This window comes from Phalacrocorax carbo, chromosome 6, assembly GCF_963921805.1.
Source record: "Phalacrocorax carbo chromosome 6, bPhaCar2.1, whole genome shotgun sequence".
In the NCBI taxonomy this organism is placed as follows: Eukaryota; Metazoa; Chordata; class Aves; order Suliformes; family Phalacrocoracidae; genus Phalacrocorax; species Phalacrocorax carbo.
In genome coordinates, this window is record NC_087518.1 from 34,026,079 (window position 1) to 34,143,263 (window position 117,185).

General features: G+C 49.6%; 3 protein-coding genes across 5 annotated transcripts; all 3 read right to left on the reverse strand.

The window, feature by feature from the left end:
* Positions 1-626: 626 nt before the first annotated feature.
* LMX1A (LIM homeobox transcription factor 1 alpha) lies at positions 627-45,278 on the reverse strand. The gene is made up of 8 exons (XM_064455736.1): positions 45,175-45,278; positions 44,435-44,621; positions 7,519-7,751; positions 1,734-1,903; positions 1,503-1,580; positions 1,325-1,394; positions 1,018-1,188; positions 627-787 (listed from the first exon to the last, which is right to left on the reverse strand). Exons 1-8 carry the CDS (start codon positions 45,248-45,250, stop codon positions 627-629), a joined length of 1,146 nt encoding a protein of 381 aa, XP_064311806.1. The 5' UTR covers positions 45,251-45,278.
* Positions 45,279-53,332: 8,054 nt separating this feature from the next.
* Positions 53,333-92,605, reverse strand: RXRG (retinoid X receptor gamma). 3 transcript variants are annotated; one of them, XM_064454573.1, is made up of 10 exons: positions 92,433-92,605; positions 65,034-65,293; positions 61,622-61,766; positions 60,762-60,941; positions 57,314-57,474; positions 56,594-56,723; positions 55,831-55,963; positions 54,978-55,069; positions 54,632-54,737; positions 53,333-53,790 (listed from the first exon to the last, which is right to left on the reverse strand). In XM_064454573.1, exons 1-10 carry the CDS (start codon positions 92,527-92,529, stop codon positions 53,643-53,645), a joined length of 1,452 nt encoding a protein of 483 aa, XP_064310643.1. In that variant the 5' UTR covers positions 92,530-92,605; the 3' UTR covers positions 53,333-53,642. The 3 variants fall into 3 exon arrangements, with proteins under 3 accessions (XP_064310643.1, XP_064310645.1, XP_064310644.1); XM_064454575.1 differs by lacking the exon at positions 92,433-92,605 and adding an exon at positions 91,565-91,622; XM_064454574.1 differs by lacking the exon at positions 92,433-92,605 and adding an exon at positions 75,167-75,230.
* Positions 92,606-104,033: 11,428 nt separating this feature from the next.
* Positions 104,034-111,304, reverse strand: SELE (selectin E). The gene is made up of 12 exons (XM_064454576.1): positions 111,151-111,304; positions 110,793-110,866; positions 109,965-110,351; positions 109,082-109,189; positions 108,766-108,951; positions 107,961-108,146; positions 107,668-107,853; positions 107,203-107,388; positions 106,104-106,211; positions 105,641-105,662; positions 105,458-105,530; positions 104,034-105,106 (listed from the first exon to the last, which is right to left on the reverse strand). Exons 2-11 carry the CDS (start codon positions 110,827-110,829, stop codon positions 105,473-105,475), a joined length of 1,464 nt encoding a protein of 487 aa, XP_064310646.1. The 5' UTR covers positions 110,830-110,866; positions 111,151-111,304; the 3' UTR covers positions 104,034-105,106; positions 105,458-105,472.
* Positions 111,305-117,185: the final 5,881 nt, after the last annotated feature.

Consider the following 117,185-nt stretch of genomic DNA (forward strand, 5'->3'; position numbering starts at 1 on the left):
CCACACACACACACATACACACACACAGCCCCGTCCTTGGGGATGGGACAATGTTAGGGGTTTCTAGCTTTCTATATTCGCATGGGAACATCTATCTTAAAAGTCCCTGTATTTAAACAGCAAGCGCTCAAGCTGGTCGAGGGAACAAAGGGAAAACCCCACAGTGAAATCTTCCCTGTGTTTCCCCAAAGTATTGTCAGCTTTTCAAATTTCAAAGCCCAGCTGATGCTACTGGCTCCCCTTGGGAAGATCAGCAGTTTGCTCTTTCTGCCACTCTGACCAAAGGTGGTGCAGAGGAGATACAGCACTGGGATGCTCCTGCAGGAAGGATTTCCCCCTCCCCCTGCCTTTCCCCCTGCCAAACAAGAAATTTGGTTCCCTGTTTGAAATTTGAAAATCCACCAGCCAGCTGCAAAAACCACTCCTGTCCCTAATCCTAGGCTCCTAAGAGAAACATGAAACTATGCAACCCATAACTTAACTCACTGCTTGGGAATCCCAAGCTACAACATATTGTTTGACAGCATCCCAGCAGTGTCACTTTCCCCTCCCTCCCAATCCCAGAGGCTCTGCAGCCCCTCCTGGGGCAGCACAACAGCTACCCCGTGCCGGGGACCATGATGCGCTCAGGAGGTGAAGTAGGAGTTCTGCATGGAGTAGAGATGGTCAATGGGGTTCCCCACTCGTGCCTGGAGTGGCCCCGCTTCTGCTGTAGCAAGGAAGCAGTCGCCCAGGTTGCTCAGTGAGGTATCATCACTATCCAAGTCGTGGAAGAGGGGCTCAGCACCTTGGGAAGCAAGGAAGGAGCAGAAGGGCTTCAGAGTCTGCTTTCTCCACTGGCACCTCGGCAGTGCCACGTACCCCCAGCTTTTGCAGCATAAGGATTTAGGGGTAAGGGGACTGCTGTCTTCCCAGAAACTGTTGCACCCCCCATGCATGCCCCCATCACACAGCCCACACCACAGCCCAGCATCTCTTTGAAGGAGAGAAGGCAAGAGGCAAACCCTGGAGCCTTACCGTAGGGGTGCATGTGGTCTCCAGGCATCTGCGGCGGGGTGAGCCCTTGCCGGAAAGGGTCAGAGCTGTAGACGCTTTGCTCCATGCCCAGCAGCTGCTGGGGCGGGGGCAGAGTGGTGTAGGGGTTCAGCATCCCCTCCAGCCCTGTGCTGCTGCCACTGTTTGTCTGGGCTGGAAGATAAGAGCAAGCCGTTGGTGCAGTCAGGCTGCTGTATTCTGGGGGGGACCTGCGTCCTTGGGAAGCCCAGAGAGGGCTAGGAAATAGGGAGTCCCTGAACGCAGGGAGAGCTGGGTGTGGGGGTAGTACCTGAGCTCAGGCGCTGTGTGTTTTGCTGATCCTGCTGCTGCTGCTGCTGCCTCCTGGCGAGCTTCTTCATCTGGCCAAGAAGGGATAAAAAATGGAGTGAAATCATCCCTCAGCCAGAGCAAGGAGGGAGGGGAGTCCCGGCACCAGCCACTGGCAGGGGGCTACCCCTCGTACCCACCTTTGCTCGCTGGTTCTGGAACCAGACCTGCACCACCCGGACGCTCAGCCCTGTCTCAGCCGCCAGTGTCTCCCGCACCTTGGAGAGAGGAATGACAGTGGCCTTTCAGCCTGCTCAGCTTTTTGGGGGGCCCTTTAGAAGGGGACAGAGCAGCCAAGGCAAGTCATTGCCCAGCATCCAGGACATCCTCAGGGGCTGAAGGCAGTTGAGCATGGGCCCTTCTCCCCATACCTTCCTGCAGGGCTTGGAGGAGACCTCAAATGATGCCTTGAATGCCCTGCGCTGCTGTGTGGTCAGGATTGTCCGGGGTCTCTTGGGCCGCTTGTGATCCTTCCCATCCTCGGCGCCCTTCCCCGAGGCTTGGCCCAGTTTGCAGATGCTGTCCTCATCATCACTTTTGCCTAAGGGGGGAAAAAAAAAGCAGGTCCTTTACAGACAGTGGGAAGCACACATCATTTTCCAGCATGTCCAGAATAATCTTGGGGACTTAAAAGAACTTGGCAGGGATCTTCTTGGGAATGTAAGTGAGGAGCTGAGGTTTGGGGCTGGCTGCCCCATGGCAGGTCAGAGAGGGGGAGAGCTGCTGTGGCCCATAGTTTGGAGTCACTCAGCCAGCAGATCACAGAATCACAGAATGGTAGGGGTTGGAAGGGACCTCTGGCGATCATCTTGTCCAACCCCCCTGCTTGAGCAGGTACACCTAGAGCAGGCTCCACAGGACCGCATCCAGGGGGGTTTTGAATCTATCCAGAGAAGGAAACTCCACGCCCTCTCTGGGCAGCCTGTTCTGCTGCTCTGTCACCCTCACAGGAAAGAAGTTTTTTCTCATATTTGGGTGGAACTTCCTGTGTTCCAGCTTGTGCCCATTGCCCACTGTCCTGTTGGGCACCACTGAAAAGAGTCTGGCCCCATTCTCTTGACACCCACCCTTCAGATATTTATAAGCATTGATAAGATCCCCCCTCAGTCTTCTCTTCTCCAGGCTGAACAAAGCCACGTCTCTCAGCCTTTCCTCATAAGAGAGGTGCTCCTGTCCCCTGATCACTTTCATAGCTCTCTGCTGAACTCTCTCCAGTAGTTCCCTGTCTTTCTTGAACTGGGAATCCCAGAACTGGATGTGGTTTTTGGTTCTTTTCCCCAATAGCCTGAGCAGCTGCAACGCGAAACCCTGGGACATCTCATTTTCCCTCCATCAGACCCAAATCTCTGCTTGCTCCACAGGGATTTCCTGCCAGGCCACAGCTGGGGACACATCTGGACAGAGATACACAGATCGCATCCACACAAGGGAACAGCAGCCATCGAGGGCTGCTGTGCTCCTGGGACTGTCCCCCAGCCCAGCTGTGACTGGTAATCTGGTCCCCCACCTGGACAGCCCAGGCTGGGGGAGGTCAAGGCACAGACTGAGCAGAGATGCTCAGAGTGGGCAACGTGTTAGCCTAGACCTCACAAGCCCCTCCTGATCTGCCCTGCCACAGAGGTCAACTGCATTTAGAGCACAGAGTTTTAATCACAGATATAAGGGGCACCTTTTTGCCTATATGTCCCCCCTTCCATGGAGTTTTAAATTTCCCTGGACAGAAGCCCAGGGAGCTCCAAGCTTCACCCCTCAGGTACTCGCTGCAATGTGCTGCTCCGTTGCATTCCCAGGCACTGGTGTGTATCTCCCTGCTGCTCTCTTCTGCCTGGGGCCACAGGGCCTTCGGGCAGGAGCTGCTCTGGGAAAGCAGGCAGCGCTGCCCTGCTTCTTACCAGCCCACCTCATTTACCACATTGCCACCATGTCGACGACCTCACTTGCATGGGAGGGTTGTAATGCAGGTTTGACAATATGGGTCCTTCCCTCTCACGAGCGGTAAATAACTTACAGCCTTTTCCAGAAAGCTCCTCCACCATCTGTTTGGGAATCAATAACAGAGCTGAAGTGGTGGCCTGATGCAGATGCAGGTTGCAAGGCTGTGCTGGGCCGAGTCCCATCCTGGGGCTGCCGTGTCTCTGGGAGATGGGGATGTACCAGGGGGTTGCGAGCCTGGCCCAGAGTAATTTGTGGCTAAAGCAGGTCAGGTCATTCCCCATGGCAAGGGCTAATCATGGATCACACACATCAGAAAAATGCAAAGCCAACAGCAGCGCAGTTGGGAATGGGGAAAGACAGGTGCAGATCTCCAGGGTGAAGGGAGGTAATGATGGCCTCAAGCTGTGTGAGGGGAGGTTTAGATCGGATAGTAGGAAAAATATATTCACTGAGAGAGTCATCAGGCATTGGAACAGGCTGCCCAGAGAGGTGGTGGAGTCACCATCCCTGGAGGTGTTCAGAAAATGTGTAGACGTGGCACTTCAGGGCATGGCTTAGGAGGCATGGGTGTGTTGGGTTGATGGTTGGACTTGATGATCCTAGAGGTCTTTTCCAACCTTAATGATTCTGTGATCCCGGCAAAGGAGTGAGGATGCTCTTGGGTACGAGTACCTCTGCACTGTTGGGCTCTCTCCTGGGCTCACCAGCCAATATGGACACCTTCCCTGTGGCAAGGTCTGGGAGGGCTGGGACAGGGAGAGTTATTCATGCTGGTGGTCCCCAAACAGCCCAGAGCTGGGTGCTGGCCCCCAGGAGCCAGAGCCTTGCTGCTGCTGCAAGCTCCCCGCTCACTCATGGCACATCACCGGTGCGCCCATGGCAGCAGCAACAGGAAAGACAAACTGCTGTTTTCTTTCATGTCCAAACGCAAGGGACATAGTAATGCAGCAGGTCTGAGAGCACTGAGTATCCCCAGGGTCTGGAGTCTCTGATGGCCAAAGGGGCTGGGCAGTGGCTGCCACTGCCTCCTTCTCAGCACAATCAGGGTCTCTGCTCTGCTGAGCTGCCTGCTTTCCTGAAACCTGAAGCAGTTTAATTTTGATGGAAGGCTACAGATTTTTACAAATATTGGGAGAAGGATTGTCAACCAATGGAGACATTTTGGTGCCTGAACCCTTTTGCACCCTAACATGAGGTGAGTGCCCCAATCCCCTCCAGTCTGGGAGGGGCAGAGCCTGGCTGGGGGGAGCCAGAGGTTCACGGACTCCATCAAGCAAATGATGCTCAAAACCCACACCAAGGGGGAAAACTCACTCAGAGCAGCCCCCCAAGCCTACCGCCCCAACACCTGCTCCCCAAATCCCTCCCAGTATGAATGGGAAAGAAGGAAAAATGAAGCCGGATTTGGCGGGGTATTACTTTTAATTAACTCTCCCTTTCAAGCTTTTCCCCACTAAGGAGGGGGGGAGAAATTAATAAGTGTCTGGGGCTGTCCCTGACGTCACCTGGGAAGGGGCCGGGGCAGTGGATATTGTGCAGCGTGCCCTCGGTCCGACCCACTGAGCCCGCATCCTGCCGCCAGAGCCAGGACATTCCTTGCTCAGGAGGATTTAGGGAAAGGAGAAACGTTAGGACGCTTTTAATTGGAAAGCAGGGTCCTCTTTCAGAGGGGCTTGTTTACTTAGGCTAGGCGGCAGAGGCTTGGGGAGGCAGTAATTGAAGCAAGGGTTTGGGAGATTACAGACAACATATGGCTCGCTTTTTATCTGCGCCTTCTCATGAAGTGGCCTTTGGTGCACGGCGGCTGGGGGAAGGGAGGGCGGGGGCCTTCAAAGCAGCAAGGGGGGGAGGGGGGAGAGGCTAGACATGCACATCGCACGCTGCTGGTGAAGGGCATCCAGGACCAGTGCTGGAGCGGGGACACCCCTCTGCAACCCCCAGTGTGGCAGTGGGGTCCCCAGGGGGAATTTAGCAGGAGGGGGCAAAGCCATGCCACACTGAGCATCCACGTGGGATGTACACCTGGGCTGGCCCCTGCCATGCCACCGTCCCCAGAGCCATGTGACATCCAGAGACAAACTGTTGGTGGCCACCAAAACCAGGCAGGGACAGCAGTGGGGCTGAGCTATGGGGCCTACAGGGACACGGGAAAGGCTGGGACCCCCAAGGCCAGGGGCTTCCAGGGGATGCTGGGGGCTTTGGGTTGGGTTTCCGACCAGCCAAGGGGTTGTTGTGCCCTTTTGACTCCCAACTGGCCCTTCACATCCCTTGGATCTCAGCTGGAGTTTCCACCAAAATAAGTATTTCCCCTGGAGGTTTTTTGCTAGTTGAAGCTCTTGGCTTGGCTGGAGCCCCTGGCAGCGGGGCTGGACCACGGGCCAATAAGTCGCTGGGGAGGAAAAGCTCCCCAACCTTTCCCAAAGTGCCCTTTTCCGCCACTAGGAATAAACCCAAACTGTTGGGGCCAATTCACGTATTTTCCTGCATGGCATCTCCTTATTGGTTCCTATTTTAACTGAAAGAGTTTGCACATCCCAGAAGGAAAAAAAAAATTCTTCGATCAATTAAGGACTTTCCCAGGGCTAAGGCAAGAGCTAGTGCCAGAGTGCCAGATTCTGCTGCTTTCCTGCCCCTCCAGCATTGAACCATCACTCACTGGCTCCCTTCAGCCACCTCCTCCCATGGCCGCACTCTTTATTTTTTAAATATCGTCACTGATATTGTGGGAGGATTTTTTCATTCAAGCAAGTGGAGTTGCATAGCTTGGGCACAGCCAGCCACAGGCAGTGCTGCAAAGCATCTGGGCTCTTGCTGTCGAGGAGCATGATATTAAAGAGAAACAGGAGCTCTGGGCAATTTTTGCTCCATCCCCACCAAAGCCATCCCTGTCCTCCCATGCACCTTCTCTCAGCTGCTGCATTTGGTGGTGAGTGCCAGGCTTTGCCATGTCCGTGACTTGAGCTGCTTCTCACCTTAACAATTCCCTCCTAAATGGGCTCTTAATGCTGATTTTTATTCCTTTTTACATCCAGTGCTTTGCTCTAGCAGGGAAAAGACAAGCTCCCCCCAGCTTGCTGGCAGCCCTTTCCAGAGCACAGCATTTCAAAGGTAAATCCTTCCCTCTGCAAAGCAGATTTCCCCTGATGATGGCTTTTAAAAGGGGCCGAGCCACCCAGGCACATGGCAGGGGCCACGCAGCCTCACGAGGAGCAGGGCTCTGCAGGGATGGCATTAACATGGGGATTTCTTCTAGCAGATCATTTCCACCCCCCTGGCCTCTGTTGCTGGGTTTTCTTACTAAATTTGTCTTCCTGGGAAACATTCTGATTTGATTCATGTTGACTATAGATACATATTTTAATACTGATCTGATGCCCTGGGCAACGTAACCTGGCAGTGACACCATGGCTGGAGTAGGATGCCAGGCCCCTGCCCACCTCCAGCCGTGTTGCCACCTCTCCTGCAGCCCCCCCTTGGCTCTGCAGTGTCCACGCAGCATCACCACGCCAGGTCTGCAGTCTGGTCTGGCCATCAACTGCCTGGGAAGCTGCTGGGGACACAAGATTTGCTAGCTCCCTGCAGCCAGCTCATGTTTTAGCTCTGTGCCTCAGTTTCCCCTCAGTATGAAAAAGGGTGGCTACAGCAGAAGCAGCTCATTTGTTGCACTCAGCCTTTTCACAGTCCCAGGTAGGGATGGTGAGGCACAGGGGAGGGACACAGAAGGTTTAGCCCGAGGTAGTCAGTGAGATGCTTGGGACTGTGATTTTTAGGAACAAAACTCTCATTTATAATATATTTATAGCAGGGGCAGCTCCTCCATTTTGCTGAGCAAGGATGTGGGAGATGTCACCTTCAGCCAGCATGGCTCTCCTTCCCATGCCTGGAGAGGCTGTACGCCCCTTGGGATGGTGTGCTGATGCCCTGCACAGGCCAGGAGCACAAACCCTTACAGAAACGAGCCTAATGAGATGGGCTGGTCCCCTGAGCATCCTCCAGCCCTGCAGCCCCTCCGCTGCAGAGGTCCCCGCTCACACCCTTGCCACTGAGGTGGGAGAGATTCTGGCTGGAGGAGGCAATGGTGCTTATAGAGCTTTTATCTTCGGACCATGGGACAGATGTTCAGGGCAGAAAGCCCAAACTTCGCCTCGAGGGCCCATCGCACTTGCAGGGGCCTCAGAGTGAGACCAGCCAGGGAGACGCCAGGCGCGGGCGGCCCCTTACCAGAATCCGACAGAGCCGGGCTCACCAAGCTCAGCAGCTCCCGCTCCTTCTCGTAGTCGCCCTTACAGAGGAGCTGCCCCTCCTTCAGCACAAACTCGTCGCCCTTCTGCAGGCGCCGCTCGCAGACGCAGCAGCAGAAGCAGCGCAGGTGGTAGACGCTCTTCTGGGCGCGCATCACCAGCTCGGTGGGTGCAATGGCCTCCAGGCACCCGGTGCACTTCACCGCGAAGAGCCTGGGGGAGCAAGAGGAAATCCCACTGGGACACCTGGGAGCACTGCGGATGCACCCGATGGGTGGCGTGGCATTGGGGACAAGGGATGGGGCACCCATGGCACAGGATCACCCTGTTGGTGCTTTGTTTGCCTTGAGGGACTGGGCACAACGGTGCTGGCACCCTGCAGTGACACAGCACATGCTTCAGGCTTGCCCTGTGCCAATGGGGGATGCTGCCTTTGGGTCAACTTTTGGTTCAAGCGTTTTTGGTTGAACTGTCACCAGGTGTTTACCATGAATGCAGTCAAAGGACAAAGACCCCAATGTCCAGATGCTCCGGGTGAAAAGCAAACAGGTATCAAACCCAACGGTCCAGCTACCACCACCACAAGACATGGGACACACCACATCTACATGAGTTTTATCAAGCCAACCCTACATGTCCACCTGTCTCCAGCTTATGCCTAGAGGTAAGGAGATGCCAGAGATGGAAATGGGACCAGCAGGCTCATCCGTGCCTCTCAACAAGCACCTGCACAAAGCATCTGCGTTGTCAGTCACCCACAGACCACCCCATCCCTCTGGCCTTGGTCACTGGAACAGCTCATTCCTGCTTGCAAACACATTAGGAATGTCTAATACATTATAACAATCTCCATGGCAGCAAGTTTTGGGTTAAGACCAGTGACAGACTGAAGACTTGATGTGTCAAAAGGAAAAGAAAAAGCTCAGCTTGCTCCTTGATGTTGATGTGACAGTGTTTGAGGCATCCCTAATTGTACAGTTCCCAGGTTTCAACACACTGGCTTTAGACTTAAAAGCCAATAATAATAACAACAGCAATCATACTTTAGGATGAAACAAAGCTTTTCTTTCTCTGACTTTAAATATCCTCCCTGAGAAGCTCAGTAGCATGATCAGTGATTGGGGTTGGGGAAACTGAGGCAAACAGAGCAGAGGTGGCAGCATCAGTGTTGGCTTGAGAGGACTTGGAGGCACCTAGAGCTAAACCATGGGCTGGATGTTTTAGGTCAATGGGATGTTTCTCCCAGCAATGTTTGAAGGTACCAAACCAGAACCTCTTCACCACCCTCAAATATCTGTGGTTTCAGCTTGGGCTCCATAAAGAAAAAAATCACTGTTTACCCAGCGTCGTCCTAAATATCTGTGGGAACTGGACATTATTATTCCCCTGTCTTGATTACTTTGGCCCAGAAAGAGAAGTCAGAAGTCAGCACACATCCTGCAGAGGTTATCTCCGAGCATCACCCATGTCCCAGCCTGGGGATGCCCCAGGGACCGCATGGGGAGCACTGCATCCAGCCTTCTACCGGCCCCAGATAGCTCCCACCTCTGTAGTCTCTGTCCCACATGTCGTCCCTGGGGGGGATCTGCAGGGCTGTGGGGCTGGGGTCAGCTGGCTGGGGAGGGAAGGGCAGCCCTGCAGCCACCAGCAGCCTTTCAATCCTTTATCTTTTTTTGGCTGTTACAAAATAACCACACAGGAAATGAAAAGTGCTGAGTCAGCCCTCTTCCAACAAGGTGAGGACCAGATGTATGCAAAACCCTTGCAACAAAACCATCAGAATGAGCCTGATAGCCCATAAAACAAGGCAATGGGGGGCAGAGCAAGGCACACACCTGTCTTTGTGCCCCAGGGGTAGCTCCCAAGGCGAAGGCACCTGTAACGCCAGAGATGCTGCTGAACAAAAGCTTCCCAGCAGCAAAGGGGCATGCATCTTGCTGCAGTCCATGCGCAGCCTCTGCTCCCATGAAATCCCAGCCAGGCTTCGTTTCACCACTTTAGCTGCCCAATAGCCGATAAACAAGACAGTCAGCTGTGCAAACTGCCGGAGGGGGACAGGCAGGGTCCACTGCGCAGGCAGCAAGACTGCGAGAGTCAGCAGCAGCTGGTCACATCTGTGCCCTTCTCACCAGAGACCAGCACTTGCCTGTGTGAAGCCAGTGTGCCCGGGCAAGGCAGCGTGCCCTGCTGGCACAAGGAGGGCAGATGCATGCAGGAACAGAGGGTAACGTCTGTCCCCCTGCACTGATGGGCAGGGGCAGCCGCAGAACTTCACCTCCCAGCGCCCCATGCCTGAGGCTGGTGAGCACCAAGCTCCGGAGACAAACAGCTGCCTGCCAGATGTGGGCACAGCTGGTAGGGTGCCACAGCACACTGCCAGCTACCAGCGGTGCCTGCCAGCCTTTGGGGCTGGGTGTTGAGGGCTCGATGGGCTGGGAATGGGGCCCCTAAATGTACCCCACTTTATTGGTGTCAGCTCCCTCCCACCTTGGGGTCCTCTCACAGACTTCCCAAGACTTCATGCTGGTGTGTGGACTACGCTCACTGGCTCTCAGGTCTTCCCAAAACAGCAGCAGCAAGCACAGGGATGGGGTGCATTGCTCTCCCTGTGCCAGCCAAATCCTCGGTGCACTCAGCAAATTGTAGCACCCGCCAAGAAGTAGGAAAGGGATTTTATAAAGCTTTTCTAAAACACTATTGTTGATGCAGAAAGTGGAAAATCATCAGATAAAAGGTGGAGATTAAGGAGTTAGTTTCTAATTCCAGATAATGCCGCCATTAACATTTAGTTTTGTACCTTCAACCTTAATTTCCCAGGTTTACATACAACTGTCTTTCTCTAAGGTATATATATTTTCAACATACCTAGGACTGCCCTGGGAGGAGAAGGATGTATATTCCCTCAAAAACATCCCTTCTGAAGGGTCATTTTTTCTTGTTCCAGCACTGAGAAGCACAGGCTTGTGTTAATACTTTATATTTCTGTAGTAATTTTGTCTTTAATTACATCTGGTACACCAAAGTGGAGGCGATTTGTATTCATCTGGTAACGCTTTCTCATCCTGTTTAAATGAAGTTTGAGCCCTACCTGTTTGGATTACTAACTGCTCTCAGTAATAAAATACTGATAAGCTATTACATTACTGCTATCTAATCTTCATGAATGAATGTGCCCAAAATCTCTATTTCCAGGGCACTGATTAGAAAGCCATAAACCTTTGCCAATTAGGCACAGCAGCACCAACCGAGCGACTGATGTTTCTAAGCCCAAAGCATGTTACAAAACAGGAAGGCGTGAGATTTAGGTAAATGATTGCCTAATATTAGACATTAAAGCTGTACTTAGGTCACTGAATAAAAGACTTCATTTCCAAACTGCTGAGTTCCCAACAGCTCCCGCTGAGGGATGCCAGAGGGATGGGGTGTCTTTCACTGCCCAGTGCAGGACTCCCCCATCCCTGAGCAACGTGAGATGCAGAGAAATCCCTGTAAAACCTTCTCCACAGCATGAAACCATAAAAGGCTCCTTATAACCCTACAATAAATCCAGATCTTAGGCACTAAAAGCTCACAGGCATAAAAACTGCAACCTACCACAGGTAGTAATGGGGAGAGACCAAAGGGCATTGCTGGTGTCCCAGGTCCCTACAGCCCTGGACCAGGTCTGGACAGTACCAGGTCCTCTGTGGGGACTGGGGAGGAAGAGGGTGCACAGATAACCCCACACATGGGTAATGCCATGCATTAATAATTCCACGCATGGATAACCCCATGCATGGATAATCCTGCTTGGGAATAACACCACATTGAGGTAGCCCCACATAGGATAACTCCAGATGGATAGACCCACTGAAACACTTTGGTCAGCCTGAGATGGGCCAGAAGAAAATTTTCTTCCAGCCCCAGATCTAGCAATTTAGCAATTTAATATCTGTGCCTGATCAAGACACACCAGCCTGGATCCAGAGATGTGATCCTCCACCTCAGGGATCTGCAGCTCTGTTCCCAGCTCCTTCCTGCTCCAAGCAGCAGGCTGCAGAGCAAAGACCACCTTTTCTCCCCTCTCTATCTCTTTGTGTCTCCCTGCAGCTGCAAAGGAGACTTTGAGATTACATTTCTCTACAGGAGACTGCACAGAAGAGAAGAAGGACTGGCTCTGCCCAGCAACTTCAACAGGTTTTAAATGAAGAACAAATTGGCTACCCCTAAATTGCAATGGGAGCGCCTTCATTTCTGCCATCCTAGGGATGCAGCAGGCTTTAGTTCTCAGTACAATTTTTTTTTCCCCTCCATAGCATGAGATTCAAAGGCTAAATCAGGCCTGGCTGGCAGCCTTTGGGTTTGTTTAACCACGTACGAAGCTGGCAGGTGCAGGGACAGGGTGACCCGCTCAGCACTGCGATGCTTGGCAGAAAACCAACCTGCCACGGGCAGCTCAGTAAAATCCTCAACCAAGCACTGACAGTGAATATTTGTAAATAATAATAGAAAAAACCCACTCAAGTTAGGAAGAATTGGGACAAAAATATGGTGATGCAAGCGATTTTTATCACAACGTACAACCTTTTGTTTCTGATCTTAAAAACCTTCCTTTTCTTGTATTGATTGATTTGCATTAATCTATTTATTTTTTTTTAATTTAGGTCCCTTTTGAAATGACAATCTGCAGTTTTGAATCAGAAAGGTGGTGGTTGTGGGTTTCAAAAAAATCTTGAAACAACATATTTTGCCATTTCCAAAAGTGCAACATTTCAGCCTAAAGACCGCCAAGTGAGCTAGCTGGCTTTACAGACATCCCCTGGGACACAACCCCACATCTCCATGCAATTCCTCTTCTTTGAGAATGCCATCCCAGACCTCTGCTTTTGGGTTTCCGTCTGCACCACATCAATGAAACCTAGAAATTTTGACACGTGGCCGAAGCCACCTCTGGGGCGGCGCATCCCATCCCCAGAGCGCCAATGGAGGGGAAGTGGCGCTGGCAGCCCTGGTTTCCCATCGGAGCCTCCACCCCCTCTTTCTCCCTTTATTTTGAGGTGACAGGCTGAAAGGGGCCGTGATTGACAGGCGCTTCCCGGCTGCTGTCTGTCTGCGTGCGTTGCATACAAACGCAGCCCTTCGGAGCCTCCCCAGGGGGGTCGGCGGTCAGGGACACCGATATTAAATACTGACGGACAAATCTCAAACGCCACACAGAGGCTTGGTTCAGGCAGCGGGTAAGGCAAGGCAGCTCTGCCCAGTGGAGGGATGCTTTTCATCTTGCCCGTGCCAGCCTGGTCCAAGGATGTGATGAGAGGGGCAGGGGCAGCCCCCGAGTGACCCCCTGGGCTCCTGGCCAAGGGCTGGGGTTGGTGCCATTGGAACTGGTCCCTACGAAGCGGTGCAGGCAGCTGCCCTGCTTGCCCCCCCTGCCAGGGCTGCCCACAGCAGACTCATCCACAGGGATTCTGGGTTCTCCAGCACCTTGGTGCAGACACCTCACCAACTCATCTCCGGCTCTCACCATGGCCCAGGAGGAGACTCAGCAGACCCCAAATGACCCATCAGAGGTGCAGAGAGCTCTGGCCTGGCCATGCTCACAGTCATCCCTGACTGACAGCTCTCTGGAGAGCAAAGCTGTGACCCCCCACCAGAGCTGTGACCTTGGCATGGGGACAAGCCAATAGCCATGCACAGCTCCAAAGGTGCAGGAGGAGGCTGGCAATGGGCGCTGGCAGGTGAGCTGCAGGGCTCTGCAGGGAGCAAGGACACCAGATTGAGTTGTCTTGGCACTGGGTCATCTTCTCACTCACTGTCACTTGTCAGAAGGTGGGACGGCAGCACCAGGTCCTCAACAGGCTGGCAGTGGAATAATGCCAGTCACTGTTAACCCTGCACCCATGGCTTGGGAACAAGTCACTGTCCTGATGCTGCCAGGCTCCCATCATCCTGTCCCCCAAACCAGGCTTTGTGAGGCAGGGACCATTGCCAGGAAGGAAGGGTTACCAATGCAGCCCCCCATGTGTACTGCCTGAGAGGGCATCCCGTGGCTGCAGTGATGGGGGACCACATGGACCCTTGGCCCTGGCAGGAGGGATGCTGAGGCCATGGGAGCAACTAGGAAAGGGCTGAATCCATCTCAGCACTGCGGAGACCAGGCTGGCATGTCCTGGGTTTGGGGAGAGCGATTCGGAGCACAACCCAGCACCAGCAAGCTGCGGGGACCTCCAAGCCCACCCCAGGTCTGCAGGCTCCCAGGCTGACAGAGGAAAGCACCCACAGCCACCCTCGCCTTCCCCCCCTGCTCACCCCAAGCCCTCGGGGAGCTCTCCAGTGGGATGGAGGAGGGATGTTTTCCCCGGGGCTGTTCTCCTGACCCTTCCCAGTCTCCAGTCTCCCGTCTCCTGTCTCCCTCCCCCCGAGGCGGACAAGTGTTCACTTTACTGCCTGGCAACGGGGCCGGGGCTAAGCTTGCTAAAATATGAGTGTTTTTTGGCTGGAGTACCAGAAGGCTGCAGTCCTACAGAGAGAAAAAAATTGAGCACTCCATGCCATGGCTCCAGAAAGGGGGAGAATTAGGTTTCACACCGAGCAGGCTGGACCATGGCATTCTTTAGTTAATGCTTAACAAACGCCCAAACAAAAGCAGCCAACTTCGCTGCATGTTTGTAAAATGTATTCTCAGCAGATTTGGGTTTATTGGAGAATTCGCTCGCTTTGCAGCAAGTGGCGTTTTCCTTCTTTTTTTTTTTTTTTAATTTCCCTTCTCCTCCCTTCCCCCCGCCCCAGCTCAAGCCCTTCTCATTCTTGCTGACTGAATGTGTCTTCCGACATGGTAACCACACTGAAATGGGCTTATTTCATTCCAGGGACTGATGTGAGGTTGCCTCTGCAGCCCTGGGGTGCGAGCTCTCCCCAGGGACCAGCCAAGCCACTGCTAGCAACCAGGGATAGGGAGTCCAAAAAGCCGACCTCGGCCTCTTGCAAATCCACCCCTAAGTAGTTGCCTGGAGGCTCTGTTCTCCAAGAGGCTGGAAAAGTGAAGGAGGGATGTGAAGCCTGAGAGTTCTGCTTCTCACCTTTCTTCACTTTATCCAGCTCTTTCAGGGTCCAAACCCGGTGGTCCTACCTCATCCAGCATCCCGCTCTGCCGTGCATCCCAGCCCTGCACATCTCCTGCCTCGCAGAGCCTGTGACAGTGGTGGATGCCAACAAGCACAACACTGCACTTGCTTTCAAAGGCAGAGGCACTGTCAGGGGTAGCCAGGGCACATAAGAGGGGGACAGCCCCATCCAGGTACCCCAGAGACTTTAGAGGGTTTAAACTGGGGGGAGGTCCATGCATGGGCATCCTGCAGGAGCATCCCTAAATGAGCTCCTGCCTTGATCTTCACTGGCACCCAAGCAGCTCCCACGTCCCCTCCCAGCGCCTGGTGCCATGGCAGAGGACACCGACAAGGGAGTGCTGGGGAGGTGGTGGCAAAGGGGAAAAGGGGGCAGCAGAGGAGGAGGGGTTGCCGCTGGGCTGTTTAACCCTCCTTCTGCTACATGTGGACCACCTGAGCCTTCTAGGAAAGGGTGCCTTTGTCCCTGCCTCCTGGGTGAGGTCCAAAAGTGGTCACAACACCCCCAGCCCTCCAGAGACCACACAAGGACACAGAGGGGCACTGCTAGAATGGTAGGGTTAAACAAACAGACAAACAAAACCTTCCCAGCAAACAGCTGCTGCCAAAATACACTTGCAAACCTCACGACTTCTCTACACCAAAATAAAAGGTCAAGCAAGTGCACGGCTTCTACGACTGCTTGAAGTTGCTCCATTTCTGATCAAGGACAGACTAATAAGACTTTCACCAACAAGGTGCTGTACAAGCTCATGGTTCTGGGTCCTTCAGGGATTCTGATAAAAATTCTCTACCGACTTCAGGTGCAGCCAGAAAGTGACCTCCTGGGTAAGGCCAGAAGGAAAAGACCAAAATACTGATTTTTCCTCCCCATTTCCCCAAAGGCTGCTTGGTTTTGTGCACACCCCCCCCCGCCCCCGCCCCATAACAGCATGTAGCATTGGGCAGGGAGCTGGCTCCCTCACAGCACTGATTGAGCAGCTGGCTTTGGAGGCAGGAGGGACACGGGTAGCAGGGGGAGAGGCACACACAACACTGCGTCCAAGCCCAAATGCTATCCCAATGGAGACGAACCAAGGATTGATCCCATCCAGTTGCTGCACAGCAGTTCTGCAACACAGCCAATGCGTCTCCCACCAAGCCGAATTTCGAGCAGTGACCCCCTCCCCCTGTGCCCCCAAGAAAACAAGGATAATTGAAAAACCACAATATCACTAGTCAAATTTAATATTGAGAGTGAGTGAGCGGGAGCCAGAGGTCAGAATTAATTACACCCCACCATATTTCAGCACGCTGCCGCGGCTCCATGTCCCTTCCTTGGGGAGCAGTGCTTCCACAGAGAGGTCGACAGACATTATTAGAAAGGACTGATTTAAACGTACCCCCAGGAGCTTTTCAGCTTGTCTCTTCGGAGCCTTTGTTTGTACTGAGATTAATGGGGAGGCAAATGATGGAAAAGCAAAGTCACCAGGAGCAAGAGGATGTGCCATCGCCACCATCACCTCACCCTGATTTGGCCAGCTTTGTAAGCCGGGCAGGAATAACTAGTAGAGAAGGAAATGCTGTTTGTATCGTTCATTTTGCAGATAAAATGTGATGATCTGGAAACTTTTTTTTTTCTTTCCAAGAAACAGAAATCCTTGCTAAAAAATTCTGTGGGCTGTTTTTTCTACACCCTTGGGGATTTTACAACCTGCTGTCTTTTCGATGTGCTGTACCACCGTGGGGAAGGAGCTGTTTTCATTCTGTTCCAGCTTAGGTTACCCCCTCTTGCAAGTCATTAAATTTGCCTCTGAATCTTTTATAAGCCTCCTGTGACGGAAAATGAATATAGCAACAAAACGAAAAGTCAAAACTTTTCTATTTTCCATTCAGCATTTCAAAAGGAGGGTTACAAAAAAACAAAAGAAAGGAAAAGAAAGAACATTCAGACCAAGCAGAGAAGTTGTGAAATCTCATTCCTCAGGGATAGCCAGCACTCAACTGGCCCCAACCCTGAGCAACCTGATCCAAGCCAGCCCCACTTCCAGCAGAGGTAGGGTTAGGGACCTCCAGTCCCTTCCTGCCCCAGCTCCCCCATGATGCCATAAATTCACCTCCACCTTGTGCCAACAGGTTCAAAAAGGGATCAGGCAAATCCAGGGGACCAAGTCCACCCCCAGCCTGGTCCCGCAGGTCCAACCTTACACTTAGGACCACCCAAATCCCTGGCTGCCCAGGGCAGGATGGGCTCCACTGGCTTTTGGAGGGCTTTACTGGAGCATCACGATCTTGGGTAGAGCAGGTGGATGTACATTAGGTCCAGCTGTGCCATGGCGCTGGGGCTCCTGGCTGCTTTCTAGTCTCCTAGGCTACAATCAAGGCTTGCATTTTCCTTTATTAAACAGAAAATGCATGTTCCCCCCCCCCCCCCCCCCAAGGGCTCTCAGTATCTAGGGACGAAGCCACAGGAGCCACCATTTCCCAGGCGTTTAAAATTCACGGGGCATTCGTGCCAACGTGCCAATGCGGCAAACTCTCATTAGGAGGTGGTCAATATCCTCCCAAGCTTTCCAGCATTCTGGAGGCTATAAAAATCGCTCAGCTGTATAAAAACTAAACAGAGTAAGCTAAGTTGGACATAGAGACCAGCTGCTTCGGACCAGCTCAGCAAACAGAGATCCACGGGAGCACACCGGGCACTGCTGGTGGGGAGATATCACTCTCCCGGCTGGGTTATTTCTTGCCTTATCTTTTATTTCCATGTGCCCCAGCTCACCCTCGCGTGGGGTTTTGCATAAATATCATATGCGTGTGTTGTCAAGTTGTTGGGATGGTTTTGGTTTGGTTTTTTTTATAGCATTTCCACAATGGGAAGCAGCTGTTGCGGTTAACAGGCTGCTCCAGAGAGAAAGCTGCGCCGCACATCGAGATATCTCCAAAGAGGCATCCTTCATTCATAGCTCTGTGCACTAGAGAGCACTATAACATGTGTTTCAATGAAGTTTGTTAACTACTCAGCTAAACAAGCGTGCTGGAAATGCCAGAGGAATATGCTCTGGAATGAATGGAAATATTCATCTAAAAAGACATTAAATTTAAGCCATCTTTCCCGCCCCCCTCTGCCCCTCCCCCCCGCCGCTGATCTCATGTTGCAGCCCTCTTCTATCGTATGCTCTCGGGCTGGGGTTTCGGGAGAAACAAATGCTTGGAGCACGTTTCACAACCTCAGTGGCACCCAATAACAGATGACAGCGTGCACGGGGGTTTCTCATGCCATCGGTGGCCCAGGGATGCGCCGGCAGAGGCAGCCTGGTGATGGGCCACCAGGACAGGCAGCTTACCGACTGGGATCCCAGCAAGTGACCTGCTCCCAAATGACACCTCACGCGTGGAGAAGCAGAGCTGCTCTGCCTTTCACGGGTTTGAGCATCAGCTACCAGGGGTATTGAGCATCCTCGAGGAGCTCAGTCTCATAATAAACAGGGGTAAAACCTCAGGAAAGTGTGATTATCAAGTGTTTAAAATGTCACTTTCTTCTTTAGAGCTTTTTCCTCTTCCATTGGGGAAGTCTGGGAGGAAAGTCTACAATCTCTAGCCAACACTCTCTTGAAAATGCAATTTTACACAAATGTGAATACAAACCTCTTTTTGATTTCTGTGTACTGACTGCCTTTCAATGTGGTGTGGCTTTGGCAGCCATGAGCACCCCCAAAAAAGGCTCTAATTGACGCCAGTAAATGAGAAGCAGTCTTAGACCCTGGTGTCTATTAGAGGGGTCAGTATCCATCATAGGGGGAAGATGATCAGAAGGCTCCAAACTGGCCTAAAGGTGCTGAGTGCTGGAGCTGGTTGAGAATTTCCCGTAAAATCATTTCCCTCCCTTCTACTTGCCATGCTTTTTATTTATACAAATATATACACACACATACATACACACACACATATGTACATATATTATATGTTCTTTTCTGAAAAATCTTTGTTTTCTACAGTTTTTTCAATTCAGACAGGAGCCAAAGGCAACTACTCCAGTTCAAGACATTTGGGTACCGAAGGGCTGTGCACAGGGATGCTAAGCAGCCTGGAAAAGAGGGACACTGGCACTCTGCTCCCGCTTGGCAAGAGCCCTGGCTGGACCCTGTCTCATCACTCCCTACCCAAAACAATTTACTGGAGCTTTCTGACCTGAAAAAAAAATAATCTTTTTTTTTTTTTTCCTTAACCATTTTCATTTTCTTGCCAAGATGTTCTGAGGTTGAGCGTTGATGTGCTGGAATTCCTTTCCAGATGCAAACCATTGATATTCTGCCCCACGCACCCCACAGCACCCACAGCCCTCCCCAGTGTGCTCTCATCACTGGGGCACCAGAGGATGCTGAGCGGGGATGTGGAAGCAAAGAGCAGAAACCCCTACAAGGGGGAAAAAGGATGCAGGGACACCCCTGTCCCCCATGCTACCACCCAGCTCATGCCATGGTCGTGGCTGCAGGGGTGTGGGACTGGTGCCCAGCTTGCCAGGCTACCTGAGACAGGTCCCAGTGCTGCCGAGGCACCAGGATGAGCTTTTGACATATTAGATGGTAAAAGCAAACACGCCTTCTCTGGGAAACAGGCTCCTGCTGCTCGTCTGCTCAGGGTTATCGCAGCACCAGGGGCAGCAGCCCTTCCCAGCAGCCTCCAGCGATGATCGAGGCAGGATATTACTTTGTTGCTTATTCATTTTATTGCTTCTCCTTTCTAAATATTTGCTTGGCAGGGAAAGGATTCCCTTTACACAGTATCTGTTTTTACAGGTCAATTGAATTTCTGGCGCTCTCAATCCCTCTTTCCTTCCAATTTCATTTGCAAAACAAATATTGATTGTACCAATTAGCTGCGAACCCCTCACGGAAGATGGCTCAATGCCTTCAGCTGGGAGAAGGCTTTCCTGGCCCCAAAACATGTGCTAGTAGACAGAGCCGGTGGGACAGGAGCCCACAGAGCGGCAATATCAGGGCAGGGCTCTGCAAATCCCCAGCAGGACCCTCTGGAAGACAACAGCAAAAATGATACTGCTAACCCTTCCAGCTAGAAGGCAACATCTTTGAAGGGTATTAAATTAAAGCTGGGGTGTCCCCTCACACCTGAGACAAGTGTAAACTACCCTGTGCCTACTGTTCACTCTGGAACTTAATGACTGCAACCAAGAAAGACCACAGATGCCACCAACAGTAATAACAAAGGTGTCCAGGTAGTAGGGTAGATCCATTAAATGCCAAAGCCACCCATCCCCAACAGAAGTCTCATTTGTTTCACTGAAACACTAAATGCACCAGCTCTTTGGGGTGGGGGTTGGGTAAGAATGACACCCCCTCCCGCTACTCAGGTGTTGGGGAGTCCCTTCTAGCTCTGCTCTTTTGCCTGGTGTGTAATAAGCAAGCGGCTTTGGGCAGCAGCATGGGCACACATCTCCTGCCTGCCCCAATATTTTCTCTCTGGAAAAGCTGGCAGATGTCTTTTTTTAAGGGATGGACTAGACCCCGATGATAAAGGAGTACACCCCGGGGTGCTTGGCCACAGAGCAAAGGACCATGATGACCCCTTCTTGCAAAACCATATCCTTTAATTTAAAAAAAAAAAAAAGTCAATTTTTCCCCCCAAATGTCTTTAGTGTTTGTGCAGTGCTGGGTTTTTCTGAGCTGCCTTACCAAAAACAACAGGCCCATCCAACCCAAGCACCACGTCACACTTTTTCACACTGATTTCATTGCTCTGGGTGTTATTTGTGATTTCTTTGGGAGGTTTTGTCAAAATCCTCACTGCCACAGGGAGAAAGGAAATGTCTTGGTGGAAAACTCAGTCAGTGTTAAAAACTTGCTGTGTTTTGCTCCGACACAGTCTAAATAACTTCTAAAAGAACAAATGAGATCACGGAATCGCACAGCAGTGCGAGTTACAGTGGGGGTCCTTCACCCTGCACATAGGCAGCCACACCAGCCTTTGGTGGCTCTTATCTGCCCCCAACTGTTGCTGGGACAAGGGTCCCCAGCACCGGCTGGAATGGCGATGCCAGCTCTGGTGTCACTTTGGCAGGAGCTGTGACACAGCCTTGCAGCTCGCGACCTGCCAGATCACCACTGGCGGTGCATTCAGAGCACACTGTTAAATGTGTCCTGCCCATGTCAAAAGTCACAGCCCAAGGCAAAGGCGCAAGGGGGTCGGCAAGGGGCGGGCTGCTGGATTAGCCACTGAGGTGGGAGTCCCCATCCGCAACTTGCCGGGGCCAGGACATAGACTACCTTGCTGCAACAGCACAGGAGAGATGCTGGGCACAGCAAGCAGCCGGTCTGTCCCGGAGAGGACTGCCAGATTGCCAGGGAAGCCCAGCTTGGGAGAAGCCTCTCTTTCCAGCTCTCAACCTCAAAATGATGCTGCAAATCCCAGAAAGCAGAGACAGTCCACAGCCCTGTTGATATCCTCTACAGCCTAGGGAAGGTGGATTGCCCAGCCCAGGAGTGCAGGATTGGCCCACCACCTGGGAGAAATGCGTTTTCCTCCAAAATGTGGGTTATTTTTCACCCCCACATTTCTCTGAATCACAGCTGGGGGAATTCAGGTTTCCCCCCAGCACTGGGGTAGAATGAGACAAGAAACCAGAGCAGTCGCCCTCCCAGAGCCAGACACAGGGAGCTGGGTCTGGTACCCACAGGGGTGCCAGGTCCCCCCTGCAAGTTGAGCTAAAGCCAGGACAGAGATGTCAATATATAAGATGGTGACACATAAGATGTCAATATATAAGCCAGTCCCATCTGATGACAGCATGCACATATCCAGCGTCCCAGGGCGGAGGGCGGGAAGCAGATGCCTGGTTAGAGAAAGGAGGGACCAGCCACAAACCGCTCATGCTCCTCTGTAGCTTGGACAAGTACAAGGCTGTTTGGCTCCATGTTTTGGGCCCAGGCCCATCTCTCTGGTTTAAAGCAGTTGAACCGAGCCCAAAGGCTCATTAAGCCGGCCTGCCTGCAGCTGATTCTGCCGCCAGGACATTTCACCCCAACATGAAGTTGATGTTTCTCTTTGCAGCTACGAGGGATTTGGGGCGAGTGAGAGGAGGCAGCCCCAAATCCCGAGATTTGGCGATGGAGCGAGAGGAGGGCCAGGGCAGCTCCCAGTATTTCACCTGAAATGGGTGACAGCAGGTGCTGCAGACCCCATGCCCACAGTCTGGGATTGGGGAAGAATCCTACCTTTTCACTATTTCCCTATTATCTCCCCCCATTTTAAAATTATCTCCCTGGGCTGCATCAGAGATAGGAGCTCTCAGCCCAGCGAGTTCCATGAGCTCAGAAATGAGCAGGCAAAGGCAAAGAGCCCAGTATTTATCCTCAATTCATTTCATATGACATGATGGGAAAACCAAGGTCAGGAATATTAATTTATTTTGCCAGCCTGTCTCCTAGACATGCAGGGCAGAGGCAGCCTGAGTCCCCCTCCCTCGCGTCAAGCAACACATGCATACATTCCCCCCCAGTGACATCCCTAAGAAGAGTTCACTGTGCCACCGGCAGCCTCCCAGCCCTGATGAACCCTCTAAAGGTCAGCACTGAAGGCATGTCCACCACATATGGTTATTAGTTCTCCGTGGGTCCGTCCATCCCTCCACTACAGCTGGGTGAACAATTCACAGCGCATAAATTTATCTAGCAGATCTCAGCCCACGTGCTGTTTGCTAACAGTCTGTAGAGAGGCTATATTTTATCCCTTTGGGTTTCTTGGCCAGCATTCAAGCTCCTGACCCTGATTTATTCGCAATCGGTCAAGAGCCACATTTCATCTCCATAGGCCACGTCTGCACAGAGCTATTCGAAGCACGTGGCTTGACGTCCCGCAGCAGTGCTGGGGCACCTCGCCATAAGCCGGTCCTGGTTCTCTGCGGCACCTCCAAGAGGTAACCAGGGGGGTTTGCATGCAAAAATAGGCTCTGCGGGGGCAAACTTTGCCTGACGAGAGCAGCATGGCTGGAACAAACCACACCTCTTCTGCGCACGAAGGCAATGAGAGCTCCAGATGCCGGCCAAGGCTGGCTCGCCGCCTGTCCTCATCCCATCTCACCATCTCTTTGCCTACCTCTCTGCCTATTTATAGTCATGGAAGACCTTTGCACAATGCCTCAGCAGCCAGAGGGTTGAGTGTATAGGCGGGATGGCAAATACCACTCTCTAACTTTCCAAAGTCCTTTTCCTTCTGACTCCCAAGGGGCCTGCCATGGAGAGCCAGGCACACACTCTGCCTTTGAGATGAGACCTTGAGACCAGCCAGAAAATGCCTCTCAGAGCTACACCCATCACCAATGTGGCCCTGGGGGTTTCATAAACCACCCTACGCTGTGTCTCAGCAAGTCTTTACTTGGGGAGCAATCACATTCACGTGGACATGAGCATCCCTCTGTGAAGCCAAACTAGATAAAATAATCAAGATGATGGGAGAGGTACAGAGTAATCTGCAGAATTCAGAGAGAGTGATGTGAAGGATCAGGGTTAGTATCAGCCCTATCTGACATCTTCATTGGCAACTGTAATTAGGGACTAATTAGCATGTTAATAACATTAGCAGAAGATAATAAACTGGAGAGGATGGAATGGAGCAAAACAATCTGAAGGGGACCATGGAGACATTAAAAAAAAAACAAAAACCAAAGGAAATTCAGCTTGGAAAAATTCAGCTTCTGCAGTCCAGGGTAAAAACATCCGGAGCAGATGCTGCGGCAGGAGGAGGAAGGCGGGAGCAGGGAAGCAGAAAGCAGCTTGGTGCTGGTGCGGCGCGTCGGGCGGGCGAAGGAAGCCACCCCACTGGCTCCCCTGCAAACCAGGTCACAGGTCTTGCCCATGAGCAGCTCAGCAGGTGGGGCAGCCTGCAAGGTTTTACCAGGAGAGTTGAAGAAGGACCAGCACCACACACAGGCAATCTGTAGGGCATCCTGCTGGGGTGGAGTAGTCCCTTGTAGAAAAAAATAATGCCCCAAGTAGAACTGCTAAATGAAACTCGACTTCATCTGGAGCAGTTTCCCCCTGCCTGGGCTCAGGAAGCTCCATCACACAAACATCTCCACTCCGAGCAGTAGCTGTGTGCCTGGTTCCCAGGTGGATTGGACACATACGGGAAGGGGAGAGATAGCAGAGGGCTGCCACCTTCACCCCAGCTGGGCAAGGTGGGGGACAGCAGTCGGTGGATGGAGCTAATGGCTGTGTTCACACTACTAGAGGAGACGCCCGCTTCAAGCTGTACACAGAATTTATTCCTCCTCCTCTGCAGAGCCTCACACCGCTGCCTTCGCTTGCTGCCTACCATGTATCAACAAGCACGAAGTGCCAGGTCCCCCTGTCCTCCGGTCACGCCAAAGCCCACCCATGTCTCCTCCATCACACGAGCCCCTGGACCACTTGGTGAAACCTGCACCAGCGCTGTCTTATGGGACACAGGATGAAGGGTGGTCCCTGAGGGTGGGACACCATCATCGGTCCTTGCCCTGGTATCACTGCTAGTCTATACTTAATAATAAGATGGATAGAGTTGTTTATTTGTAAGAAAATTCTCTAATAACTCAAATAACCAAAACGGGGTAACATGGGTGCCTTACAGGGATTCTAATGGACCAGCATCTCCTGATGCAAACCAGGAGGCTGCAAAGACAGGCAGGATGTGAGCACTCACAGGTGGTGGATGGTGGGGCTGGAGTTGCTCTCACACTGCTCTGGGAGCCCCGAGCAAGACAGACGAAATCGCATGAAACACCCCTTCAGCAGCAATCCTAACCTCACAGTTACGAAGGCAGGAGGGGCTTTGCCCATCCCCATGATGTACGGGCTGAACAGGAGAGTTCAGAAAGACTCGTCTGGTCTCTGCAGCTCTGCTTTACCAACAGCTCTTTCTAACAAAAAATAAAACCAGCAGCCAGCAGGATTGCAAGGAAAGGGCTGGGGTCATAAAAAGCACCCTTCATTCTGAAACACAACTGCTCCTTAGCCTCTCAGCTGGAACCCTACACCCCTAAACCCTGGTGTTCCCTGGGTGGGCATCTTTCAGAGTCACTGTCCAAGCAGGACCTGAGTCACTGCCACTTGTCCCCACCACCTGGGGACAAGGAAAGTCATGCCAGCCACAGCACAGTGTCTCTTCCAAATGGCTGCTGCCACCCCTGAGGTCTGAGCACCTCAGCCCTTCCCAGGAGCATTTGGAGGGTTTAAAAGTGCAACCAATTCCAGCGAAACACAGACTTCTAACCCACCAGGACCAGTGCTGCAGCGTGCATGAGCTCCAGAGGCTCTGGGCTGTGCAGCTGCCCAGCATGGGGAAGGGGCAGGAGTTTTATCACCCAAATGGAGATGAAAGTGGTTCCTGATGCACAAGTATCTGTAGGCAGGCAGGGAGGAGGGGAGATGCTTTCCTGTGACTTGTGGGCTGTTCTTGGGCTGTCCTTGCTGCCAGGTCTTGGGCAATTTGATGACTTTTGTTGCAAACTGGAAGAACAGGAGACATATGTGAAGGAGGAAAATCACATTCCTCTCGCCTAAGAAATCCCTTCTCACTTTCCCCCAAATCGCACATACACCCAACCTCAGCCTCTCCGGGCTGGCTTGGACGCCAGCTCCCCTCCCACACCCAGATGACCTACTCGTCCAGAAATGGCCAGGGCCCGGGGCTGGCCAGGGCGTTATCCTCTCCTCCTTTCCTTCCCTGCCTGCCTCCTGCCTGCACAGCCCTGCCGGCAGCCAGGGCAGGCAGAGGGACACTTCACCCTCCGGATGAAAAACAGCCTCTCCCAGCAGCATCAGTGCAAAGGGCACTCCAAGCCTCCAAAACTCACTCCAGCCCCTATACAAGCTGCATCCCAAGCACCTCCTCTTCCAAAGACATCCCTGGTGGCTTGGAAACACGGATATTGTATTTCTCTGCTCCTATTTCCCAGAAAAAAAATCTATGCCAGGCACTCCCTGTGTCTGCAACTGGTGGTTCCCAAAGCCAGACAGGGATGTGACCCACCCAGCAGGGATGGTGGACATGGCAGTGGACATGGCACACCAAGCCACTGTGCTCTGATTTCTACAGTACCTCCCCTCCCTCAGGTGCCTCCTCTGCCCTGGAAGTCCTCTGTGGGATCCAGAGGTGGGCAAGGACTCGCCCAAAGCTGAAACATAGCAGTAATATCACCCCAGGATATGAGGCCATGTATTCACAGGCAGAAAGCCAAAACCTGCCTGAGACTGCTCAAATCCACTATGAAAGTCTGTGGGGAAGGTACACACCAGGAAGAAAACCATCCAAGCACAGAGACCAAATCAAAGCGACATGGAGACCCTGGTTAGAGAATCAACCACTGAGCAAGTCTCCCTGCTTACTTCCACAGTGTGTTAGCACTGAAGCCTAATGATGTCACCTGCCAACTTGTTGAACACCTTCTGAGCTGATACCTCCCAAGGTGGTTAAGGCAAAGGTGACCTGCATGTCACCAGCACAGAAAGGTGTCTCCAAGCCAAGTCCTGAGAAGGAGAAAGCAGGGGACTCATTTCACTGCAGTGCAAAACAACCTCTCCATCCTTGTGGTCATCACAAAGTACTTCCCACCTCTACATACATATCACCAGAAAGTATCCATAAGACTGAGTAAAACTCACCTCCAAAAGAAAACCCCCATCCCCCAGGGTCGGCCATGCCACTCTGGGTAGTTTCTCACTGGTGAAAAGGTGACCTTGCATGAAAACAGCAGGGAGAAACCCGGCAGCGCTGGGTTAAGCAAGACCCTGCAATCTGGCTGCGGGGCGTTCGCCTGTGCAATCTCAGCTTTGCAATGGTTCACAGGTCCATTAAACAAAGTGAGACAGAAAATTGGACGCCAGAGCCTGCTCCATGGAGTGAGAGCCGCCCTGCTCCAAGCCCATCTCACTGGGGCCTCCTGAATTTTGTTTTCCCCCTTTCTAAAGGAGAATAAAGACAAAAAACCAGGCTTAGACCCAGATCAAACACAACCTCATATGAGCTGCAGGGGAACGACCAGTGGTAGGAGTGAAGCACGGTCCTCACATGGACCTTTCTGCATCCACTTCCACACCCAGCTGGATTCAGGGCTTCTCATCTGGGGTGGGACCCTTCTCGGTAAGAGGAGAAAAGGCTCTGGGGTGGATCCCACTGTTTCCTGTTCCAGGAAGGACAGAGCCCCTTTGAACTCTGTCCTTCTGCTGGAGAGAGTGAAATCTGGAGATGTAAGACCACACACCCCAAAGATAATCTAGACTTACACCTTCCCTGGAGTCAAGCTCTGTCATCCTGAAAACATCACCAACCCACGTACGTACCAGGCGGCCCCACAACAGACAGAGAAGCTGGACGTGATCTGCTACACCAACTTTAACAGGCAGCCAAATATCAGCCACTGGTTTTGATCTTTTAAGCACCAGCACCTTGCCCTAGGCAGCCATCAAGACTATTATTAGGGTTTGAGGTAGCCTGACCGCTGACTGCTTTCCCTGCAAGCACTGCCCCATGAAAGGATACACAATTCCCACCACGGTACCCCTTACTGCATAGATATTGGATTTGGGAAGTACTTTTTTGCCACAGGCAAAACATTTTTTTTTCCTGCCCTTTCAAATGAGAGTGATTTAATGCTGTTTGCTGAGATGCCTGGCTCTTCATGGCAGGCACTGTCTCCAAACATCTGGGGAAAACCCAACACATGCCCCAGATGGTAAAAGCAGATCTGTCATCAAAAGCCACCAGCCTCCCTAAAGCTTGCCCAACCCCATCCCTCCAGTGTGGGGAAAGCCCGAGGAAGAGCAATCCAGTGGAGACAGCAAGCAAATGAAAGGTGCCGCTGGAGTGGGGAGGCAGCAAACAGATCCACGTGCCAGCATCTCCCTGAGAAATAGCTCAGCAGCCCCGTCCATGAGCTGGTGAGTTGGTGAGGAGGTGCTGAAGCCCCCTAGAAACCTGCAAAAAGCTTTATGACACGTGGTGGCAGGAGGGAAGAGATGGACATATACATCAGGCCAGATTGTGAAAGCAAGGTAAGACACCACCTCCCTTGCTACAGCAGCTAAAAGTCCTCATGAAGTGGCTCCCTGAGCTGGGGGGAGCACAGCAAGGCATAGGACCACCCAAGAAACCCACACCAAAGCTGCAAGATGGCCGGGTGCTACTGCAATGGGTGCTGGATGCAATGGGCATCCTCGACCCAGCACAAACAGCCCTGCCCAGGGCTGCTTCTCCAGGAACCGCTGCGGCTTTACAATGCACCTCTGGATGTAACAGGATCCTGTTTCGCTCCCTAACACCGCTCGTTATTGCAGTGTGTAAAAAAAATCCCTTCCATAATCTCATTTTCCACGCTGTAAACTCACTTGTCGGTCAGTCGCTGGAGTAAGGATGCATAGAGGCCTCGCCTTACCACGCTATGTTTTTAATGATCTCAAGATCCTCAATGGGAAATCGTGCCTGGTTTCTGCAAACTATTATCTAATCTCATTCCCTCCATCCTATTACTTAAGGATTTACAATACACAAGCTCCCCCGAAATGGTTTCTGGTAAATTCTTTGAAAGCTCTTCTCGTTCTCACATCATTGTCAGGGTCAGCCACGCATTAATGGCAAAGCATTTATGCACTGGGTAACTCATTCTCTGGCAAGCAAGTTTGTTTATACTTTGTAAATTCAGGAAGCAATTAATAACTGCCACAAAAGCAACGTGCTTCTCTTGGGTGAAGGTCATAAAGCCCTGACTCACCTTGGGGAATTCAGATGCCTCCATCTCAGCAGACACCTTCTGCAAGGCTGGTGTTTGCAAGGTAAAACCTAATGCTGAATAACTGATGCTAGGAAACCTTCATGCACTCACTAAGCTAGAGAGCTGTGACTCCAGTTTCCCAAGCCAGCTCAAGGTGACCTTTTCAGGAAACAGCACTGCCAACATCAAGAAGTCAAACAAATGCAAGACCCAAGTATCTTGCAGCTTTCCCTAGAGCCAGGGAGCTGGAAGAACTCCCCACTGAAAGGTAGGGGACAGCTTCATTGAATCCCCTGACTTTGTGACCTCTAACTTTAAAAACCAAAAAGCCACAGATAATGCTGTGGATGAAGCCTGTCTCCCAGCAGAATCTGGACATCTGATGGGCATCTTGTAGAAAGCTGGAAAACCTGAGTCCCTGGAGCTCAGCATCCTCTGCTCACACCAAAAACCCCATCCCTGGAACCCAACATCCTCCATTCACACCAAAAAACCCCAATCCCTAGAGCCCAGCATCCTCTGCTCATACTGAACAACTGCAGCACCTGGAAAGTGGAGGCAGAAGCATCCACACCATGGTGCTTCCTCCTTCCTGACCAGCACAGACATCTCTTGAGGAGAGAGAATCTACTCATTGCCTCCTACTAAAAACATCAGACAGCTGGAGGGCTCCCCAGGTTTTAGGAGACAAGTTCTCTTTCCATGCAGCCATCAGAAAGCAATGATTTCCAGGCTTACCCCTCTGCGCTAGACTTCAACCAGCTGCAGACAGGCCCGTGCATATCCTCTTCCTAATCCTTCACGCACGATCCCTAGACAGTCCCTGGCTTTTATTATTTTCTGGCAGGAGCAAGCACCACGTTAAACCCTGTGCGCAGGCTGCAGCCTGAGCATCTCTCAGCACATCCCAGCTTAGGTCCAAATTATAAATGAAACCTTCGCATAACAATAGAACTGGCAAGGGCCAATCGCCTATTAATATTTTAAAGCCACGCTAATTCTTATTTAACGACCTGTCCAAAAAGTCCCTTCTAATTGCTTGATACAGTGATGGGCCTAAAATATTTATTTACTGATAAAGCCCGTGGGAGACTCTTCCCGTGGGGATGGCCATGGTTTCCTGCAAGGGGCCAGAAGCCAAGGGACAGAGCAGACAGCGGCATCACTGCGCTGGTTGTCCATCGAGACAAGGACCCTGCACTTCTCAATTCTGCCAGCAAACCCTTCTCTGCACAGCAGTTTCCCAGCTTCAGGGACACAACATTAAGTCCTTACTGGGAGGTATTTTAAGGCACTGTGAGCAAGGGAATATCGTCTATATGTATGCTGGAAGGTCCTGACCTTAGCATGATGCTGTAAAACTCTCAGGAGATAGAATTGCAATGATGCACAGGCTCTGGTTAAAGGACAGCAGTTTCCAGGTGTGGAGACGGTGTGTTGGCAGCACACGAGAAACCTTCACAGGGCTGCGGGACAGATGCAGGCAGGGTTTGCATCCCAGAGCCATGCTGATCCCAGGACCACACCCTGCAAGGGGAGATCCTGAGATGCAGGCTGCAGCCTCACCAGTTGGGAGCAAAACAGCCTCCATCTCCAAGCCTGAAGCGCCCGAGGTGCCCAAGACTTTACCCCAGGAGGGAGAAGAGCCCTGCGAGATGGCTCAGTAGCCAGGCAAGGCTGCAGCCAGGAGCTGCCCCCCTGGCCCCAAGCTCGGTGCTGACCTTGAAATGCAGGGCAGGCGGCTGCCCTCACCAGCATCATATGATCTGTTACAAAACACGATGGGCTCTACTTAGAGGTTACACGCTGCAGGACAAATTTAACACCCGAGATTGTTCCCAATCCCACTGGAAGAATTCCTGGCAGGGACTCAATAATCGCCCACTACTTAAGTGGCCAAGTGCCACTGCATCAGTTCAGCTCCAGACACACAAGGACCTTGTTCCTTATTTCTGACAGAAGAGGTGCTTCAGCTGATGACTGACACCTTGCAAGATGATGAATCCCCCAGCAGTGGGTGGGCCTTGAAGCAGAGTAAAGGGAATCTGGAAAAGATGCTGTTCCCAAAAGCCTTCACTTGTTTGAGAAAGGTATTTAAGGCTGCAGTTGAAAAGTTACATTGAAGGCAGCCTGACTATGCAGGTAGGAGGTCCACAAAAAGATCCTTGGGGAGAATGATGCTCTGGTGGGTGTCAGAAGAACAAGCAGATGGAATGGAGGCATCCTCAAAGGATGCCCAGTCCACTGAGACCAATGCCTGGGGACTTTCCAGCCCAACCATGAGAAAGAAAGGCTCAACACCAGGAGAAATTGTCCCTGCTGCCATTCTACCAGCTGCACACGAGCTCTTCCAGAGCCACACTGGCTATTTTTGGAGGTAGAGCAAGCTGATGCTGCTCTGAAGCAGGGTCCAGGAAAGGCACAGGGCAGGCAGGGTAGGAGAGCCTCTCCCAGCAGCAGATCTGGTCCCAACTGAGCAGCGAGCCAGACCCTGCCGCTCCCTCTTCCTCCTCCTCTCCTTCCCTTTCCTTTCGCCAGGCCCCAGCCCTGCGTTTCTGGAGCAGCAAGAATCAGCTCTGCCGATGCTGCTGAGGGGCCCCGAGCCAGCTCTGGCTATAACCTCGGGATGAAAACATCAACTCTGAAACACAGCAACGGGGAAAACAGACAGGCGGACACGTGTGCACATGTGATGACTCCTGTAATCGGGGTTGCTTCTACATTAGCAGTGAGGTTTGCAACAGCAGGCAATTTGGGGTACCTGCTTTGATTCACAGGCTCTCATTTCAGGGAAGGGGATGCTGTGCTTGGTTAGGGTGTGCTCAAAATGAGCAGATGGACAGGGTTTCTTTCCAACCCCTGGGAACACAAACCTGGGACTTGCTGCTCTCAGTCTGATTTGCCCCTCAGCCTACACCGAGAGCCCGGCACCATCCCAGCCACAGTGCTTACAGGAGGAAAGGAGTGTCGCTGTGACAGGCAGCTGGGGACGCTCAGAGCAGGACCACCACTGTGGTGCCCCCAGCACCTGATGCTAAGAAAAGACCAGTTCAGGAGCGCCAGCATGGAGGCAATGGAGCCGGGTCAGACCAGCAACAAGACAACAGAAAACATCATCGAGCCAGCAGTTATTTTTATCTGCAAGGACCAACACTTAATACTCTCCTATCTCCCACAAAATGTCACTTGAGCTCCAGCAGAAAATTTACACTGCTCACAGACAAGGGCTGAAACCTGAGCACGTAATCCCTGCTCCAGTCAAAAGTTTTAGTGGGATTCGCAGCGTCTGGACAGGGGAAGATGAGAAAAAAAACCCTTTCCCCTGAGGAATGGGGCAGAGGAGAGACAGGACAGTCAGGTCTCCTCCTGGCACCATGTCCCTCTGCAGGGTCATCCCCCGCACCTGCAGGGCACAAGTGACTTTGTAAGCACTGGAGTTACATCATGGCCTCCCCACAAGCTCAACCAGACTTTAGCTACCCTAAGAGGATCTTCAGAAGAGGGGCGAATGGGGAAAGCTAGGCATTCTCCACCCCACTTGCTAAACGCCACAGTCCCCGGGGCGATGAAGGGCCAAGAGCAGCAGGGTGGGTTGGGCAGAGCACGCAGGAGGGTTTTGCAGCACGTCAGGGCAGGACACCCTATCAAGATCTCACTGCTACCCCTCTTGGCAATTCCCCCCTCTCCATTGAGCAGCTCTAACTATTTCAAACACTACCTCCCCACTGCCCTCCTCTCCATTCCCACCCCCTTCCCTCTCCATGAAGCCCAGAGCCAGACACGCCTAAGGCGTGAAGAACAGAGGCTTCCCTCACTTAATAAAGCCAAGGTAAAGCAATGCCATTATTAACAGCAGCCTGCCCCCCTGTCCTTGTCGACGGTGGGAATATTGCACTGGTAATCCCAGGAGAGTGCCCTGGTGCTGCCCTGACAGCAGATGCAATAACACAGCCCCTTCGGGCCCCAGCACTACCCTTTTATATTGCAGTGAGTGTAAATGGCAATGGGGTCCTCTCCCATGTCCCCCCTTACATCGCAAGCAGAATTTAGTATCAGGGATGGACAGACGGATGGAAACCCTCTCCTTGGTCAGGCACAGAATAGCTCAGATGTATAACAGCATCCTCCAGAAGGCTCTTCCCAGGGAGAGGCAAAAAAGTACGGAGCAAAGTGCCCTGGGCTGGAACCGAGCTGTGGTAAAAATTACTGTGACACAAAGATGTCTAGTGTGATCAGAAAGATCAGGGTACCTCATTAAGGGCTTGCATAGAAACTTACAGGAGGTGAACTTTGCTAGGGATAAAAGGCAGGAGCTCACCCACGCCTTGGAGCTGCCCTCAATCACCCCCTGGGCAGCTTTTTTCACATCATACTGCCTTTTTAAAAATTAAAAAACTGGCCAAATCGCTGAGGATAGAGGTGCAGGCAAGGAGAGGACCCAGCAGAGGACAGGGCTGGATGAGCCCCGCTGGGCTCCGAAGCCCCCAAGAACTGCGGCTGGGGGCTGGAGGGAAAGGCAGGATGCTGACAAAAGGGGCAGGGTGACAGTCTCCCAGCAGGATGCGCAGCAACTCAGCACAAGCAAATAGATGTTGATGGGGAAAACCAGCTCTGCTAGACCAGTAATCCTCTCCTAGAGCAAGGAACGGGGTAAAAACCCCAGGGACTATACTGCGGAGGCAAAACCCACATTCCTGAGATGGCCAAGAAGTGATCACATCTATCTCCATCTCCCATTTCTGAAGTATCACCGGCCAAGAAATTTCGGTTGATTGGACGTGGTTAAAGCAAACACACACACGCAAAAAATCTTATAACTGAAACTTGAATGGTCTCCACAAACATCTTGCATATTTTCAAGGACACTGAGGAAATACAGATTCCCCCCCCTCCCCATTTTGTGGACTTAAAAAAATATGCCCCAAGGGAAAAAGTTATTTAGAACTACTTAGGAAACACAAAGCATAAAAAGCCTATAATTATTTCTCTGCCAAGGGCTTGTCAGTTTGAAAATCCCTGCTCTTGAACCACTAATCCTTATGGAAAAAAATGCAGCTTCGGCAAGATGTGTCGTCAGTTGACTTTTCCAGCACGAAGACACTGAAGAGGAAGATGTAGATTCAGTTTTTGTTTCATTAGACCTTTCACCCACAATATGCCTGATGAGATTCCCCGGCCAGCCAAGGAAACCTGCAAAGCATTGCCCTGAGGTGAGGCCAGCGGCTGCTCTGCAGGCATCTGAAAGGAACAAGGCTGATGTTTGGAAACAGAGGTGCCTGAAATAGGCAAAAATAAATGAGTTTGGGGTGGGGGTATATTTACTTAAAAACTCAAGGATTCGGGGAGTTCCTAGGATTTTTGTTACGGGGTTGGAAATAGCATAAAGACATTATTGGCAGGGAAATTGCTCTGGAGGATGGGGATGGGCCATCCCAGCAGAGCAGGGTGGATTTGGGCTCTCTGGTTTAGCAGCCACATTCATCACTTCATGTCACCCTGCCTGGATAAGGATGGGTGGCATCAGTACCTCTGAACTTGGTCGGCCATGGAGAAATAGTCCCATGAAGCTAACTGTGCCCCTATACGTACCCCAGCATCAAAGCATTGACCACATTTCTTCCATCCTCAGCCATAAGGAGCTGCAGTTTCACCACAAGGCCAGAGGAGGAGAAAGGTGAAGCACTGGGAGTGGGCAGGAGCCCAGTGTGCTCGACCAGAGGTCGTTCCCGCTGCAAAGCCTCACAATGAAACTCAAAACTGGATCCAGCAGAGATCTGCAATGCAGCACATCTACAGAGAGAGCCCTTCTCCCCCATCCCCCCCACACCAGCTGGCAGCTCCACTAACTGCTTGGGGCCTCAGCTCCACATCTCAGCCAGCCAAAAAAAGGTGCAAAGGTGAGTTTGGTGCTGTGGAGAAAACTCCCATAAACACCCTGCCAAGGGCACAGACACTTTGGCTCTTGCCGGACCCAATTGGAGACTGCCAGCATGGGCACGCCAGTAACCCTCCCCAGCCTGGAGCACCTCTGGCAGGCACTGCAAGAAGCATGTTACACCAGACAGAGCGGGTGAGCCACCCAGATCCTGCTGCACACTGGCACCCATCCATCAGCGCTGCCTGGGTTTGGAGCTGCAGAGCAGAGGGCGTCCATCACACGCACATCTTACACAGCAGCTGCCAGGAAATCTCCCTGCTATGGGCAGCTTTCCCCTTACCAAGGATGCCCAACTCTCTTGGACCTGCTTTCCCCATGCAGGGCCCTTCACCCATCTTGGGCCTCCTCTCCCATTACTGTCTCCTAATTAATCTCCATAACAGAACCTCCCATCAGTGTGGGCTTTAATGTCCTCAAGGTAATGTGTGCAGGAAGCCTCTCCTCCTTCCTGGTTAACCTTCCTTCCTAGGGCAACAGCTGAAAGAAGCTTGGACTAAAGAGCCCAACCTACAAGACTTTAAGCTTCATTAAATTTTTAAGCCAGTCCATTGAGGCTGCTCTTTCATGATTACGGATGCAGAAGGAAGGAGCAACAATCACCTGAGCAGACATCAAGAAGATTCAAATTCTTAATGGCTTTCCTAACCAAGCTCCCACGTCCACATCACTGTTTAAAAGGATCTGCTCGATACCACTCCAGTGCTCTGCCCGGCAGCAGAGATGCTGAGATATACATAATTCAGTATTTCAGTTCCCCATCACCAACACAGCTAGCCACCCATTTGGCACAAGTGAGACTCAAGACACATGAGACAGCCATCCCACTGCACTGGAGACTGCAGATGCCCAAGCCAAGAGGATGGTTGGATTCACGGAATTGGTTCACATGAGCAAGGAGCTCTCAGCTCTCCCTGCAGCCAAGACCTGAAGACCAGCATCAGGCAATTCAGACCTTGGCTTAGCCAAACTCTCTGCTCTAGAAGTGCCTCTTCCTCCCCTTAGGTCCTTGAAGGAACCTACAGAAAGTGGCCTTAAGCAGAGACTGTCAACCAATCCTCAACAGCCAGTGCAGGCCTGGGGTCCTGTACACCCAACACATGCTGCACAGCTGCTATTCCCTCCTCTCCTGTTTCCTGGAGGGTCCCCTATAAGATAAGCAATGGAAAAGATGCCCCAGAAGTGTGTTGTAGGGCAGTCCCAATCCAGGCTCGACACAGAAGTCATTGGGCAAGGATTTTGGGGTTGTGCCTTGACAAACATCCACTTCCACTATCAGCACCCATGAATTTATTCATCCAAGAGCATCAAAATCACTCCTGAGGAAGCAATTGCGAATATTTCCCATGTTGCTTTCCCCTCCTTCTGTTTAAACATTGAACTCACATTACCGCAAAGGTTAGCAATAGCTAAGACACTGTTTTTCAGGAATAAAGACTTAGAGCCAGCAAATGCCAAGCAGAAACTTTGACAACCAAAGCATCCCTATGTTTTTACGATGGCAAGAGCTGCAGGGAAGAAACTACACCACCAACTCTTTCAAACAAAAAAATTGCTGTAGCTGAGAACAGCCTTCAGGTCCCTTAACCTATTTCTCTCCCCTTTCCAAGTTTTTCCTGCCAAATGCTTCCCTGATCTTTCAATAGCGAAAATTCCCACCTCCCTCTTCCTGCTTAGCTGCCTTGGGCAATGCTACACAGTGAAAAATCAACTTATAATGTGACCCCTCCAGTCCAAGGCAGGGAAGAAAGAGCCCTTGGTGCACACAGGCTCCGGGTTCATCGAAGCAGCTCTGCAGCACAAAACCAAAGGAGAGAATGCACTTCCCAAAGAGATGAATCACTTCCAAATGGTCCCAAACAAATCTCTTCTCCGGGAATCATTGCCTCTTGTTGTGCTTTTAAGACCCTGCCTCATCTCCTCGCAGGGCAGGGGACCTTGCCCAGAGGGATTTGGGGGGCTCGCTGTCCCACCGTGATGGTGGTTATCATTCCAGAGGAACAAACATACCGGGGGGAAGATTTTGCACGGTGGCAGCGGGGGCGGAGGACAATGGACTAAGGAGTGATGGTTGCGTGAAAAGGGATTTGTTCCGCTGTCAAGGACAGAAAGCTCTCCCTAAGAGCAGCATTAGGAAATGAAGGCCACAAGGGAAGGAGAGGGGTAGGGAGCAGCAAGAGACAATGTACAGACAACGACGACAGGGGGACAGCTGGGAAGGATCAATGCTGGGCCCTGATGGGCTCGCAAAGCACAAGTACTGGCCAAGTAAGCCTCCTCCAGCATGCTCTGCCCTTTAAGCCGATTGCCCTGAGGAAGAGCAGGATGCCTTGGCAGAGGGCAAACCCTTCTCCTGTGGCTGCAGAGCTCCAGCAACCCTTGGATGAGGGGAAGCATTGCTGCTGCTGGGATGTGCCGGGATACGGAGGAGAGCAGTTCTCTTTAAACAACCCCTGGCAGAAGCTGGTATCTCTGCAGCACAGCCTCTTGGTCACCTTTGGTCAAAAGTAGCCTGAGGTGGAAAACAAAGGCAGGCACGAGACAAAAATTAGGCAAAACTGGAGAGAGACTGAAAATTCATTCCCAGCCTTCAAACTTCCCCAGCAAAATGCTCAAAGCGCTTGCGATAATGAATGAAGCCTTTTTTTAGCTATATTCGTATTTCCAGCTCCATTTCATGGGTGACAGAGATGAGTCTCAGCAGTTTCCTGCATGCAACCATGGCCCATCATAGCTAAACTGGGCACCAACTGGAAGACCTGAATTCAACTACAGCATTGTATCCGTGGGTATGGGAAATGCTAAGCCCCTACTGAAAACAGGTACGCGCATGCAAGCACACAGTGCAGTATGAGAAAACAAATTGTTTGCACTGAACAGCCACATATTGAGAAACACACACACCACCCTCCTGAAAAAGCCAGCCTTTATGGGAGAAAACACTGTTTTCAGATTGCCGGCCTACAAAACATAAACCACCTGAAGGATCCCTGACAAGCTGAAGAAATTAGTCTTTGTTAATAAGGTCCCAGCAAAACAGATAAGCCAGAAGACAGAGCCCTTTGACAGGAAAAAAATAACAAACAAACAACCAAATAAACAGTCCGGTGCCACCAGGCCGACACTGCACCCCTGCTGCCAGCACAGCCCTGGCACGGCACTGCTCAGCGATCATCCTGCCCCACGCTTTTTGCAAAAGCTTTGGGATCTGGCTGTCCGTAAATATTTGGGGTGGGAAGCCAAGGATTACAGAACTCCTCTCCTGGGCAACCAAGGTTTGATGATCTTAAAAAAAAACAAACCTCAAACAGAGCTGCAATGAGATGCCTGCTGGTTTCACAGAGACGCACGAGACAACCCCGGTGCACCCATTGCCCCTGAGGACCAACAGCACCAGAAGACAACCAGGGACCAGCCAGCTTTTCTGCTCAGGCAGGATTCCTTCCAGGTTAAAAGTATCGAGGAACAAAATTGACATTACAGGCTAGTATACCGTGGCTATAGGCTTTCACACACATCTGCACAGTGTTTGCCATGTCAGGGAGTACCGTTAGTCCCCCCACGTCTCCCTTCTGAAATCTTTTACAAATACACAGAAATTCAAATTTATCATGAAAACGTATTTATAAAAAAAAATTATTTTGAGTCAACCCCAATATTTCACCTTAATAAAATGCAAATATTTTCTCCCTGCTTTAAAGCTATTTGTTACTCCTTTTAAAGAAGAGATATTTTAATAAATCGCAGGCAGAGGCACAGTCCGACCGCCCAGGGCCCTTGTCCCCATGCCAGTGCCCCCACTCCACGTTCGTGTTTGCAGGGGACATGAGCCAGAGGCAAAATGGAGCACAAAGGGACAAAGAGCATCTTGAGAAGAAAAACAGCCAGGATACGGGATGTATTGAGTACCCCTCTTTGCTCCACGCCACAGGGTTCACCAGAAGCGGGGAACTGTGAATCCAGACCCAAACCTGATTCAATCTGTTGGATTTTCCCTCCCCCCCTCAGGCGGAAGCAAGACTTGCACCCTTGTGAGCAGAAGAGAACACCAACCCTCACCCCCCAAAGTCCAATTCTCCCCCTCCATGGCAGAGGATGCTTTGGGGTCCCCCCCGCCACACCCTGGGGCAAGTGTGCAGGATCAGAGTCAGAAACCACTGAGGGTTTGGGGTATGTTGAGGCCACCCCACTGCTGACAGCGGGGAGAGGCGCAGCTGGTGGAGCTCAGCGTTCCCGGCAGTACAAGCAGCTGCTGGCAAACTCTGCCCGCGCACTGGCAGCACGGCTAACACCCAAGGCCACCACCCCCTCTGAAACCAGCTGCAGGTGACCACAGCACTGGGTTTAGACCCTGCTGGAAAACTTCCTAAAGAAGGGCCGAGCAAGAAATCAAATTCTGGGCTCTCTTAAATCCATGGCTCAGTAAATCTCTCCCTGTGCCTGGCGGCTGCAAGCAGGTGAAGAACCAGAGAGGCGAGGGCTGGCGAGCTGGGGCAGGAGAGGACCCCAGCTGTCTCTCCAGCTGGTGGAGTCAAAATTCTCATCAAACGGAAACAAACCCCCCTTTCTTCCCCCAAGCCAATTTCTTTTCGGCACCTTCATCAGGATTGCAAAGACCTGAAGCAGTTCCTGCAGCTCCAAGCACCCGATCCGGGGCTGATCAGGGAGTGCCTTGCCATGGGGAGAAAAAGAAAGACAAAGGGAAAATAATCATTGCAGGTCCAAAATAAGATGAGAGAAACCATGAAGGGTCCAAAGGATGCTCAGGTCCCAGCTCTGCCAGTGCTGACCCGTGGCCTTTGGGGTCCCACTGCCAAAGAGCAGGAGAAAAGCCAGCCCCAAAGCCACCCCTGTCCCCACCACAGAGGGACAAATGACGAGTACATTCAGCTGCTTTGCTCCCAAGCTGCTAAATATCACGCCCTTCCAGGCTTTTCTGTGAAACATGAATTGTAAGACACAAATCTAATTAAGGGCAGGGGGAAGGGACAAGACATCAAATATCTTCTCCACTCCTTTTGGAAATGGGGAGACCCGTGAGCAGTACACAGGACGATGCGGGGCAACAGAGACGGCAGCAAGGCATATTTTGCTTGCCTGGTGTTTTCAGAGTGGATCCCGCAGCAGAATCTGTACTGCCCCTCTCATCGCCACATCCCGCTGCTTCCCTCCCTTCCCCCCTACCAGCATAACAAGGCAATTTAATAACAACAAACAAAGGACAGTCACCTGGTCCCGGCCAGGCGGTACCCACCGCCACATCCCTGGTGGAGATGAGGCCAGATCTGGCTGACCCAGAGCCACACTCATCCCAGCCTGAAGAGTCAGAGTCAGCACACTTCCTCCGGGAGCTGTGGAAAAGGTGCTGAGGACAGAGAGGGGTTTGCTAGGGGAGACAAGGTGCTGGGTGGGGATGGAGAGCAGGCAAGAAGGATGGGAAGTGCTAGAAGAAAAGGTTAAGGTAAGGGAAAAGAGAGAAAAGCAAGAGCAACATTATGTTGCAGAGCTGCCACATGCTCTGCTACTCCATCCAGGCCAGTCTGACTGCTCCTAGTGCCTGACCAGCTAGAAAAAAAACCAAGTTAGTGCCATCCTTTCCATAGGATGCACCACAAGAAGGGAAAGTAACCTCTGGAGGGCATGCTGCACTGTAGCTGGGCTGAACTGGAGGCACTGTTCTCTCCCATCAGCCACAAGAAGAGTATAAGTCCCATTTCTCCAGGCGAGAGAAGGCAAAGAACTGTGAATCGCCAGCACAAACCCCGCAGACCGTCGGAAGCCTCTGGCTGATGGGACCAGGCTGCCCTGAAGTGTTCAGCATCAGCATCACCTTATTTGTTCAGTCCGTTTGGGATCGTCCCCCTCGCAACCTTCTGGGCTGGGGAACCAGCACCATGGTTTGCAGCTAATTGAGCAATTACATTCATTACCCACATTAAGCAAGATAAACAGCCACCATGCTTCAAACCTCTTCCCCCTCTCTCCTCTACGGCACCAGCTGCCAGACGAGCCTCCAGTGGGCGAGAGGAGGCTGTGCTGCCCCGAACCATATAGATCCCACCTTCCCCCTCGGCAGAGGCAGCCACAGTCTGCCAGAACCATGCTGCTGGGGATTCAGGCTCATCCCCCATGCAAAGATGCCTGGTGTGATTTTAAAACCCAACACTGACGGGCTTCTGCACACACGTTTTCTTTTGTGCGCATTCAGAGGTTGGTAGGATTTTATTTTTTTCCTTCGCAGCCGGATGCATCTTTTTGTTTTAATTCACAGAGGAGGCAGCAGAGGCACCCACACAACCCCATGACTCCAGGAGCAGGGGATTTCAGAGCCAAGCAGGGGGAGCTTTGCAACGATGGAACAGAAGCTGGCAACGGCACAGAGCCGTCAAGCCGTGTGAAGACAGGGTGAGCATCACACAACTGCCTCCCTCGGCCGGGGAGCCCGGCACGGCGGCAGCGGCTCGGGGGCTGCGGCTGCCCCTCCACTGCCGGCGCCCACATGCCAGGCCTGCTCCGAGATGTGCTGGCCATCTGCTCCTGCCAGCCGGGGCTGGGGCTGGGGCTCTGCGCCGTGGCTGGGGATGTGCCAAGCCGTCCCGTTGTCGCCACGCTCCCCAGCTGCACCCCCCGTCACGACCGCACCACTGTCAGCGCTCCTGGCCCCCAGAACCGGCCGGCGGGGTTCCTGCACGCTGCCGGCATCACCCATAGCAGGGCTTTGGGATGGGGTTGACTGGGATGTCCCTGCAGTGCCAGGTCCTCCCTACAGCTCTGGCTGTTTGGCTCTTGCAAACCCACCATGAAACGCCTCTAGGCAAGCGGGGCTCAGCCATTCCCATCCTCACATGTATTTTGAGCCCCCAGGGCAGCCCCTTTCACCAGCCCCTCTCTTCCCATTGCTTCCAGCACCCCTCCCCACTTATAGCCAGATTTGATGTGTGTCATCGTTCCCCGCCCCTCTCCCCCCCTCCCCCCCCAGTCTACCACCACAAAAGCCCATCCCCCGGTCACTAACGCGGGGGCCCCCACAGCCGGGGCACGTCCCCGAGGCAGCTCTGCAGTTGGGGAGCTGGCCAGGGCAAAGCCTGAACCTTGTCATAGTTGAGACTTATCAGGTTTGGACAAGCGCCGGGGGCTGCCGCAGGATTCAGGATGTTCTGTAACGAACGTCCTCTGCCCCAAATAGACACTGTCCCAGGGGCGAGGGCTTGAGCAGTCCCTCCCCAGGAGCCCTCCCCGCCAGCACCAGGGAAACTGGTCCAGAGTGACCCCCAGACCCCTGACTTCCTGGCTGACATCAGTGTCCAAACTGCCCACAGGTCCTGAGCCATGGCCCTTGTCATCCCGAAGAGATGTCAAGACCTGGCCTGGCATCCCCTGTCCTTAATCCATCGCTCTCCAGGTCGCCTCCCATGGTCTTCCTCTTTATGAAAGACAAAGAAATGTAAAACATCTGTTTTAATAAATGATTCCTCGATTTCTAGAGTCCAGCAAGTCAGATGCTCACTTAAAACCATCCGTAACACTTTCCACGGGTGTATTTATAACTAAAAGCATAACTCTGCCGTCTCACGCTCTGTCGTTAACCCTCTGCAGCCTCGCTATAAACAGAGCTCAAACAGACAGCAAAGATATGTGTCAGAAAATACTGCACCTACTCATCTCTGGTAAAACATCCCAACAGTCACCATCCGGAAGAGAAATCCCTTCTCTCAATTAGAAAAAAAAAAAAACCACAAACAAAACAGAAGAAAAAAAACCAACACCCAGAACCAGCAATGCCACAACACTGGCAGGTAGGATCCCAGCCGCTTCCCCGACACCAGTGTTTCACACACAGACACCCCAGCCTTCCCACCCGCTGAGCACTGCTGTGCTGATGGAGAGGCCCCCGGAGCCCGCCGGTGCTGCTTTACACCATCCATCGCGCTCATGAGACACTCGGCACAAGGAGTGTCAATCGCCCATGATAATTAACCAGCTCTCGGCTCGAGATAATTAGCTTAGTCCGAGAGCAGCAGCTCTTTCCCTGCATGTTTCACACTGAAAGCCCCGGCGTTAGCACCGCGGCGGAAGCAGGCACAGTGCTCCTGCACCTAGGGAAAACGCTCAGCTAAAATATAGGACAGGCAGTTTGGGCAAAGAAAGAGTTTTTTTGGTAAATACAGAGTTATATGTAAAGCTCTACAGAGCCCAAAGGAAACAGCTCTTTGGGACTCTGCCCCACCGTCCTTGCTTCCCCAGGTAAGGAGTTGCAATGCCGGCACGGCAGAGAGCCCTGCTGGGGCGATGGAGGGAGCAGGGACACGGACCTGCAGCCCCATGCCAAAAAAATTAAAATAAAATAAAATTCGAGGCGACAACAACGTGAGACAAGGGGCAGATAGGTGCCGGAAGGGGAAGAGGCCGGCAGCGGTTCAGGGCTAAAACCATCACACCTCAGGGAAACCAACAGCCGCAGAGCCCGCTCCACAGCTCAAGCAGAAGTTACCAACGCAAACGCAGCTGGGAAATAACCAGGATAAACCATGTCATTGCTGGAGCCCAGGAAATATTTGTGACTTCTTTTTTTCCGCAACCATCCTTGTCCATCCCAACAGCTAGATGGGCACAGCAAGAAGCCAACTGCGGCACCGATTTCTTTTGCGGCCAAGAGATGTAGGAGGAGGGTTTCAGGTTGAAGCCAGCTTCCAGCGTTCAGAAGCCACAGGCAAACATGCAGAGTAAAACCCACTGCAAGCTGGAAAGGCATTTCTGCAGTAATATTTACCCCAAATCCCCCTTATTGCTCCAAATGGAGGCACTGATAAAGCAGAAAACGCACATTAAATTGTGTTGGAAACCTATGGGAACCGGTAGCCAAATTTCTACAGATAAACAAGCAGCGCACTCAACCTCAACAAATTTTTGCCTAAAAAACCCGTAATGCAGCTCTCTCCTTTCCACTCTCGCGGCAGCTAATTCTTCCGCTCTTTCGTAAACATTTGAAAACAAGGTCACGCGCACAAATTCTGCTTTCAATTTGCCTTGTATCCATAGTGATTAAACTCAGACCCACAATACGGGACTTAAAGGAAAAAACTTTAAGAAGGCCTGGAGCAGGGCTAGCCCCCGGCACATTCGCCGACCCGCCAAAGGCCGGAGATGAGAGCGTTGCAGACAACTGTTTTCTCGTATAACAGCAACCTGGGAATTAAATCGCGGGGCTCCAGCAGCCATGCTATTGCCATAGCGGGGGATCCAGCCCCCCATCTACACCCTCCTCAAGAAACAACCAGCCCGGAGGCAACGCAAATTTAACAGCTCCAAAACCCAGCCAGGGAGAGAGGTCCGGCAGGGACAGTAAGAATGGGATGAGCAAGAAAAAAAACTGAGAGCAGCTGCAGGAGAGGAAAGATTCAACAGCCTTCTTCCCGTTCCCACTGGAAATATTTTTCTTTCAAAAAGAAAAATAATTTTCTCATTGTCTTTCCCCTGCCTCAGCCCCACACTTGCCAAAGGTGAAGCGACAGGGCTGGAGGCTTTAACCACCTATATCCAAATTCCCTGCCCCAGGCTCAGGCAAAGCCTCCAATGTGTGACGGCAAACACTCTGAATTCAGCGGGGCCTTCCCTGGTCCCTGCCGAGCACCTCAGTTTTCCCATCTGACCAGAGGGAGCAATAGCATTACCCTGTCCGTGGGGATATTAGGAAAATAGCTCCATCCAGGAACAGGACAGGGAGGACATAACATTTCTCCTGCAGAAGCTCAGTAGGAAAATAAAGCCGAAGGAGACAGGAAAATGCTTGGCCCGGTCCCTCTGCAGCCCAGGGGTTACCAGGAGTCTCACAGCCTCCTGACAAAAATCTCCTAAATTCCCAAGGCACAATCCAAATGCAACGAAACACCTTGAAAAAGGGGAGAACCGGAGGTGCGAGGAGGCTGCGGGGGAGAAGCACAACTCGCCACGCAGCACTGTAAGGCTGACACCTCTTGGGACACGCGGGGCAGGGGAAGCAGGGAGCTGCAGCGGGATTCTGAGCCCCCTCTCCCCTCAACGCTTGCGGCAGGGTGCTGGGGCTTTGCGGGCAGCAGGAGCAGAGCGGGGGGTCCTCACTGGGAGGCAGGGGAGGACTTACTTCTCGTAGTCCAGCTTGCAGTAGAGCTTCTTGTCGCGGTAGAAGCAGGTGGTCTGCAGGGGCTCCTTGCAGGACGCGCACTGGACACACTGCTCATGCCACAGGCTGTCGTTCAGGCGCAGCAGGAACCGGTCCGAAATAACTCGCTGGCACCCTTCGCACACCGACTTGGGGGTAGCGGCTTTGCCTGCGGGGAAGGACCCGGGGGCAAGGCTGGGTGGAGGGAGAGGTGGACGGAAAGAAGGACCGGGAGAGGGATGGACGGAGGATCCCGCTGCTCTCGCTTTCCCCAAGCAGGCTGGTGGGTCGGGGGGGCCAAGGGTTGTGCGGAGCGCTGCTCCGGGACCCAAGGGGCACCTGTGCCTTAGGGGAGCTTCGGGGGGGGGACATCGCCCCCAATTTCGTTCCTCTTGGAAAGGCGGCGGCAGAGCCGCAGCCCGGAGAGAAAGCGATTGTTTGAAACCGATATTAAAACGAAGAAAAACAAATTAAAATAAATTATTTATTGTTCGATACGAAGGAATGGCCTTCGTTGCACGGGGAGGGGAAGGCACACACAACTTAACGCAATCGCGGAACGAAAGGGGAGCGGGGAAGGCGGGCGCCGGGGGCACTCCCCGGGCGAAGGGAGCGGCGCCGGGCAGGAACAAGCCGGGGGGAAAGCTGCCCCCCGGACCCCCCTGTGCCCATCGCTTGGTCCCCGGGGGTCCCTGGAGGGCTAGCGGGGTGCCCCGACTTACCCAGCAAGGAGGTGAAGGGAGCCGCGGGGTCCAGGTCGTTCTGCAAACTCTCCTCCATCTTCAACCCGTCCAGCATGGCTGGGAGCCGGGCCGGGCGAGGGGGCCGCGCCGCCCGCCTGCCAACACAGCCCGGACACGCCGCGCTCAGCCCCGGCCGCCGGCCCCGGCGCTCCCGGGGCGCCCCGCTCCCCTCCTCCCTCCCTCCTGCCGAGAGGGAGATTCCCCCCACCCACTCCACCCCCCCCAAGGACCCCCGCTCCGGCTTCGCAGCCACTGCCCCGGGGCGGGTTCGCAGCGTCCCACCAGCCCCACGGCCCCGACGTGGGGAGCGGCCGGTCCCGGGGCCCCGCGCGGCAGCGGGACGGGAGGGAGGGAAGATGCGGGACGGGAGGCAGGATGCGGGGCTGCCGTCGGCGGGGCTCAGCCGCTTACCTGGGGCGGCCCGGGCGGTACCTTCCTGCGGGGAGGCGGCGGGAGAGGCGTCCGCAGCCACCGCTCCGGGGGGTTCCTGCGGAGGCTCCCGCCTCCCCGGGTCGGCCTCCCCCGGCCTCCCCGCCGCCGTAGCTGCCGAGGCTGGGGAGGGAGCCGAGCCGCGCCGCCCTGGACGGCTCCGGAGCGGAGCGCACCAACCTGCGGGGAAGCGCCCGTCCGACTGCTGCCAAGGCACATTTCCTGGAGCTGATACCTCCCTGCCCGACCCCCACCCCCTGCCCTCCCCTCTCCACCCCACTCGAAATAAGTTTCCTCCCCGCTCTCCTGCCTGGCTGCAGACACCGGCCCCGCCACGCCTCGAGGGGCCGGCGGCCTTTCCCGGCTCCGGGGGGCACGGCCGGGCCGCCCCGCGGGGCGCCGGGACAGCCCCGGCTCCGCTCCGCTTCCCGGCTTTTTTCCTTCTTTTCTTAGAAAGCAAGCCAAAAAGAAAACAAAAACAAAACAAAACAAAACAGAAAAAAAAAGTGGAGGGTGGTGCCCCGCCACCGCAGTAGTAAAACCGGCTGGAAATCAGGTCTCTATTCCAGGAGAAGCCCAGGCAGGGAGTTTTTGGGGAAGGCCGGTCCCCGGCGGGGATGCGCTGCCCCGCGCTGCGCATCGCCCCGGGCGCCTCGCTCCCGCCGCTCGGAGTATTTAAGGAAGATGAGTCCGGGGGGGGGAGGGGGGAAACAACCCCCAAAAAACCCCCAAACCACAAAACCCAACAGAACCCAAAGCCGGAGAGCTGCCCCGGAGGGCTCGTGGCCGGTGATCGCCGGCGCCAAGCAGGGCCCGGTCCGCTACGGGCACCGGTACCGCGGAGCCGCAGGGGGAGGCGGCCCCGGGGACGCGCCGCTCCGGCTCCGCGAAACCGCATCGGTTTTGGGGAGGGGAAACCCGCGGAGGAAAGATCCCGCCCGGCCAGGGAAGCCGAAAGTTGGAGCCTTCCCGTAGCCCCGGTGATTTCCCGTCCTGCCAGGGTCTCCTCTCCTCTCCTGACCGGGGGAGGTAAGGAGTGGGTGGTGTCGCTATTTTTCGGGGAGTTTCACGGGCCCCGCAGGTCCGGAGCCACCCGCAGTGGGGCCGCGTACTTGCTGCTGCCAGATCAGCCTGGGCAGCGGGGCCGCGGCTTCCCCCGGCAAGGAGGAGGGCTGAGTCTCCCCTCTCTAGCTGGCGGGGGAAGAAACCTGCTGCAAGGGACCCACTACAGACTCCAAGAGAGCGGGAGGTTTTTAGGGGCCTCACCTCCTGTGTTCACCGGTGACCTTGGCACCAGGGAGAGGAGCACTCCCAGCCTCTCCGTGGGGCATCCTCGTCACCAAGTGTTCCCGACGCCCAGATGACATGGGTGATGCAGGGACCAAGGTCATGTCCTTTGGGAGCTCATAGGAAGGTGAGAGGCCACAGGTTAGTATGGGTGGATTACCACACTGATGAAGTCCCATGGGAAAGGGAAAGGGAAACAGGGTCCTGGGACAGCAGCACTGTATCCCAGTATAACTACACTGGGAGCTTGGGCATGAAAGCATTGGTACCATTGCTCAGGTCAGGATGAAACTGCTCTGATCCCTCACATCCAGGAAGGCTGAGGTGCTGCAGGAGACACTGAACCCTGATGCCTCCATCTTTGTCTCTCCTGAGGTCTCCAAGCAGCTCCAGCCAAGTTTCTGGGTAGCCAAATCTATTGCAGCCACATTGCCAAGACACCAGCCCAGCAAGGACTGTGGTGTGACCAGAGGCTCCGCGCACGGCACGCTGCTTTTCCTCTCTGTGCAAACCAGCTCAGCCGTCCCATCCCACCTCAGCTGCGGGGCTGGGCAGGGCTGATTTTCCTTACACAACTGGGGGCCAGCCCTGTGGGGTGGGGATGACATCCTTCAGCACAGCTAAAAACTGTAGCCCAGTACAGGACACCTTGCTTATGCACTCAGACTGCCCACATGATTTGTTCTGATCAGAGATGCAGGAACAGCTGGGAGGGAAGTCATTCCCCACCTAGATGTTGTCACCCCATGGTGTTCATCCTCCTCCTCATCTCCAGGCAAGGAGGGGTCTGGAGACTGCCTTACCTCACAGCTCTTGTGCACAACTCCCGGATCAATCTATGATAGATCAGGCTTGAGGGATGGGGCCACATGCATAACACTGACAGGTCTGCAGCAGGGTGTTGTGGCCCATGGTTTACACACCATCTCCCACACAGATCACAGGTACTGGAGCACACCCTCTCCTGTGCAAAGGATAGTCACTAGGTGAACCAGTAAAACAAGCAACAAACACACTCCAAACCCCTTCAGTGATAGCATTTACAGGGTCCCCATGCAATTTCATCTTTCCCCTCCCTAAGTACACCTTCACCTTGAGCAATGGTGCTAAAAGGGGGAGTATTTCAGCCAGCTCACTGCATCCTCCAAGGGCAGGGTTTCCATTATTAGCTCACCCAGGGCTGAATTAGGTGCCGCAGCTTCCAGCGTCAGCAGCTGGAGAGAATTAAACCAGAGGAGAAGCAGGACTAGGCTTTTTCCTTCTAGCTGTAGGGTCTGCAGGCAGCCAGGTGTTATAAAAACTGGTGACCTGGGGAAAACAGCATTAAACAGAGCTGCCTACCAAGTTAACAAGCCTGTAGTGTTGGAAGAATATGTCTTCCCCCAGCAGTCTACCCACTGGGGTTGTCCAGCTGTCACATTTTGTGCCAAGGAGCTTGGGTGGACCAGTAGTAGGTCCTTGCCATTCACTACTGGAAGGAGGTCAGGACCACAGTCACAGCAACAGATGTGGTCCTAGACAGTAGGGATCCAGATCCTTCCTCGAACATCACCTTAACTCTGCCCAGCAAAGGAAATGCAGAACTACATGAGTGGAGAGGGCTAGACCCAGAAGCAGGCACAGAGGAGACCAAAGAAGATGATGATGATGAAGATGGTGACGATGAGCTGTGCTCCCTACACACACTTCGGCCACCTTCCTTGGGACAGGAGGCGCTGGACTTCATGGTGCTGGCAACATCATCAGGGTGCCTTTAATGCCGAAAGCCAACTTGTCCCAGAAGACAAAGCACTGCCCACCACACAGAGACGTCCCTCCATATTACCCTCTCCTTCCTGCCATGCTCACATCCTGTTACAGGCATCAGCTGCTGCCAGACGGCCCTGGGTAGAGAGGCAAGCCAGAAATCAGCCCACAGCCACAATGCTGTCCAATATTCCTGGGGTGATAAAATACTCTCCCTTTCCACTGAAATCCCCCAAACCAAGCCTGTCCCAGGTAGAGCTAATTGCACAGATGGCATAGGGAGACAGATGGGAGGTATGGGGTGTCAGCCTTGCGTAGTTATAGGTTGGTCCTTGTCCGCTAAAGCTAATGGACACCTGGGAATGTATCAGGGCTTCTCTGCCTTTGTACCATGCTTTCCACCACAATGTACCTCCCCGTGAAATAAAACCCATCATCCCCTGAAAGAGGGTACACACATGGCTTCCTAGCCACCGTCTCTGACCCCACCACCACCATCAGCTGTGGGAGCCCCATGTGCCTCCTAATCGGTACAATTCTACCTCCTCCTCCTCCTCCCTGTGCCCTCTGGTGCTCCAGGAGGTACTGACTCAGCACAGCCTCCCCAGGTTCCCACCTGGGCCTTTGATGGGACAGCAGGGAGCTGGGAGGGATGGGGAGGGGACAAGCAGAGAAACCAGGCAGCAAAGAAAGCATCTCAGGAGAGGTCAGGTGTGGTGGTGAAGGCACTCCAGGGCCCAGCCCAGATAAGAGGTCCTTGAGGAAAGGCCAGTGGTGGCGGAGCTCAGTTGAGAGTCACACTGTTGGTGTCTGAAAGTCATCTCAGGTCTATAGGACATGCCCTTGAATCACTAAATTCAGCAGGGAGCCCAGAGCTGAACTGAATGCAAACCAGATCAAACCTTTATAGCCTGGGATTTATTTTCTTTTCATTCCCAATCCAGAACTGTTGTTGTTGAACTTAAATAGAAACTGAAGCAGTCACTACAGAACACAAATAAAGACAGGGCAGGAAAACACACTAGCTTGACTTCTGGGTGAGAAACAAATCCAGCTTAGCACAAGCAATGGAGTTTAAGGGTTTTTTTTTTATTTTCCAAGGTCCTCAACATAAGTGGCCATTATTTTTTAAAGTCCCCTCTGTGGAACACTACAGAGTGAGCAGCTCAGATTTAATAAGTGCTTTGAAATGTTTGGCCTGTGTGCTAAAACAAAGCTTATCCATGGAGGGGCGGGGTGGGACCTGCTGCTAACTCAGAAATCTCATGAGATGTGATGCATGGTAGGAAAGAGAATATGACACTTTGCCTTGCACCAGCCATTCCCAGAGCCTGGTTTATTTATTACTCCCAGAGCAAAGGAAAAAATGTCAGAGCTTAAGCTTAATCTGAGGCTATTGGGGTTTTCATGAGGAAACCAATGACTGGATCTTCAGACAAAGTGGTGGCAAGACCCAGCAACTGGAATCTGGCAAGAGCAAAATTCAGAGGAACTAGGAGGAGCCAGGTTTCAGTGGGAAGGGTAGGTAGCTGGACCCTGTTATGCTCTCCTTGTTATACCTGAAAAGTGGCTGATGCCTGGATTTTGAAGGCACCATCATGACATATATCTGCAAGGGAAAATGCCCAAGTTGGAAGGGACATAAACTGGTGTTTCTTGATTTTTTTAGTTCTTCAGTGTTATTTTTGAATTCTTTGTGCTGCTATAACTTCACACAAGCTGAGGCTGAATGTATGTGCAAGGATAGAAGGTCTTTTCTGGCTTATCCGTGATTGTGATTTCTACCATTTTATGAAAATTAGGTTTTTGCAGGGCTGCAGATCGGGTAAGCCCCAGCTATGCCAAGCTGATATTCTTCTACAGCAATTCATCCTGAAGGAAAATTACACCATCAACTTATTACCAACTGTTGTGGGTCTTGCCCCTTATGGTGTCTGTAAAGACTCACCCCTATGTTTTGTAAGGCTAGGAGAAGCACTGCTCTTGGGCAGCATTTTGAGACTATTGTAGTAGAGGCCCTCAACATGAATGAAGAATCCAAGGCTTAGGACCATATCCAGAAGATTACATCAAACCTCGGGTCCTCAATGATTTCAGATAGAGCTCAGTTGCTCGGTCATTTCTTTCCTCTGCCATAGGACAGCTGTCTACTAGCGACACTTTCAGGTGAGAAAGCAGTCTCTTATTTACAGGAGCTGCGCTCCATGATTCATATTCTCATTGCCCTACCAGACACAGGGTGGAGGTGTGTGTAGTGGGGTGTGTATTAAGCATGTGATCAAGCACACAAAGCTTTAAAAAAACCCGCTAGATACCTGGAGAAGGAGGACAAGGCCTGCTCGAAGTGCAACCTGGAGACCTTGTGGCCCAGAACCCAGAGACCACCTTGCTAGGGTCTCAAGGTAGACTGCCAAGAGTAGGGGTGTCCACAATGGCCACTTTAAGACTTCCTGCCCCAGCCTTTGTTATCATAACCAATCACTTCCAGCTTCAAAAAGTGACTGTTCATATTGCAGGCAGTGGTCTGGATTCACTCACAGCCAGTGGACCAAGATCAGCATCAAGACAGTCAAGGTGACTTGCTCATGAGGCTTAGCGACCTCAGCTTGCACTGACTGCAGAGGGCACGTGCAGGGCCATCTGGGCAAGGTGCTGGATCCCACTCTGCTGCCCAGTGTATGTGTATTGAGCTGTTCTGCCAATGTGCAATATCAGGGACTATGAAACCCTCATCGTGGACTCAAATTAAGCCACCAAAAAGTATCACGCTTTCTACGTTAAAATCCTATTAGAGTGGCCCAAAGCACTGTTGGATGCCTTGGCTAAATTAAACTTCAACCTTGCAGCTCCATATAAACGCTTATGATCACAGCTGCCACAACTGTGTGCTGAGGACAGCCTGTGAGCTCCTGAAAGAGACAGCGGTATTGGTGGGGAAACAGCCTGTCTTCTTCAGCTGGCTAGGCCCGCTGTGCTACAGCAGCTCACCCCAGAGCCAAAGCACTCTCTGAATTACCACTGAGCGCTGCAGGGCTCCTAAACAGGACTCAGACACCATCTTAGCAAGAGGTCTGCTGCATGCATGAGAACCCTCAGGTTTTCTTCTATATTTTTCAACAAAAAGCATTAATACCACATGGTGGCATCAGCCTCCGCAGCCCTTCTCTTGCTAAGCCTGCTAATGCCGACCAACCTCCTTGATTTAAACCATCAAACCTGGGAGCAGGAAGGTCAAGAGAAACCTAGGGCTTTATAATCCGAGAAGAAACCAAACCCAGCTAGTTTGGGACCAGCTCTTAGAAGCCCACAGCTCTTTTAAGGGGAAACTTGTAGCAACCCAGGCTGGAGATAACCTCTCGCTTTGTCTAACCAGCAGTGTGGTGTGGGTACCACCCCAGCACAGTCTGCATGCAGTCTCTCAAACTCTGGCAAAGGTTTTACAATGAGCAGGTTATCATATCCAATTACTTTTCTGTCTCTAAACAGTTCAATTTTAACGGAAAAATACATTTTTAGTGAAAAATAGCCCCTTAGACAACGCTTTTCACCTCTTTTGAAATTCTTCCTGTTTTTTTCCAGTGTCATAAAAACCCAATAATTAGAGTTTTCATAATCTTGGATTTTTGTTTCTTTCTCCTGCTTTTTTGATGCTCCTTTTCTCCTTTTCACAGTGAAATACTGGAGAATGAATCATGTCCCCGTGTGGGAGTTTAAACAAAATGTTTCATTTTTATCCTTCTTTCCTTCCTGTTGTCACTCCTCCTTTCCCCGAAACTTCCCCGAGTCGCCGAGCGGCAGCGTTGCAATCTGTCACACGGACAGACAAAGCACGGCTGCATCTCACCGCACTGTCTGCTGAGAGGGTCAGAAGGGGCAGATCACTTAACACTACACCTGTTTTATGAATAATAATACAGGCAGTTTTGCTGGGTTCCTGGGAGGACGTTTTCCCACCAGGATAAGCTCTGCATATTGAACAAATTCATGTCTTTAACTCGTTTGACTCTGGTTAGCTCGGTTGTTACAGGAAGCTCCAGCAGTGCCATTTGAGCAGGGGAAAGATCAGGCAGACCTTTGAGGCAGGTTTTGTTAGAGTGTCTTGTGTTTTCCCTCTCTGCAAGTTTCACTTATGGAGGTATGACATTATAAATTTGGGGTTGAAGAGCCTGTTTCCAGTGCAAAAATGCAGAGTGGAAAAAAAGAAAAAAGACTAAGAACAGGATCCACGAAGCTTCAGAAAAATGAAAATTATCCATGAGCACACCAGGTTTAGGTCGCCCCAAGATACTCCACCTAGACTGAAATGAAGCACTTTGCTTCTTCCCTCAGTGCCTGGACTAGCTCAGAAAAGAAAAAGCACATTAAAAAGGTCACTTTTTAAATTACTTCAAAAATTCAAAGGATCCAAGACTTTCTTTTTAAGATGGTAGAATGAAATGTTTTGGTTCAAAGCAGCAAGTTTCTCCAGATCTTGTCTTAGCAGGAGCAAGAAGCAACAATACCTGTTCTGTCTGGGCCAGAGGGCTGTGCCCATCAGCCCAAGCAGTGATGTCCCAGGTGTTATTCCTGCCCTGATTCGGGCTGCCCAAGAGTCTGTAGAGGACCCCTCAGCCCCATCCCAAGCCAGACCTGTGACCACAGCAGAAGAGAACACTGCTCTGCCAGCTCCAATCAGTCCCTCTCTCATATATTATTTTATTTGTTTTGTTGGCTTTTATTGAGAGTGAAAAAATAATTTAAAGCAATTATCTGTACAGGAGGGCAGGGGAATGGTTAGCTGGTTGGAGGATCTGTGACCCTCCATGGCCAGGCCAGGGAGGGGTTAGAGGGGGTGATTTACAGCTGTACAAAACCACAACAATCCCACCAAGGAGGAGCAGAGGGTGGAGGATGCCTCTTGAGCTCTCATAGGCCCAGAGCAGAGGGGTGGGAGGCTGTGCAGGGGCATGGGGGGGACAGGGTCTGGCCAGTATGGAACTCCATTCTCAAGTGACCTGCAGGGGTGTCTCCAGCATCTCCATGAGGAAGGTGTCAATGGGGGTGTCCCCAATGAGCTTGAAGAAGAAGAGGTGCTCCAGGCACTTCAGCCCGATGGACCGCAACGCCGGCAGGCGCAGGAGGAGTTTGGCAAACCTGGAAGAGAGCAGAGTCAGAGGCATGCAGAAGGCACTGGCCACCCTTTTCCATGTGTTTCCAAGCCTGCACTGGGGTCTCAGGAGAGCAGAGCCCAAATCCTTCTCTCCAAGGCATTTTTTGTGTTCTCCATCTTAGATTTCCCTCTGCTTTCAAAATAAGCATTTCTCTCCACTTGTGTGGAGGGAATAGGTATCCTTTCAAAACAGAATTTAGCATTTTAAAATTTTAAAATAAAAGGAAAAGAAAAAGAAAATACATCAGATACATCCAGATTGCCTCTCCAAGACTTGAACTAGTGACTTACATCACCATGCTGCCATTTAAACCCTTCTTGAAACAGCCTTCAAAAATCCTGGCCCCCAGAGAAGGTACACAACCCCTGGGCAGTGCCCCTGCCAGCCGCTGCCTCCTGTTTTGAGGTGCAGCTGCAAAGGGGTGCAACAGGCAATGCCCCCCCCCCCCCCCCCCCCCGCCCAAAAATAGCAGAAGGTGTTGTGGTGCATCACTTGTCTGGCGGCGATGAGGAAGGACCCGGCAGCCCGCGTTTCGAGAGCTTGACCAGCAGAGGGTAGAATTGGATTGAAAAGCAAGAAAAGTGCATCTCGCCGGCACCCTAAAGGCTCTGGCCCAGGATTAGGGCACTGAGAGGACAGGCCAGCCTGCAGGAGCTGGGCTTCTCATGCAGTTTGGGCTCGTGTCCTGCCCTTGCTTTGCTCCAGGGGCTCCAACCCAGGGTGGCTCAGGCAGAGCTAGAGCAGACACCCCTGCCTTAGTCTCCTCTTTCCAGGGTGGAAATTGTGCTGCCCTAAGGTGCCTTGCCTTGCTTGGGGAAACTCACCGCCCTGGCTGCTCAGGGTATTTCTGCTTTGTGTAGGCTTCCAGCGTGGCATAGACCTTCTCCCGCAGCGATTCCACTTCTGAGGGGCTGGACAAACCCTTGGCATCTGGACAAGGGAGAGAGTATAGGTAGGGAAGAAATCACTGCAGAGGGGACCCTTCCACTGCCAACAGGGTGACTGCGTGCATGAGTGGGAAAGGACTTGGGCTCTCTTTAATCTTAATCATGCACCCAGAGACTGAGACAAATCTGTCTGCAGTCCTGATGCTCACTGCCACAGCCCTCCTGCCTGTGACCTGCCAAGGGCATGCATGTCTCCTGGGACTCCCTGAGGCCTCAGACGTACCTGGGTTGAACAGGACAATGGCTCGCAGGCACCCCAGCTCCGACTTATCCATCTGCATGTCTTTCATTTTGGACACCAGCTCTGTCAAAACCCTGCGTGTGGGGGACATGGGTAGGCAGACAGTCAGAGGCAGGTATGGACAGCAAGACTGGGGGCTGAAAAGCATCTGGGACAGGCACTGGAAATAGCCCCAGTTCCTCCCTGCAGGAAGAGGCAGCTTCGAGGTACAGCCACGCCACAAACTGTTGTGCATCAGCAGCATTCATGGACCTGAGCATCAAATTTGTTCCTGTTCTCACTTTGCTCAGCACGCAGCCTCTGTGCTCTGTTTGGACTATGGAAAACATTTGCATTCACTTGGGGAAAACTGCATGGGTTTTCCTCCACATTTCACTGCAAAACACGGGTGCTGCCCTTATGCATGCCATTTGTGTAAGAGTGGTAATGCAGCATCCTGCCAGGCAGGGAGCGGGCATGGCATGGACAGTGTGTGGGCAGTTGTTGCATGAGCAATTTTGGGGTTAAGGTTTTGCTAGCTAAAGCTTTTGCTGATAATTATTGGATCTAGATCCAGTCACAACAAACTCTTGAGAGAAGGCAGAGAAGCATTCCTCCCCCTGCACAGCCAACTGAAGCTCTGCTTCTGCAGCCACAAATCCCTTTCCAAGGTGCTTTCACCCCATTCTTGGTTTTTAAGCCAGTCAAGCATCCCCTTCTCATTCTAAGCTAGTTCTGCTGCCAATCACCATGGGTTTGCTCTTGTTCTCACTAAGGACATATTTCCTATTCAGAGGGGAAAGACAGAGCCAGCCTGGCCACTGCTGCTAGGGGATGACAGAAGCAGGCCACATACCTGTCAAAGATGGAGCCCACACCAGCACTGTGAGCACTGCTGCGGTGCACGTGCAAGCCTGTGGCCAGAAGGATGCCATCTTGGACCGACACGGAGCGATGGGAGAAAGAGGCAATGAGCAGCTCATTCCAGCCTGCAAGAGGAGATGTGCAGGACACAAGAGACAGTTCAGCAAAAAATCAGTCCCACATGGAGCACGAGAGCTAGTTTCCCCCTGCTGGTTTCAGACTCAGCTCACAGGAGACATGGGACCCCAGGTACCAACTGCACTGTTGCCAAGACTGCAAGGGGTGGCAAACACTGACCAGCAGCAAGGAAGGTGCAGAAAATGACTCAAAGTGCCAAAAAAAAAAAAAAAGGGGGGAGGGGTGTGGAAGATGCTGAGTTTTCCTCCTAAAAAACCATATTCCTTGCATCAGCAGCCCTTTTACATCATTTTACACTTCACACATTAATGTGTCCTACACCTAGTAAGTTCTGCAGTTACAGGAATTGCATTTACAAGACACATTTATTCGCTCTCCCCCAGCCCTCCTACATGTCCGCATGAAGAGGGCAATAAACAGCAGATTCCACTGTTCCATCCATAGCCTCTGCCAACTGCTCATCATGGCTGAGGATGGGTTGCTCTCCCTGGGAGAGCAGGGATGGATCAGCACAGGATCTCCCATTCACTGACCAGCCTGGCTGGCACAGCGCACAGCCCAGGGAAGGGACAGGGGTACCAGGAATAGCCCCAGAGGCCACAGGTGGGGGACATTACCTGCCCGGAGGAGAATGACTTGGTCCTCCAGCGTCAGGTCAGAGAAGTGGGGGATTCGCTTGGCCCACTCGACAAGTGTAAAGAGCTGCTTGTCAGCCGCATGGCATATGTTGGTAACAGGGTCATTTGTCTAATTAAGAACCATATCAAAAGGAAAAGAGCAGAGAAAAAGAGGAGAATTTGTCCATGTAAAATCTTTGATAATCACTGTCTGCACTGCACACAGTATTGGATCAAGTTAATGATACTCAGAGCCACAAGTATCATGATCAAATTGCCAATAATCTCAGCTGTGCACTGTTGGGAAGATATTTATTACTAATATCACATCTACAACCAACCAAATCAGCTGGTTGCTAGACTCTTCTGCTTGCTGTTCTTTGCAAAGCAAGTCCTGCATGGCAGGCTGCAGTCCTGCTCCCCAGGGCACATCTAAAAGCCATCAAGCAGTCTCTGAACAGGCATGAACAGCAGTTTTATCCAAATCAGCAAAACCACAGCAGTAAACCTCCTGTGTCCAGCTCCACTCCGGTCTTGGTTACTGGGGCATACAAGCAGTGCCCAGGGCTGTACTACTGTGGAAGCCAGCGCAGGGCTCAGACTCTCCAGCATCCAGCTATTGCCCAATCTGCTCACTGAAACCAAAGGGAACTGGAAAAATGCTAGGAAAATAATGTATAGCTCCCACGTGAAGCTGCAAGTGATTTTAGTGCCCCTTACTGAGCTCTCTGTGTTCATGTCGCTGTATGCCTCTGTCTTGGGTTCGACTGCCAGCTCAGCTTCCAGGATCCTCTCCACGGGCATGTCCTCGCTGCCACTGCTTGTGGACTCGGCTTCATTCTCACTCCGCTCCCTGCTCCTCTGCCTCTCCTCTTGCACAGCTGCAGGACAGAAACGTGGCTCTTTACACCCACAGCAACACTCACAGTGGGTCCCCTTTCCTCTGGGAGGAGTGATGAAAAACCCCCTTGGGAGGGGGAGGACAGAAAGTAAATGGATATTTCAGATGTACATCCATTAAAATGGCTGCCACACACCCCACACCCCCCAATAACTTTGGGGTTGCTGTAGATCAGTGGCCTCTCAATTTGACAAAAGGTTGTGATTCCCAGGGTATGAAGCTCCAGAATAGAGGAAAGAGGTGTTGATACCTCCAGGTGGCAGCCTGGACTCAGCTGTCACTAGCTGCTGGAGGAGGCAGGAGGGACCCAGCACCCCGACACTGAGGTTTGCTGTGCTTGCTACATGCTTCAGAAAGTCCCACAGCAGCCAGAGCATCCAACAGCAGGGCTGGACAGTCGCTCACCCCCGGGTGGATCCACATGCTGCTTGCCTCATTCCTGAGCAAATGCTTACCCAGCCCGGCCCAGCCCCGGTGTCACCTCTCCCTCTGCCACCTCTCTTCCCAACCCACCCTGCTAGAAAGCAGTTTCCAGCACCTCTGAATGCCCCAACACCTTCACTTTCTTCTCCCATCTCTGTACATTTGCTGAAGTATTTGCTGGCTGGGGGAACAGTCACTGAAATTCTCTCCAGATCTCAGCTATTAAAACCCACGGCCGCTGGGTTGCAGGACATGTGTACGTGGTATGCCAAGCCTTGTGCTCAATAGAATTCCTGGGTGCACATTTTTTGCTGGAGAAATCCCAAAGGGAAATATGAAAATCCTGCTAAAAAAAAAAAAAGTGACCAGCAGCTGTCGTACCAGTTTAGCTCCCTGCTGCAGAGCAATCTTCCAAAACTACAGTCCTGCTAGCATCGGTCCCTTGCGTGAGCATACAGCACCAGGCAGGGGCCCAAACTGCCCCGTAGCCTCTAAGGAACAGGTAGGCAGCTGGGCTGGTGTCAAAGAACAGCTTGTACTGAGCTGTAGGCATTTATACACCTGAAATGAAAGGTTTAGTGGGGCAGAAGCTGGATGCAGAGCTGGCCCCTGCCACACAGACATTGGTGCTTTGCTCTTCACAGCTTAATGGCTTCCCCACCTGTTAGCTAAGTACCAGGCAGTCAGCACCCAGAGTGGGAAAACCACCAAGACCAAGGGATAAAAGGTCTTTTAAAAGGAGAAGGGACCTGCATAAACACCAGGAGACACCAAGAAAGGGGCCAGCTAAGCAAGCCCACAGCAAGCCTGTGGGAGAATTTGATCCCCATTTTCTCCATTAGGTAAGTGCTGCTGGAAGAAGAGTGTGACAAGATTTTAGGTCAGATACTTGGATCTGGACATTTCTTTCCCATTTGTCTTTATAGCTCTGCTGTTTGTCCTGGTGTCAGGAAAAAAGCCCTTGCATCAGCCTTGCCTTACCCTGGCTTATGTTAGGGTGCTTTCAGGGGAAGGGCCAAACCACAGGAGGTTCCTCAGCACTGAGCCTCATGACCACTTTGCAATGCTCAGCACTCCCCTGCATTTCTCCCAGCTGGGAGGATGTGCTTCCCAGCACTGCCCAGCTGCTAGAGAACTGGCAGAACCTGAGGAGATGTCTCTGTGAGGCATCTAGTCTGGCACTGGTGAGGAAGGGCAACATGGGAGGCACATATGTGCCAGCCAGCTGGGGGAAGCATTTGTCCTCTTTAGGGTAATGGACATGAAGAAGCCAGGGAAGTGTTTCTGAACTCATAAAAATCTTAGTGAAAGAAAGAGCATGCCAAGGAAATAGCAGTCCCATCACTCAGTCCCCAAACTTTTCTGGATTCCTTCTTCAAGCTGCAATCTGTCCTCAGTTTCAGCAGCTCCCAGAAACCCCTTGAGATTATTAGAGCCAAACCCCAAGATCCTCAGGTTTAAATTTTCAAAGGGAAAGTTGCATTGACACCTTGGTCTTCTGAACCACTTTGCACCCAGCTGGAAGGGAAAGCTGTGCGTGGGATTAGTGTTTTGATTTAAGCTTGGCATTTCAGAGTTCCCCGCTGCCCTGTACAGTTGAGGCAGCACAGGGTTGATGATGCTACAGGGAACAAGACGAGGCTCAGCCTGTTCCCGGTGTTACAGCTACTTCTCCAGGCTCTGCCCTCCACAGTCTGAGCTCCTGCACAGGGAGTGGTTTGCACGCTCTGCGGGGGAACAGCATGACCTCCAAAAGGGACAGCTACACTGCCTGCTAGCATTCAACCCTGGAGGTGGCACAGCTATTTTATCTTGGAAGAACAAACAGCTTAAAAACTGTGCTAATTGTCACTACCTGGCCTTGCATCTGTCAGTATAATTTGAGAGATAATCTAGCTCAGTGGTCCTTGCTCCACCAAGGAGGAAGCAGCTAGCTGCAGGGGGCAGAGGTGGACAGATAAACACTCACGCTACTCGGCTTGCCTTTCCCTGCAGCAGAGACTCACTCAGTGGTGGCTTTTGCATAGATCTTTGCACTCTCCAGAGCTGCGTGGGAGAGAGGTAGGGCTGCAAGGCCCACCACAGACACGTGTCGCCCCAGCAGCTCTTGGAGGCTTCCTTCAAGTCAGTGCAAAATCCCTAAGTCCAGTTGCCTCAGGTCAGAGCCTTGCTCCAGATCAACACCATAGGTGGTTTGGGCCAGAAATGCAGGCCTTTGGGGGTTGCAGTGAGTGCATGTGGAGTATGGAAGAGGCTGTATGAACTGCTTCCATACAGCTCTCTCCTGCAGCACAAAAACGCCACAGGATGTGAGCTGTACCAGAGCTCATCTCCAAAGGCAAGGTTATTAGTGGAAATGACAGAGAACTACGTAATAAAATATAGAAATAAATCATTCACCCTTATCTTCCAGTGCAAGAATTAGGTGGTGAGAAATTAAGCCAGCAAGCTGAAAACAAAAAGGGAGGTTGCCCTTCACACAGGAGGCAAGCAGGCTGTGGGACTCCTCACTGCCGGGTGCTGTCCACAGCAGAGGCTTGCAGGGGTCCAAGGGGTCCAGGCCATTAAGGGCCACTTACTAAAGGCAAGCTTGGGTCAGAAATCAGGTAATAGGTTCAGTAGTCACCAGCATGTGTGTTTATCTGGGATGGGAAGAAAAATACAGTGTAATACCTTCTCCATCAGCCTCATTTCCTTTACGAAATGAGGTAAAAAATGCCCTGAAGCTGTCAGTGTGGGTTTTTGGAATGCTCCAGCCTTGGAGGGCCACCAAGAGCCAGATTTACCCTAATGAATGTAAAGAAAATGTCTATAAGCCCATTCCTTCCATGAGCCCACACATACCTTCCCTCTTCATCCCCATTGCGAGGCACTTCTGATAGCGGCAATACTGGCAGCGGTTGCGTTGGCGCTTGTCTATGAGGCAGTCCTTGTTGTCACGGCAGGTGTAGATCAGGTCCTTCCGGATTGTCCTCTTGAAGAAGCCTTTGCAGCCCTCACAGCTGTACACCCCATAGTGCTTCCCTGGGGACGCAAGGGGAGGTGATCAATAGACAGGCAGGCACCTGCCCTTCCTTCCATCATGGAGGAGCTTGAACCAACCCCAAAGGTGAAAACTGGCTGCAGGGTATCACCTTAGCAGGCCTGCTTGGCTTTAGTGGCTCTTCGCAGGAATAGTGATCAGCAGCAGTCCAACTATAGGACCGCTGCTTTCCTGTGATAAGGAGGGACTGCATCCCAGAAGGATGTGGAGCCACGTCTTAGCGGCAATGCAACTGCAGGAAAGCCATAGGTAGAAAATGGGGTGCACTGATATAGAGGAGGTCCAGTGATATGGCCAGGCTGCAGGTCTCTGGGGTAGGAAAGAAAACCCAGGCACAGCCAAAGCCCAGCTAGCACAAAGCACAGGTAAATAAGAACACATTGATTTTGATATATTTGATATACCTTTGATAAACAGGGACAAAAGGTAAAATGAGATCATACACAAAAGGGAGAATAGTGTGGCTTATAGGTCTGCTCTCTTTTGGGCACAGCACAACTAATCTGCAGAACAGCCTGCCTTTGGGTAAGCCAGACCCACCCAGCAATAAACACTGCAATGCCAGTATGGCGCCAGCGAGCCTCTGCAGTGTTCACTCCTGCACAAGCATCAGGGGAGTTTTCACTGCACAAAGCCTTCCCCAAGAAAGAAAACCTCCTACCTGAGGACCTGTCTCCACAGATGGCACAGATGTGTTTGGCTAAGGATCCTGGGCTTGTAGATGGATAATTCATGTTCCCAATCCCTGGGAGACCTGGCAAGGGCTTGACGTCCTCTGAGCTGCTGACATTATTCAGGATGTTGAGCTGCAGAAGCAGAAGCCACAAGACAGGTTAGAGGGTCGAGGCTTATACCTCAGTGAAACCATCCCCAAACTGAGCTGACCCCTCCCTTGCTGCTCCTGCTGGGCTCGTCCCACAGCTTATCCCCAGCAGCTCCATGGGGCTGCCATTGGCAGACAGACATCCTCTGGTGAATCCAGCTGGACGGGTTTAAGCAGATGCCTGGTAGCAGGTATAGCCTCTCACCCTGCCCCGATGCTGTAACCAAAGCCAGGACTAAGCAGAGCTGGAAAAGGGCAGGCAGCAACCCTCAGCTGCTCAGTCACAGCCTCCAAGTGACCAGCCTGGTGGGATCCTGCCTTCTTCATTAGAGGATGCTGATCACTGGCTGCTTGCGGCATTAAGCACTAACAACTTAGTAAGGAAGAGCTTTGCAGCCAGGCGATTTTCTGCAATTAAACCTGCACTGCTGCATGGCTAGGGAAGCTGTAATGATGTTTGGGTTTTTGTTTGTTGTTTGTTGTTTTTTTTTATAGTGTTAAGTGGGTTATCTTCCCTGCCTCATGATATGCAAGTTTGCATAAACACATGAAAACATGGCCATCTTAGTCACTCCCTGGAACTTAGGTTCCCAAACACTATCACAGACTGGAGAATGGAGCAGATTTTGGGTTGCCAGATTAAAAAAAAAAGGGGGAGCAGGCTGAGCAGCTAAAATCAGCTGCCCTGAGATGCAGGTAAATGGCCCAGAGCCCCCAGCTGAGATCCCTGGGAGCTGCTCACAGCTGCTGCAAGTTTAACGGTTACAAACCGACGTCAATTAGAGACCAAAACCTGATGTTGCCCAGGGCTTTGTTTTATCGCTATTTGCTTTCGAGCTGTTGTTGGCAGGGCAGCGAGGATTAGGGGCCATTGAGAACATCTTGTCCAAAGCTGCCTGGGCAGAGCAATGTCTTTCTAAAACCACTATCAAATCATCTTTCTCATTGCCATGTTTTGAGATCTAGGGATGGTTTCTTCATCACTGAGCTTGTTTTTAACAGTCACCCCAATTTATCAGCTAAAGTTCTTCCCAACAACAAGGCAGAAGCAGGGACAGAAAACAAGGCTTTGGATGAAAATCCAGCTACAGCCTTCCTTACAGTCTCCATAACATCTAAACCACTAGATTTCATGCATGCTGTTGCAAGTTCTCCAGTTGCTGCAAGAAAATGCCCATTTCCTTTGAAAAAGTATAATAATTTCCACAGGGAATTTTAGCAAAGAACAAGAAGGGTTCATCCCATTGTGATTTTTGGACCTGCCATTAGAAAAATAAAAAGGTGAAGCCTGTTTTCATCTTCTCTCACCACTGTCCCTTCATTTTCAAAGTTTCAAAGGTCTGATGACATTGAAAATACACATTATCCAGCAAAAATAACCACATTAGGAGCCATTAGCCCCCACATTAGTGGGTTGTTTTGCCCCACTGGAAAATAAAAGTGTACAGGGAAAAATTGCCCAGAGGAACAGAGGTTCACTCTCCCCAGCAGAAGCCCACCCCAGGCACTGGCAGCTTTTTAATCCTAATGCTTTAAAATCGGAACTTGGCTCAAGCAAAAGAGAAAGCAACCCTTTCCTCCCCACAAGAGTCCAGCTACCTTTGTTACCCTGAAAACTACTTCTTCTTGGGAAGATGCTGAGCCAGGAGGAACTTCTTACAGTTTAAAATGTTACTCAGAGCTCAGATACCACTTCTTTCTCCCTGGCCGCACTTCGAGACAATAACTGGGAGAGGGGATATATGGGGGGGGCGGCGGGGAACGGGGCAGTTTTAGCCATCAGTGTCCTCAGAGCTTGACTCCTGGCAGGTTAAATGCAATCATGTATGATATCTGGGACAACTGTTTGAGCCCAAATCCATTAGCTGCCTCCCTGCCAAATCCCCAAGGCCCAGCTGTCTCCTTGCATTAGAGGCAACACAAATGAAACCTGCTCCTTGGAGCTGGGAACTTGGTACAGTGCCTGGATTGGGGAAGCTGCTTCCTGGAGCATCCCCAACACCAGAGGAAAAGCAATGGAAACGCAACTAATGTTGCCACCAGCTCCACCACCATGAAGTACCTGCCCTATTTGTGACACAGACACAAATACTGTCAGGTCGATGGGGAACAGTCAGGTGGTGCGAGGGAAAGAAGGATGTCCAGCACACCTGCTGCAGACAGCCCAGTCCCACACAGGAGATGAGGATGCTGGTGAAAGGTAAGCCAAACCTGCCAAATCACACCTATACTCTCTCAGAGCTTTTCAGGAGCCTCCCCATACCATCCTCTCCCAGCCTTGGTGGCAGGCACTAGGAAGAGCTTCAGACAGACTGTGGAGTAGCAGTGGGGTATGGGGCAGAAAGCCCATTCCATGGACTTTCTGGAGGGAGTCCATCTGCTCACTGCTTCTTCAGCAGGAGCCATGAGGCTCCTGAGCACTCCCTACCTTCAGGTCCCACTAATAAAATGCAAAGTGTTGTTAATAAAAAGCAGGACTTCCCCTTAGACCTGCACTCCCAGGACATTTCAGCACACCATCAAAATTCCATACTGCCACCTTGGTCCCACCCATTCTGGAGGTGATACCAGGCTTTTGGGGCAGTGTGTCCCTGTCCCTGTCCCTGCCCCTGTCCCTGCCTCACAGAGCCACCCCTGGAGGCTCCCAGCCCACCTGTGGCACTGGGGAGGCACCATCCCTAACACCTGGGTCTACCCCAGATTGAAGGGGAAACTTCAGCACCTGAATGAGCTCAGGCAGTAAGGACGGAAGCACTGCATTTTTCTCCAGGCAAAGTTTATATGCAACACAGAGTATGTGGCTGGCATTTAGCATTAACATTTGTCTGTCTTTAGAAAGTCTGACTCCTTTCCAAATAATGAAACAAAGAAGATATCCTTTTGCAGGAAGAAAGGGAATGCAGCCCTTGGCTACCCTTATTATTTCCACATACAGTAATTATACACACTGCAATAGATGCAGTGGAGGGGAACTGGACTGCATCCATGGTGAGAACAGACCTGGGAATTAGCTGTCTCCCCTTATTGTGCAGGGTGTTTTAAAATATATACAGGTGTCTTCTCTGTGTCTATGCCAGTGGGATTTATGCAGAAAGATTCACATGCTGGAAATTGTTCTTTACAGCTGATGTCCCTAGGTGGCCAAAACACACTGGACTCCCCACCAGCCAACCCACTCCCTCAAGTTTTGGGACCTTACCCAGTCTGAACACCATGAATTGTAGCGAAGCAAGTGTGCACATCTGCCTACCTGTGGACTGGCATGTGTCACAAAATTCATGCCTGGGGCTGAGGACAGAGCAACAGGGTGTGGGCTGATGGAGGACGCAATGACTCTGTACGGCGAGCCTAATGCATTCACTGGAGACCTGATCGCGTTCATGGGGGACGGCAGCGCCCGGGAGGCGTTCACAGGGGCCTCGAGGTAGTTGAGGTGCCCGTCTGCTGAATTTCCTGTGGAAAGGCTTGACGACGGGCTCACAGATGTGGAGCTGGCATGAACAGGGGAATCTACAGAGAGAAGCAGAAATATTAAATCACTGTAAGTGAGGCTGGCTGTACAGCGATCAGTTGCCCAGCCTCGGTTATAGCAGCTTAGATGCTGGCCAAGGCTCAAAGCCAACCAGCAAACATGCCTTATGCTAAAAGGGGAAAGAGCAAAACATTGCTTAAGGTATGGGAAATAAAGTTACTTACAGCAACAATACATATTGTGAAGATAATAATCAAATCTTCCTTCACTGTTTCAGTGCCTCAGCTGACTTGGAAGAAGGTATGCTGCCTGCCTGCCTCAGGCTGGTTTTCTCTGAATTATTTCCTGAGGTCCCATTTCTTTTGTCCAAGCCAGCTCAGGAGACAGCACACATCTGAAACTCTGAAATCCCCACCAACCAGGCTGGAAACCCTAAATATTCACTGTGTCTCATGAAGCACCTTTGCTCCCTGCGATGGCTTAGGCATCATGCTCAGCAGGCTTCTCTTCTTCTTCACATGGTTCAGCTCTTCCCCTTCCCACCCACTTACCTCTCCACCGTACTATTTCACATGTTCCTCCAGCTCTCAAAACTTGATGCCAGCATCTTCAGGAGGATCTGGAGCAATGCAGGACAGAAACTGCCCGTGACATGCTAACAACGCAGATGACAGGGCAAGGCACCCACAAAATATTTTGTCCATTACTTTTCCTCACTTAGTATTAGACAGAGCAGAGGCTGTGGCCACACAGACGTGCCTGGGCAGACAGTCTCACAGCCATAAGGAAAGAGGGTTTCCTGCTTCCACACTAAAGAGCTCCAGTGCACATTGCCAAACTGAGCCTCACGGTAGCCCCATGAGATCAATCTTCCCCTAAACCCCACTGGGGAAGGGGTGGCATAGAAAAGTAATATAACTTCGACCATTGCCACTTCAGGGCAGTCTCTGAGGCTGAACACCTCACCCAAGGCCTAAACACTGTCTTTTATAAGGCCAGTCTCAAATACTCAGAGGGTGTCTGGGCACCAAATGCCCACTAGTCCCAGTGGGTTATGTATCTAGCTGTATTTTAAGGATTTATATGACCTTTTCTCCCTCCCCTAGGATTTACCAACCCCAGTTAGCATTAGCTGTCGTTAACATTTCAATGAACCATTGTTTCTCTGTTGGTTTTTCAAAGCAGGAGATCATTCCCTGGAGTAGCAAGGCAAAGATGTTGTGTGGGAAGGTCACATAGCTGGTTTTCCATGGCTGGCACAGAGGATGCTTGTTCCCATTACATTTGCAAGTAAGGCAGCACTTTGGTGTTTTGTTTGTTTGGTTTTTTCCTCCTTTTAACATTATTGCGAAGTTATTTACGTGACAGTGTTTGTTATTTTACCTGAAGTAACAATCAAATCTGATTCAAAGGGAAGATGCACAATAAAGACAGGAAAAGGTCAGCTTGCTGAATAACATTAAAGACATTTGTCAGAGTCAAGGAGGACTCGATCCACCGTTATCAACCCACTTCAGACTTAATTCTGCAGAGGGAGGGGGAGAAAAGGTCTTTGTCAATTCTTGCTTTGGCTTTTTGGATCAATTCTCCCAGTGGGAAAGCGATGTGCAGCAAGAGGAAGCCAGCTCAATGACAACAGCAGAAGCCTTGGAGGCAGTGAGGCAGTCTAGAGGCAGAGCCAGGGCTCCTGCCTGCTGCTGGAGAGAGTCACCCCACATTCCCCTGCCACCATCAAGGAGACATACAGCCTGCTTTCTGTTAGTAGACAGCAAAATCCCTACCTTGTAGTGGCTTCCAAGCAGAAAAGCCTTTCACCCCAGAGACAGCAGCCAAGAGAACCTTTAGCAGTGGGTAGGAGATGTGCTGTTTTCCTGGCCTGGCACTCAGATCACAGAGGTACCTCAGTTGTTTCCTGGGTCTTAAAAGGAGCATCCTGACTTGTGCCATTATTGGCTTCAGAGAAAAGCAAATGCATTTTTCATCACCTGCGAGTGGTCTGATACCATAGCATGCAGTCCTCCCCAGTATCTGTAGCAACAACTTATAAAGAAATTGTTTTTATACCTCTCTAAACAACTAGATAAACAACATTGCCTTTGAGGGTCCTTCAGCTTGGAAAATAAGCCACTGACGGGGAGATTGGGCAGGAATCTATCTCACCAGGATGGCTAAGGAGAGGAATGATTCTTCATCCTTTTCCATTAACACAGAAAATGGCATATTTTGAAAGTATCATGCAAGAAGATTTAAACTAATAAAAAAAGACTATCAGAAGAGTTATTTAACTGTTTGCATTTACACCAGACCTTACAGCAACACTGTCACCACTAAGTTTCTCCATTAGAAAGGCTCTAAGTTTCATGAGGACCCAAAGCAAGGCTTTCACCCAAGGAGGCTGCTGGCCAGGGCCAGCCCCATTGTGTGCTTGTGTCCTTGCCAAGCGGTGACTGTTAAAGGGCTACAGCCAGGGGAATCCCCTAGCCCCCAGGATGGGATCAAAGGTTGAAGCCAAGAAGCCTGGAGGGCTTGTGCCTACCTCTCTTACCCCAGCAATGAGACACCAAAGAGGAAGCAAGAATGCATGAAGGAGTGTTTGCTGGTGGAGATGGATGGATAAATGAAAATATCTACTGGAGAGCATACAGGTGTAAAGCCAGGCTCTGCCAGGGCCTGATGACACAAACCAGAGTTAACATGCTTGTTTCCACAGTGCCTGACCACACTGTCCTGCCAAGTTGGACAAAACCATCAGTGTTAACTTTCCATCTACCAATGAGCAATTTTATCTGTCTGTATATAAACTGTAATACAAACTGCATTTTAAAAAAAAGCAGAAACAAAACAAAACAAAACAAAAATCAAAGCAAAGCACTCCTGTATGGTGGTCCAAACTTTAGCTTCCAATCCTTCCCTGGGATAAGTTTGCCAAGTCAGTCCACAAGGGAGCAGAAATGCACCCTCCTGCACCTGGGGAAATACTACTCTAAGCTTCTCATTTTCATGCTGGAGTGCTCCAAGACGGATTTAAGATGTGGCTGCTACCAGACTATCATTTTATGCAAGGAATGATTTGCATGGCTGGCAGAAGGTGTGCAGGAAAAGCCTTGCCAAAGCATGCTTGACATCGGGGTTACTTATTCCCTTAGTTGAGTACCTTCAAAGTTGTTTCAGTCTAAAGGAGCCAGACTGGCTTGGACAGTACAAACAGCAGAGGTTGCAAGTCTGATTAATTTTGGTTGAAAACAGTGTCATGCATCTCCCAATAGAAAGCAACCCGAAAGGCCGTGGGCTTGCAGGGATGGCATAGCTTTCCTTGAGGTATTTTCACCTATCATTTGGGGGACAAACAGAAACATCAGCATGGCAGCAGAGCGGGACGAGCAAGGAGCTGCTCTGCAGTGGGGAATCAACTCTGGGACAGAGTGGGGGGGGGAATAGGAGACAGGACTCAGTCCTGCGTGCCAGCCACAGTCGGCCGCCTCTGCCTCTCCAGTGGCATTCGGCACAGGTGACATTTACACAGGCCAGAGCAGGCCTGGAGTCTGTCCGTCAGGTAATGCAAGGTGACAAGCGGTGCTGGGGATTCAGCCAGCTGCGGCGGGGCCCCATGGAGCCAAGGGCAGCCCTGTGTTGGGCAGCGAGGGATCTGTGGCTGGCACAGCCCCTGCCTGCAAGTGCCGAATGCAGCCCCCAGACCGGCCAGGTCCCCCACTTCTGCTGGGAAGACTGGCTAAGACCCTACATCAAGCATCAGGGCTTGCTACTGCTTGTAACCACCTACTCCAGATTCAAGACCAGCTTATTTTTGACCCAAAACCAGGGGTGTTTATATATTTCTCCCCAGTCTCCCTCCTCCACATTAATAATTGGACAGGGAGTTTCCTGAAGAGAGGTTCAGGAAAGCCTGATATTGTATTTGTTTCTCTCTTAGAGGAGAAGGGGAAGAGAGGGCAGGAGGGAACTGCCTTGTCTGGATTCTCCAATGTCTCCACTGCAAATATGCAGTGTCCAGAGAACCCTGTACCTCAATCAACACTTCACAACCTCTCTTGTACAGAAACGCACACACTCCAGCCTTCTCTTTGTAGGAAGCAAAGTTTAAAAAGAAACTTGCTTCTGGGTGCTTCTCTGTTTCAAACTGCCTCTGCAAATTTATCATGTCACTTACTGCCGAGAGTAGCCACAGGTTGGAAGTGTGTACTGAAACACAACATCCATCCTATTGCTTTAGCATTCAGAATAAAGATCATATCTTATTTCAGCATAGAAAATTCTACTTACATTAGAAAAAATAATGAGGGAAGACCCTAAGAACCACTCAGTTCTCTACGTTTTGAAAACGGTGCCCTTGAGGACATAAGCAACAGCATTACATTCACCCACCAGCCACTGAAGCCGAGCAAGGACACAAAGCTTTGATACTCCACTTCCACCTGTGTTTCATCACCACCTTAAGAAAATCCTAGTCCAGGGGTGGGAAACTTGCAGGAATAGCCTCACAAAATCAGGAACAGATGATCACTGTCTACATCACAGCAGATGTGTAGGCGTCCGACAGGCGCACCTGCAGAGCACAAAGCTCCAGGTCTACCACACCAATGCTAAACAGCCTGGTCTGGGCTAACATGGCTAAACTGGTCCAGCACCAATGCTAGCTCAATAAATCCAGCTTGGATACCTCTGTGCTGTGAGGACTTCACAGGTAAAGCTGGGGAGGTGTGGAAGAAAGGATCACCTGCAAGAGTAGGCAAGGGACCCCAAATGCCTTGGCAAAGGCAGTAGGAAGAGAAGCATCCAGGCTGAAAACAATAAAGCTGTCCTGATTTTCACCTAGATAATAGCAGGAAACCCCAGAGCCAGCAATTACATTTGAGTAGAAAGTAGAATGAGAATGCACAGAGATCAGAAACATCCAAGCCCTACATACATTGACTATTCAACCTCCATGAGTTGCAAGTTTGTTTTGGTTAATGTCCCTTCAGCTCTAACACCTAGCAAAGCCTTGAAAGGAAAAGTATCAGTGGTAAACACTGGGGTCTTTCTTCAACTAAGGCCTAAAGCAATCCTACCTCCTGAGACCTGCAGATCCCTGGCAAGCCTAGAGATGATGATACTTTCAACCTTCACAGTTTTGTTTTTAATGACAGGGTGAATCAAAAGCTGGAACAAAGCCTTCAAATAATGAAAAACATGCTTGTGCTTCTGAGGCCTCAGATATACACAGAAAGGGTTCATTTCATTGGCATGGATGATTAAACATGCAAGTTCCACTGCCTGACACGACTAGCAAAACTTTGCAGATACTTCATCCTCTGCAGATCAAAGAGCACCAAAAGGTGAGAAGAGACATGCAGAGAAGGGCTGATTTCACCAGAGGAGCACGGGCGTGCGTGGGAGGTACAGCTTGGCAGGTAGCTTGTCCTTGGGGATGACCTTCAGGAGGAAATACCTGTGAGAAACACTCCTGAAATTGGATGCAGTTACGTAGCAGGGAACCCATGTTAACTGGAATCAAACAAAGTTTTGCTGCTATGACTGCAGAAGTAGGTTTTATTTAATACATGAAAGATAAACTGAAAAACTATTCCCTTTCTGGTGATATTTTTAGCTGTCCAAGCAAATTTCCACAGGCACATTGCCATGCTAATATGCTACAGAAAGGTTATTGTTTTTTCCTTGCTTTTAAGGTCCAATAACCTTTGTGCTTCCATCTTTCTGCTCAACTCTGAGTCAGTAAATAATGCAGTCTTCCCCTGACAGCTAACATCACAGAGGAGCAAAAATTTTTGGAGGTGTTCTGGCACATGTGTGAGCAGGGGCTTTTGCAATGGGAATGTGCACAGGGCAGGAGGCCAGCAAGCAGGAGAAAGTTTCCCCCAGCTCTCTGGGTGGTGGGAAGAGCTGCTACCTCTCCTCTCAGATAATGCTCCTGTGCTGCCCTTGCAAACAGAGGCCACCCAAAATCCAGCCCACAAGAAACAGCGGGCTGGAAGCACACAAGACAAGGCAAGACACCTGCCTTGGTGCAGGCTCAGCATCAGATGCCATTTTGATGTCTTAGTCCGATTTGACCAAAACTGGACTGTGAAGCAATAGCTTAATGTGTTCAAAGATATTTGGACAAGACACACCTGCAGTGTAACCATATATTTTCCTCTCCAGGAAGCCAAGCTAAGAAGGAGGGAAGGAAGGAACAAAATCCACAGAAGCTACGCAGGATTTGCCATGACTTCGACAGGAACCATGCATTACAGGGTAATTCTATGGCTATGGTGATCTTGCCAACCAAAGACTCCTTTAGCAACTGCTTGTCAGGTAATCAAAATAAGGACTGCAAGCCAAATTTACTCACCCTAACAAGGTATCACATCCCCCTGATGACCACAGTAATACACAAGATTTGGATAAAGTTTCTCATCCCCAAAGAAACAAAAGTTGTTGAATTTGAGGCTTGAAGAGGTTTTCATGATTGTGTAATCAGATTTCCCACCTGGCCAATGGGATCTCCAGCACAGCATCCATCTGAAAAAAATATGCACAAATACCTACAGTGGTCTTTACACTCCTGGAGAGGCTGCAGGATCCAGAAAGGATCCCACCGGCTGCAGGGTCTGTGGCTGTCCTAGGCAACTGAAGGCAAGTGTCTCCCACTTTAAAAAAAATAAATAAATTAATTTTAAAATCTGCATTTCCCTAGCTGCAGGAGTTGCCCAGTCACTAGATTTTCTCACATATTTGCTGCGTCAAAGACCCCTCTTCCGTCTTCGTGTACATAGTTACAGGTACAAACATGGCAAGCTGTGACACCCAGGGAGAAAGCATCGAACAGGTCACAAAACCTGGGACTATCACAGGCAAAAAGATGTCAAACAGCTGGGCAGCAACCCCACGCCAGGCATAGACTGGCTTTTCCTCTGCAACTCTCCCTATCCCCCAAACGACCTGGCCTAACCCCGCTTTGCTTGGGAGAGCTGACAAGATTGCAGCCGGAGGTGGTGTGGCCACAGGCCAAGTTACATGAGTACTAATAAAAGAGACTTTGTGAAGGAGCCAAGTTAGTTCTTGTCCCCAACCAACTGTGCCAGAGAGTGTTCAGAGAGAGAGGACAGCCAGCACAGCATCTTTCCTTGCCTTGGGAGCTGGGCTCCAGATGAAATGCATCCTTCTGGACAATAAAACCACATTCTGAAGCCCTTTCCTTGCTCCTACAAGCCCAGGCTGTGAAGGCAAATCCATCTGCCTTAGTCTACATCTCCTGCTTTAGATGTGTGAGGGTGACTCATCTGAACACTTTCCCTGCTACTCTACAAACTCATCTGTAACACTTCAGAGTCTGTCCTTTTCTCATCACAAATGATGTGCTTATTAGCAATTCGTGTATGTATGTACATTCTCAAATTCAATTATGTTATTCAGACATTTAAGATCAAAGTGACAGCTATACACACCATCAAAAACCTGTACCTTATTTCTAACCCAATTGCAGATAAAATTAAGTTAAAGCATATGTAACAGTTACTTGAACGGAAAAAAGAAGAAACCAAATGCTTGCTTTTTTTTTTTGCTGTTAACTCAAAATGAAGTCCAGAATTTCAAAGCTAAAGGAAATCTGAATACAATAAGAGCTAGACATGCTGAACAGGAGCAGCCACATCACCTTCACTTTGTGCTCCAGCAACACAGTGCAAGAACAATGAATGCAACAAGCTTATAGTCTGGTGTGGACGCAGTCCTTTTCCACCATCCCGATGTACCCCTTCATGGTGACAGTGCAGGCGGGACAAGGAACAGTTTCATAGCTATTTTTAAATGATGGGGGAACAGAAAAGCCAATTAACATATTGCAGGCCTGCCAGAGACGCAGGTTGCCTGTATGGGCCTTGTGGTGAGGATCTCAAGGCACTGGGAAGCTGCCATGCCACCCCCCATCGAAGGTCACTGTGATCCATCCTGCTTCATCCTTCTCAAAGTCCAAGTGTCCTCCTCTCACACAGCTCATGGGCCCTGAAGTTGTCTGGCCAGAGCACCAATTACCTTCCCAAACAGCCAGAAATTCCTGGCTGTAGACCCAACTGCCCAGGCAGAGGCAGCCCCCACACCACCTGCAGGCCCCCAGACTGCTCAAGCTGCCTTGGGAGCATGGAAGCCCTCCAGCTTTGAGGCGAGTATAGATGTGAGCGGTAACCTGCAGTTCTATAGCATCCAGGGCGCACAGGACAGACCAGAGCAACTATTTTAAAGCAGCCAAAACAAAAGTTGACCAATGTTTTTGCATCTCTGTCAAAAGTTCATCTGCAGAAAACTGCTCTGTTTTTCTAAACCAAGTTAAAACCAGGTTAAAACACCAGTTAAATATACTTTTAAATGAAAGTTAATGTCCCAGTGTATTGAACTGCTGGTGGGCTGGAGACTAGTGCCTTTACTTTTATTAGTGGAGCCGAAACCGCTCTGCTCCTACCACCAATTTCCTCTCCTAGAAATCTTCCACAGGCTCTGCTGAGTGCTCTGACCCCTGTCTCTACAGGGATCTGTGCCTGGTTCCTATGAAGATCAGTTTGAACGTCACTTTTCTTTTGCTTCCTTGTAAATTTGTAATACTCAACAATTTAAACACAAATAACACTTCCATTGTTTCACTCTTATTGCAGCAATAGGAGAGAGTTTGGCTTGTCTTTGCTTGTTCCTTAAAAACACCAGTGAGCAACAGATTCTTCCAACAAGTAATCTCTTCTCTGCAGAAACTGCCTAAAAAAGGTATTTCGGAAAGTCAAGCACTTGTGAAACTTGGGGATAACTTGATGCAATACCAATGACTTTTCTGAAATTGAATAATTACCAAAGGTGAGCATGTGGTGCAAGAATGAAGGAAAAAAACATACACATAGCGGGAACATTCCATGTGCAACCCAATGTCTGCACAAACATCTTCTCTAGCAGAGAAATAACAGATTGATGCATACAGCCTGAGGGCTTCCAGAGAGAGTCCTGGAGGCATTACCCACACTGAAGGGCCTGGAACAACTTGAGGAGTTTTCCAGAGACACTAAGACTTTGCACGTCCACAAGTGACAATGCACTTCTTTAACTTCCCTGGTGCTGCATCAATACTCTGCCAGCAGCCAACATGCGGGTGCTCCCAGCACCTTGCAGCCAAGCACGCCAACCTGCCTGCTCCCTGCCTCAGTTGGGGAGCACCCTACAGCTCCTCAGTCCGTTCCCCTTACACATTCCCCATGATAGGACAAGAGGAATAACTTCAGATAATAACAATGAGCGAGCCCCAGTAATTGCAAAGCCCACATCCCAGGAGCAGTTCTGGTTTCTGCAACTGGGGCTGGCTCACGGCTGGCATGCGCGGGGGTTTTGCAGCTCGCAGCCACACAGACACAGCCCTTTGCAGACCGCTGTCTCACTCTGCAGCCTCATTTGGCTAATCTGACACAGCTTCACACGATTATGGTGGTATCTGTGTCACAAGGGCAGGACACAGACACTGGGCAAGGAAAGATCCCTCTTCACATTTTCTTGGGGGTGGTTTTATGTTTTAAAAGTATTTTTTTCCTGCAACAACTTAATAAAAATGCAATCGGAAAGTCACTTATTTGTTTTGATCCTGTTCTTTCAATGAATAGATTGAGTCCATTACACACAAACACATACATGCACCTAAAATGCCGTGTACTAACCTTCAGAGCAAAGAGTCGTGGTTTGGCTGTGCTGAAGTTCACAGCACATATAATCATAGGACAGCTTCAGTCATAAGCATAAGGCACCATAGGTTTCAGCCACGTAAAAGCTAAGTTAAACATGTTTTAAAATTCCCTTTACCTGCCCCCCCTACTCCTACAGTGGGATCAGTTCTTCCACCTAACCCAGAAGGCACAGATTGCAAACACAAGTAAAATACTTACTGCCAAAACCCGCAGGAAACTTAATGAAGTGAGGATAATTCCCATACATGTTTACTCTTCAGTTCATCTCTTGCCTTTTTAAACACAACTGCCTCCTCTAACTTCAAAGCTGGCCGGAGCGTGGCGCAGCCCGCTGGGGTCGGGACATGGCTCTGCAGGAGCAGGGGCTCTCAGAGGGTGCCGAGGCAGCTGCCTCCTCCAGTGGCCTCATCCTCACTTCATGCCGGCAGCAGCTGCTCGCCAGGATGAGACATGCTCTTGTTCGCCGCTGCTCAAGGCTGGCTCCCGTGCTCAGCTGTCTCAGCTCCCTGCGAATTCACGGCAGACTGTCCGGGTAGCATAATCGCCCGGATAAGATGCCAATCAATGCATGACGGCTCTGGTATAGATCAGAAATTGGGAGGAGGGGGGAAGGATAAGTTGTTTAGGGGAGGAGCATTGTGGGGAAGGAGGGGGGTGCTTTGCTTTTCCACCGGTGAAGATTCGATGCAGTTTATTAGTTATACTAGCCCCAGCCATGTGGAGGTGTTTTCCAGACAGGCAAAGAGCCAGCCCTCGCCCAGAGGGCTGGTGCCCTGAGGACGGACCGGCTGACAAACAGGGCAAGAGTACACATGCAACCATCCCAGCGCTTTGGGGCTAGGGCCGTGCAGTACAGGCAGCTCCACACTCCCATCCTACACCAAGCCTTGCCTCGGCTGTGCTCATGGCATAAAATCCGGCCCCTGCGGATTGCAGTCTCCCCTAGGAAACACAGCCAGGGCTGAGGAGGACCAGGACCTTCCAGGGGATGGTGGAGCTGGAAGCTCAACTCCCCTCCCCAACCCCATCCAAAGGGGTCCAAAAACCACCCAAACCACCTTAAAGAAGGCATCATGAGCCAGTTGCTAAAGCTGTATGGGATGAGAAGAGGTGTGGACAGGACAGAGCCCATGGGGCTCAATCCGTGCCACACAGAGTCAGTAAAGTGTTCACAGCCATGGCAGCAGAATGCAGTAGGCTTCACAGACAGTCCCATACACAAATACACAGCTTCACTTTAATGCCCACCCACCCTGTCAATTAAGTACTGCAGGAAATAGGTAGAAATAAGCAGAAAAAAGCAGCCAGTTGCCAGACTGGGGCAAAGCCACAGGCAGGCTCCAGCACTGCCTCCTCTAGTGGCTGGTACTCTGGAGGAGGTGCAGTCCCAGTTCCCTGCCCAGCAAGCCCCCTACCCAACTGCTGCAATTGTGGGGAGAGGCAGGGATGCAGGCAATAGAACAGCCCACTGTTTCTGGTTTCTGATCTGGGTGACCTCGGATGAAGTCACCTCAAAGGAATGGAGGAGGGAGGAATTTTGCCCGAGGTTGTAAAACAAGCAGGGACCAAGGTCTGCACTGACTTACATGCATGTTGGAAGAGGAGGTGGGTTGCAACCCTGCACTAGCCATGTGGCAGAGAAAGGGGCCACAGGGCTAACAAGGGGCTCTGCCCTTCCAGTGAGGCCACGAGCCATCCCCACGTGCAGGATGGGAAGCATGGCATGCAAGCAGGGAGACAAAAAGAGGTAAGAACAGCAGATTAGGATGTTTGGCATCCTTCAAAGGCCTGCTGGCCCCTGGCCCCTCCAGGTCACCCAAGGGCCCATGCTGCCCTTTGGCCCCTAAGCATGCTACAGGGGAAGGCATGCAGTATGCCAGCACAGAGCTGTTCACAGCATCCAGCTGTCCAGCTGCAGCTCAGGTGGATGCTGTCTGAGAGGCTGTCAGCCCCAAGGTATTGCATGTGCAGGAGAAGGAAAGGTTACCCTTGTTGGGTCTGTTTCTTGCTTCACTCTCAGACATTGCCATACCTATTTCTCTCTAGCCAGAGAGTTTAAGCAAGGGAAGGGTTTTTTTTTTCCCCCTTCCCTCATATTAATGATTATAAAATTATTTTTAAAACGTGTTTTGGTTTCCTCCCATTTCTGCTCTGCTTCCATTTGTGAGCACCTGATAATGTACAATATAAGGAGGATACCATGCTATGGACACACAGCTCTTTATGGGTAGCAGGTACATCAGAGCAGCTCCAGGACTTTGAGCTTATCTGGGCACAGGAGCGTAACATTTGGGAGTGCATCTCCACTTAGCAGAATGAATGGATATCCAGGCTGGTGTCAGGAGCAAGGGGGTTTGCAGGCAGTAGGATCAGTGTTCTGCATAGCCTGTTAGGTGTGGCCCAAGTATATATGCACTGTTTTTTCTCACTTATTAAAAAAAAAATAAAAAGAGAGAGAGAAATCAACATTCAGAGTAGGTTCTACTGAGGCAAAATACAAACAGAAGAGATCGCTCTCATATTTTCTATCTGGCCATCTTTCACATCTCATTTGTTTTATTGCACAAACATAAATGGGACTGCACAACTGTTTCAGAGGAGGAGAGGCAGCCTAGAGCATCATGCTTACACGCCCCACTCACGGGCCACAAGTTTTGAGCTCCAGGAAAGGGAGACCAGAGGGTTTGATAACCAGCACGAGAGCATGACACAGCAGCATCTAACTGTGTGGTGCTATGTCCTGTCCCTCTCCCCATTCAGCTGAGCTTGCGTCCTCCCCTGCCACCACCCCAGCATACAACAAGGACATCCCCAGCAAACATCCTCAGCAAGAGCCAGCCCTCCTCCAAGTGTCCACACCTACATCCAGGTGCAGAAACCATAGGCACAGCTCTTGTTTCAGTGGGTGCTGCCCCACACTCACCTACAGGTCCCTCCAAAACCCTCTCCACCCTGCACTAATCCAAGTGGCGTCACTGGCAACCACAGGGATTTCTAACCCGTAGGCAAAGTTTGCTATTTCAGGATAACACTAGCTTTGCCTCCAGTGCTGTCCTTTAACAGCCACACTGGGGATCCTTGTTAGGGGCAGGAGGCAAAAGCCAGGCATGGGGCAGGGATGCCCCAAGGTCCTGCAAGCAGAGACCCAGAGTGCTGTGGGGAGCTGGCTGCAAGGTAGCTTTTTTCAATCTTCGGATAGAAAAATCGGATTTCTCAGCAGAACAAGTTTTTATTCCTCTGTGATAAGACAGAAACATCTTTCAATCAAAACCACCAACAATCTGCTCCCAAAAGAATTGATTTTCATACACACCCCCTCAATAAGATCCAAGACTTCCACAGAAGGGGAGACTTCGTGCAGCCTCAGGCACAGCCTGCCAGAGGGATGCTTCTCTGATCTGGTGTCAGGGAAAGTTCTGGCATGATGGGAAGCCTGCCTGTCTAGCACCCACCCAGAGACCTTTCCCATCATCTGTCCATCTCCCCGCAGAGACACACCAGGGCCATCTACTGCCAGTCCCCACCAGCACTCAGAATTGAGCCACTGTTTTGTGAGAAAAATCCACACTTGCACAACAGTTTTGCTTCCACCTGCTTGAGTTACACTTTGCCACCATCTCAGCCTGGCTTGTCCCTTGCTCTCAGGCTGGACGAGAGGGCTGTGCCCCAACTGAGCAACTATGGGGCAGAGCAGGAGCAAAGCCAGCTGTATGGCCAGTTCAGCCCAGCCAGCACTGGGGCAGGGAGGTGTGAGCAACGAAGCAGCTTTGCGTTTTAAGCGCCATCCATGCTGAGATTTAGTAGTAGCATTAATTCTTACTGACCACATGGGATCTCAGCAGCTTTAATTCCATGCTAATGAAGTTTTAGTGGGGAATTATTTTTATTGATCTGCCCAGAGCAAAGAGCCTGATTTTAGTCCAGCTCTGCCAGCTCCCCCTTCCTCATCTCTCTTTTCTTTCTTCCAGCTTAGAAGAAAGGGGAGAGGGAAGACAAAACGGCTCTGAGCACCTTAAAAAGGCTGGCAGTCCCACGGAGTAAGTGGATTACTTTATTGATTTTTAGCAGATCTGGGTTAGCAAGTGCTTAGTGCTGCAGAACACATACACACACTGAGCAACAACAAGGAAACCCCTCCAGGCCTTTTCCTCAGGCAAAGCAAGTATCGGGCAATTCATTTAGGGGACCACCATGGGTTTTGGGATATGGAGAGGCTCTAGCCCCTGTACCCAAATCAGTCTATGACAGACTCCAGGAACCAGCTCAGTCTCTCCTAAGAAGTACTGCAGGACCATACAGAGGCAGCCCCTCAATTTCTACTAGAAACAGCGCAAAGTCACTCCTTCAAATTACTGAATGCTTTTTATTTCCCCTCCTTGTTTCGTAAAAGAAGAAGACATTATGACTGTTATTTTAGGAAGGAAAACCATTGCCATGGGACTGAGTGCTGCCAACTGCCATCCAGCAGCCACACGCTGAGGGGCATCAGTCACAGGGGGACTCCCAACAAAGCAGCACTGAATCAAGCCAACGGAGATACTAATGTTGTGTTTGGGTCTCTGACTCACTCACCTCCCCATTAGCTTTCCAAGCTAATTACTGAAGCTAATATTTCAGCAGTGTGTTGGAAGAGTATCTCAAAGACCTCCCAGCGCTACTTCTTCAAGGCTTTTGAGATGCTGGGCTCTGGAGCCAGACCCTAAACACGTGAAGGCCTAAAGCGGAATAATCTTATCCCACCCTGCCCCAGAACAATAAAATCTAGAGATTAACTATGGTCCCTATACCCTGCACAATGGTTTGAACCAGAAAAACTCCAGACGTGACTGAGAATACCATCAGTTCCCCATCCCACCTCTGTTTAAAGGCAGAGGCATCCTATGGTTGTGCATGTGGCAACAGTATCTGCAAATAAAAAGGCTGCAGCCCTCATAACCCTACAGCTGCAGAGGCATCTCCCTCCTGACACACTGCTTCAGAGCCACAGAGTCCCAGAGAAAATCCACTGCCCATGGGCTGCTGGTGTTAAAGCTGGGACGCCCTTCATATGGCTAGTGAGGTTCAACAGGGGCTACCAGGCTGAGTGTCCCAGGAACCAAAATGCCTATTCCCCTCCCTGCTTGTCTCCAAGGGAAGACACACGGACATGAGGTGACATGCTCAGGGCCAAACAGGAAGTCAGTGGTAGAGCAGGGACTAGAAATCGGGTTTCTCAAGGCTAGTCAGCAGACTGAACCAACCTCGCCTGTCTGCTGTACCAGTTGCCATCGGCCTGGGACAGGCAAAAGTCACCAAAAGCAATGTGTCCCCTATGATTCCTTGGAGACGGAGTGGAAGGGAGCTACTGCATCATCCCTTCCCCACCCAGCTTTGCCCTTTCACACTGCTGTCTCTTGTAACACAATAACCACAGACACCAAGGTAATAAAATTAGCCCCAGAGCCTCACCAGGCTAATGCAATTACCAGCAGCAGCATATTCAAACAGCAGCACCACAAACACACCCGCAGTAACACAGCCTCCCCTCTCCTTCTCCCCAGGCCTTCCCCATCTCTCTCTGAGCGCCATGGCTGCCACCCGCCATGGGTCCCCTCCCCAGGGTCTGGAGGGCACAGGCCACGATCCCCAGTGCCGGGCTGCTCCAGGGAGGACACTGCCTACCTTGCAGAAAGCACCGTCCTGTGCAGCCAAGAGCAGGCTCTGAGCGCAGATAATTCCCAGTCTGTTAAAACCTTGGGAGACCTTCAATTACCAGTACCGTAATGAGGCCCTCAACACTAATCAGCGGTGTCACCGAATCCTCTTACGCCTGCCTAAGCACCTCCAGCAGCTTTGCTGATTGCGGGGCCCAGCTGCCCGCTGCCCCCAGGGAATTACCTCCCAAGGCAGGCACCCATGGCAGCACAAGCACATTTTGACAAAGATGCAGGTGAGACACTCCCAGGCAATGGTGCCAGATGACAGGGTGACAGAGACACCTGAGCAAGCTGTCTGCCCATCCCAGAGGGCACCTGGGACCAAGCCTGCACTGGCATGGGCAAATATTGCAAAATTACTAGAGGAGATATTTTAATGCTAATGTTCCCTATTTGAGATGCAAAGGGCAGGTTTACGGATGTCTATTTCTGAATATGTAGTGTCATCTACACCATCAAGCCAAGCTCATTCTTCAGGATGCTCCAAGAAACTTTTCAGCCCCTAACTGTGGACAGCAGGTGACCCCGTCTCACTCTGCTCCTCTGCGCTGGCACTCATTCACAGGGCGACAGGCAGCTCCCTCCACATATCCGTTCTGACTCACGCTTTCTGCTTCAACAATGCACTTTTTAATATCATGCGAGGAGCAAAAACAACAGGTCCACTATAATGCCGAGATATCCTGAGGCAGAAAATCCATTTGGAGCCCAGCTAGAGAGATGCAAGTCAATTAGACACTTTCTGGGGCGTCAAGCTGCCAACAATCCCGGCCTTTGTAACAGCAAAGAATTGCTGCCTATGTGCTTCCCAGCGACTCCCCCTTGCCAGAGCAGAAAGGTCAGCAGCGGTAGCGTCATGGAAAAGCATGCAACAAAGTATTCCTGGGAAGGTGGATCCCAAAAATTAGCTATTTGGACCCTCTGGAAAATATCTTTTTGTCAAAAGCATCCATTGCTTTGGGTTGGGTTCACAGCCCGTAATACAGGAGATTTGTGCTACACCAGATAGAGGTTTGGCCATGCATTGTATTGAGAAGCAACAGTTGGGTCAACAGAGTGCTAGCTCAGGGTCTGGGAGCTCATGGCTCCCTGCTGGTTTTCAGGCAAGTCACTCAATCTTTTTAGCTTTGCTGGAATAAAGATCATAAAGACAAAAAAGGAACTGCAATATTGCAGCTGGGAGAGTCACACATTCCTCTGAACTTCAAGGTAAGCACCTGACTTTTCTTGTCAGTGGTGCAAGGCAGAAAACTGGGCTATAAAACCAGGATTCTAGGTTGGATGAGGACCAAATGAAGCCAGGATTTCTATGGGCAAGTGCTAAAGTCACTGAGATCCAAAGGCAGGTCTCTGACCAAAAGGTCCTCATGTCCAGACGACATTTTGGTGGGAAATGGACGTTCAGCTCTTAAAAGTCCACTTTGACATGCCATTTGGTGTTCAGCAAGGGTCTTTCAATGGACAGGTGAAGAAAAGGTTCACTTGATGCCTCCTTGATACCACCCTGCAAGCAAGCTTTCCAATCAGAGTGCCAGAGGACCTACAGGTTCTCACTTAAATGCAAGGCCCTCTTTAACCCTGCTGTACACATGATGTAAAGCTGGGATTTCCAAAAAATGCCTGAAAACAGCTAGGTTACCTTCCTTTGAAGAAAACTACACCCTGAAGACCAAGATTTCCTCAGTTCCTGAAGAAAAGTTCTCAGAGAAACCTTAGAAGACACAGCCCATGCAATTGCCTGCAATTTTGCCATTTTCCCACAACAACCATTTCTCAGAGGAAATATTTCAACAGAAGATGGTTCCTTGACCAGGTTAACCCTGCATTATTGCTTGTAGGGACAGGGACTCTAAAAAAACAAAACAAAACAAAACAAAACAAAACAAAACCACAAACCATCCCAGTAACAACCTACAGATTTCAAGGCTTCTCTGACTACCCAGAAACAAACTACCTAAGTGAAACTCGGTTCCCTCGCCTATCTCTGCAGAACTCCTGGAAAACTTTCAAAAAGCCTTTTTTTTTTCCTGGATTCCACTCCGTTCTTCATTCTCTTTTGCTGGCAAACCTGGATTTTTGTGAGCAGACTATGTTCCCCTCCTTGACAAGGGCCTGAGCTGGGTGGCACACCGCTGATGGGGGACAGCCCAGCCACAAAAGGTGTCTGCTGGACCTTGCATTTGTTGATGGCCGCCAGAGCTCAGCACAGGGTGGGGAAGGTCTTTTTGCAGAACTGCCCTGCACAAGGCCACAATGGGCTCCCACCTGCATCCCCCATGGCAGATGCCACAGCCTCCTGGGCAGCTGGGGGCTTTGCTTGCTACTCTCACTTTGTGCATCCCCATGTTAATGTTTTTACATTTCCTCCTGCTTCAGCAAGTGCAAAACTCCAGAGACAACCTGTCAATCTCCATCACATCTGGCTGCCTCATATGGTCTATTTATACCAGACAGGCAAATGTGGATATCTTGGAGTTCAAGGTAACAGTGGTTATTTCTGCTCTGACTAGCTCCTTTCTCAGGGGAAGCAGACTTGGAGGCATCCAAGAGGAACAGCTTCACATCTGGGGCTAGCAGCAGTACCTTCATGGCCGAAGGCACAGTAGCCACCACCAGCCATAGCCCGCTCCGGTCCCCGCCACAGCAGCCAGGTCCCAAAAGCCCATAAAGTTGATATCTATCCTAAGCTACCTCATCACAGGCCCCTCCTGCAATGGGAGAGGGGAGATGAGCATGTACCTTTGGATTTCTAACCCATGTTCTCTCCAAGCAAGCAAGGCCACAGCTTCAAGCTTGCTCACGCTGGGTTGCTCCACTGAGCACTGCCTGGATCAGGTGCAAGCATCTGACTGCACACTGTCACATTAATGCCATAGCAAGGGCTCCAGCTTTTACTGAATCACTTCTCTCTCTCCTGTGCTTTTATGTCTACAATACAATTTAGTCCCTGGCAGCCAGTGTATCTGATCCAGGATAAAGCTTGCCTTATCAAGTTGGCCCATTACTATCATTTAAAAGGATCTGAAGAAGGAGAAGGCATTTACACCAGATTAGCACTTCGCGTCACACGGCCACAGAGCTTTTGATCTGGACCAAAGGTGCAAAAGCTACATCTACCATATTGCCAAGGCGCAGCTTCAGTCAGCACTTTTCAGGCAGCCATCTTCATAGGTTAGTCCTTGCTCCAGTCAACGAGACATTTTCTATAAGCCATGGTGGGATGGTGGGGCTGCTGCCCCTTTCATAGGATGCTTGCAGCTCCTCAGGAGCCTGGCAGCTCACCTGGATCCCACCTCCACTTCACTTCTGCAGATGCCACTGGCTCCTTAACACTTTTCTAGTGGATTTCAGCCTGTCCCCTGAGAGCAGGGAAGGAAATCAAATACCACTAAAACCCAAGTGTATCTGCATGAAAGGCGGAGAGGCAGGTTTCTCAATGCTTTGCTGTATCCTCTAATGCACAAAGATCTCATCTGTCTCTGTAATGACATGATCTTCTCAGGGATGGCTCTCCTGAGCTCCACTGAGTTTCAAGCAAGTCTTGGAACAATTTCCCATTGCTCCAAATACCCTGTTCCAGCAACCCTGGCCTAGCATTATTAGCACAGCAACCCTGCATGCTGCAAGCCCCCAGCTCACGCCTATAATGCCTCTGAGACACCAGGGGAAAAATCACATACCAAAACCCCCCCGAAACAATAAACTAGACCACATCTTTGCCCAGAGTCACACCCTGTTTAATGCTATGCTGCCGAGACATGCCTATGCAGCCTCTCCACAAATACTGGATCCAGAGACACATTCATTTTACAATCATCACTTTATAGATCCAACCAACAACAGTTCAAGACTGCCAGCCCGGTCTGTTTGACATTCAGGAGATTGAGCCATCTCTTTGCCTTGCCCAGACAGATACATACATCCCTCATCTGTTCTAGCAGCTGTCCTTCCCCTGGGACTCACCTTCCAGTGGCAGCCAAAGGGAGAAAAACACAACATGAAACTCAGCCAAAATGTTCGCCCATGAGATTGGTTCCTCTCAATGTTTCCCTGCAGAAACAGTTAAAAACCCTTCATCTCCCTGTGCAGCTGAGGGGCAGGTAAGGAACCAGCTACAGTGAGCATCCCTTTCCTCATCAATGCCCTCCATTGCCTTTCAAACATATTCACTTCTCAAAAGCCACACAGTCCCCTATACCAAATGGAAAATCCACTGCTATTTAAAGCCATGGGAGCATGACAAAATCCCCTGTGCCCTAAAGAAAGGAACAGCCCTGGATCAAGACAAGCACAGACCACAGAACACAGAGCCAAGACAGCACAGCAGCGAGGAGCAAGCACATGAAGAATTTGCAGGGATGTGGAATGACATTTGCTGGCACTGTCAAATATCTGCTCTCTGTCCCCCAACCTCTTGCCAGTAAAAAGAGAGAGAAAGAAGTGAGCACCTGCCCACAGCCACATGTTTTGGCCCTGTCCTTTCAAGCCTCTGAACAGAAGGATCAGCTCTGCATAGCAGAAGCAGAGAAAGGACCTGGGATGATGCGGGCACAGCAATACACACTTGAGTACTGGCACTGTGCTGAGGTGCAGACTTAAGTCAGCTTATTAAAGCAAGCCTTCAGAGATCCCAGAGCAGCTTCTCCAACACATCTGTCTTCTCTGCTAGCCAGACATATCCTACTTGCAAAATCTGGAGCCCAGTCCCTTTTCGGGTCTGAATCTTTCCAGAGCAGCAGCACAGCCCTAAAGGCTAATCTATACCAGCAAATTCACCAGCCCCACAGCATGGGCTCAGGGACTGTCCTGCTGGTTGTAAACACAGTCCCTGGTGCTTTCCATCAGGTAGTTCCCAAGCACAGTCTGGGAGTCAGCACAGGCCAAGGGTTGTTCCCACTGGGAATTTTTTGACGTTTAAAAGCCAAGCCATAACCACAAAAAATCAGTCTCCCCTGGCTCATTTCATTAGTGAGGCTTTTAAATCATACCTATCCACTAAATACTGCAGCCCTGGAGCCTAAAATCCAGGGCAGCAAAGACCCACAATTTCTGGGATGCTTGAAGTGTATCCCAGAAATTGTGCAAGACACACCCCTCAGTGCCCCAAGTACTTCTCTGAATCCCCCTGGGCACTGGTCCCAGGTAGGAAGCTTTCCAGGAAGACGGCTCCCCCAAGACATGGGCTACTTCAAGCTCCCACAAGCACAGCAGACCCAGGAGACACATTTACATGCCGTGCTTTGGCACACATAACCTCTAATCTAGGATCACACAGCAGAAAGGAGTATTGATGAACCCTTGGTCAGGTGAAATGGAAGAGCTAGAAGAGTCAAGGGCCTCAGCTGCCTGCAATGTACACAGCTCTCTCACAAACAAAACCCATCCCATTTGCAATACCCATGAGCTGCCCCAGTGCCTCTTTCTGGCTCTGTAAACAAGCTATCGGTACAGGCTGGCTCCCAGGACCCCGAGCAAGCAGACACAAAAGCACCATCTCTGTCAGTGCTCTCCACCTCTCCTGGTCCTCTAGGAAGATGCACCTTTCTGTGCATTCCCAACAACTCCAAGCAAGAATCTCCCAAAACCTCCCCAACATCTGTAACGCTGCTTGGAGAACAGCCCTGCTCACATCTCTGCTGAGCAGATTGCACGGACTGTCTCTCGGAGCAGCCACATTCCTGGCCTTTGTAACAAGTCAGCAATAAGAAAAAGGTCATTTACATCCATCACCACGTATGTGGCAGTGAACAGGGCCAGGGCTGCTGTAGAATAGCCAGGCATGGGCCAGTTCTCTGCAGGGATGTCTGCGCAGGTATCACTACAGATTTTGGGGGCAGCCAGTCCTGGACCCACATGGTTATCCCTGATGGAAGATGCTGAACAGTTCAGGGCAGAGGCTGCTGGGAGGCACACTCGAGCACAATCTGTTCCTACCTCCCCTGTCAGCGTTCACCATTTGAAAGATGGACCTTCGGCCTGGCTCTGTCTGGCTGCTTTTTATACCCATGGGATACTCTCACCCAGCCCACACAGCTCTGGCCTACAAGTCCAAGTTCCAGCCTACACATGAGGCAGGGTAGGGGCAGAAATCATAAAATCACAGACCCAGGTTCAAACCTTAGCATCACTATTTTGGCCTGATGAGGAAGGCAGCGAGGATGAAAGGATGTTTGATGCGAGATGTGATGTGATCACTCCCTGCCATCCCAGGTGCCAAAGGGCACTTGCTCCTCAGCCACCTGCCCCATCCCCAGCTGGGCAAGCACAGCAGCCCCCAGGGCACCTGCAGCCCTGTGCTGCACAGCCAGAGACAGATGGATCCCTGGCCAGCACATCAGCCCTCCCCATGGGCTGACTTGCTGCACTAGCTATCTGTCAAGGGCAGGGATCTTTGCCCAGCATAGAAGCATGCCTGAGCTCTTCCCAGCTCCCTCTGCACCATGGCTCAGCACCTAGGTGTGTGATGCGCAGGCAAGGCTGGCCAGGGCTACTGAGTGGGACTGGCAGCTTTGCATCTCGAGTGCCCAAGGTGCCAGTGCAACTGTGGATGAACCCGTGCTGCCCAGGCGGTGATCTGCCAGGGGACAGGTCCCCAAATGCAGCTCCTTCTCCCTCAGCAGGACTCAGTGCCTCATTTTCCAACTCAGAGCATTTGGAGGGGGAAGTATTCACCTGCTCCAGGGTCACTTTTTGCTTCTGTGGTCATATATCCCTAAGAAAACCCATCCTAAAGGATGTGGCAGGCCCAGCCTGCCTGCAAGCTGCCATCTCCCAAATGCAACCCCATTGCCTGGCTTGAAAACCTGCCCCAAGTGCCCTGCTGTCCCCTCCTCCCCTCTGTGTATGCCTTTAACAGTTTGCTGGATTACCCATTGCAACTAAAATAACAAAGCTTCAAAAGAAGAGGGCAAACAAATGCGATATTCTGCAGCAATTAGGGCTAAACAGGGGAAAGGGGAATGAATAGACAATGGGGAGTGCAGGGACTCCACAGCCCAGCCCCAGCAGGCTGGGCACGAACTGTCCTCGGGAGGCCAGGTCTGAGCCAGGGACCAGCGAGCTGTATGTAAGGAAAGGCAGGGAGATGAAAAGGGTTATTTAAACAAGCACCGGGCAGTCCCCACGGGGCCTCCCTGTCCACTTGGCTTCATCTCAGAGTGTCCACAGAAGAGCGGCTCCTGCTTTCCCCTCTCACCAAGTCCTTTCAAGTGGCAGGGGGACACTGGCAAGCTGTGGTGGGGTCCACTTAGAAAGGAAGGAATCCATTAATCTCCCTGGTAATTACTGCCACATATGGATTTGCACAATTACACTCCGTTAATTGGTTATTACAGGCAAGCCAGACTGATTGGGCAGAACGGCTGGGTTTTAACCCCTTAGCTGCCCCCAGGGCCAGCCAGACATGAAGGCAGCCTTCTTCCCAAAATACTGCTGTATCCTCCGGTAACCTTGCTGGCTCCTATGCCCAGGACCAGCAAGCATGGCCTGCAGCATCCAGCCTGAGGTGTCTTTGCCCTGATGCCTTCCTTTCAGCTGGTGATCCCAAGGAGATGGACCCAAGGGGAAGGAGTGAGCCTGCACCTCAAAAGAGCCAAACTCCCCAGCCATTTCATCTGCTCTGGGTTTGCAGCAGACACACCATGTACTCCCCAGGGTGCTGAAGGACTGCAAACTCAGATCTTGTTTGTTTTTAGAAGGAAACCCAGATTCCTTGTGCACTTTGACTTCATTCCCCCAAGCCCAGCAGGGTTAGTGCCAACAAGAAGAGAATCCACCCCAAAGTCTCTCTCAGTCTCTGAACACAGCTTGTCCACCTAGATTTGCAATGTAATGCTTCACTTCATCAAATCACTGAAAACAGAGGCTTTACTTTAGTAATAAATATATATAACCACAATAATATAAGCTATGCCAAGAAGTACAGATAAAAGTCTTGTAAAACTCCAGACAGTGTAGGATTTCAGCCAGTCAGGTGTGGAGGTAGCCTGGCCTCCCCACACCACAGCCACCACCTCTGACTCCCCTCACAGGTAACGGGCCATCCAAGACACGGCCCCAAAATGGCTCTTTCAGGATCCAACAATGTTTCTGGAGAAAGCTCAGAAGAAGCAGGCCAAGGCAAGAGCGATTTCTGCCAGAATTGTGTCAAAGGCTTCCTGTTAAAAAGCTGTAACAAGAAAGCAAACAAGAGCATTGGCAGAAAACCCACAGGGCAGCAGGGCCCATGTGAGGAGAGAGCTGTGCTCAGCAGCCACCAACATCAAGGACAGAGCAGGCATATGCACCACAGCACATCAGAGCCACCATGCTGCTGCTGCTTGGTTTTTTCAGGTTCACACCTATGTGATGCTCCTGCACAGGAGAGGGAACAGACAAACCTACTCCAGACAGCTCAGGCCACCCAGATAGAGAAGACCTTACACATTGTTGCTTGCAGGGCACAGCAATGCACTGCTACGCCACACCATGCCTCCCCATCCTGGCACAGTGAGTTTTGCTCTCATTTATTGCATTATTGCAGCTTCCCAGAGACTTCCTCTCTGCCCTCATTGTCACAAATGTGGAGGAGCCTTGAGATGGCACTCTACCACCTCATCCTCTTCCTTTCCAAAGGGAAGACTTTCAGCTCAACTTCTGAATCACCCCAGCAAGCTACTGCAGCAGGAATAAGGAGAGAAACCAAGCAGGATCACAGCAAGAAAATAGAATTCTAACTCCAAACCACCCTCTAGCCTCACCATCTAGATAAAAAAAGCCCTTGGGCAGCCCACCTTGGTTTTCAGCTGAACTAGATCAAGAGGACACTCGAAACACCTGCAACAAACACCCACTCACCCTTTCCGCTACTGCTATCACTGCAGTAATACTTCCTACAACACTCTAGGTCTAGCCTAGGAGAAAACTCATTCTCATCAGCTAATTAGAGGGCTTTTATTGTCCCCTCTCTGCTGCAAGGAGTAGGCCTAGCAATAAAAGTCTACTGCCTAGAAGGTCACTGGAGTGACATGAAAGTTGTGGTAGGATTTGTTCCTGTTGTTTCAGTCACCTGTGATTTCCCAGCTCCCTGACCTCTATACAGAAATTTCTTTTCTCGTGCAAAAGCCAGCTCCAAGCTCAGTGTCTGAAAGGGACTATGTCGTCCATTGTAAAGGCTGTGTCTCCCAGCTCCCTGTGAGTGTTTTCAAGCATGCATGAGCTTGTCTTTGAGGAAGAGAAAGGCAGGCTGGCCCTGCACCCATGAAAGGCTGTTGATCTCTCCCGAAAACCAATTGCCTCTGCAAAGTTCGGAATGAATCTTCAGAGCTGTCAAAAGGAAGAGCAGGCAGAACCTGCAACTGTACTTAAAAAGGTCAGCTGGGAAAAGTCAGGATGGGAAGGATGTTCGCTTTATTGACAGATGCAGAGTGGAAGGGGCTAACCTGTGAGTACCTGCAAGCTGGTTTTGGCAGCACATGCTAAGTTTCAGCTCTGGGCTCTGTTGGCTGCAGGTGACAAATCCTTTGTGGATCACTTCCAGACAACAGAGTCTGGGGACTAAGCCTGAAACTGAGACTGGGGCTAAGCACCAGGCAGAGCACTTGTGCAGCCTCCCTTCATCCTGAGGGATGAGAGTAGGCTGGTGGGATGGATGCCTTTCTGGCTCTTGCAACCCAGATCAGCTTTTTAGATCTCTGAGACTAGAACATAATTTTCTCTCTGTCCTTTACTACATTCACATCTAATCATCCAGGTTTCTGCAGGAAACAGAGCTGTGAGCATCCAAGCATTTGCTGGCAGTTTCTTACATATAAAGTGAATCACCCCAGTAAAAAGCCAGGGAATCTTCCAAAACTGATGGAATTTGACCCAAACTCCCCTCACCCTGGGAGCACTTTAGAGTCCAGGTATGTTGAAGGTTTGGAGTACTTGTTAAAATAAATAAATAGAATTTTTAAAAATTCCGATGATTCCTCAATGCATTGCTTATAATATGGGTTCTGCCAACACAGAAATGTACCAAGAATGTCTTACAGCCGTGCATGACCTCCCCATTTGTGTGGCACTGCAGAAACCCTCCTAGAATTGCACAGGGTTCATGTGGAAAGCTGTACATCAGCAGTATCATCATGCACAAGCCTAGATGGCTTTTCTAAAATGCTTTCAAGTTCCTGCCTAGCTCTCAGTCCTGTGTTTTGCTGAACTTCCCTTCCCCTTAGCCCAGCTCAGGGGAAGGATTTAAATCCACAGGCTCTTTGTGCGCCTCACAGGTGGTCTGAGCCCAGGCCACAGAAGGGATTTGCCATGTTGAGAGCTGGTATCAGCTCAGTGAGTCCTGGACACCAGAAAGTATGCCTTTGGGGCAGACATTAGCAATGGTAGGTGATAACAGGCCCTGCTCTGCCCCACAGACTGCCAACACACACTAAGGACAGCAGTGCCCTGCACAATCAAGGAAAGGGAGTCAAAGAGGAGAGGAAAGCAACTTCACTGCAAGCCCAAACCAGAGCCAGCGAATTCCTACCCACACCCTGCTGCCTTGTCATCAAAGCATGCTGCCTGCCCATTTGCGCTCAGTTAACATCTATCCTTTCCAGAGCAATCCCTGCCTTCTCTGCAGTCCCTCCAGCCCCCTATCTGCCCAAGACAGGCAGGTTTCAATTCCCAGGGTTTACCCCCTGGGCCAAAGGTGACTTTGCGTCCAACTGAACCATTTTGTATTGTGCCACTGGTTTACCTGATAGACAGGAATCAGACAAATAGTGTATCTACTGATGCTAACTAAGCCTGATATTGATATGGATATATGACATATTTATTACAAAAACAGCAAAAGAAGTTGTTGTTTTAAATTTTATGTGACTTGGAAATATAGAAAAGCCAGTAAATATATTCCTTTTTGTCAGAATATTGTTATACATACATTGCAAGGAGCTCATACACAGCAGAGGTAGTGAAACACATTAGGTCAGTTCAAAACACAAACCAGGTTTGAAGGCATCTGAAATAAATTAGACCATTACAGCATTTTCCCAGTGGAATTATCTTTCTCTCTTTCTGTACGCGCGCGCACACACACACACACACACACATTTAAAATATTTGACAAAATCAATATCTAGAGAGAGCTTCAGTTTTGGGAGAAACATCACTTTGTTAAAAGCATTATTTTCATGGAAAATTCCTGACTAGCTTTACATGTAACTTCCACCTGTCCCTTTATAACCTTTATGATCTGATCTCCGGAACTCCTGTAGTATAAGCAATCGTAGCCCTCATCTGTAAATACAGTATCCCCTTCCACACACTGAACACTTTTCTTCCCCTCCATTGCAGAAGGAAAGCACAGACTCACAGAAAATAGGTCTGAAAGGGACCTGGCAAGCTTATCTCACCCATCCTCCTGCCCCAAATCAAACCAGAGACCTTCAGGGACAGAGCTGCAACCTCCTGCCCAGCCCATCTGTCCCACCACATCTGCACCACTCCTGGTAAATACATCTTCCCCGTGTCTAAACTGAGACATCCCTCCTGCAATTGAGTGTGCAGCACAGCGCTACAAGGGTGTCTTTCCAAAACCTGCATTAGAATTAAACTCCCATAAAGGCTTTGTTCAGTTGGCGTCTGTTGCTACAGGAGTAGCATGCCCAGGAGGCTGGGCAAGCCCCACCGCTTTTGGTGATGGCCACAGTGGTGCCCTGCCACCCCTCCGTGCAGCTGCCCAACCCACAGCTGAGCCCACACTGCAGCTCAGCACAGCAGATTTGCACGGGGTCAGGGCAAGGACTTACAAAAGTGAGGGAAGGAGCCCGTCTCCAGGGAATAAGGAGCCTGCGTGCCCGGCTGCATTTCCAACCTGCGTCCTGTCTCTTCAGCAGACTCAACCATGAAGGGAGGTTTGGGATCAGCTCTCAGCTGCACTGGTTTGTTGGAGAAAGAAAGGAGTGTTTACACATTACAGAGCAGCATCCTCACAATCCGTTCTAAGTTACAAATTTACCTCCCAGACCTTGACCAGAGCTGGGGTTTCCTGTGTTTGCTCTTTGGGCTCCTGTCCCTTTGGAAAGCCGGAGGTGTTGCAATGCTGGGGGGAGGGCTGGCTGCAGAGGCTGCCTAGCAAAGGCCCTGCAATGCGAAGGAGTTGGTCCGAAATGGCTCTGCTGAGAATATCTCTCCTGGAAGCAATTTCTTTTCTAACCCTGGCTCCTAAAGAAATGAAACCAAGCAAACAACTGCCATCCCGTCTGAGCATCTCAGCTCTGCTTCTCTCCACCAGCTGGTCTTTCTTCTCTTATCTGCAAGCCTACCCACTCTATCTGATAATGAACTTAGCCATTCAGAAGGTGGTATTAGCCACACCACCACTGGACTCCAGCAGAGACCAGGCATAGCTGGCTTTTGCCTCACTGAAACTGTCTGAGGACCATGGGGGCAGGTGACAAGGGGCAATGTCCGGTACACATTCCTGGGCAGCATCACTAGCAGCTTGCTAGTGATGGACAGACCGTTGTCTCCAGAAGGCTTTCAGAAGACAACCAGCCTATGCTGCAACCAGTTTTTCTTGTGCTGAAGTTAGGGTTAGGTCCTGGTTTGGTCCCTGTGCCTGCTTATCTCTGTTACACTCTCGAACATTGCACGCCAGCAACCGCCTGCATCTTCCTTCATATTTGGATTTTGCCAGTCCTGGTGGAGAGGAGCTGCACGCAAACAACATTCCTCTCTCCTGTCTGCACTGATAATCTCAGGCTCTCATCTCCTCTGTGCTCCCCTCCAGGCTGTGTCAACATAGCTGGAGTTGTAGAGGGCAGGGTTGCTCTGACTTCACTGCCCCATCCAGTACACTGTGTGCTGCCCAGCCCAGCACAACTGCACAAAGAATATTCCTCTGGGATGTGATTCAGACCTGCCAGGGGGTTTTAACCACCTCCCTCTCCTAGATTTCTCCACACTTACTGCAACAAAACATGCAGGTCCCAGAGCACAGAGTGATCTCAAGACTTCTCCTTCCAGAGACTTTCAGAAATCAGAGCCTCTGTGCAGCTGTAATCCTCTCAAATCAGCAGACAGATCATTGCTAAAGTCAAAGTGGGCCCCACAGCCCCTTCCACGTCAGTGCCAAACACTGGGACATCTCCTGCAGGAGAAACAGCCACAGGGAATCCAGACAGGCAGAGCTAGAAAGGGTACTGAATTGCTGGTTTGACTTTGCTAGCACTTTCAGGAAATTCTTAATCTGAAATTGCAACAAATTCCCTAAATTCAAGTTCTCATGGAGCTGAAACCCTTCAGGGTCTGGACTGGAGCCAGGAGGTGAGAAAAGAGACATGGAAAGATAAGATACCCTGTGGCATCAACTCTGAGCCTCTTAGGAGCCACAGAAATCCAGTGTGCTCGTCTGCTGTCTCTTCTACCCACAAGCATTGCCCCTCTTACATCCTTACACTGCTGTGGGTAAGAGGAATCCAAACTCCTTTTTTTGGTGTGGGTTTTTTTTGTTTTTGTTTTTGCCCAGGCAGGGCTGCTCAGCAGTCAGATCACTAGTCAGGGACTCCAGATCCTCTCGAACCTGCCACTGACCTTTCAGATCTACTCAGGTTTGCCTCCCCAGTTCCCGCAGACAGCAAGATTTCTGTGCCCTGAGCTGCGGTGCTTGGATCCCTCTTGCTGTCCTTTTCCCTTTCTCAGACCTAACATATTGCAGCAGATGCCGGAGCATGGAGCCACTCCAGAAACAAATCTGTGGTGTTTGGTGGCACGGCTTTAATTACATGACAGGAGCCAGAAGAAAGGCTATGAAACACTGCTCTCTCAGAATCTTAAACCTCCACTCGGAGCACTTTGTGTGGCTGCGAACAGAAGTAGCACACTCTGCAGGCACACAAAGGAGCCAAATCAATGTCCTGTTGATACAGCCTAGTAAAATAAGCTAATGATGGACAGGACTGCAGGTTTTCATATGTGAGGGAAGGATTTACAGTGATACCAAAGGAATTATTTCAGCCCCACAGTGACAATACCCACTCACTTCCTTATTATATTTTATTGATCTTGCCCTAAATACATGTGGCTGGAGGAAATGATGCATAAATTACTAACGAGTTAATTTCTTGCTCCGACACAGACTCACAACAGCCCTTTGAAGGGGAACCAGGAAAGACAATGTGTGAAAAGATAAAGGCAATGAGACAAGCTTGGATGTAATAATCCCATGTGAGTGATTATTGCTGCAACTAATGTAATCTAATAATGAAGAATTTACGCCAGATGTCCCCCAGAATATGCCAGGCAGACTCGAGATTCAGCAGTGGATCCATTTCTACAGAAACCTTGTTAGGAGGAAAAAAAATGGTGTTGTCTGTTCATCAAATGAGAGGCTGTAGACCTTTACAGTCAGAGTCACAATAAAAGCATGCCTTGCAAAGCTTCCTGGGAGTGTGTTCATTAGGCCTGATTGCCGATTTGTTTTCAGGTGAAGTTTAAGATGTTGGGTTTGGCATATAAATCTCCTGACAGTCTGGGAGCAGCCCATTTCAGAAGCCACGTACCCCATGCAGAGCTGCCACCAGGATTTCCCCTGTGTCTCCCTGGGGCGGGGAGGGAGCTGCTGGGACGGCAGTCTCCAGGACAGGTGAACGAAGAGTGGAGAATAACCTGCTTTTATTTTTTTTGAACTTGCATCCTTTCAGCTTCCACAAGGATATCCTAGTCCAGAGCTCTATCTCTGTCCTGGGGCATGACGCACCCCATAGACCCCCTTTCTTCTCACAAGCTGCAGCATATGGGGACACCATGTAGCAGGGAAAAGGAAAAGAGAGAGCTCTGCACCAGAGGTGTATTGTGGTGCACCCAGGCTGCTGCAAAATGAGATTGGCTTCACCTTGGTTTATGCCATTTACAGGTCCACTTTGCAGCCGGGAGGTTGAGTACAGGCCTGGCAGAGCACTGCCAGCTATCCAGGTCTTCGTGAAGACCTGAACTAGACCAAATTTTCTGCCCAAAAAGCAGACCAGAGTTGGGGTGATTTGTTATTTAATGTCTAGCACCAAATGAACGCTCTCCTAGTCCAGGTATGAGGACAGCGGTACCAACGGGCACTGTTCACCACAAGCCATCAGCCAAACCAGAGACCTGACATCAACACTTCCTTTTCGTTCAAAAACCCACATAAGCTAAGTTTACAAAACAGTCACAAGCCATACTTTTCACTCTCCCTCCTTGCTTCTGCTGCTTATTTATCACCTCTTTGAAGGTATTTCATACAGCCATTCCAAGCACCTGTTCTAGTCACACTTCGGGGTTTGAACTGGCTTTCATAATTCCTCCTTATCAACCACTGTTATTTAAGTAGCTCTGGTGGGAAGAAGGGGGAAGGGAAGATTTAGCAAGATCCAGAGCCACTAAAACAGAAACCACTACACTGAACCTGAAAGATTTGTTTAAGCCTCATTAACTCAATTGGGATTTAACGTCTCCTTCATTCATTGTTTTTGCAGAAGACCCAGAGATCTCCACAGTGAACGTGTGTGACTCCAGTACTGAGTCATGGTCATGGAACACGGTTTGGTTCTGTCAAAATCACAGCCACAGTGCTTCTCCCATGATCCTCCTTTGTCAGCTAATTTGATAGGGTAGGCCACTTGTCTATGTTGAAATCTGTTTCACCGGGGCTCTTTGATCCATGCATGTGTGCTGCTGTTTTGTTCTAACAGGCACGCTGCTGCCCGAAGGACTCTGTAAACAATAATACAAACATAGCTGTACTTAGGACTTGCAAACCCTGATTTTAGCCAGTTTCTATGTCAGACACCACCATGCCTAGAAACGACTTACAAACAGGACCAAAGATCAGGCCTAATTTTAGTAAGCCTTTGGGCTTTGCATCCCCTGACTGTGCTTGCTTTGATGAAACATGTTCATAGGATGAAAGAAAGCAAAAACCCAGCTGGCACCTGCTGGGAGGGCAGGGAGAGAGAATCTGGCAGACAGGAGGTTCCTACAGAGATTGCCAACACTACTACACGTCTGTTTTGCTTTTTGGGCAGCATGGTGAATCCAAAGGTGATAAACATTTGGCTTGACTGGCCAGACAAGATGTGCCCACATCAGATACTACACTCTCCCTCCTCGCTTGCTAGCATCTCTGCACCTCTCAAGGAAGCTCCTTCTGCTGTGCTTCAAGTCTCCAGCCCCTGAGCTTCAGAAAGAATCCAGGCTCTGCTGGAGTGAAACACACATGTGGGAATAGCTGCTACCTTACAAAAAAGCAGGCTGGCCAGCTGGGGCTCTGTACCACACATCTGGACATCTGATTTCAAATTTCCGTTTGCAGCACAACACAAGGATTGTTGTTAGAGGGCGTATTTGAACCTCTGGAAACTTTGAGGTATCTGTAGTATTTTTAGGACTACAGCTTTATTTACAATTCAATGCCATGAAAAGGCAAATGTTTAACTAACCTGGGAGTGACTTTGCTCTCCAAATACTTTTAGCGAGGAAGAGTGACTCTGAAGTGAAAAAACCCCTGCTGTTGTCTGAGCATCAAAAAAGGTTAGGAAAGATTCTTGACTACCCTTTCTCTTGGTCTGAAGTCCTGAAGAAAGGACTACAGCCCAGTTGTGCCCTTTAACCAAAGAGCATTTAGTGTGTCCTTTTTTCACCAGTCAGGATGCAATTTCTTTCTATAAATATCTAGTGGTTTTACTGTGCCATCAAATGTGCAGGTGACCTGGCTCAATACGTCTATCAGCTGACCACCTGCAGCCTGAATGACTCATTGCCCCTGCAGCAGCAATCAGCAAGTAACATCCTCTGATGGAGGACAGGCAGATGAGTCAAACCGCTGGGCTGTAATAACCCTTGTTAGCTTTCAAAACCCATTCCTCACCCCCACTCTCTCTCCAGAGAAGCCTACAGCACCTCTTCGGAAGGGTGGGCTGTACATCTAGGCACAAGGACCTGCACTCTGGGCTCACCAGCTGGATTTTATGGAGGTGGTCTGGCCTGCTGGGCCCCTTCTGGGAAGGAAGGGGCTCCTGATAGCATTACCGTGTCTGCACTCTATCATGGGGACCAGTGCTTGCCTGCACCGGAAACAACACACTAGGCAAACATGCAGACCTTCATGGAAGCTACAGCAATTAGGTTAATTAAGAGCTAGGGCGGTCCCATATGTTTTCTGATCTGTTGTTTTCTAGGTTCCCTATTGCACCTGTTCCCACAGCATCCAAACAGCCTGAAGGCTTAGATTTTCCAGCTCCAGACATGGGAACAGAAGGACAGCTGTCCCAGATCAGAGCAAAGGCCTGTTTGGCCTCATATCCAGCAGCAAATAGGGCAGGAGGATAAGAACAGGACGTTGTCATTCCCCTAGTACAGGTCCTCTGCTCTTCCTGGGAAGGTCCCAGAGCTCTTCTCTAAGATCAGTATCATTCGGTTTTAGACACAAGGTAAAGGCATGAATTACCCAGACTTAGCCATCAGCAGTGCTGGGAAATTAAACCAAGTGCTCATTTTTCCAGGCCACAACCTCAGTGTTAGAAAAGCTAATAAGCCCCAGCTTGGGATTTCTGAAATAGACAAAAAGATTCAGACACTAAATCAACCCCACTGTTCAGAACCTGTGCACCCAGGTCCCTAGGGTTGCTTGGAGCATCCCGCAGACGTGGGGTGTCACTGCACTGAGAGCCACCCAGGTTCCTCTCAGAGAGCCCCTGCTTTTTGCACAGGGTGCACAGCACCAACTTCCACCTGCAGTATCACTCACAGCCTGGGACAGGGGTTTGGAGTAGGCGACCTCTCAGGGCTCCTCAAATCCTATTTCATAGGATCCTCTGACAGGTTCTTTCCTCAGGTGCAAGGTCAGGGAGAAACCTGCTCTTCAGAGTTAGCTTTGCTCATTGCAAAATCCAGGGGAGTCCATGTTCCCCAAACTCCTCCAAGACAGATGGTTCATCCTTGCACAGTGCATTTCTCTGAGGCAGAATCACTTTCCAGAGCTACACTTCAATACCGACATGAATGCAAAGAGTATCTGTCTGCTGTCTGCAACAACCCCATTTCCCCTGCTCATCCTGGAACATGAATAAAGTGCTTTAAAAGTCCATGGAGTTGCCATTACCAATTTCTGTCACCAAAATGCTGACTTGCAAGACTTGCTCCCGCTTAGCAGACAGGGAAGGATATTGCAAAGGGTCATTCACCATTTAATGGGCTGAGAACCAAAATCTGCCCTGTGTGTGGAAAAGTGGAAGGAAAAAGTGACAAAACAAAAGCACTGACTGACCCATTGTGTGTGTGTGCAAGTTGTTAGCTTTGTCTGGCAGCATTTGAACCACTTTTGTCAGCACCTGAAGGAACTGCTTCTGAATTTTATGCACCCAAACTGAATGGATTGCAGTCTGGAGAAAAGTGTGATCTGTGTCTGACTTCTCAGCACTTACATGATTTCCATGAGCTAGATATTTGTTTGTAAGTAATTACAGTCACTTTACAAGAAACCTTTTATAATCAGTATGTTTTTAAAATCTGGATTTTAAACTCAATGTTAGGAAAAGCATGGATTTTTTAACATCTTGAGTGCTCTCCTCCTGGCACGTCAGCGGGGATTTCATACCACTCTGAGCAGAAGCTAAACCCTCTACTCAGGCAGGGCAAATTAAATAGGGCACTGAATATTCCTGAAGAAAGAGCTAATAGAGGGGAAAAGAAAATGAACCAGATCAATCTGTACCGACCTCAGCAGTAATATCCAGTTGCCCTAGTTCAAAGGAGCAGAGTGACAAATGCATTCAGGTGAATGGCTGGCCTGTCTTTAGTGCAAATAAACCACCAGCCTGAGCAAACTGTGCATGTCTGAGTAGTGCATGCAAATTTCACTGTGGCTTTACTGATTGCCCGCACAACGCAAACTGCCACTGTTGCCTCCAAGGGCATGTGGAGAAGGTCTCTCACCTCTACCCCACGCCCTGTTGCTACCAAAAGAGGCAGGGAGAAGAGCAGAAGTGGCAGGCAAGAGGGGTCTTGCAAAACAGAGGTGGAGATATTCTTCGCTCCCAGAGGGAGGAAAAGCAGTGGAAAAGGTGGGCTGTCTCCCTGTTCCTTCCTGCATGACTCCACAATGACTACTTTGTCACTGTCAAGTGCTTCAGCCAAATCCTCTGCCTTTAGTTGCAAGAGGTTACTTACACAGGTGAGTTTTTCTCCACAAGTGCTTCTGACAGAGTAGAAGAAGGTCTGCTACATCTGGTTGTTTGCAGTTGTGTTGGTTGAAAGTGACTTGCTGTAAGTAGCAGATATCTTCTCTGTTCTCTGACAATGACCCAGCAGGTTCCTAACTCATGTGCAGGGCTTTCCTCTGCTGCCTTCAAGGGCCATCCAGATCAGACTCCAGTTTGGGAACAGCCCCGTGACACAGACAGCATCCCCTGCTCTCCACCCAAGGACCGACCTGGGGTCCCTGGTACCAGCTGAGGCAAGGGAGGAGGAGGAAATACAGTGAGGACTGGAGAGGGCTTTCTCTCTATCTTAGGATAGGGCTTTCTAGGACTACCCCACTGTGTTTCTGCTCAAACCATATCATTTCCCCATGGGACGTCTCGGTCATTCATGTGGAGTCAGCATTTCACCATGTCTGATTTTTACATTATCTGGACTGTTTGTGCTGACACAAGATAAGGTGAAGTGGGGACGTCGCTGTTCTGTGCAGTGTGGGCTCTGCTATATTTTCCTCTTGGTTTAGGCCAGGCTGGGCTTGATTTCCCGAGATCCAAAAGTGAATAAATACATCCTTCCTGACTGCAGCCCCTCCTTTCCCAGAAAGCATCCTGGGGAATAAGCCCTGAAATAAGTGTTTCCTGTCTCCCCTTTAACCCTTTTCCTTCCACTCAAGTGCTCCATGACCCAAGGCCTGCTCCAGAAGGCATGGATTCAGTGCGATTCCCTCTTCCTGCCTGCTCAGAGGCTGTCTAAAGCCCAAAATGACAGCACTGGAGTGCCAGAAGCAAACAAGTCACCTGAAATTTCACACCTGCCATCACTGCTTTTGTGGCAGCTGGTGAGGCGAGAAGTTGATGAAGGTCCCACTTGGCCCAGGCTGAAAGTCAAAGTAACTGTTGGGCTTTCCAGGGAATGTCCTTCCCTGAAGTGGGAAGGCAGATATAAAACCTGCTGGCAGCTGCCCGGGGGCATTTGCTGCCTTGCTGAGGAGGCATTTGTGCTTTTTGCACACTGTCCTGTTCTTGGCAGCAGCCTTCCCGAGCTGGAAAAAGCATTGGCCATCATCAGCTGTGGAAACACTTTCTGGGCTGTGGATTTTTTTCTCACCACTGGAGCCAGAGCTGAACTGTGTTGGCTAAGTCTGCCTCCCTTCTAGATGAGATTTAACAGTGCCAGGTGTGTAGCGATAACTATCCAGCAGGTTTTGACTCCACTGGCCAAATCTGACCTGCAATTTTGCTTGCTTCTCCTTAAAGGCATGCATGAGAGAGGCCGTAAACCAGACTAGGGAGCTCCATAGTACAACTGTGCAAATGCTATGACAGGCTGCTTCTCTGCCGTCCACCAAGCTTCTGCTGCCCACTGCCAACAGGAGGATGGCCTGCCTGTCTGTGGGCAAACCCATGCTGGATTTCTCATTTGATGTGAGTTACGGCTCCCAGAAAACAGCAGCCTTGCAGTCCTCTCTGTTCCTGACCAAGAGCTCACCATGGCAACTTTCTCCTCCAGGACTATGGACCGAAGACCCTCACCAAATACCCACCACCAACCACACATTAGAAGCATGCTCAAGCTAAGAGGAGGGAGCCAGCCCCCTGCAAGAACCAGAGGAATTCAAACGGGAACAAGACTCAGGACAGAAGCCAGACTCCCAGAGGCTTGAGTATGTTGCATTGCCCAGACATTGTGTGTTGCAGTCTGGCCTCCTGCCCCTAATACCCTCTGACAGCTCTCAGGGCATGAGCTGAGCAGGTTAGTGATTTGATCATGACACCAACTCCTGCGGGAGCTGCCGCTTCAAAGTCCCTGCTGCCAGTCCTCAGCAAAGCACGCAAGGATCTGCAAAGATGTGTAGTCTCCAGAGCCTGTAGCTGTGACTTATCTTTGTGAGTGCAGAACTGCTGGCCAAATGCTGGATCCAGCCCAACCCTTGAAAACTGGAGCTCTAGAAGGCAACTTCAGCCAGGCCCTGCTAAATGACTGCTTGTCTGATGGCTAATTACTAATGAAAACAGAAGGCACAAACCCAATCCAGGCAGGGCTTATACTGTCCATATCACCATGGGCCACAGAGACACCTACCCCAAACCAAACACTACCTGTCTGTTTGAGACTTTAAGTCAGATTTTGTTTCTAAGTCCTCTTCTGTTGGACTGCAAATGTAAAAAGCTAAAGCCACCCGGGTAGCTTGGTTCATCAGGAATGTGTTAAGTTATGCCACAAAAACCATCCCCTTGCCAAGCAGCAAACACATAGAGCTGTGAAGGGACATGCGTGCCTCCCAATTAATGTCACCTTCACAGCTTCCATAGGTCATGGCACAAGCAGACATCTGCTCCAAAATAAGTTGCCAGGCAAAACATGGATCCCGTTCTGAACAATGCTACAGGCTCAGGGAGAGCTGAGAAATTTAAGGGATATGGGACAACAGGAAATAAAGTAAGTCCCTCCAGCAAAGACCCCGTGGCCCTTCGGTGGTTGCACAGCACTGCACCATATAGAGGAGCAACACAATGGTGTTAAATAAATGACAGCAGCATTAACTAAATGACAGTAAGCATTCCCATGGCCATTCTTGCCAGCACGGGAACTATACAGATAGCAAACAGAAGAGCTGTGTTCACAGGCACTGTGACAGAGACACATCCACTGCAAATAAAATGACTTCCTGAAGGTCCTTAAAGGGTTGGGCACACCATGACATCATACCTGGTAATTCATATCCTGAAGCAGGAAAAACCAGTGCCAGGAGAGGATCAAGAATCAAGTGACTTGGACAGGCGCAGGCTAGGGTTTTGCCTGTGCCCTAGACTAACATTAGTTATGAGGATAGATGTAACCTGTAAGTCACTGGAAGGAAGGGGATCACTTTCAGGGAGTCTCTGTCTGGCCTTTGGGATATATGGGAGAGATGGACTAATCCCACTGAAATGTGGTCTCACACCTGCTGCCTCTGGAAGTCACATGGGATGAAGGTTTGGAGAAAGAGGGGATAATTTTATAGTCTCTTTTCTGGCAATAAAGCTCCTGTAAGATCCCCAGGAAAGATGCTAGAAGCACCAGCTCTGGTCAACTCCTGGGAAAGGAGAAGCTGGGCTGTGTTGACTGCAGCAGGGTAGGAGCCATGCTGGCCTGAGCAGTGATCTCCAGAGGATGCTACAGGGCCATGCATGTAGAGGACAACAACAAGGGCAGGCTGGGGGACCCATGTGGTGGTTTAGCTCTCAAAACAGCTCCTGCAGGGATTCAGAGCAGGGCGTTTCAGGCTAATCTCTACGTCCCCTCAGGGAACCTGAAGGATTACTGCTCTACATCTGCTCACACGGTTGGGCCCCACCTTGTCAAGGCGGGGGAAGCGCTGACAGCCTCTCATTTCGCTAATCAGTTTGGGATAAACAGCAATTGGCCCCATCCACTGTGGCGCAGCACCCCTTAATTGACTCCCTTGCTCACAGGCCTGATGGCTTCTCTTGAGCCTTGCCTAGGGCAGGAATGCATCTCACGGCTGCTGGCAGCAGCTATGGAGAGCCAAGGAAACTGCACGGTGGCTATGTCAGGGGTTGGGGAAGGGTGGCCACAGCAGTGTCCAGCTGTCACTGGCACCTGGCCAGCACTAGCCCATGGCAGAGCCTTTGGCTACAGTCCAAGCCAGGGTGGCAGTGGAGGTCCCTAGACAGCAGTCATCACTAATCCCCAGAGCTGTGCTTTCACCTGTTAGCCCATGGTCTCCCAGCACTCAGCTAGCTTCCCAGCAGAAAGGGCTGCAAAAGACCTGCATGGGCTGAGGGGTTTGTGCTGTTAACCATGCACCAAGGTCACCTACTCGTTTCTCTTACTGCTTTCCTCTTCTCCTGAGCATGCCCCTCTCAAAGCCCAGTGCTGGGGTCCAGGCACCTGCTTTACCAGACACATAGCTGAGCCTTCTTCCTTCCTTTCAGGACTGGGGACGCTGGTTTGGGGTCCAGCTCTGGCTGTGCTAGCTCCCAGGCAGTCAGTGCCATCTGCTGGCTACTCTTTCCTTGACTGCTATGAAAACGGAAGGCGAAATAAGGGACAGCCTTGCTGTTCAGCTAGTCTTCCCCCAACCCCTCACATTCTGCTGCTGAAGCCGTATCCCACAGAGCTGACCTAAATAATTTAAATGATGTACATTTCCAAAAAGGGAGCATTACATTTTAAACATTTTAGTAAATACTGTTACAAATAGGACAATACATATCAGATTCTAATTCAGAGATTCTTAATTTATAACTTAAATATAACTTACTAAGAAAAACATTCTCATTTGAAGTCCTTAAACAGCTTAATAAATCATAGTTGCAATATACATACATACAAATCTCAGGCTTCCATTTTATTTGTAAATAGTGTACTGGCATTAAATCCCTACAAACACCTCTGAATCATTTTAAAATTACCTGGGACCAGATGAATGGCCACAGACCTACTCAGGAACAGCTATTTTACAATACATTTACAGTTAACAGCAAGAAATATCCACAGTAAAAATTACACAATTAAATATTTGTGATACATCTGTATTACAGTACATAATCCCACAGGGATGAGATCATTTTAGATCTACTTGCTGCATTCAGAAACTGAAGTACCTAGTATAGGCACTACGATTCCTAGTGCTATTACAACAACAAAAAAAGTTTGAAGTCCCTAAGCTTGCTGGGACATGCAGCAGAAACCCAAATAATTGCCCATATCACTACAGGCATATTTATTGATTGGGACATCCTTTTAAAATAAACTGACTTCAACTATAAACCAGATCAATGGTTTCAAGGCTATTCAATGAGTATTTTTTCATCCCGATTATTCTGTTTCTGCAAGTATTACCCATACATCTCCAGAGAAGACATCTCCAGCAGTGTAGTAAGTGATGTGAAATAATGCATGTCTTCACCTCACCAAGGTACCTTTGGAGTAGACCAGAGGAGAAACCAGCCTCCTCTTTAGGCAGTAGCTTACTATTTGTTCACCATCTGGACAAGAGATGGCAAGCTCCCAGTTATGATAACTACATGACTGAATATAGACAGCATTCTGCCAGAAGGACAGAGTTTTACTCTCTGCTTGTCTTAAATGGAAACACCAGACAGCTTGAGTTCAAAATTTCTGAGCAGTACACAAGGTCAATCGTCTTGTCAGCAAGAGGTAAAAACATCTGGGCAGCTGCTGATTTGGGTGCAGTTTCATTCTCCAGGTATCTCCGAGTCAAAAGTAAAGATGGCTTCAATTCCTGCAGAGAGAGCAAAATTCCTCTAAAAATTGGAAAATTGGCATAGATTTGTATTTGCTCTCATTTCAGAGGAATTTTGTATGCAGCAGGTAGCAAAAATGCACAGAAGTGTTCCTAATACTTTACGCAGCTGGACAGAATGCTAAGCACAATCATCCTTAAGGAACTGAATAACCATTTCTAAAGCAATAAAATGGTATTTTTAGGAACTTCCATGCAATGCCAAGATGCATATTAGGTACCCCAAAGAACATACTGCTATTTCAGCAACTGTATAGCAATTAACAGCTCTGAATGCTTGTGTGAATAAAAGGAAGAGAATTTGTGAGCGCAGCTCTCTCATATGCTTACCTGAAACAGCTGGAGTTAGACATTCTGGGCAGCACTTTGGAAGCTACCTTCGATGGTTAGGCTCTGGCAGCTACTATAGAAAACAGAAATGAGAAGTACTTTAATGACAACTGGTTTATATCAAATGGATTTTAGCAAAGTGATTGCAGTGTTTTTCATGCTGCTTTTTGAGACACAACTTACCTGGAAGGAGTAAATTTCTTTGCTGCAAGAAGAATAAGAAAAGTTATTAGCATTTCAAGATAAAAGCCCCCTCATGCAAACTTTTTCTTCTGCTAAAAAACCTCTAATTTCTGAATATCTGATAAAAAGCCATTATCTAGCAACAAATCTCACAGGCATTTATTACAGTGTTGTCATTAGCCCCGTCTCACATTCCTGTTCACTTTCCCTGGCAGTAATTACTGATGAATAGAATTTTGCTTTTTATTTCTAATTCTTGTTTTCTAAACATTTGGTTTTTACTACTTTTTGTTTTTATATATTAATCCAAGAGCCAAACATGGAGGCTTCTTGAAAATAATTTTGGAATTTGTTTAAGTACGTGAATTTTCACTTTTCATAAAGCAAGGTATTGGGGTTTGGAGGTGGGGTGTTTTTTTCTCCACTGAAAATTTTTCAGGACAGACCCAATCCAATTGCTCACCTTTTCTTCGGAAACGTCTTGCAAGCCAAAGGAGGAATGATGCTGTGGACAACAGGGAGGCACTTGTGGCTGCTATGCCCACAGAGACATAGCTGACTTGTTCAGAAGCTGATAGGATGAAAAAGTTTCCGTGAGATCAAGAGTCATGCGAAGTCTTTGAAGCCCTCTCTACTTCCTCCTCTTCCCTGTGCTCTTCAAGAGGAGCCAGAATTGCAGCTTGTAACCCCTAAGTTTTCTCTTGCTGAGACACAACACATCCTGTACACAAGGTAAAAAGCTGCATACTAAAAATTATCCCACCCATCGCCAAAGCAATGGCAAGGCAACAAGCTAGCTATATCAGGGTCTGTCTAACCTCTAGCCTCCCATGACAATTTATGCTCATCTTTTATTTTTCATGTTTCAGTTTGTGTTTTAATTTCCACTCTGCTGTCTTTCTCTTTGAGCAATCCTATTGAGATCGATGAAATTATTCAAGGATTTAAATTCTGCTCAAGCAAATAAAGTGGAGTTTAGCTTTTAGGAAATGCAAAAGCATTTCAAGCAGGGCAAGTGTGTTCCCACTGAGGACAGGGACAGAGCTCTTACTGCCTTGAATGGGAAGGCAAGGCTGAGATTGCTGTCCTGTAAAGTTGACAGCAAAGCTCTGTGAGGTCTTTTGGCCGAGGAGCTTACCCAAGAAACTATCACACCAAATTAACAAATCTATAAACTTTTCCACTGAGAAACAGATTTATGAATGCAGGTTTCCCCACAAGGTTCTATTTTTCGAGAAACCTTTTTTTCTTTATTCATACAGAAAAAGCTCAACATGAGAAGTATTTTAATTAAAAACCAAACAAACCAACCAGAAATCAGGTTGTGGCTTTTGTGTTTGGATAAAAAAAAAAAATCAACATTTTTTCATCAAGACCTTTTAGGAATTTTCCCCCCTTCTATTTTCAAACAACATACTGAGAGATTTTGTTGGGCTTTTTAATTCATAGGGTTCGCTAGAAGTTCTAGCTCACTGGCTGGTGTTACCTCCTCCACCCTTCCATACCTCATTTGACGAGAAACCCCAGTGCCCCCTCCCTCTGGTTGGTCACAGGTCAAATACCTTCACATGTGGGCAGACTAGCGCTCCAGTTTCCTGAATGACTACACTCAAGAACATGAGAACCATTGAGCCTCCGTCCTTCTAGACAGCTGAAGTAGCAGACTGTGTTGTATGTGAAGTTCCCAGCACCATGTAAGCAATCCATAGAGCCTTTCTCAGGAGAGCTCAGTGGTTCACACTGTACAACTGAAATACAAAAAGAAATGGTTAAGAGTCATTAAGGACTTTCCTGCCTTTGGTCCTCTTTCTTGCACTAGTAGATGCACATGTATTTTGAAATTGACTTTGGGGATGGGAGTAGTTCACAGAGCCATGAGCAGGCATTTCTAAGGCAGAGCAAGTCACAGCTGAAAACATGAGAGGCAGCACAGAGTTTAGTTTGCAGCCAGGACCCTATAGGAATGCAGATTTCAGTGTGCTGTCCAGTGACGAGAAAACTGTATTTTCCAACCCAGGAAGTCTTACCTTTGCATTTTGGTACTGGCTCTGACCACTGTCCCTGTGCTGTGCACTCAATGCTGGATGGGCCATCCAGAACGTAGCCCTCGCTGCAGCGGAAATCACAATGTGAGCGATAGGTAAGATCTGCAGGAGCGTGGTCACAGGTCACAAAGCCTTCTTCTGGCCATGTTACAGCCTCACACCTCACAGCTGCAACACACAGATCACAACAGCAGTCAGCACAGATGCCTCAGGGATTCAACATGCCAATGCTGACAACCCCAAGTACTTGGGTGAGCAGGGATAAGGAAAGGTACCTGCACAGGACGGCTGCTGCCTGTCCCAGGCCCCAGAAGACCCACACTGCAGTGTGGCTGGTCCTGTCAGGGTAAATCCTTCCTCACAGGTGAACTCACAGGTGGTACCCCAGCTGAGCTCCACAGAGGGATGGGAGCAGTTCACAGCACCATGAGCAGGCATCTCTAAGGCAGGACAGGTCACAGCTGAAAAGCATAAGAGACAGCAGAGAGCTTAGCTTGGAACAAACCACAAAAAGATTTTTTTTCTTTCCTGAAGCAGCATATCCCCTAAATGGAAGCAGATTTAGAAAGGAGATCTACTATGCTGCCATTTCAGAAAGCAGATAGGAGTGGAAAAGATCTCAAAATGGAAGACTGACTCTTAAGGCAAGGCTGTAAATTCATCTGCAGCTCATTACAGCAACTAGTTACATCCAAAATTTTCCCATTTTGACTGCTGCTTGGTGATGTTTGATGCTTTTATTTGCTTCAAACAGTAGCTTATTCTAAGCTGAACACCTCAAAACATAATTCCTACAGTGAGGAGTAACTGGCCTGTTGTGAGCAGTCTCACGGCTAGATCATCTCCATTCCCTGTTCCCCACAAGGAAATCTAGATCAGGGCCAGAACATTCTTCCTGCCCATTTAATCTCTTCAGAAACAGAGACCTGTGTGCTGCAATAAAATAGCACCTTCACCACATAATTAATCACAAAAGAATGGGCCAGAACTTCAATTTGTACCTACTGGCAGAGAAACACTGAAGTTTACAGAGCTATGTACAATGTAGAAAGCTCATCTATCACTGCTGGAGAAGCTCACCTTTGCACGCTGCAAGGGGGGCAGACCAGACCCCAGAAGAGGTACAGTATATAGATTCCAATGCAGTCAGTTCATAGCCTTCCTCACACTGAACTGTGCAGGACGAGTTGTAGCTGAAGCTCTCCAATGGGTGGCTGCACTCGAGGCTCCCATGATCAGGTTTATTTAGTGGATCACAACTCTCAACTTCAAAGAAACACAAGAAAGTACACAGTCAGTTTCATTGGCTGAGCAGGTAAATCAACAAGCCAGACAAACTGAATACTAGCTAGCATGAATATCACCCTAGCTGAAAAGGAGGAAGGAGTAATCTTACCAAACTCGCATTCAGGCCCATAGAATCCAGGGTTACAATGGCAGGTGTGATTGTTAATAGTCTCTATGCATTCTCCACGGCCACTGCAGAGAGATGGGTTGCAAGAAGCTATAAAAAAAAAATACAGCAAATTATAAAAGAATCAGCAATGGCCACTAATGAAACCTGGCCAGTGCTTTGTTTATCTTTCTGGCACTAAACAGCACTGTATATAGCAAAAGAAAAGCAGGGTGTTTGGTACATAAGGTAACCCTGTCATTTCACAGAAGCATTTAAGAAATCAACACCTTTGACAGACTAGCTCACTGTGAAAGGATTCTACTGGAGGGAAACTCCATGACCACTTGTTTTCATGTAGATATTAGCAATATTTAACATGCAAAAGGAACAATATACTATGGGGTAGGTAGAAATCCTCAACAGGCACATTCTTCATTAACCCACCATGGCTCTAATTTGGCTGATACTTGACTTGCTTTTTTTTTTTTTGACCTAGCCTTAGCCACCTCTACACAAAGTGTCTAATCTCATCCAGTGGTCTATAGTCAGTAGACAGATGCTTCCAGAAGTGTCATTCTTATCTAGCTGAGACACCCACTTGATAGTAAGATGAAAGTCACCATCTGGAAAAGCCTGTTCGTCTCCACTGATTATAGAGAATGTCTGCTGAATTGCTCATAAAAGATGTAAAATATTCTGGGAGCTAGAAGGTAAGTGAGATCAATCCAGCTCTTATAACAAGAACAACCTCAGCCCTGTAAGATAAGTGTATAAGTGCTTACAGGGTCAGGTAGTTAATACGTAACACTAGGTTAAACAACTCATCCCACCCAACATCTCATCTCCACAGGGACACACTAAAATGGCCTTTATCATACCATACCTGTGAAGCACAAGGCAACTTTCTTTTTGTCACACTGCTCATCATTCCATTTGCCATCATCCTTCCCTCTTTTGATGTAGATTTCAACACAGTCCTCGTTGTTCCCGTTGCCATTTGGCTCACCAGAAGCCCAATTTTTTGCCTCTTCTGTCAGTTCTTTGTTAGTTCCAATCCAGGTCCATACCTCGTTAATTTTTCTGATTCCAATCCAGTAGTAACCCGGATTGAAGGGTAAGAACTTATTGAGATAGTTGATTTCCTCCTTATTCTGAATGGCAACCATGTGTGTATACCTCTCTCTGCACCACAACTCTGCTTCCCTGTAGGTCATGTTTCTGTCTGAATAATGGTATGTCCAACAATTCACCCCCTGTAGTATTGTAAGTCCTAGAATGAAAAGACATCAAAAAATTGGTGCCTGACTTTTTCCCTCCTCCCTCTCTAGAAGAGGGTATGTAAAGCTCTATAAATATTGCAAACTTGCCAATGTCTGAAACTGCATAAAAAGTAGTGGCAATTATTTATAAACAATTAACTGGCAAGCTTCAAAACATGCATGTCAGCATCACGTACAGGGACTTCAGCCTGTGAAACTATGTCCGATCACAGAAAGCTTTGTAGACGTCATAGCAACCTATAGGAGCCAATTATGTATTTGACAGACAAGCAAGGAAACATGCCATTGCAGCTAGAGATTCTTCAATGTGAACCTAGCCTCAAGCTAATTAGGTCAGGTTCAAAAATTCTGTTTAATTCTGAGCTCAAACAGAACAGGCACACTAATACTACCATCCAATTAGTTTTCTACACAGAGACATACACACTTACCATAAGCAACAAGAGATAGGAACCACAAGCAAATCATTTTTCTGGGAGTTTTCTCTTCTCTTTCAAGCAGACAGCTATGAAAGATCAAAGGAAAAAATGTTTGTAAAGAGCAAATACTTTTTACAATTCAATATAAAACACTATCTATGCAATCTTTTCCACATACTTTTTAACAATTATTCTAAAGATTTAAATAAGATTTCCATTTTTAGGAAATTATTAATATTAAACAGTTCTTAATATCAAGATAGCTTTTAAATGTAAACAGCTTTTAATGAACACCAACACAGAATTCCATCTGTCCAGTTTTCCTTTAGCTGAGCAATGAAACAGAATAACACACTCCATTTATACTCACAGGTTGCAGTTGTGGTGGCAGGTGGCAAAAGTCCTCTGCAATATTTCTCAGTGACTGCTTTCTGTTGCTAAGTTGCTGAATAGGGACTTGAAGATCAAGTTCAGCTCCAAGTGTCTGGACTGTGTAATACCTGCCTTTACTACGGCCTTTTATTCTCTCAACTGGCCTGTCCTCCATGAGATGGGAAATGTCGTGTGGAAAAAAAAATTCTTGGAAAATCCCAGGATTTGGCCCTCCCACACATTAAGTCTGATGTCAAATCAACCCTCTGAAGGACCGTGCTGACAAACTGCCAAGTCCTGCGCGACATAGTTTTACTGACATAAACACACAATTCCAGGATATCAGGAAGGAGCAAGATAGTTAGTTTGAGTTAGTTGCATGAATAAGCAGATTCCAACTTTCCACATAGCATAATGTTATGCACCAAGGAGGTGCCGGTTCTTTTGGGATCTCTATAAGACAGGCACCAGCACTCAAAGCTGGTTAACTAAGTTTGAGTAAAAGATAGAAACTGCAGCACTGGACAAGCTCTTCCCTGTGGATCACAGCACACTGTGCAGAGTTCTCATTTGTGGTAAGGTTTGCCAGCCCAAGGATTGCTAGTACTCTTCTAGAGTCTTGCCCATGATACAGATTCATCAGTCACTCATAGCAGACAAGCTTGGAATGTGGACTTAGCTTTGAAGAGTCCCTTGGACAGTATGCTCCAATACCCTTACCTCAATAGAGTTACAATTCCTGAACAGGTGCATCTAATATTTCAGGTGGACAATACACTGGTCTCATACGGAATCCATGCACATTTATTGTGCATACCCTGATTAATTCTACTACTACAAAGAGCAGTCACATGGTGTCCATGGTATGGAGACACATACCTGAGTAATCATGGACACTGCTACAGCAGGTTGGTTAGCGATCATAGGCTATTCACATTGCACCTGGCTATTTGAGAAGGCAGTAAGCATGAGGATCACTGACTCCTTGCAGAACAGTCTTCTGGCTGCACCACTACACTCCACTCCTTAATCCCCATGCGCACCTTCACGTGCATGCCTCTTCAGTGATGAGTGACTTGCCACGCATTGTACAACAGTAGTTTTGGATATTCTCACTGTAGCACCCTTCTCACCTCTGTTACAGGAGGTCTCACAAGTACTGTTGAGGGCTATAAGTAGGGAATGGGAAGCACCAGTAATAGACACACTAGCTCAGTTGTCAACCCTCTGCAAAGGAACAACACTAGAAGCTTCTTGTGGAGTCCACGTTCCCCAGGGCACCCAACCCTAGTCAATACAAAGTGGTATTATTCCCTTGCACCCTGATCAGCCATGTCACCCCACCCCTTGTTCCATGTCCCCTCAGGCACTTACTATGGAGACTCCACCAGACAGTCTAGTTGCCAAATCGGTATCCCAGACATAAAGATTCATCATTATGGGGTGAGGTTTAACAAGGCCTAACATTCAAAGGACTCAACAAGGGTTGCCAGTGACAGGAGGACATAGGGTAGCACCTACTTCATATCTGTAAAGCATAGTTACAGCTTACACAGTGCATGTTGGAGCTCTCATTTTGGAGCCTCAGCCTATTAGAGAATAAAAAGCAGTGGATCCTGGATCCCAAGCTAAGATCTCAACTGGTATCAATTCCCAATTTTTTCACAAAGAAATATTTGTCAAGAAGCCATACCTTAATAGATTTCTGCTCATCAAAGGAATACATCACATAAAAGAGGACAGAGTAGAGAGTATATTCTAAAACAGCCTCAGTTACTAACAAAATAGAAGAGTTCACTAGGAATTGTAACAAAGACCTAGAAAGCACATCAAAGTCAGTTACTGAATAGATTAAGGATTAAAAACAACACACTGAATATTTGTAGGGAGAGGAACACTTTCTAGCAGATGTGAACTAGCAAAGCTAGAATCATGAATAAACGATCAAGAACCTCTGGAAAGTTGAGGTTAACTCCTGGCTATGCCATAGAGGCATTCTGCAAGCCCAGGCCTGGGCCAGCCTTGCTCGAATGACCAGAATCCCAGGTAGTATCAGATCAGGACTGATATTTCTTTAGCCTCAGCTGCTCATCTGTAAATTGGGAATTAAAACATTTCCTGCCTGCCAACCTTCCTCCGTCCGTGTTCTCTAGATTGTAAACCCTCCTAAGAGAGGCTAGTACTTTTAATGCACCTGTACAGTACATCATGCAGCAGGGTCTCATTTCACAGGGGTTCTGTAAACATTATCCTAATACAAACAAATGATAATGAGTATTGATAGGGCAACCTTATTTTTTTAAAAAAAACATTGATCAGCTGTTATAATTGTATACACAGAAAAGTTATAGACAACTCCAGAACAGTTTATATCCTGTCTGGAGCCAGGAGGCAGAAAATCCTACACCTTTTCCTGGAGGTTCACTTTTTGAAGTTGTTTTATGAGCTTCCTACTGGTAAGTGCTCAACCTTCTCATGGCAGAAGCTCTGAAATTGAGTGGATGAAACTTTATCAGAATTGCTTTGCCAGTGGAATCTCCGGAGGAAGGAAGAGAGCATTTCACAATTTACAGTAGTCTTCCTTCACAGGGGCCGTTTGAGCCCTTTTGTCTGCAGCAGATAAGAAACCACACAAAAAAGCAACAAACCACCAAAGCCAAAAAGCAATATGCCTGTAAAAACTTTAGCCTAAAAAAAGACTGCCTCTTTTTGTTGGCAGTATTCCCTTATGCCTCACTGACATGGGGCTCTATTTGGTTTTTCCCAGGGAATTCTACCATCCACCGATTATATTTTTATATCCTGTTAATATAATGGAAGCTTAACATAAATGCAAAATTTTCAGAAAAAAAAGACAGCCTGAAAAGCATTCAAAGGCACACAACTGAGAGGTTAAAATCTCATTATTAAAAGCCAAAGATACTTCAAAGCTTCAACCCTGTTGTTCAGGAAGACTGGTATTCCTGTGAGCTGAATTCATATGGGATCCTAAGTTACATAGGTATTTCAGGAAAAACAACTCTGATATAGTCGCTTAGGTTGAACTGCAGATACCCAAGCTACAAATGCCATCCAGCCTGCCTCTTTTCTGGTTTCCATGCTCCTGATTTATTCTCTTCTCATTGTTACCAGAGGAAATGGCATCAAGTTGTGCCAGGGGAGGTTTAGATTGGATACTAGGAAAAATGTCTTCATTGAAAGGGTTGTCAAGCACTGGAAAAGGCTGGCCAGGGAAGTGGTTGAGTCACCATCCCTGGAGGTATTTAAAAGATGTGTAGATCTGGTACTTAGGGACATGGTTTAGTGGTGGACTTGGTAGTGTTACGTTTACGGTTGGACTCAATGATCTTAAGGGTCTTTTCCAACCTAAATTATTCTATTCTATGATTCTATTTTTTTCTTTCTTTGCCAATTGATTTGAGAATATAAAAGCCTCTTTTCTTGTGCTGCACTGAGCTGGGTGCAGTTGTCCACTCTCCTCTTGTGCTATGTGAACTCAGACATAGTTCCTTAAAATTAATCCAGTTCCCCTCTTCCAGAAAAATGGGAGACTCTAAATCTAAATCAAATTGAATTTTTTAAAAACGCTGAACACTTTTTGTTCCTATACACTCCAGAGCTTCATTTCCACAAGTAAAAGCCCAGCTTTTTACAAGTTAGTGGGAATACTCCAGATCGCCTTTTTTTTCCCTTACAGACAGAGGTGCCTAACAAGGATTATCTAATAGCAGTTTATTTTCCAGTTAGAAGGTTGACTTGATAGGTCAGAAGGGGACAGAAAAGGTAAGAAAAATCTATATAAACACATTAGGAGTAAGAATAACAAAACCCAGTCAGGTCTGCTATTTAAAGGACAGCAATTGTCAGAGGACATGCCAAATGTCATTTCCTTCTACACAGAGGAAAGTTAAGAGGTACTGCAATAGTGTTATAAACTGTGAAAAGAGAACAGGTCAGAGTATGGAAAGACTGGAGTGACGACTATTTAGGCTAGTTACAACCAATAAAGTTACTGTTTAATGATCCAACCAAATTATCACCAAACTCTCAGTAATCACATTTGAGAGCACAAAAAAAGGTATGAAAGGGCTGACAAAAAGCAAGTATTGCCTCTCTGTATCTAGGAAAGGAAGATCAAGGTATTTGGAAGCCAGGCCTTCCATGCAAGCACCTAGGAAAGATACTAAAACTGTATTGGAAAAATATTAAAGACAATAATTGAAAAATCAGCAGAAGGCTACTAAGATGTCAAGAGCAGCTGACATTGATATGATTGATTTATTCTTGGCAGATCAATCTAGTTTATACTTCAAGGCTGAGTGAGTAACAAATAGTGAGCTATGGTTTGCTATAATTAAGACTTAATACCGTTCCATGAGACACTCTTATAAGGAAACAAGTGAAATAGTGCTTAGCTGAAATCACCATAAAATGAGTGTGCAAGAGTCGTACCCACTATTCCAAGGGCAGTTTTTCAAAGATCACTGTCAGTCTGAGAGGACTATACAGATGAGCCTTGCAAGGGCTTACGATGAACTAACTTGAACTAATTTAAGTTGGATGGCAAAATATCAACTAAGACGCTTAGAAAATTTGCAGATGACACCAAGCTTTGAGGAAGTTCAAGGGTTCCAAAGGACCAACGTCGGCCTCAAAGATTTTCATAAATTAGAGACATGACCCAAAAAAAAGAGCAGGAAAAAAAATCAACAGGAATAAGCACAATGGTCTTCATCTAAAAGAAATTAACATAGAAGCGAACTGGGAAACTGCTAGCTAGGCATTGTAGAGAAGCATTGTAGAAAAGGAACATTGCAGAGGAGCATTGTTGAAAAGGAACTAGGAGTTATAGCAGATCACAAATTCAATAAGGGTTTATGATTTGTTGTCCGACATGTATTAACAGGAATGTTTTATTTAAGACAAAACTTGCAATTATTCCATCCAATCTGCCATTACCAAATCTCTTCTGGTGTATTGCACCTAATCTTAAGTACCACAACTTTAGAAAAATACAGGCAGACAAAATACAATCAAATCCTAAGCAACACAGTTGATAGAATATTTAGAACCAGATCAAAATTGTATTCTTTTTTGGAAAAGAAGCTAGGACCACGTCATACAATCTTGACACCCTACACTATTTAAAAAAAAAATAATATTAAGATTTAACAATTTTATTTCTTACTAACACCTTCATCTGTTTTTGGGGAAGAAAGCAAAATATGAATGCTTGTCTGACTTGTAAGGACATTGTAAGTGATCTAATCTTATGAACTACCAGTTTGCCACAGATCACAGTTCAAGTAACACATGTTCAGAAAATACAGCCTATGTGCAAACACTCAAGGCATTTAACTGTTTTATTCCTACCCTGCTGTAGAAAAGGATGAAATCTGTTCAATCTTCTAAAACCTAAAAGGCATTTTAGAGTACTTAGGAGGCATGTGATGAACAATTCATTATGTTCACTTGGTGAATAATAAGTAGTGGTTGGACTGATTTGTAGTGACAAAGTTTTAAAGAAAATGTTTCTAAATAAGGAGGCCATGAAATGCCAGAACAGGAGTTTTGGAGAGCCTAGCTTTCTGCTGGAGATTTTTAAGTCTTGGCTTGAGAAACATTAGTCAATATCTTTATCAGTAGCTTGTGAAAATGGGATGCAGTGGGAAATGATTTTAGATTATCTAAAGTTCTCTGTTGAACTTGCTGAAATCACAAAAATAAGACAAATACAGGATATGGTGGGATCTGATGTAACCAGAATATATACAGGTACATATGTCCATATAGAAGGAGACAGAGATTCATTTTCCATGTTTTTTTAAAGGATGGTTCTTACCTACATTTTAAGATTACACTTGCATTTACATATTTCTAAGTCTTCCATTTTAAACATTTTAATGATGTTGTTATTGTCAACAGACAAAAATAGAGAATTAAGTACCTCCAAGTAACCCAGTTCCACCTCTCTTCTAGGAGTTGTATTTTTCATTCCTATATTAAAACACTTCGTAAATATTTATGACAAAA

Bases quoted from the DNA above. Each gene is read 5' to 3' on its own strand.
- LMX1A (XM_064455736.1), bottom strand. From the start codon at position 45,250: ATGCTGGACGGGTTGAAGATGGAGGAGAGTTTGCAGAACGACCTGGAC. The intron at 1,581-1,733 runs GTATGGGGAGAA...CCTCTCTCCAAG, and splicing joins CCTCCAAGCCCTGCAGGAAG to GTGCGGGAGACACTGGCGGC. The intron at 788-1,017 runs GTAAGGCTCCAG...TTGCTTCCCAAG, and splicing joins AGACCACATGCACCCCTACG to GTGCTGAGCCCCTCTTCCAC.
- SELE (XM_064454576.1), bottom strand. From the start codon at position 110,829: ATGATTTGCTTGTGGTTCCTATCTCTTGTTGCTTATG. The intron at 108,952-109,081 runs GTAAGATTACTC...GTTTCTTTGAAG, and splicing joins TGGGCCTGAATGCGAGTTTG to TTGAGAGTTGTGATCCACTA. The intron at 108,147-108,765 runs GTGAGCTTCTCC...TATGCTTTTCAG, and splicing joins CCCCCTTGCAGCGTGCAAAG to CTGTGACCTGTCCTGCCTTA.
- RXRG (XM_064454573.1), bottom strand. From the start codon at position 92,529: ATGGTTGAGTCTGCTGAAGAGACAGGACGCAGGTTGGAAATGCAGCCG. The intron at 61,767-65,033 runs GTAGGCAGATGT...CTGCTTCTGCAG, and splicing joins TGACACATGCCAGTCCACAG to CTCAACATCCTGAATAATGT. The intron at 56,724-57,313 runs GTAAGGGGCACT...GTTCTTAATTAG, and splicing joins ACATGAACACAGAGAGCTCA to ACAAATGACCCTGTTACCAA.